The sequence below is a fragment of the Ammospiza caudacuta genome, chromosome 3 (assembly GCF_027887145.1).
Source record: "Ammospiza caudacuta isolate bAmmCau1 chromosome 3, bAmmCau1.pri, whole genome shotgun sequence".
In the NCBI taxonomy this organism is placed as follows: domain Eukaryota; kingdom Metazoa; phylum Chordata; class Aves; order Passeriformes; family Passerellidae; genus Ammospiza; species Ammospiza caudacuta.
The window spans coordinates 60,862,150-60,984,461 of record NC_080595.1 but is presented as its reverse complement, the minus strand read 5'-3'; the positions used below and the strand labels follow the sequence as shown (position 1 = coordinate 60,984,461).

The window sequence follows — 122,312 nt, the reverse complement described above, 5'->3', positions numbered from 1 at the left end:
GAACAAAATGAATTGGTGTAAAATACCGAAGTGAAAAGCATTACTACAAACGCTTGTCTGTGCAAAAGGGGAAAGCTGATCAAGATCGTGAATGCTCAAACATCCATGCCTCTTGAAATACTCCTTTCTGTTTTGGTTCTAGACCATTATACATTGTGTGTTTCTGTTGGGGGGGGTGGGTAATTAGCTTGCTTTAAAAAATATTACTGTATGAAACATAGATTTATGAGAAAAATTATATTTTTATTCAGTAATTTAATTTTGTAAATGCCAAATGAATACTGTGTTTTGCTGCTACAGACCTTAGCGTGTAGACATGCTGCTAGTGTAAAAGGAGCAGTAGAGCTTTATATGGAAAAAAACAAATGTTGATGTTAGCTAATTGACTATGCACTAGCATTTCAGACCTTTTTGTTTTAATTTTTTTTTACATCATTTATATTTTTCCCCTTTTTTTATAAGCAATATTTTTGAACACTGTTCTTGGGAGATTTTTATTTGTGTGGATGTGTTGTTTTGTTTCTCATTGGTTTGTAACAGCATGCATTGCACCTTCATATGTTTGGGAGAACACTGTCTTGTTCATGTTGTCTCTTTTGTTCCATGTCTAGCTGGTTGTTCCCTAACTTGGGTCTTGTGTACTGAATCAGGTTCTTAGAAGTACATGGTTCTTTGTACTGCCATATCAGATCTTTATTGATATGGCAAAACACTGATTTTATTTTATTTTTTTATTTTTTTGTTTTTATAACAGCCTCTGACTTTGCTGCCTTAATAGCATTTGGTGCAGCTTTATCTGCACTTAATTTTTTATACAACAATGTACTGCCTTGTAGATAAATAAAGTGTGTTCTTTTTTTACTTAAACCTGTGTGGCCTCCTAATCTTGTTTGTCTTCAGTTTTTTGGCGGTGGTGTTAATGGCAACAATCAAGCCAAGAAGGTTTTTCCCAGCACACTTAGATAAGCAAGGAATAGAGTTTTGTACACTATAGCCTCAAAATCCTCGGTTCTCATTGATTGTTAAGGAAGTGGAAGGAACTCAGCACAAAACATTGAGTACTGAGCATGTTGTGGTCTCAGAGCACATCTCTATTGACACCAAAGTCCAGGTCAGCTTCAGTCAGTGGGAGACTCACTGCACCTTTTGTGCAAAACTGCCCTTATCCCACAATGCTGGCTAATTTATTTTTTCATCTAGGGACAATCAGGTCAGAAACCAATTGAATAAGAGAAAAATATTCTGGAGTTCTTGTAACTGTAGAACAGGCTTTTTTCCATGCTTGTCTTAAGAAAACAGAGGTGAGAGTATACTTTGAAACCCTGGTGCATTGTGCTTCACAGCAAATAATTGGACAGACCTGCAAGAGCCTCACACAGCTGACATCCTGAGGGTCTTTCAGCCCTAGGAAGGCTAGAGATAAAAGCAATTCCTGACAAAACAAACAAACAAATAAAAGGCATCCTGTCAGAAAAAAAAAACCATCTTATTGAGTAGCTTGAAAATAAATTGCAGAAATGTAAGTTGATGCAAGTGCTTCAAAGTCATACTGATATTCATGAGAGCAGACTTCAGCTCCACGATGAAGGAGTAGCCATGTGTGTGCTGACCCCCAAAGGTGCCTTCCAGCCCTTTTAGCTCCTTACCCAGCACAGCCAACTCCTCCCAGCTGAAGCCACACGCTGGCCGTCAAACCATGCAGTGCACAGAAAAGGAGAGGAGCAAAAAGGCCTTTCCCACCCTCTGCACAGGTCCCTACTCGTGTGCTTTTGGCGTGAGAAGGGAGCAGTGCTTGCAGCAGCCCCCTCCCCGTTGCTTTGTGTTCTCACATCCATCCCTCCTGTGTGGTTTGGGGGCCAGGAGAGCCGGCCTGAGGCCGTTTCTGAGCAGTTCCCCGCGGCAGGACCCCGGGACCGGGCAGGGATCACGGGGAAGGGGAAGTCTGCGGGAGCCCCTGCCTGTGCCAGGGCTGCCGCCTCAAACCGCTTGTGCAAGGCGCCAGAGGCCTGAGGGACCCGGCCTGCGACCCGGGAACAGGGACAGGCCTGCCTTGAGGCATGCCACACTGCTTAGACAATGTGTTACAGCTTCTAAAGAGAAAAAAAGGGGAAAAGAAAGGCCAGCTTACAACAGGACTTCAAGGCAACACTCCTGCCTTGTATAGCTCCAGTGGTAACTGCACAGATCCTGCATGAGTTTAAACAGTTCATTATCCCATGGAAGCTCAGCCTGCAGGTGCCCAAAAAGGAGTGGGCTTTTTTTTCCCCTACACCCTTCACTTGCTTTAAAATCCATTTTAAACATGTATAACTATTACAATAATCATCTTCTTGACAGGCACACTTAGAGCTAATATGGAGGAAAATGTTTCTTTTCCCCATTTCTCGTTTCACTGAAAATGCAGAACACTGAGTAGGTTCAGGCCAGTTTGTTTCTGCATGCACGTGTGCCCAGCATGGGTGAAGGAAGAGGCTTTCTTTGGATGCCAGACTCAGGAAGCTGATGATTTTCCCTCCATCAATAGTGGCTGCATTTCCCTTGCAGCCAAGTGCCACCTCCTACACACCTTTCTCACACAAATGTCCCTCTGTGACCCTGCTCTCCACACTGTCTGAAGCACATCTTTCAGAGGCCCAAGAGGAGTTCCACCTCTGGCAAATTCCATCTTGAGCCGGTCAGGCAAGAGCTGTCCTGAGACAAATCTGTGTAAATGGTCTTGGTGACGGCTGCCTGTCATAGCAGTGGCCCTTTGCACAGGTGTGTGGCCAGCCTGGACACACTCAAACCTAGAGTAACCTACCTAAGTGAAAGGAAAGCAGGTTCAGTCAAGTTCTCATTTAATGGAGAGTAGATATTTGGCTCAAATTTCTATTAACCTTTTCATCCTCTGTAATTATAACTTAATAATGTTGTCAGTGGGAATTCTTTTCATTTCTGAAAGGAATTTAAATTATCATTTCAGCATGTGCCATTAATTAAAAATGAAGAGGCAAAGGAGCCAGGGCAAAAACAATAGTATCTGAGTGTGAGGTGTTTCCCAGCTAATTCCCTGTCATTCTTCAGCCTTCTATGCAGGGAATCCTGGGGCTTCAACTCCCACAGGTCTGACCCATGTGACAGCTGTAAGCCTAAACTGAAAAAGGGCCAGAGCTTGAATTGGTTTAGGAAAAAAATATTAGAGCTTGAATGAAAGAGCCAGACTTTGTAGTTAGGAGCCAAAATAAATTTGCTGAAAGTAAAGCAGAAAGCAAGCAAGGAACTGAATATTCCATAGCACAGAGTGATCCTTCAAAAAAGTCAGGGTTTTTTTTCTCTGTATTTGTAATGTTGATCCTTATCCATGCCAGCTAAGTCAATGACAATCAGCCCTCCCTAAGCCTACACAGGCAGGCACACAGGCAAAGGATGTTTCTGTAACATTGTGATGGGAGCATCATAATCATAACCTTCTCTTACTCCTGCCACACTTAATTGTATTTCCACCTCATCCCTGATCTGAGATAGGTGTGATGGCAAAGCACAAAACAAAAGGCTTGCTCCTAGAAATCCATTAAAAACGTGTTGGGGTTATGTGAATTGTTTCATTTTGGTAATTTTTTGTTTTGAGTTTTTTGGTGGGTTTTTTTTGGTAGTTGATTTTTTTTCTGTGTTTAATGAGCATGTTAAAAATATTTCAGTTCGAGAAAGAATGGTTTTGAGGCGCTGGTCTGCATTTTGCCTGTGTCCTTGTTTCCTAGCATGGGTGGAGTCAGTCATGAGAGCAGACATTGCTCAGGAGCAATGGTGGAGCTCTGCCTGGGTGGCCAAGGAAAGACACCGGTCACATCCTTCAATCTCCAGTCTAATGTCTTAATTCAAAAGGAAGTCATGCTTCCTGACCAAATGCACTTGTTCCCTTTGTTTGCCTCTTTTCTTTGAACTTGACTTTGATGTCTCAGCGGTTTTCACTGAAGACCCTGCTACCAGCACAAACTTGTTTATGACTTTTTTCCTCTCAGTGACTGCTGGAGGTGAGATAATGAAGATATACCAGAGAGGTCCAGATTCTGCCTTCAACTGTGTTTGCAAGCTGGCAGTGGTTAAACAGCTCATTGTCAAGAGCTGCAAAATGTATCCACTCTGCTATTATTTTTCCATAAATTATTGGTGATTGGGTTGTTGAGTTTTTTTTGTTTTTTATAATCCCTCTTGATACATGACATTTCTAGAAGGCATTTTTCCAATCCATTTGAGTATCAGAATGATTGCTGAATTTTTAATTGCTTTGTAAAACAGCCTCCACTTCTCAGGCTGCGCAAATCCACATTTACAGCCTAGCTCGACTCACAGCCAAGGAAATTTCATTTCATGAGAAAACAACTTTTACCCCTTGATTCAATCCCTGCCCATCACCGCAGCTCCAAGACACGCTCTGTGCACACATCTGTCAGAGAAGCGAAGACGGCGAAGAAGAAAGTTTCAGGAAGCTCTCCCCAGTCAGGTTTCTACACTAACCATAGCGACCACCTCTGCATCTCCTGGTTCCTGCCAGCCCAGCTGCAAGCCTGCCGTGGCCCTCCCTGCACAGAGAGCCCCCAGAGAGCCTTGAAAGGGTGCCTGCAGGTGTGCTTTCCTGCCCGCTGCCTCCCTCGTGTTTCAGTAACTCTCTCATCGTGTACATCAGCACAGGACTTATCTGAAGGTGCAGGGAGGCTATCACTTTTTCAGTGGTGGGTTTTTGATATCTGTGTTCCTACCAGCTCAAGGCAGAGACCTCTGAGATGCTGGCTCAGCCTTCCTGTACAGATAAAGGTGCTGCTAGCCTGTGCTGCTGGCTGGGAAAGGGAAATCTGCAAGAGGTTAGAGCTCCTACCTGCTCAGCTAAGCCTTCTTGCACCAAAGAAATGTGGTTTGCTGTAGTCATAGGCCTAAAATACTTTCAGTTAAATAATAAATAAAAGAGATTATACTTTGCTTTTCTTTTCTGCTCTGCTCGTACTGGCCATCCCCTCTGCACTGCTGCCCACTTCATCTGTGTTTCATCAAGGCACATGCCCCTGATAGGGTTCAGGCCCAAACACTGCTCCAAAAGGATTGATAAAAGTCTCTGATCTCCACAACAGCATGGAACACAAGCCCATGCGTGGCCTAAAGACTAAAGACATGGATCATTTCCCTGCCCATGGCTGATGTGCTCCTGCCACTCCCACTCAGCAGAGGCCCCACACACTCACAGTGGTTCTCTTGGTATCCCCAGGTTCAGGATCACCTTCACTGAAAAGCAAGCTCTGATTATATCTCAAGTAACATCCTCCAGTCAGGGAGGTACACAAAAGCCTTTCACTGGAGGTGATATGCTCCTGGCTGGAAGCCCACCAGGAACAGGGCTCACCAGGCCATGTTACACCCACCTTTGTCACCCTCCCAGCAGCTTCCCACCTGCCCAGGAAGGGGATGGGTTCTCCTGTTGCCCCATGAAGGTCTCAGAGTGGCAGTCCAGGAGCAGCAACTCACAGGTTCCCCTCCTGAGGTATCACCACCACAGAAACACCCTTAACTTTTTTTAATCAAAGAGGTTGCAGTAATACTTTTCTTGCCAACCTCTGATTTGTGGCCACATCCTTTAACCGAAAACCCATAACAAATTCAAATGCAGTTTGTATGGTGATAAGCTACAGAACTGATGGGACAGGGCCTCCTCCATCACTGCTCTGAAACCCAGGGTCCTCTAAACCTGCAAACCTTCACTGCAGCCAGCTGGAGCACCTACTGTGGGATCTCAGAGCCAGACCCAGCATGGTCAGGGGGGACTGAACCTGACACATACCAACACCATGATTTTGCCACAGAAATCACAAAGCAGCAAGCATGATGATTAAAATAAGATACTGATTATTCCAGCAGTCCCCCCTCCTTTTTGTCACTACCAAGTTTTGCTGTGCTGTCTGTCCGACATCCAAAAAATACTTATTACCATCCTCTCTAGCAGCTCATAAATGGAGCAACTTGGTTTTTTTGTGACAGATTGAGTACTGTGAATGTGCAAATTTATGATACCTTCCTTTGCCTTCCTGTTAGTGATACAAGTTCTTCTTTCATCTTTAACATCCATAACTAACTTTTCCCAAAGGATTTTGGGATAACAGAAATACACTTTTGTCTAGAGCACAGGAACTTTTCCAGAAGGCTCAGTGTCCCAAAGGCAGCCCTGTACTCCCTTGAAGACCATGCTGAGGGTGCTACAGCTTCAGCCTTGCTCCACCAAAGCAGGTGTCCACACCCTAATCCAATCTTTGCAGTAAAACCTGGCACTATGAAAGAAGAGCCCAGCTGCTACGTGTGTAGGTTTGGACTGACCAGATTTCTCTGGACTGAACACAGAGGCTGGCCAAGGACACCACCGAAGTTCTGGAGCAATGTTAAGTGTTGCAGTGATGAGGATGTTTTGAGAACCAAGCAACAGAGTGTGCCACCCTTGCAGTTTCCACGCCCTTGAATCTGCTGAGGAAGTTTGTGTTCATAAGACAGCTGCTGCAAGTCAGCAAAGGACCTCCCTGGGAGGTGATGATTTTCCTTTACCTTTACTCATGTTAGGTAAGTGCATGCAAATCTCTGTCTCTATTGTATCTATTATATACATATATTGTGTATTTTGTTAGAAATAAAGGGAGGATATTTTACTGAGCAGGCCCAAATCCCAACAGTCTGAACCTATATATCATGAGCTTGCTTTAAGGAGACTCTTGTTCACCAGAACAAAAACTCACAAAGGACGGAACTCAGACAAATATCAGACTCCACACTCAGAAAAAGAGAAAACCATCCAAACAAGAGATTGCTGTGAGAACATCTTCTGTGATGAGAACTGAAACTGCAAGTCACTGGTTTTCATTGAAAGCAATGCAACCAAGAGTCTGAAATCAGTCATGTCCCCCAACTGATGAGTCGTCTGAAATCCGCCACCTTCCAGATCACACAGATCCTGAGATTTCTCAGCTTCCTCATTCGTGATCGCGGATTTCTCTAAAAGGGTATTTCATTATTAAAATCAAATTAATAATAGTAATCATACAGACACTACGGAAAAAATCATACTCAGAAGTTGTCTGACATATTTGGGGTTTTTTCCCCCCAGTTAATTTTTCAATTTATGCTGCAAGTGATTTAATACAAAACCTTTTATCTTAAAAGTAAGATTATCAGAGGTTGGTTCAGATGCGTCATGATTTAGAGTGGACTGGACTTAATTTCACAACTTTATTTTAACCTAATTCTTCCATGCCTGCTGCAAGAGTTTGCAGCCAAGTCAATGGGAGTAATCATGTGAATAACACACGCAGGTTTTGGCCTGAAAATCTCTGCCACCCTCATTTGTGGGTCAAGGTTGTTCTGCTTGGGGAAAAGCACAATGCAGTGCCAACAGTGAATGGCCTTTACATGGTCCATTTCCAAGAGATACAATGATACCACCAAACCACCAGGGCTGTATGCACATAATGAAAAGTGACAATGCACTCATTTGTGAAGGATATAAGACAGCCATGGTAGTTAGGGCAACATTTGCATAATCACATTAACTTTAAGGACCTACTTTAAAATTGACCTAACAATGGCTGCCATTGTTTAAAGCCACAGCTGTCCATGCTGATCGGACAACATGCTTGGTCAACTTGTGTCGCAGCCATCTTCTTCAGGAGGACTTAAAAAGTTTGACTGAAAAAATCAGAGGCTCCAGGACATCCTGTGAATGTCTGGCCTCCCACCGTGGTTTGGGTATCAGAGAATCCACAGCTCTCAGGGCTGCACAACTGCTGCATTCTCATTGGGTCTGGTGTAATCTATGACACAGCTTTATTTTTCAGAATTGTTCATTGAGGTTGTGTGGGAAAAGACACACCGATTACTTATTGGCTGCTAAAAATATTGCAAAACATGAACAGTCTGAGCCCTGATTATTTTAGGCTTGAGCAAGTTACTGCTTAAGATTGTTAAAAAATCTGAGCTTGTACTCCAGACATGACACTTCAGTCAGATGTTTCTTGTACACACAGGGAAGACTGAACCATTTGCATCTTCATACACCTTGCACAATCAGCCCCCACCACAAAATTGCTGATATTCAGCCAAAAATGTACCTGGTTAATGTTCTTCAGTAGAAAAATATTTACTTATCACCACATTTCAGGGTAGTTGGTCATGTACATGGTTCTGATGAAAACCCCTACTCTTCTTAGCTAAGATTTTTTTGTTCTGATTTTAGAGAGGCAGCCTTGTCCACTTTGAAAAACATGTTTATTTTTAACTATTTTCAGGATTCTCAGACAATGGAGGTGGTACTGGACTAGCTGGAGGGAACTCAGAGTTTCAGTTGCAGTGTGTCTTCTTTGAATAACACTAACCACAGGTAGGAGAATGACTAGAGCACACACTCTAGAATGGAAAACAAATAAAGAGAAATGTCGAAGAAAAAAAAAAAGTTGTAGCAAAAACAGTTCAGCCCTTTCTGAGAATGAGGTTGAGGAAAACTCGTTTTTCCTTGCCCTGGTAGGCCTAGTTAGCATAGCATGAGTCTGTGAACTTTAACTGACTTTTTGTTTTGCATTGCATATACTGTGATTAAAAACCCATTTAGGCTCCCCACTGTCATTTGGTCTCAAACCATAATAACCAGTTTAAATATTCTTATATTGGTTTCAATTAAGAAACTCTCCTGGCTTTACACTGTGGATCAGGGACACAAAATTTTACACAGGAGTGTAATTTTTGACTCTTATTCCTATGAGGATTCCTATAAACTTGACCAAGTCTTGCCCCGTGAGCCTTTCATTCAGCACAGGAGCATTGGGGTCTCACCTCCTTCGGCAGCTCCCCTCCTGGGCAGGTCACACCACCTCTCTGAGGGTGAGGGGCCGCCCTTGGCCATCCACCACGCTGCTCTGTGCTGCAGGGACAGATGCAATGTCACACCGGGCTCAGCTGAGCTGCCTTGGTCCCTCCTGCTGCTCAGCTGCTGCAGGGCAAGGATGAGGCTGCCCAACACCAGCACGGAGCTGGGCAAGGTGGGTGTAAAGGCAAGTTGGGAGCAATGGGAATTACTGGCTGGGAGCCAGATGTAAATATGTGCATGAGTGTGTGCACACACATAAATGTGACTGTGTAATTAGGATTAGTATTGTAATGAATATACAGAAAAGTGGGGAGTGAGGGGAGGGTGAATTAATTGCATGTCAAACCTCAGTTCTGACTCCCTTAACTTTGAAGTACTGCACTCCCAAGCCTTAATGATCTTTTAATTTATACTTTAAATGATAATTTTTACCATTTGATTATTCAGAAGATGGGCAACATTTGACACCAATAGTTTACATTTAAGAAAACTAATTTAAAAGATGCAAATGCCTTCACTGAACAGATATGCAGAATGCCCTTCTGTGTTAAGCATAGGTAAAGTGAACAAGCATATTAATGTAGGCAAAGCTTCACTAACCACACTTATTTATATTTTAGGCAATTACTTCATCATGAAGATCAGCATTTATTCCTCATATTCATATCTGATCATATTAAGGCTACTGGAATAGTTCAATAGCATTGCAAGAGAACTGCAGCTAGAGCATAGATAGGAATGAGATCTCTGAAACCTCTTCAGAAACACCTATGCTGTTTCAGCACTTCAGAAACTTGAGTGCTTTAGGACAGAAAGAAAATTCAGCTTCATATCACTTAGACACACATACCTCTGCCACACGAAGGAAAGCCTCGGAGGTGAGTACTGTTAAAGAAAAAAAGTAATGGTTGTGCACTACTGTCTTCTGACAGTCAAAACAAACTTTTGGCAGGGAAAGTGATATGACACCTTCATTTGATCTTATTTTAGGATTCAAAAAGCTATGGCAGTCCCTTTATGTTAAGTCAATGTCAAGATTCATTATGTAATTTCCACTTTTGAAAATCAGCATTGTGGCATTCGTAAATTCCTATGGATTTGGTTATTACTTGAACACAGTTTTGTTGCAGTATGGTAACTAGGCATTTCATTACACAAAAAGTCTTGTGTGAGTTTCTGCAGGGATCCAAGACTGCAAGATCAGGTTTCATTTCTCAGTGTGGCAAGGATGGCATTAATAGCTCTGGGAGTTCTGCCTAGAAAAAAAAAATCTCAAAATGTCATAAGAAAGACTGAAATGTGTAAAGCACAAAGGACTGAACTAGGGAATCCATTAATGTGCTCAGTAGGTGGAGTATCAAAATCCTCCTCATCATCAGACATGTCCAGGACGACCTGCCTGCCAAGAACATATCTGCATTCACACTACAAACACGTGCCTTTGGATGCCATTCCCAGCCTCTCCCCACATGCAAGCCCAGTCAACTTGGGCTAAACCCAAAACTTTGCCAGGGGAAAGGCTAACACCAAATCAACATAGCATCCAACTCAGGCCTTCTCCACTGACTGGGACCATCCAAAGTTTGTGCATCCAAAAAGGAAGAAAAAAGTTCTCTTCAGGAAATCACACTTGCCTTTCAGGCTCATTTACATTTGAGGTAAAAACGTGCTTATTTGTTCAAGCAATGAGCACTCACTTTCCTGTTACCACTATTTGCTGACAGATTGGAGTATTTCAAGTTTCAGCTCCACCATTGGAGAACAATTTGAAATAACTTGAAAATTATGTCAAATGTGAGCTCACAACATCATAAAATTGCTTATTTACAAATAGCACTGCTGGTAAAAAATACAGACTCTAAACATAAGCCTAAATTCATCCTCTGTAAGACAAAATTAACTATTACTAATGCATCTGGATGTAAAACGAGGAATATGAATAGGATCGTAACTGCTTTATGTAACTGTCCCTATGAAAGAGAATCAGTGAATCATTTATCTTAATGATGCCAATATTCTGCCACAAGTAAGATAAAACTTCACAGTGTGGATAGAAAGTTCAGAAACTCATTCAAGCACCAAGCAAATTCTCATCAGCTATCAGGAAAAGTAACTCATTTACTACAGAGTCAGACAAGGTTTACAAGGAGAGCAATATTTTTATTAGACTACCTGATAGAGGTTCTTAGATCAATGGCTGAGCTAATGTGAAGATATTACAGGCTTTGATTTTCTCTGCAGCAGAAGGCATAACCTCACTTGCACCCTTGGGCAAGCTCAGGTACAGGAGCATTCCCTAATTGCAGGACACATGTGGGACAAAGTGCTGTCCCATGACTGCACATGGAAGTGGTGCTGCACAACCAGCGCTGGCAGGAGCTGCCACGCCAAGTCAGGGTGGCACTGACACCTCACGTCAGAAAGGCCGAACAGCACAGGGCACAGGAGAGCACACTGTGCCTGTCCCAAAGCAGGTAAGGTCCTTTATCCAGCCACTGTCCTCCTGTGCCTCACACACACCACAGTGGTGGCTCCTGGTGCTGTAGGACAGGCGAGAAGAACCACCTGCAAACCAGGTCACTATTTTCTGCACTGGTGGAGGAGAGGCCAAGATATTCTTTTTGGAGTACTGCATGCCCTGACACGTGAGATTTAGTTAATCTTTCTTAATACCAAGTGTTATTTTGTAACCAGCTACCCATGTTGTACATATAAATATACACTGTTTTAAAACAGATTAGCATTAGAAGGTCATAGGCAGCGCAAAATAAAATTACACAAACCCGACCCAGTTACCTCCTCCAAAGTCCCCATACACTTCATTGCAATATGCATGTGGGTTAATTTCAGCTGCTGTAACTCACTGATCTACATTTAGCAACTTCTGGTTTTTTCCCCTTTTTTTTTTTTTTTTAATGGCACTTTGAATGCATGGGCTTGTAGACAAGTGATGTAAAACAACAACCCAGGAAAACAACCTAAATTAAGCATCTGTTCATATCACTGAAAAAAGAGGGGGAAAATGAGATGTCTTTTCCTTCTGATAGTATTTTCAAAACCCACACAACTAGTGTGTAACTCTTTAACTTTTCCAATGGATATTTTGGGGTTTCCCCCTGCACAAAGCCCTTTCATGGAACTGTTATCATGCAAGTCTTATGTTCCACTCACATTTAAATATCTCAGATCTTACTACTGCTCTTTACCTGTTGTTTGTTTCTATCACAGCACCAGTCAGAAATGTCAAGGAGAGCCTGACTGTAAGACACTGTGTAGCACAACCCCAGAAAGTTCTATTGTGTCAAGCAAAATTTGCTGCTAGGAGAATTATTTAATAGTAAAATATTGTTGTAAGAATAGATCTCGGACCTTCCAGGAGTCCATGTGTTTTCTGTTGCTCTGCAGTGAAGGCACCTTCACAGGCAGGTGGGACGACTCATTTTCATCATACAAGGGCATATTATGACATAAATCTACATGGTTTCTGTGAGAACTTCTTTCATAGGCACACATCAAGACACACAGCCAGAGCTCCCAAGCAATCTTCTGCCTTTCTTTTGTTTACTGGAGGAGCTGCAATAGCTCCTCTATTGAGGAACTGCAGCAGTGATGTGCAGGGTGTGTACTATACAGTGGCAGCTCATTCCCCCGGTTATGGTCAATCAGTTTGGGATTCCTTCCATGCTTTCACTGTCTCTTCCAAATTAAAAATAAAAAGAAAAAAAGAAAAAAAAAAAGGGGTGAGAAAGAAAGGAGGGAGGCAAAAAGGGGAAAATTTCTCAGCCTGTTTCTTTCGCATGGAGCCCACATGCAGCCTGCTTCCTGCTTTGCCATGTTCTGTGGCAATCACTTTGATCCCTGGGGAGGTGAGACGGAAGTTGGTCCTCACCATTTAATTTTTTTATAGATAGCAAAGTCCATCCTTCCACCTGCATCCAAAGCATTGAGGCAGCTGGCAGAACAAAGCAGGAGAGAAAAATAGTTGACCAGAATCTATCTGAAATTGCCAGCATACAGGTGCAGCCTTGTTTTTCATCTCAGTTGCAGCAGTCCCCAGTGACTGTCAATGTTTTACTGAGGCTAATTAACCCTTTTTTGCCTAGAAAGGATCAGAGAAAGAAAACAACCAACAAAAAAACCCCCAAACACTATCTGAACTAGAACAAAATGACATGAGTAGAGAAATGCAAGAATCATATTGAGTTCAGAACTATGCTACAAATAAAAAGGCTGATATGCAAGTAAAAAAACCCCAGCAAATCTGTGGGGAAAATTTGCATCTCTGGATTGCTGAGACAGCTCCAAGGTTAGCATGTTACTTCTAACACCTGAGCCTGGTGGTAAAGATAAACAGAGAAATCACTCAAGAAGCACCGTCAAGAGTAAAGGAGCAATTGTTTAGCAAGGAATAGTAAAACTGAACAATAAACTTGGATAAGCACTGTAGACGGGAAGTCAGCAAATCTAAACAACTGAAATAAAAGATAAGACTTTGAGGATAGATAAGAATTCCCAAAGCTGCAGTTTGGCTGAGCCGTCCACATTAAACATTCCTTCAGATCCTCAAGGAGAAGTGGCAAAGGAGCCTTGTGAGCAAATTCAAGTGCAAAAGGCAGGACTGTTCCCTGCACTGTGGTGCCTCGTGCTCCTTCTCTGGCTGGTTGTTCAGGTCCTAAACTACAGGCTTCCACTGCTACCCTGAGGTGATGGTCCCGTAATCTCAATGTTAAGATTTCTCCATTTAAATGTAGCCCAAGTTTTGCTTCTCATTTTCATCTCATTCCTGCTATTTATACCTCCTTCCATTAAAAAGAAAATGTCCATCCTTACCATTATTATACATATTGGCCTCCTTTTCACTCTCTAGCTAAGCAGCTGTCATTAACAAGGGTGTATTTACTTCTCTGACAGCCTCTGGGCAATCCACCTGGCAGTGAAGGGTCTCTCCAGCTCTCCTGGACCAGGCTCACTGCAGTGGCTGCAGAGAGGGAAAGGCCCTTGTTTCTTGCTTCCGTCACCTGAGACCGTAAAATGCCCCTCTCAAAATGCACTGGGCTTTTCTTTTTTTCCCTTCCACAATCACATGCTGAGTGCACATCTAATCTCACTAGCAGGGCAGTTTCTCACCTTGCAGAAAGTTTATTTGGTCCAGGTTATTTTTTCCCCCACCATCAGTTTTTCCATGGCAACTTGCATTAGAACTAACTGTCCCTCTGATTTGTCACAAATTCTGAGAGCTGCCTACCCACCACTGAAAGCTGAGTGATGGCAGGACAGACAAGTCAAACATGCAGGCAACATCTGGGCTTGTTTTTACCTTCAGTCTTGTGTGCCTCAGCTTTCAGGGTGGAGAGTTGGTAAGGATGCTCTGCAGCTGCTCTTCAGCTGTGACAAAACCCAGAGTTAGCTCTGCCAAAGCCTCTGTAGCTGTAAATAAGGCAGTTTTGGTAAACAGAGAATAACGCAGAGGTCTGGGAGGAAAAAGGGAAAACGGGGGACAAATGCTCAGCTGTGCTGGTACAGCAGGAGCTCAGCGCCGGTGTCAGAGCTACTGAGCCCTCCCTGATTCACCTCTCGCAGGCCAGCTCAGAACAGCTCAGAACAGCTCACCAGGAGCTGGGGATCTGAGCTGCGGTCACACTCCTGGCCCCAGCGACACCGCCCGCCCTGGCCCGAGGAGCAGCGATGGGAAGCGATGCCTGCAGCCCCGAGAGCCCCAGGGCTGCCCCGGGGCTGGAGCTGCTGGAAAGCCGGGATGTGATGCAATCCTTTGGCAATCCCCGGCTGCGCTGCAGCAACACTTGCCTGGCTGTGCCTTCCAAAGCCCTCGCTTTGGAGAATGAATGCCATGTGCAGAGTCAGTGAAAGGGAAAACATTTCCCTTGCCAGGAAACTGCAGCAGCAAGTCTTGCATATTCTGTTGGCCGTAAAAATAGGAAACTGTTTGGTGATGGAGATGCCCAGTTTCTTCAAACCTCTCAGTTCTTCACAAAATGTTTTCTCAAAGTCTTACCTGAATCTTCCTCGCTGCAGTTCAAGCCTATTCCTTCTTTTTCAGTCAGCAAGATCATGGAGAATAGCTTGATGTTTTCCTCTTTGCAGCAATGTTAATAGTATCAACAGATAATTGCCCTCTAATGAAATGGAATGGGATTGAGAAATATCAGCCATTAGGAGCCTTCAGCTGAAAGGGAGATGAAGTGTGACAAAACCTTAAGTGTAGTATTTCAGGATTTAACTGGATTCACACTGTTAAATGGAAATTCCACAGCAAATGGAATTCTAGGCTTGCAAAACAACTTCCTCCCATTTATAAATGGTATCACTTTGCATATATTTGAATGGTCAAACATCTATTTAGTCCCTGGAATTATTTGTTCTTTCATTAACGGAGACTAGATGAAAGCTGCAGATAACAGCTAATAGTGACTGAACATAAAGTAAAACCCCTTTTATTGTACAGGATCTGCAGCCCGGGCACCATGGCAATAATCTAATGATGCCAAAACTTGGATGCCCTTCAAATGCTGCAGAACAAAGGGTGCTGCCAGCATGACCTGCACGAGGCAGCGGCGGCTGAGGAGCCAGGCTCTGAGGCTGCACTTTAACTCTGGGCCTGGCAGCGTCCGGGGCACCCTGGCAGGGCTGTGCTGCACAGGGCTGGGCAAGGAGCCAGCGCTGCTCAGGCCAGCTCCTGGGGCTCCCTCTGCTTTAGATCCTCTGAAGTCCAGCTGCCAGAACTCAGGAGGAGGGGAATCTGAGTCCTCATCAGGGTATTCCAGAGCAGGGAGGCCCAGCAGCTCCCATGGACTCCAGCAAGACTTGCCCAGCAGTGAAGCTCAAAAATATCTCTGTTTGCAGAACTTCCACATTTTAATGTCGACAGGGGCTCGGTCTGGGTAAAGGGTGTGAGATGAAAGGTGCCCCTCCAGCACTTTGGAGCCTTCTCAGGAACAAGCATGCAGCACACTGTGGACAATTAAATGCACTGATTGTGTGCACTCAGCTGTGCATCAGCAACTCCTTTAGAAAAATTGTCCAGCTTCCGTCATTTGACACCAAACCCCAAATTATTTGAATGGCTGGTGGGATTATTCAATGCATGTGCCATAAAATCCACATGTACTCTATGTAGCATAAAACTAAAGCACTGATGGAGAAAATACATTTTACTAGCAAGCAATAAGTGATTTCTCAGACTCTGAGTAGATCTGGTGCTTTCAGAGAGTTTGTGGGAATGGGAAAATGTAGGGAAAACAACAAAATCAAAACATGGTAACATGGTGTAGTTAATTTCCTGACTATTATTTCCCTCCTGTCCACCACATGGTTGCATTCCAGACTATCTGATTTCCTGAACAGAAATGTTGTTAATTCTGTGTTGTGGAGAAAGAGACCCCAGACAGAAAAAAATGTGAGGACATTACAGACCATTCACCGAGATCACAAAAGAAGAGAAATGGACAGGGAAAAGGCCAACTTCTTCGACAGTGGGACGTTTCCAACTGTACCACAGTATTTATTTTAGTTTAAACATATGGCTCAGTGAATTAATAAAATGAAGGTGAAGAGGTCAGGACCCACCAGAACTACCTCTACCTACTGTTGTCATATAAGTCTGCATATTTTTCAAAAGCCTAACTGGTCACAGCTTTTATTAGTCCCATTTAAAAGTAAAGATACTTCCACTTCTTAATGAGAGAGTGCTTACAATTGAGATAAATACTGGATTTGCAGCATGACCCTCCTATCTATGGATAGGACGTTATTATCTCATGTTCTGTAAATAAGCAGGGTCTCCTCAACTACTTTTTAATACATTTCTGATTTGTTATCAAATCAAGACTGCATTATATTTGCTGGGCAGGCATTCCTGTTTGTAGAGGACAGCATCTTGGGTCCTTTCCTTGCCAGCTTATCCAGCATTTATCTTTTCTCTCTGTTTTGATGGTAATTATCACTTTTGAATGCAAAAAACCTGAGGGGAGAAGTAACCTCTCTTTCCTTGCCATGGAACATACTTCAAGGCTTTCAGTTTTTCTGGCCAGACTCCCATCCCAGATTTTTGGAGCTCCACTGGAGCTTGCTCTACATTTATAGCTGCCAGCACAGTGTATTCTAATACATTATAGTGTCCAACTACAGCTGAGTAATCCACCTTTACAAAGGCCTTTCCCAGAGCTTTTTCCTCTCATGCCTGATAGTCCCAGCCCCAAAAATAAAATAATCCAAATTGCCCTTCCAAGCCATAAGACTGAAAAAACATGATTTTACAGAAGTACTTAAAAAATCCCCAAACCCTCAAAACTTAGTCCCACCATAAATACAGACTACTTTTCAACTACTGAGTCATAGGTATGTGACAGCTAAACTTTTAAGACTCTGCTTGAGGACTGGACATTGTCAAGACAGTCTTACACAGATTAGCTCTCAGGCTGTCCATGGGAGAAATATTAGTATCTTCAGCTAAAGACAGGGAAATTGAGGTGGAGGTTCAATTTACCCAAGGTCATGCCATAAATCACTGGAGAAGCACAATAAAAACTGAATAGCCATGGGCTCAAGAGTTCTGGAGAAAGACTCAGGGTCAGGATTTTTGGTCCAGCTAGAGATTTATGACAGAAGAGATAATGAATAAAAAAATTTTCACCGCAATTTTCTTCTAAAAGAATGGTTGTTATGCACCAACACTGATCTAAGTGAGTCATACAGATGCTATTTTAGAGGAAGAAAAAGACAACTAATAATAGTACACATAACAAAAAGAAAGAAAGGAAATATATGATCATATAATTTAAATGGACCCAAAAATACTTTTTTCTCCATCACCCTGCTGTAAAATAAAACTAAACTTTTCCATGAAAGAGAAAAAGTAATAGATGATCTTTTTAATGAAATCACATGGGCATAGACTGTACCAAACAGAGCTACATAATTTCTTGCTTTCTGTAAAAACTTTAAGCATCCCTATTATGTCTCCCAATCTTTACCTCTTCTACACTAAAAATTCCAATCCCTTGCACCTTTTTGTAGGTTTCTAAATCTCTTGTCATGCCACTGGTGTTCTCTGAACCATATTCAGCTTGTCTGCCAGCTCCAGTATGCAGTGCCCAAAACTAAAGCAAAGTATTCCTGCTGAAGATTCACCAGCATAACTTGGGAAGAAGTAATAATCTGACCTTACACACTTCACCTCTGCTAATATCACTCAGGTGACCTTTTTTTCCAAACAGACATAGTGTGTTGATGATTCACTTAGCTTGCCTTTGCACCTGTCACCTTCCACATTTTTCTGCAATTAAACTGAAAAGCCACTTTGTATTTTTGTCTTTGGTTCCTTCTTCCCCTAACACAAATCTTACTGCCTCCAATTTTACTGATTTGCACCATTACTTTCATTTTCCAACATGATTTTTAATTCTGATCATGTCCTACAAACAGCCTGCACACATTTTATAAATACAACTACATCATCCAGCTCATTAATGGAAATAGTGAATAGAAGTGACAGAGAACTGACCTCAGGGACCTCACTTGCAATATCTCCCTGGTATGATAACTAAACTTGGATAACTCTTTTTTGAATGCAGCTTTTCTTTTTTAATTAGTTATGCATCAACTCCTTGTGATAGTTGACCATATATTCCCCCCCACATATTTTTTTGGTGATAAAAAACATCATATAAGACATTATAAAAAATCTTACTGAAATCAAAAGTCTTGTCACTTCTGCACTCTTATTCACTTAGACCACTTTTACTGCCCAATGAGTGAGTTGATTTGAATGTCCAACATCAGTATTTTTCATAGAAAGATTTTTCCCCAAAATGATCTTTAAATAAGCGCAGAATTTTTTTGTGAAAAACTGTCAACATTTTCAATATTTCCTATGACAATGTAATCCTATTCTTTTCTAAATTTGTAAAATCACTGCTGGTATTTTTTAGTAAATACTGATAAAATATGGCTAACGAATTATGTCTTTGGGTATTTAGACACAAGTTTCAGATTAAAGTTAACTAATCTGATTTCAGTTGAAACTCACAAAACCAGCTGTAAATTAAACTCAGCAAGGTGGAAACAAGTAATCATTTCAACATCTTTTGATAGAGTGTTTCCTTGGTTTTCAGACAGCACTAAGAACCAGATCACAGCTTTTAATTTAACTTTCCAAATGCTTTTCTTCTTAGAGCAGACACTTCAACACCCTGGGATAGAAGAAGCAAAAATTCCTTCCACTCACACCTTTCTAGTCAAAAAAGTTGTAACAATAGCGGCAAATCGGCAGCCCACCTGCCTACACAAAAAAGCCAACCTTCAAAAGGGCCGATGTAAAACAAGGCAGCTATATCAATATTTGCACAGATTTTTGCAGGAGCGAGTAAGTTCTTTGAGCCACAGGAGGCCCAAGGAGTGAGTCACCCCAGGGATGGACGGCAGCGTGTCCATCAGGGAGATAAACGGCGCTGGGTGCCCGGGCAGCTGGCACGCTGCCACCCATCCCATTTCTCCATTTCAGCCCGAGTTTTACACAGGAGGCAGGAGGCCAGCAGGGAACTGAGGGCAGCTGGGAGGGGGAATGGGAGCAGCACCACAAATTGCATGTCCTTCCAGAAGTCCTTAATCCCATGTGACATGTGCCACTGCTCACAAATCTGTGCAGAGCCAGGCCTGTTTTCCACACTGCTGCACTGTGCAGAGAGACTGCCAGTGCCCTGCTCAGGCACTTCTCTGCTGGTATTGCACAGGTTCAAATGGCAGCAAATTCTCTTTTCCTCTCTCTGGCTGAGTTCTTACTCAATTTACAGGATTCAATCTGACCCTGTGAGATGTATTCATGACAAGAAACTGCAATTCACACCAGAACTCTGCAAGTGAGGTTAACCAGCATTCAGCTACTGTTGCAGGCACAAACACATGCATCTTCAATTTGGGAACTGTGGTGGTCCATTGCTGGGTCCTAAGAAAGCAAGTATCTAAATTTAGCTAATTCTAGCTCTAGGAAAATATGGCAATGCTCTGGAAAAACATACCAACGGTTGGTTCAAATGAACTAGGAATAGATTTCTTCAATTATACAAATTTCCAATGTTTTACCACACATTCAAAAAAAAAAAAAAAAAAAGAAAAAAGAAAAAAGAAAAAAGGAACAAAACCACTTAAAAAAAAAAAAGATAACCCAAAACATTCACAGATGTTACAGCACTGATCTTAGTGTGGGAAACTGGTGGAGTTCAAACGACTCAATGAAGAAACCTCAGCCTCCAAAAAGACCAAACCTTGACAGCATTTGACCAATGTCAGCCCCAATGTGCTGAACTAGTCACTCTTTCCTCTCCTTGCAAAACGTGTCCTTAGAACAAGCAGCCTGAGCTAAATATTAGGTGTATCACCTTTGGTGACAGGCCTGGTATGGACATTTAGGCTGGAAGATATTTGAGTCTTACAGCTTTCTTCTTCTAGTTATCATGGCTCAGGAGAAATCTTTGTTGATAGTGATGTTGGTAATGGCTATCAGAATTACTTGTTCTGTGTTGCCTTCTCTTTCACTGGCATGAAAAAACAATTAATGCTAAGCATTGTTAAAAATATCAACTCTCCTGATGAAGCCAGCTGTTGCTAGAGGATAGCACAAACCACCAGGAAATTGTATCTTAGACCATGTCTACACAGGTCTCTTCCTCCAACACAGAACCTGACCAATGAGCAGAACCTCAGAATTATCAGACAATTTTTTTCCTAGTGAATTCAGGCTACTCAGGGATCTAACTGTAGGCAGCCAAGTCTCTAACTCTTGTCCCACAAACTGATACCAAAAACACTGCCTCAAGTAAGTCTCAGCAACAGCCAGGTGCCCAGGTTCCCAAACATGACTTGAAAACCCGCACTACTGTGGTGACAAAGAGTGCAAAGGGCAAAATGTCAGAGACACTGAACTCAAAGAGTTGAGGGCTTTTTCTGCTTTCAGAGAAAATCTAACCCTGACTAAAAGAACAGCAAGGAAAGACAACTGCAGCTACCACCTCAACCGAGTGTGAGGCAAAAGCGCTGCCTAGAAACCCTCCTTCCCAGCGCTGGCTCGGTGACTGGCACTCATCCCTGGGGAGCAGGCAGCCCCAGCCCTGGCCCTGCTCAGTATCAGCCCCTAAGGAGGGTGCCCTGGGTGCCCTTGCTGACTCTAAGGGCAGCCCACCTCCTTCTCATCCAAGCCTTTGGATACAGGCAACAAATTAGAACCGTTGGGGTCTAAACTGGGAGTCCTGATTTTGGGATGTTTCCCATGGAGAACAGGACCTTCAAGGTCCAATGAAGGTGTGTCCTTGGGAAGCAAGCCAGTGCAGGGCCACGTGTTGTTCCACACCTTCAGCGTGCCTGTGCACACCCACAGTGCATCACCAAGGAAAGCCACCCTGGGATGCTCGTGGCTCTGTAGCTCTGTCTCAGTTGACAGGAGAGCCAATTTCAGTCACTCTCCAATGCAACCTGGACCTGCTCAGCTCTGCTCATGCTGCTGCTTAAGGAGCAGGGATGTCAGGAGTGCTTGGCCACACTGCAGAGCACATTTACTGCCCCTTCTGCCCTTTCCCTGATGTCACTTTTTTATTATGACATTATACTAAACAACAATGGGGATTAACCAGCCCCATATAAGCTTATTATAGGCTTATGCAGCCTGCTAAAGCTTTGCTTTGGATGGCATTTATTTTAATTAATCTCAGGATGATGTCACTATTACACCCATGATTGTATATCCCCATCAAGCTCTAAAAGGAATGCAGAACATAACATGAAGCTGCTTTATACAGTGTCTATACAAGATGTCAAAATCCTGATGACATACACTGAAAAAAAAGCAGGCTGATGATGCAATGGCTAAATAAAAACGTTGAGGTGAAACTAAAGGAATAATTATGGTCCATAAAAAACCAGCACTGCCAAGTGAGTAACACTTGGTGATGATGACTACTTGCATGTACTCTGCATGGCTCACCTGCAGCAATGGATATGCAAAAGCTTAACTTGTGCTCTTTGAAACATGCATTGCAAGTGAGGGAGCAAACCAGCCTATTCTACTTACCAAAAATTTGGGAGAGGAGAAAGAGGATTTTCTTCAAATTATACAGTTGCACAGGGCTGAATTAGCTAAGTTTAGCTGTGGATTAATAGCAGGATGTTCCACATTGAAGAACCTCCAGAAAAAGATGAAATTCAGTATTTATTTTACCTGAGAACTGAGGCAATGAACTTAAGATAAGCAGATGAATGCAAGGACAACCTGCTGTAGTCACCTCTGTAGGAACTAGAGACATTAAAAAACTGGTTTGTGATAGATCTGTACTATTTCTCTTTGCAACTCACAGACAATTTCATTGGAACTCTTTCACTATTGTTTAACGAAACTAAGAGTCTTAAACACAGGCAGTAAAACAAATATGGACTGATCAAGAAGAAAGTTAAACCAGCACTGAGTGTCTCAGCTCCTCTTATTAACTTCATCAGGAAAAGGCATGGCTAGGCCTGCGCTGACTGAGAAAATGTGTGAAAAGAGGTCCCTCAGTCGAACACGTCCACAGAACTTCATTAACTCTCCTTCTGATCCCAGAGCAGTAGGATCTAAGCCAATATATTCTGCAACAATTTCCTTCCCAGCTAGTGCAGGCAGAGGTACTGAGTCTGCTATGTGCACTCCAGGATGCTGGTGAATGTGAATCTGGTGAAAAATTTCTACATAACAGAAAAATAATGGTAACACTGGGCTACCTTTTCTTCTTTTTCCTTAATACCTGCATTTTATGTGACTGCAGAGTTTTCAAACAGCTATATCATAACAGTCTGTCGCAAGCGTATTGGGTGTTTCAGTTTGCCAGACCTGTCATAATAAATTAATTACAGGATGTTGCAGAAGTGGCTGAGTTCCAGCAGCATCTTGCACAGTTTAATATAGACCTATTTCCCCATTTCGATGTATTTGTGGTTAGATAAATCCTCAGAAAATTTACAGCTGCTACACACTAGTTTATTATACTCCCTGCCTTTGCAGGAGATATAAATGCAAGAAAAATTTGAAGTCTGCTCAGAGCATAGATTTTACTGATATTGCTTTACCGGTGTGGAAACATTTTTTCTGCTAAAAGTGGCATCTGCAGCTTCTGCTGATTGTTTGCATTTGAGCATTACACAGGACTTGTAAACTTGCTAGTCACAGCCAAACACACTGAAAGTTCATTTGGCTTGACAAAGTCTTCACAAACAATCAGGTGGATGAAGTTTTGTATGAAATGCAGAGCTGACATCTTCATGTATGACTGCAGGAGAGAAAATGTTTTCCAGCCTTTAAAGTTGGTATACAGAAGTTGCAGCCATGATGTTGTGGCTCAAAGCTGGTTCCTTGCTGATTTTGCTGGAGCTTTGAGTATAGGAGTCCATCTACTCTGAGCAGCTTGCAGGACTGGCACTCTACATAAACATCCCAGTGCTGGCAAACAAACCCTTCTGAAGGGAAGGGCAGCAAGCAACCTGCACACAACAGATGAACAAAAGACAAAACTCTTGTCAAAACCTATGAGCAGAACACATCTACATGTAAGAAAGGGATCCTATGACATTAAATGTTTGAAAGAGCAGCTTGATTCTTGAAGTTCCAATCTCTGCTGCAGCTGTTTTGCACCAGATGAAGAGGGTGGAGAGGACTGAATCAAGGCAGAGGTGCCTATCACAACAGACAACTATAAAGGTGCCTCCTGAAAACCTGTACCAGAAATCAGGGAATGAAAGCTTCATCTCTCCTAACAGCTCTGCAAGTTATAGACTACGTGGAACTCTGTAGGCTGCAGCTCAGAGTTAGAACACCAGAGAGCTAAGAGTTACTGGGGGGACAGAGAATGTTGTTCATGGGTCCCGAGAGTTCATCGCGAAAGTTTCTGTAAATGGCACAAAACAAATGTTTTAAAAAGTGAAGTGGTTAAATATCTGAATTTCTAAAGTCTAAAAAACATGACTGAAGCAACCAAAGCTCTGCTATAACACACCTACATGCTATCTTCTGTTCCTTCTTCTGAAGTTCCAATTTCTAATTGCCACATTTTTGCAAGTCTCCCCCAAGCAGCAGCTTTCTTCTGAAGTTGCTTATTTCCCCCTCTCAGACCTCCTCTTGTTTCTATTCCCCACATGCAGCAGTTTTGTTCCTAAAGCATGTACGCTAAACTCCAAGCAATAAACCCCCTTGACTGAACTAACAGTATATTTTTACAAGTGCAGGTGTACTTAAAATAAGTCAATTTGTTTGCAATATTCTGTATGGGCACTGGACACAATGCTAAGGGGAAAACCCTGGAGTACCAATCTTTACATGAATCCCTCCACTAGTCAGAACATATTTCTATCCCCTCCCAATTTCCACATCCATAAAATAGGTTGCACTGCATACATACTAATTTCATACGTGCTGGAACAGGATCATTAAAAAACCCCATCACTCTTTGTGTTTACCAAACAAGTGTTTTTGCTCTAGTCTGTTCCCGCCTTCAACGAAGTATTTCCTATTCACCTGAGTAATTAGAGCAGAAGGATGTAGTGAATGAAGTGCCTCATTATCAAGTTTGCATCCATGGTTCCTGCAGAATGACTACCATGCCGGCTATTTTTCATAGCTGTCTGCTTTTGCTTGCAGTGGGCCATTGTTAACCCTAAATGATCCTGACATTCAATTCTCCGTCAGACAATTGCGTCCAGCCGGCAGATTTAGTTCACTAGTCAACAGAGACTTTCGGTTGTCATGTTCCTCTGTGTTCTCATTAGCCCTTGTTTGACTGTGATCCATCCCCTACTGCCTTCTGAATTAAGTGATGCTACAAATACACTTATTATGTTTTATGATGTCTGCTCCTCAAATTATTTTAAGGAAAAAACTAAATGCAATTTGATGGCTATTGGGAAACACAGGAAAAACACGGCCACACATTTTCTTCTGCGTTGCTGATTTACACACAGTTCTCAATATCTCTGCCCTATCATAAAAACATAATAGCCACTCTATGGTGTAACCACACACACAAAACCTACAAACACTAGAACAACGAAAGACCCACGATGCTGCTATTGCCAGGCAGCTATGAATGTCTAATATTCACACTTTTTAAAGCAACATTTTATCTGGTTTCTTCCAGCAATGAACTCATGTCACTCTCTAAGGAAGTGTCACAGAGACTTTTATAACTCTTGAATTTTAATTCACACATCATGGCTCAGGGAACAATTTTGCAGGACACTGTAATGCTTCATCTAATAAAAAAAGAAAATTTTCAGTAGGCAATCTGAATCCTTCTGGAATTCTTTCCTTCCACTGAAATTTAAGTCCTCTAAGTACTTAAGCAATATTCAGCAAATATACATGATATTCACTCTAAAGTGATTTTAGAAAATATGTAGATTGCATATTTTCTAAAATCACAGAAATAAGAAGCTTTATATAAAGTTTTTTAATAAAAAACTTCCTTTTAAACCATTAAAGCATTTAAAAGTTTTATCCTTTTTTTGAAAATTTAAAATCCCAACAGCAATATCGGAAGAATAAAAACTCTACTGATACCAAAAAGCAGTTCTTCTAAAAATGAATGCATCGACCATATTTTTGAACAAAAGGTAAAAGCTGTCTTTGCCATTGTGCCACACTCATAATTTGTTAAAGAGATTTTAGGGTGAAGGCTCCAATTTTAATACTGAAGGATCATAAACCTTTTTAAATTTTAGATATTTTTGTTCCTTTTCTGTGAAATGAATGCAGAAAACTAGCACCACAGTGACACTCTGTATAAAGTAGAAGAAGTCTCTAACCAACCATGTGGTAGGGAAGAAAAAAAATTATAGAAGCAAAACAAAAGCTACTGCAATTACAAGAAAACATTATGAAAAGTTTATTTTCAACTCCTGCATTTTCATGTTTGGCTCTTATCTGATTCCTTCTGCTTAATTGTTTTTTGGAACTGTGCCTTGGAAGACACTACTGCTGCCTCTCCTCTCAATTTGGAAAGTGTGGCAAAGCAGCTCTATTCAGCTTCAGAGCAGTGAACATAATTGGAGCCCTAGTTCGCAAGCATGAAAGGAGGTGCTGTGCCTTTGATTAGAACTACCATCTCTCCGTGGTGTTTATCTGAAGTGTTATTTCTGTCTTCAGTGTCGACAATGGCAAATTAACATTTTACAATGCTTTCCAATGAGCTCCCAGATCTTGGCTACTGCTCAGCTCTTCCTGATGTCACGCTCTGCCCTTGTTTTAAATGTGACCCAGGACATTTTAAGAAATGTAAGATGTGGAGATTTTTCCCCATTATAAAATCTCTAAATGGCACATGTCACACAGGATGATGAGCTGGAACACACTGCAGGAACATAAGAGGTGGGGAGCCTGGTCAGAATCAGGCAGCCCCAGGAGTGAGGTAATTTTACACCACCTCTGACTGGGGAAAGAGACATTACTAAGTTTCCAGTACACACACGCAAGCCCCATTTAGGGCAAGGCTCCATGCACACACTCCAGGCAGAGCAAAGTTAGGACTGCTAGCAAATAGCAACTACCAGTGGGGGGAAAAGAGAGGATTTGCTGCTGTGCTTTACTAAAAAGAAAAAAAGTTTACAGATTTTTCTGGCTTCAAAACATGTGCAAGGAAGATATTACAATATACAGCAACTAGTCCTCTGCATCTGGCTGCATTTCACACATCAGTGCCCAGCATTGTTATTTTCACTTCTTTTTTTAATGGAATCAAGTGCCCTGTCTACTAAATAAGGGCTTTCTAATTTTATGTTATTTATTGCTTCAGAGGGGGAGGAGAAAGAATTTCCTAGCAGAGTAAAAATAAACTAGACATCATCAGCCAGAAAAAATACCAACACTAACTGATAGAAAGTGTTTTGTTTAATATAAAACATAATTTATTTAACACCATAGTAAATTAGTGAAGTCATTAGTAAAAGTTCACAAAATAATACTCAAGTAAAAAAATAGAGTAATGATGCTTACAAGTGAATAAGGACTACAAGTAAAACAAACAGCATAGTTGGATATGAAATATTTCATTCAGACAAAAGAAAGTATATTTGGCAAGACTGCTGCCAAAGCAGCCAGGAACTCTGACAAAACTGCAATGAATCTTTACTATGTGCAGCACACCTCCTTTGAAAAATACAACTGCCTGGAATTTGCAACACTAATTAATTTTTATAAGAACAAGTAGTCCTACTGAAGACAATGTAGTTGCATAGGTAGCTACTCCACAACTCCCTTCAAAGCTGCAAAATGCAGTCCAAACATGTATTTGATGTCAGGAAAATATTTTTTAAAGGCTTGTGTTTTCAGGTACACCTTAATGTCAGCACTCCTTTGGTATTTTACCATCCTGAACACTCTTCTATTTAACTTACATCATACTTCAAAATGCTACTTTAATAACTTATGTAGTGGTCGGGCATGTTTTGCTCTAGATCACACTTTTTCACTTGATTCTTTGCTTGCCATGGATTGATCAACAGCCTACACAAATGCCTAAGTGACAGTTTAATCAGATATCAAATTAGGAAACATTGTATTTGACATTTTCAGTTCTTTTCCAGTCCAGTGAGGAGCTGAACCTTCAAGTTCTGTTGAGTTCAAGGAAGCCAGGGCAAAAGTCATCCAAAACAGGTTTGTACTATTGATAAGTCACAACTGGTACCATTTTGCATATTTAAGTATTTTAATTTATTTGTTTGTTGTTAATCCTGCAAGAGAGATCATAATTGCAGCCTTCAACGCGTGTAATGAACATCACCCCAGCATTCAGAAATAAATTACGCCTCTGCGTCATGGTGCTCCAGCTCAAAGGCAATATTTGTCCTTCCACTTGTGCTTAAGTTTGAGCCTCTTGCTGCCTTTTTCTTCTTCTTCAATTCCACCCCACGGGATGCAGGTTCGTTTTCAACACCATTAGTTGTAACTGATGACAGAGGAGTATCGACGCTCATTAAGTTGTGCTGATTTTCTCTCTCATTCCTTTGTATCCTTTTCTTCTTTTTCTTTGTACCTCTAGAGGAAGGTGGATATAAAAAGAGTAAAAGAAACACAAAGTTAGCCCAAATTTAGAGCTTTTTCCACCTACAGCTGATGTGTTAGAGCAATTGTCTGCCTGTCCTCTTGAGCACAATGCTGAAACAACTACAAAAACTACTGTTCCACAGCAGAACAAAGGCAGAAAAACCATGAAGACAAAATATGAGACCACTCCACTAGTCTACTTTTTATCATAGCATTGCTTTGAAAAGAACTGCTCATGATCTTAAAAATCAGCTCGTCTTGATCAACAGACAACAGATGCAATTAAAAAATACAAATTACCAGTCTCCTCCTCTCATAAAAGCAATTGCACTTGTTTTTTTTCCACTTTCCTAAGCTCAGACACCAAAATACTTACAATTATGTAGATATTCCTGGTTTATTTATGCAACAAGAATAAGACACACAGTCCAAGTGCCTAAGATTAGTTTTTCCATTTTAATATACCTGAACAAGGACAGAGTCGGAAATGGCTTTAATGTCTATTTATTTCTGCTTATCAGCCTTCATACAGTGCCAAAAGGATTGGTCAAACTTCTGTATTCCAGTTGATGCCTCTAACTGGTCTTGCACATGATGGCAGGGATTATGCAGATGTTACACCACTTTTATCACAAATTCCCACTCTTGGCAAAAGTTCCAACTTTAACTATAAATATGTAACAATACCTCAACTCTGACCTTTCAAAGGAAGGTACTGTCTTTGCTCAAAATTTGTATTGTGCCTAGCACAAAAGGCTCTTGGTTTATGACCTGAACTGTTTAATACTGCTGAAACACATCAGCAAAAGGATGAATCAAAACTGAAGAATGTAATGTGTGTCTTTTCCATAAAAATGGTGTTAAAAGTGCTGCACTGTTGATGATACTGTCCTAATGTAATTGGGTTTTATGGATGAAAATGTTTACACATCAGCCTTGCTAATGAACTGATGAATGTCTGTCTGTACTTGGAACTTTTTTTAAAGCTAAACTGTATACTCATGAATATGTGGATTGCTGCAGCTTGAGTACTAGAACATCCTAAGGAAAAGGTTTGAGAGTCTAAGAACCTCTGTGTCAGGATTCCTAGAACAATTTGAGGAGTGCTGCTGCATGAGGAAACTAGGGTACAGAGCCATAATTATTCAGTGTTGTAAGTGCCAGTGTACCAAACCCAGTGTTCAGCTGGGTCTTGTGTAAATTTATGCAGAGCACTACCTAGTGCAGCTCAAGGAAACCACACAATGGGAACACACCTAAGGACATAATGGCTGTGCTGACAAGTAGCAGCTAACCATTACTATTCAAAGGGTAAGGTTACTATGCTATTTCCAATATAAAGGTAGTCTAATTTTGAGAAGCAGTTCTCATCTTTTTATTATTTGAACATCAGATGTGTCAAAACTTAGACTAAAATAACTTAGCATAATTTCACTATTTCTTCTATCATGTGTCTTCTTCATGCAAGACACATGAACTGCTTGGCTAAAATAAAGATCTACTACCATCTTGTATAAAATCTGTTTTACTATTGTAAAACCTTATTTCCCACCCAGAAATTCTCAAAAACCAGATATTTCATAAGGACTTGTCATTCATGTTCTTTTACAGTAGGTATTGTGGCTGTAGTGAACAATACTGTTCTAATAAACAAAGCAGTAAACATTCATTTGGCTTAGCAAGTTGTGCAGGTATTAAAGTTTCACTTCTCCATACTGAAAGTGTGTACTTGACAACCACTGGATTCTTAGGAATTATGCAGTAAATAAATTTCATATCATATATATCAGTGTGACATGAATCTTAAGTGTATTTTCACAGAAAACAGGAAAAAAACAGCATGTTTTAGGTGGAGCAACCATTTAAGTACAGATTGGACTGGATCTCAATTCACATTGATATTGCTGTTAGATGCTGAAATATAAACCTTTTCCAGTTAGGATGGCAACACTTGCATGTATGTAAATTTTTAGGGGTATTTCAAGACACATTGACTGCAGTGACCAAGAAAACTAGAGTCCTGGAAGGTCATGTTTTTGGTAAAAGTAAAGTGAGAGTTTTCTTGAAAAATAGGCAGCCCTCTTTCTGAGCTGTTTTATTACCTGATGTGTGCTGTATAAATACCTATAAACTGAAATACTGACAGTTGTTCACACTAGTGGCATCAGCAGTGTCAGAGGATTCTTTTCTAGCTTCAAAATAAGGCAACAGATTGTAGTCTTTTCTGAAAAAACCCTGGTCCATGTGGTCACTGCTGTGAAGTGCTATGTCATGGAGCATGCATGATTCAGACTGGAATCTCCATGATGCTCCTGCTCCCTATGGTTCAGAATGAAGGAGCACATTCCAGTGATTCAAGCACATAGGTGTCTTCTCTCACTTTTTTGAAAAGTAACTGAAGTAATTTTTGGGCTCTATTTCTTCAGTGTGACACCTTTTCAGGATAGCCCTAGCTTCAATTGAAATGAAAATTTGTATTTGGTTTGACCCAAAATTCTTGAATCTTCTTAAATCATTTGTGATTCCACATTTTAAATCTCTGGTCCCACATTTTTCAGTGGATGCTCTGGAAATGTCACTCAAAATAATTTTTTTCCTGAAGTCCTACCAATGGAGTTGAGTTATCCCAAATTTTTGATACTGACTTCTAACAGACTGTGTCAACTGTCACAATAACTCTGCTTTTAAGGCATTTCCTTCTTTAATGAATATAACACTAGAATAGTTGTGTCCAAAATTCAACACTGAATTCTTTCAATGTGTGGTTGCACAGCCCACTCCTCATCATGATTGAGAGTTAAACTTTCCACTCACAATTTCTTTTCAAATTGAGAGACAGCTGGAGATACAAAATTCAGAATTTGTATCTACTAATAATCTACATAATCTAAATAATCTACATAATGCTGTAAATGCAGATACACACCTGAAAAGGCAGGTTCAAATGAGGTATGTATCTGCGTTTGCAGCATAATGTCGATTATTTATATGAGGAAGGAACCAGTCTGGAAAATGATCAGTGAAATAACTTTGCTTAGGTGACAGATACAATGGCAAGCATGGGAAGTATTTTCAGATATCAATTTTTGAAGCAAAAAAGATTGCAAAAGTTAAAGATATTGTGGAAGCTCCTGTTCAAAATGCTGAGATCTTATCTGCTTACAGCTTTCACGCAACAGAGAGCTACGATTTTTAAGAAATGCAAGCGTCATCATCAAAGGTGCTGCTGGCATCTTTTTAGAATGTGAAAGCCTTTTGGAATTTACATTAATTAACTTTTAGAAGGTGTCTGCAGCAATAAATCCTAATATACAGCTAAGGTAAGCCAGTGAGCAACCACATATCCCAGAGTTTTGACTGCCATGTACATTATAGTCCTTGCTCTTCTGGTGATGGCATATGTGTATGAACTGTTATTTGCTCCACATTTTGGGTGTGAAGCACTCTCCCACTGATCACCCTAAAGCTAACTTCTTGTTTTGCTTGAGAAAAAAATCAACCCTTCCAACCTTTCTCACAGTTTTCAAACAACAGTTGTAGGAATAACACTGCAAATTGTTAAAAGCATTTCTTGCTTACTGTGTTGCAGCTGAGTCTCTATCTGTGTCATGTCTGGAGGTAAATTTCAGGTCCCCTGACTTACTGGTGACTGGTGACATCTGTAAAAGAGACAATACAAGCAGGAAGGTAAAAAGACGACAGACAACAGGGCCAACATGTGCACAGAAAACCCACCAGCTTCCTGAATAAGGAGAGAATATACCTCGTTTGAAAAAGAATGTCTATCAGCCATAAAATGTTAACTCCTGTGTGGTTACAAACAAGGAAACAGTGCCCTGCTACAAAAAAAAAAAAAAAAAAAAAAAAAGGCTGCTTGCAAATGAAAGACAGTTTTCAAGTATGTGTAGAAACAAGAGGTTATGAATCTGCTTGAAGCCAGCTTAAAACATACATTGTTTTAAAAGAATTATTTGTGCTTCTACAAATAAAAAAGCAGAATGCTAGTAAGCCTTCTTATCGCATAGTTTTCACGAGAAAAACCTGTATTTTTTAATCCTGCAAGTTTCATTCAAAAGCAGTTCAAATCACTCCAGGTTACCTTGTAGTTCAGGGCTAAAATTTCCCCAAATCTGGAGAAGTAGATTCTGTCACTTCCAAAGTAATTAGAGGGTCTCTGTACAACTTGCTCCCTCTACAAATAAACCTAATTCTAACAGGTCTCAAACCTAATGGAAGAATTCCCATAAGGAAATATGAATGCCCTTTCTGAGTCTTCGGGGACAGATTATTTTATTAGTTCAATAGTATTTTTCTGCTGACTTACAATAAACAGGATGAAGCTCCCATTGACTCACTGAATTCATACATTTACACTGCACACAACCACCATGTTCAAACATTAGTCATTAGAATTAGTCTGCTGTAAAAACACAGATTGCTGGATTAGTTTAGACAAAAGTCAGCCGATTAGAATACAATAATGCAGCACTGGCAGGGCTAGGAAGAAAAATCATCTACTTCACACACAAAATCCTTCTTAATACAGTAATAAACTTGAGACTAAGTCAATGGTAAAAGTAAACACAAAAGAAGGAAATATAATACCACTGATATGAAAAATACAAGGGAGTGTTGTAAAGGGAATGACTCCAAGTAATTAATACTTCCTTCAGCATTTATAACCTTGTCGTTCCTTGCCATACATACAACCATTAGTTCATTCTGCTTGCAGTGAAAACAAAATATTTTTCAGAAAATCCTGTGTGAATGATGTTGAACCATTTTACCCACATTCTTGAGCAAATATTACGGAATCTTCTCACTATACAATTACTATAATCAAATATAAACCATTCCAAAGAACTGTAGAATTCCCTGAAGTGCTGCTACAGAAGACTGACCTCTTATAAAAAATACACTAAGATTTTGAATACTTTCAGATACCTAAACACAGAAAATTATCCTTGTTTTACAGTTAGAAGCTTAAAGTATCCACTAAATTAAGCTGCTTAACTGAAAATTCTTATGATCTGTTTTAAAAAGAACTCATCACATAGCCTTTCATATATTAAAGCCCAGCTTTTTAGTATGAGTACCAAGGAAAGAGGAGCACACATTTGGAGGCCTTCAGATAGCTGTTCATCTCACATGGCAACTCATGAGAATTCCTAGGTCTGTGGAGACCCAACAGTCCAAAGTACTGTTTATGACAGCTTTCTTACTTCATTCCTACAAACTTTCAAGCATGCAATAAAGGAGGAACTAGATACTAGATCTTTATGAATCAGATCTCGCTGCCACTACCTGCTTTTGTCCGTCCCACACACCTTTGTGCCCCTCAGTCTACTACCTGACCTTCTTTTCCCATCTTAGTGACGTTAAGAAGTAGCAGTACTGAAGAAACAAAGGGATCAGGGGCAGATGCAAGGAGCTGGTGAAACAATGTGATGAAGCATCAGGAGGAAGAAGTGGAGGCTGGGAAAACATGCAGATCTTCAGCAAAGGATGTGTGGTAACACACACTGGGAACTCACTAAGGGCATGTCAATGTCAGGAGCAAGCCAGGGAAGGCTGGAATATGGAGGAGCTGAAGAGGCTGTTGATCTCATCTTTGTTCATTTCTAAACATCTCAATCACTTGTTATGCATGGGCAGATCTCCCAGGAAGCTCCAAACAGCTCTGCACTATCATCACTGCCTCTGTACGAAGATGCAGTAAAGCTGGTGCTGGAACAAGCATGGTGTGAGCCATGACACTCCTCCAGATCACAGAGCTTAAATATTAATATAGCATTATTAGGGCAGTGTTTGCTTTAAAGAAAAACACCCTAATGTTTCAGACACTTCTGAATATTTTTCTGTTCACAAGAACAAATGCTGAACACAGTACAAAAAATTCAGCTTATTTTTATAGTGCCACTAACAGTGTTCAATTTTGTTGCCATGTTCTAATTCTCCCCCTGTTTGTGAGATATAGCCCACCAGAAGAAGAGAACATTAGTTCATGTCAACTGTAGAAGCTTGGCTTTTCCAAAGGGTTTTTTTGCTTTATGATCTTAGAAGGGAAAATTGTAATAAAATACATATTGTCCTTTTCTAAAGGGCTTGCTTGCTTTACAGCTCTTTCATTTCATACTTAACATTCTCTCTTGCTTCCACATAAGAAGCAACCAAAGCAATATAAATAAAGGCAAAATACACAAAAGCATATCAAGTTCCTGATCCCTGCTATAGAATCCACAGCAGTAAATCAAGCACTAAACCCTTCCTCTGCAACTTGTGGGAGCAATCAGGTATTCCAGAACACACTTTCTAAAAGAACCTGAAGCAGAGGACATCTAAAGGAAATACTAAAGACATAGTCCCATCTAAATCCATGTTTCTGGGGGTGCTTTCCTCTAGGCTGTGCAGAGTTGTCCCTAAGATTGGTCTGCAGAGATTCTCTGGCTGACTAGGAGGTAGATGGACAGAATAGAATGGTGCAGGGAATCTATTCAGATGACTCAAGCCATGACAGTAAATGAATTTGCTCCACAGCCTACAGAGCAACTCTCCCAGAGAAGCTGTTTCTACAGAACTTCATCTAATTAAAAACTCATTGGATCACAGATGGCAAGAATGAACATGTCTCTGTGCCTTTTCATGCTTGTCTTTAGGACACTACACTCAGTGCTAACCCTCTATCTTGTTTTCTATTGTGCAGTCCATGGATAAAAGATTCACAGCCACGTATTTAACTACCCAAAACTATGCCAATGCCTGCTGTCAAAACTGTTCTAACAAGTCAAGTTCAGGAGAAATGTGACACCACACCTCCCTCATCACTTTCTCCCCTGCTATTCTGCATCCATCCACACATTTCCCCATTAAATGAACAACTGGCAGAGACCTTTGCTACCAGAATTACATATATTTATTTCGTCATGATCTTCCTATTTAAAATGCAATTAACTTACAATTACCTTCCCCCCTTTCAGTGTTTTTAAAGAACAACCCTGTGTAAATCAGACTGACCAGATTCTGGCCCTTATATCTAACAGTATTAGCTTAGATCAAGTGAGAATCTAGAAGAACCATGGCTCAGTATACAAGACAGACATTGGCATGAATTTCTCTCTTTTGCATACAGGGAAAAATCTGTTGGGTGAAAACTGTAGTCATGGCTTAACACCAGCAAATACTGCGTCTCAGAAATCAAATCAACTACATGAGTTTTTGAGGGATAACAAAAGGAGGAGGAGGAAGAGTGGAGACAAGATACTTCAGATTGAAGCAGTATGGTTTAGAACACCTGTTTTCACTCTTAATGATTTGGCCTCTGGGAATTTATATGGGATCACAGCTTTGCATCAACATTTGCATTAAAAAGTTCAATTTTCTTCAGAAAGAGGCTAATAGGACCCAAGGAGAAAAATGAGTAAGGGAAAAACCAGCTTGCTCCTGAGATAATATGTGTCACCAACTCAGCGGCTCAGCTTGATTCTTCCTGTCTTTAAACAGACTGGTCACCTACAGCAAATGTCTATGCATGAAGTTCCCCCTTCTCTTTTTTCCCCCAACAGGTATTAATTTTCTTATAAACCAGATACCTTTTCTATCAAGGATTCAAGTAATACTATAGACACAGGTGTAAATATTTCTTGAGACAGAACACGTAGTTACCAGGTTACCAATAAAGTAGCACCACACATGCTTAAGAGAGAGTAATTCATTCAACTTGCACGTGCAGCTGACACACTGGAGGGAAGGGATGCCATCCAGAGGCACCTCGAGAAGCTTGAGAGCTGGGTCTATGCAAACCTCATGAAGTTCAACAAAGCAAAGTACAAAGCCCTCTACCTGGGTTGTGGCAATCCCAGACACACCTACAAGCTGAGCAGAGAAGTGATTGAGTGCAGCCTTGTGGAGAAGGATTTGGGGGTGATGGGTGATGACAAACTCAACATCAGCTAGCCATGTGTGCTCACAGCCCAGAAGGGCTGTATCCAAAGAAGTGTGGTCAGCAGGTCATAGGAAGTGATCTGGCCTCTCTACCCTGCTCTTGTGAGACCCCACCTGTAGTGCTGTGCCCAGTTCTGGATGTGGAACTGGTGGAGCAAGTCCAGAGGAGGGTCACGAAGTTGATCAGAGGACTGGAGCACCATCCCTATGAAGACAGGCTGAGAAAGTTTGGGCTGTTCAGCCTGGAGAAGAGAAGTTGTGTGGAGAATGTGTGGAGACCTGATAACCTTTCAGTGTCTCAAGAAGGCCTACAGAGAACCTGGAGAGTAACTCTTTTTCTGTGTCCTGATTTCAGCCAGGGCAGGGTTAAATTTTGTGCAATAGCTGAGAGGGGCACAGCAAAGACCCAGATGTGATAGGACCTCATATCATTGCCAAGGGTGGGGGAAAAAGGACTCTCTTGGAGAAGGGTGTTCCTTCCAGTCCAAAACTTGGTGAGGAGAAGCCAGAACCATCTGGCACAAATTTATTGTAGCAGGTTCCACAGAGAGCATCTTTGGGTGTGAATCACTTTCTCTTTTGTACACTTTTGTTATTAACATTGCTGATGTTATTGCTCACTTTCTTATCTCATTGCTGTTTACAGTAAATTCTTCTTATCGCAACCTACAATCTTCACCTTTTGTGCCTCCAATTCTCTACTTCATTCTGGTGCAGTGGAAAGGGGGAAGGAAGCAGGAGCAAGAGAGTGGTGTGTGGACTGGGAAAGCCTCAGTGGGGGCACTGAACTGGGGAGTACTATTCCCACAACAGCCTGTAATGACAGGAAAAGGAATAATGGGTATACATGGAGAGAGGGGAAGTTTAGGTTACATATTAGGAGGGAATTTTTTACTGTGAGGGTGGAGAAACACTGAAACAGGTTGCCCAAGAAAGTTGTGGATGCCTCAACCCTGTGAGTGTTCAAAGCCAGGTCAGATAAAGCCTTGAGCAACTTGGTCTAGGGGAGGTGTCCCTGCCCATGACAGAGGGGGTTGGGAGTGGGTGATCCTTAAGGTCCATTCCAACCTCTTCACATTCTATGATTCTATCTCAAACAGTACAAACTGCATTTTAAAGGAAAAACAGAGTACTAAGAAATAGGAAATCTAAGACCTTAAAAGCTAAAATATGTTAATACTGGGTAAAGATTAAGAAAAATGGCCCATTCCTTATAGATAGTGCCATAGTAACATTTCCTTCAGATGAATGATTTCTTAAATAATGATCAAAGTAATTAGTACTTCAAAAGTAGGATTCATAAAGAAATATCTATTTTATAATGCTATTAAACAGTATATGTGGAAGAGTACACAGTAGCTTTGCAGATTGATTCTAGAAAAGCAGTTTCTTTCAGCCCAGATGTCGATACCTGCAGAAAGAGAGATCTGTAATCATATCAGCTGGGAATGAAGCCCAGTATTATGAACTTCACTACAATACATTCTAATTCAATTGAAAATCACTTTTTTCTGCTATCTCCCTGAACCTTGAAAATGAACAGAGTTCATGATGTGTCAAAAGCCTTTAGCTCTATTCACTGCAAGAGTTTCACTGTATTAATTCCTTAGTATTTCCCTCATTAGCATAATCATATCTTCCTATTTCTCCCTCCTCTTCCTAAAAGATAATCAGTCTCTGAAGTGTTCCTCAGTAACCTGAAGAAAGGTAACACTAATGGAGAAAATAGAAACTGTACAAACTATAAAATAGAAGTACTTGATGAAACTAATAGGAAAACTTCTAGCTATTATTTTTGAAATATGGAACAAGCTTTCCATGCTTTTTAAACTTTTAGATTCAATAAATAAATTTTAAGCCCACAAAATTACCCTCATGTAAACAGCTCAAGCCCAAGGGAAAGCATCAATTGCTTGGCAGGTTGGTTTCAGACACACCGGGCTACATATTCACAAAGTCTGACAAGGACCTCCTCCAGGGGAAGAAGAGTGAGACCATGAATTATTTATGTGAACAGTGATAATTCCTAACTTTGTTTAAATATACATGGAATCAAGTTTTGATGACCTTTGGGTAGATTATTCAAATTGTGCAATAATAATGTGGTTCTTGTCAGTAAGCCTTTTCTTTTTTTTTTCTATTTACATCTTGACATCATTTTCCAAAGACAAATATACCAGAAAGAATACTTTTTTACACTTTTAATGGAAGTTTTAAATTTACTATTTTGTCTATTACTACTTCCTACTATTCTCATGTAACATGGCATTGCATATTTAATATTCAAAATCCAGCTACATGTATTTCATGTAGTGAGTGGCAGGCCACTGAATTATAAAACATGTTCACAAGATCTTATAGCCAGCAGAAAACTTCTGGGGAAAAAAAAGACACTCTATCGACTTTGAAATGTTTCTGATTGGCCAAAATTTTGCAAAACCCACACTGGTTTCTAACAGAACCCTATCTGAATCCCTGTCCTTTCCACCTTCATCTTAAGGAACCTGAAAACAACACATTAACTGGAGCAGCCAGTTGATAAATCCATCTCTATTTCTTGAAATTCTTCATCAGCGCAGTGAGAACTTCACTCCATGAAATTTCAATTGGCAGTTTACATGCATGTTGTAATTAAAGATGATTATGACCTAATTTTGTGGCTCAGGAGTTAAGTAACTCCTAAGGCAGGAAAACAAGGTTTGCATAAAATTATTGTTATGAATGCAAAACTGATGGTAGAAAGTATTTTGAAAGAAAGTTCTTTGAACTAAAGCTTTTCTAGAAATTATTTGCAAAGCTTAATATTAGATCTTAAGTATTACACCCTCTTCTAATGTTAATAATTCCACTTTATTCACTCATAAAGCCCTGACGATTAGCTAGATATGCATGTGTAATATCTGCAATTTTAAAACTATTCTTAATTAGACTATCGGGTATTCCCAGTAATTAAAATCATAGTCATAGTCAATATTTTAAGTGCCTTATTTAGTCTTGAACAGTACCAAAATCTCACAAGTAATTGCTAGGATGATTTTCACAGTAACTGTTTTGCAGTCTTAACAGTGCTAAATATTTGAGTAATCCTCAAAAACACCCAGAAAGAACAATAAATATAGCAGACCTAGGTATAAGTAAGTATTTGGGAAAACATTCTTGTGTCCGAAAAAAATCCTAACTAAAATATTAATTTATATTTTACTGCTTGTGTCAACAACTTAAGCAACAACCTAATTACTCAATAAATATTTTTGGATTAAAAAAATAAAAGCTTTTCTGCAAAAGCAAGGAAAAAAAAACCCAAACCAAACAAAGCCCCAACAAAATGCAGGGTTTTACTAAATTTTTCTAATCTCCCCTATAAAGGAAATTGGCATTTCCCTTCATCAGGTCTCATACTGAAAAAAAGTGAAAGGAATAGGAAGAAAAGTTGCTGTGTCACTGCTGCAAGACAGGAACTGCCATAACCGATGAGCCCCCTCAGTGGTCATCTTAGCAGTTTTGTCTCAGAAGTCCCTGGTATTGCCTAAAGCCAAAGCCCTGTAAAACTTTCATTCATTCTAGTAAACAGCTGAATGACAAGTTGTTTCTTCTTTGCAGAACTCTGCAGCTTTTGTAAATCTATTACATTTCAAGGCATCATAAGTACTACAGAGATTTGATTCATCATTGGTTAAAGTCACTATCCTCTTGATGGTTTATACAGTGCTGATGTGACTTGAAATTTAAAAAAATCCACCAAATCGTCTTTCCCAGTCTGAAATGTCAGCCATTACCTCAGCCTAAAACATGTTATTAAAGCAATTAATCCCTATGCACACACATTTAAGAGTGTCTTGTAGTAGTTGAGCTCACCAGGGTAACAAAGCATGGCATAAACAAAATTTTCCTTCTACCAATAGCAGATGTTTTCCATTCCAGCTCTTAATGCTCCCTGATCTTGTTTAACAGCAGAAGGAAAGAAAAGTGAAAGAAAGAAGAGTGCATTGACTTCACATCAGGTATTACTTTGTATGCCCTCTCCAGTGTTCACTCTTTGCTAGTTTAATCTCATATGTATATCATATCCCCTTAAATAATTTTTTCTAGGACCTGTTTCACAATATCCCTCTAGACTCTGTATGATTTTGTACTACTCTTGGCTGCTGTGCAAGATGAAAAGCAATGTATTTGCTTGGTTTTGGACTGATACTGTACATTTGATTCATTATGTCTTTCTTGTAGACTACTACAAAATTCCAACTAATTATTAAATATGTAGTTAATTTAACTCAAGGTACAAGCAGAATTTAAGAGCATTTTAATTAAATAATATTAAAACTCATTGTTACTAAAACAAGTACTACCAATAACAAAAAAACTAGTGTTAGAAAAATAAGTTAGCCATAGACACTTGAGAAATTCTAAGCAATCAAAACTAATCAAATGTTGCTTCGCACACAGCTGAATAACAAATATGGGTTGCAAATGTTAGTAACAGTAGCTGGTGAACATAAAAGTATTGTGATACAGTAAATTGACTAAATTCCAACCAGATTAAAACAGAAAAACATGTGTGGATAACAATGACAAAGTCTAATAAAAATAGGTATAACAGCGCTTCTCTCTCTCTTCTAATCCAGGTATGAGTGAAACTGGGTGGTTTCAAAAACATCCTCTGGGATACCCTCCTTGCCTCTAGCCATGTACACAATAAATTAAAGAAATCATTAGTAATGTGATTTTTCCTATATTTATTCCAGTCTACCTTTATAGAAGTATCTGGAAGTAGAGCACCCTTGCATTTCCTGGACAATGGTTTGCCTAGGAATTTCTCAGCTACAGAGATGTAAAGGATACTTCAGATTATTTACTACTACTAGTAGTGATTTTTCAAGTATAGTTAGGAACAAAACACTGAGTAATTAAATTTATAGCAGTTGGCTTCAAGAAGACAGCCAGCTTCAACAAGATTGCCAAGTGAGTACTTCTTAAATGCTATATCTATATTCACCTACTAAAAACAGAAGCTGCACAAAAAAGGGCAGCAGAAATAGTCTTGAGGGTTTTAACCTTGAACACTGCAATGTCTTTTCCAGCCTAAATAATTCTATGATTGTATACACCATGGAGCAAAGATTAGATGAATCATTTGAGAAGTCCCCAAAAGTTGTAACTAAGCAACACAGAATATGCTTGGAGTCTTGCAAATCAGATACAAAATATTAGATTCAATTTTAGGAAAGTACATGTTCAAATAATTTGAAAGAAATCTGAGCAATACTTTTAAAGTAGTCGTGTTAGTACCATCTCAGTAAATGAAAATGAAAGTTGTGGAAAGTACACTTATTAAGGATACAAACATTTTGAAATAAAAATTTCTTAAATTCTAACAATTGTTGAACTAATTTTTAATTACTCTTTTTCTTAGCAGATATCCCATGTTTTAAGACAATCATTGGTTTTATTTCACAGAAGGGAAACATAAGCATGCAAAGTTTCTAATTCTCTGAAGAAAGGAGATTTAATTGGCCTGCTTTGCATATAGTGAAATCTCTGAAATTCAGGGGAAAAAACCCCAGTCCATAAAAATCAAATGTCCATTTATTTTCCTGGACTAAAACCTGGGTCCTGTTTCTTCTTCTTCTGTACATATTGTATATTCTGACTAACAAAAATCACAGGAAGAGGAATGCTTATGCACACATAACCTCTGTAAACTTGGAGTCAATGGGAGATTTGCCACCCATTGGAATGATGGAAGTAAGCAGGATATTTAATTGCTACATGATGAAACAGCTGATTCCACACAAGATAAATATAAACTTCTACTGGAAGTATACCTATTTGCCTGGAATGAGATCTACACTTAAGAATTTTTTACATAAAAGACCAAAAATTAATACAGTCCATGTGGTACACAAAAGACAACCTACCTCTACTTACAGAATCCTTCCTTCTCAAATTATTACCTTATCTAGTGTCAGAAAACCTTCCTCTGCTTCTGTTGGTCCTTCTGGTAGGAGAGGAGCAGAATCTGGTATTAATCCTGAAGGTTGTTCTTCATATTCTTCTAAAAAGAGGAACCACAATTCACCATTATTAGAGCTATGAAAGAATTTGTGAACCACCATGATGTTACAATCTAGCCAAAATCAGGATGTGAACAAAACCAGGTGAAAAATGTTTGAAGGCAAATTTTGAGAATTTATGAAAATTTATCCCATAAACCTTCATTTATACTAGCAAGTTTAGATTTAAATGTGATTTATATATTGGTTAATGTATAAAATCATTCAAACATTTACCTAAGAACAAAGTCCATACTGTTAGGAAGCAGTGGATACTTAACAAATGTATCTTACAGGTTTCTTTTGATTCAGTAAGATGATCATCAACTGTAATAGCAAATTATTTACCAGAGATTTTTTTTCACAATTGTACAACGGCTTCAAAAATTTTGTTTAGGTCTTGTCTTTCTTTGTTTTTCAGAACACTTTTTTAAGGCCCTCACTGAAGACTCTTCCTTCAGACTTCTCTCTGGGTTATCTTACAAGGAGAAAAGGCAGGGGAAAGTGCACAGGATGTACAAGGAGAAGACAATAGGAAAGGGCACAGTCAATCTAACTTTTAATTGACCCCATTAAGTGAGCACAGTGTTATGTGCAAGTGTTTTTTAGGAAAGAAGCTTAAATACTGGATTTCACTTTAAAGACATAGGGAAGAACTAAAAAATGGGGAAAACCATCTTGAGAAATATTGGGTTAAAAGATTTCTAAATACCAGTATAACTGATAGTTTGATAGTTTAGGAAGGCAAATGAATTTCTTGTAGTGTGCAACCACATGCTGTGTCCACAAGCTGAATATTTACACCAGCACACTGAGCATCTTTACAGCAGTGGACTAATTATTTGTTCAAAATCATCTAGGTTAGTCTGTATCAGTTTAATCAAAACTGTTTTAATGAAAAGGACCTGGTAGCAACTTCAGTGCTCAAATGTGAGATTTAACCATTACTGTTCTTTTAAAACTTACTGAAATCCAGATATTTGGGAAGTGAACATTCTCCATTAGAGCAGGGGGAAAATTAAGAGTTTGTACAAAAGCTAGATTTAATGGAAATTGCCTAAGAAAAAACCCCAAGATGTTTGTGAAATACTTTGATGTGTCCTAAAACATTGCCAAGCTGGGGCCTGAATTAGGTGGCTCTGTGTTAGAAGAGACAAGGGATCAATCCAGCTGACAGGTAATTAAGTCAGTAGTAAGCTGACTTATTCCATAAGCTGAAACTGCAATGGTTAGCTAACTTAATACAATTTCTGCACCACAATAAGTCATCATTATGCCACGTGTGTACTACATAAATTCCTATCTTCGCAACAATAAGCAGAACAGCACAGTAAAATCTTGGAGCATCAGTTAAACCCACACCGGTATACCAGGAAGACAGCAGTAAACTTACTTTCACCAGCCACATAATTAGCTGGAAAATAGCCTTGCTGTCCATTTGCTAGGCTGCCAAACCACCAGTTATCATTATCTTTGTATAACACTTGGATAATGTCACTGCGATGGATGGTTAGCTCATCTGATCGATGCGCTGTGTAGTCATAAAGAGCCACTACCTAAAAGAGAGATAAGAACACCACAGCTTTATCACAACCATGCCACAGAGAAAAAAGCGCAACATTCACTTCCTCTTGCAGAAAAGCAGCTGAAACCAAAGCTGCACTTTGGTAAAAGCTGAGGCTGCCTCAAGTTTTGCTAATGGGATCAGGGGTGGTGGGAAAGCAGCAGGAGAGGCAAGATAAAGGACTGTGGGATTGCAGAAATGGTTAAGAACATTCAATTCACTAAGATTAGCTTCAAAACAGCAGCTGTTAGTTTTATAAGCAATTTGCTTGTGAAGCAAAAGGGAAAAAAAAACTTCATACAGTCACTTTCTCAGAATTGTTACACCACCTTCAGATCCCATTCTCTGTGTGCTTATGAAGCATATGTGTTTGAATAAATACTTAACAGTATGACAGCTTTATCCAAGGAAAAATTTAATAAAAAAAGACATTACAAAGTTTTGCTTTGATCAGTCCATTTTTTCTTTTTTACTTTCTATTTTTCATTTGTTTTGTTTAGCAATAAGCATTTGGATATACAATTTTATAAATATCTGCAAAAAATACATTTATATTCAATTTCACATAATAAATCTATTTGACAGTGAAATTCAGTGCAGCTATACTTTTATGAAAAAAAGTACTAACAGTCATCAGAACCATGGATACTACATATAATAAACTACTAGAAGCCTGCTTTCTACCCTGAATATGAAAATATCAAGTACAATTTCTTATTTATTTCCTATGCCTTATGAACAAAAATCTGTCCTAGTGAACTCTGAGCAGAGAAGCATGAAAGGAAAACAAATGAACTGAAAGAATAACGGAATTGCTCACTTCCCTCATCGTAAGTGAAGAGCAAAATTATGACCTATTTTACACACAGAATGCTGCTTCCCTACCTCCAATCTTCACCTCATATTCCTCTAATAAATTGTAAGTAGAGGTCAGAAACAGGGATCATTAGGAGCAATAGGAGGGGTAATGGGATTGAAGGAGACAGATAGGAAAAAACTCTTATTTTTTTATTACTCATGCATGCATTTAAATTTTAAGACTGCTGAATTCCACAATGCTATTTACATTTGTATTTCTGCTTTGAGCAGGATCACCTGCAAGTTGCGTGTGTAGAAATATAGCCAATGTCACTTGTATTTCCATAATTCCATGTCACCAATTAAAGAGATTAAATCAGTTATGAATGGGAAAAGATGGAAGTGATTCTACCATTGTAAATTTTATGTGGCAATTTGTGAGCTGGTCAGCACCAAAGAATTAGTATCAGCATAGTTTTCAGTAGACTGGAAATTTACCTAAATATGCATTCAGTAGTCCTGAATTTACATAAAGAAGTTTAACCATGAAATGTGTTTTATCATACCTCTCCTCCCTGCATTAGGAAAGCTAACAATAATTACAGGTGATGTTGGCAGTACAGAAATATGAACTGTAGAACAGAACCAAACTAAACCACACTAATGAGCACCATGGCCATGTCCAGTAAGAGGTGCTCTAACAGTGCCCACTTCAGTTAAGTGACAATCTCATGAAACCATGAGGTCACTTAAGGTAAAAAAACCCAAAACCCAAAATGGAATGTAGGAATGCAACACTAATTACTTGGCAGCATGAAAAACAATGAAAGGCTAATCAAGAACTACTTTTTTTTGCCGGGTCTTTTGCATTATACTTCCAGTGCAAATGCTGTATTTTTTTTTTTTTTTAATTACAAAAATTCTGTCACATGGAAACTGCCACAAACAGTTCAAACCAATCAAGTCTGTCTCTCAGAAATAAGAAATTAATATACCAATGTGTCTTGTAATACAAGTGGCTTAGTAAGCCAGGGAATTGAAATAAAATGTGGAACTGCCATTATATTCTCTGTCAAAATATGATCAGAAAAATGACCATAACAGGATATAAGAAATGCACCTCAGAACCAAAGAAGAATGTATACCACACAATTACACCTAAAGCAGTGGAATTTCTTCTGGTGTAAAATTTAAAAATTTGTCAAGTTCTATTTGGGTCAATGTCCAAGCAAAAAATAAAAAAAAAACTATATTCAACAAAATTTTATGATATTGTTTTGCAAGATTGATAAACCCAGAAGTAATGTAGTAATACAGTTATGAACATCTCTGTAAGAATTTAAAAATCTACAGCAGAAAAAATGTCCTTGGGATCATGCTAAAAGAAAGACATGATTTCAAAAGCAGATACAATATAACAGGTACAAAAGATATTGCAAAAAATTACATAATACTTACTGTCTCTTGCCTGGGTGGACAACTGTTTCCTCCTCCCACTCCCAGTGCAGTCAGGCTGTCCTCATTCTAGAAGAATAAGTTGTTTTAAATTTTAATATGAAGCATTTTGCTAAACTATGATTATATTTTCATTTTCCCTGTAAGACAATAAGAATTATCTACAACAAAACGCTTTTTCACAAAAGAAAAAGCAGAAGTGATGTTAAGCAAAACTGAGTAATATTGGCTATTTGCCGGTAGATGTTTAGAAAAAGATATTAAACTTTTCAAGTATGTACACTGCACTAAAGACACAACTGGACTGAAGACTGTGCAGTCCAAGCTTGTTTGCATTGCAAACACTACAGCAGATATTTAAGAAGTTGTTGCAGTGGACTTTACCTCTAAACCAGTATGCAAAAATGTCACTTCCATATAATGGAGAATTTTAGGTTGGTCTTAATACTCAGTACTTTAATTCTAATTGTTCTATCCTCACCACTTGCTCTTCAGACTTTCAATGAATTCAAAAGAATAGTAGGTATATATTGCAATAATCAGGATAAGCCTGTACCTTAAAATCATTTGATTTCTGTAAAATAATCAAATGCTTAAGCTAAAAGAAGACTTAGAATAGAAAAATTATGAAAATTAGCAGAGGAAAAACAGACTAGGGGAAAAAAAAGGAAAAGGTAGAAATCCTTTGCTGGTGTTACTTAATTTTTTTTTACAATGGTCTTCTAAACAAAGGGGAAACCAATTTCCCCTTCATTTTGTGTGCATCACAGTATACACACTACCATACAGTATAGAAATACTACACAGCAATTAAAATATTTTAGAAGTGGTAAATGTGTGCTTTGTGAAGTAAACATTTCCACCTCTAAAAGATATATTGCATTATAACCATTTAAATCTGAAAATTTTAATCCAACATACTTTATCTCTTTCATATTTTACAACCATTCCTATATATATCTTTTGCATGAACTTCTTTCTCTTCTTCTGCTTTAAAAAAAATCTATCTATAATTATTGTTCTTTTTATTTTCAGTGTTTGCAGTTTTTAAAAAATTTTTTTCTTATGGTGTTCCAAGGAACATCATTACAAATTACAGAGAAAATCCTTGCAAATGCTCAGTAGAATAAATGCCATTCTTGAGAATGGATTCTTGCCCTCAATGTGGTTTCCATAATTTAGCTGGACTTATCCCATATGGGAAAGAAAGCACTGACTATCCTGATCTCCATCCAGTCTCCAGATTGTTTTGGTACTGCCACAGTAGTTACAGACATACACAGTAGTTACAGATGAACTCAGTACAAAAGCAAACAGTTGCACTCAGCTCTTATCATCTACCAGAACATCTAAGCCTACCACCTAAAGAGTTCTGAATAATTATGTACATGCACAGAAGGAAAAACAAAACAAAAAAAAAAAAAAAAAGAAGTGTAACTGCCTGATTTGATAAACAAATTTTGAAGCAAGACTGGTGGAGCTGCAGTTCAGAGTACACTGCTTGTTCAGTGGTCTATTGGTAGTCAGCACTGTTGTACAGGTTTCAGCTAATTCTCATTTTCAAGGTTAAGAGAACTGTGCAGGCAATGTGCTTAGCCTGTGGGATGGGAGTGCCTCCTGTTGCTCAAAAATGATTCATCAGAATTATTAGCAGTATTATTTAGGTATCTAGCTCGGGTACTCATATGGCCCCATTATTGTGTCTCAATCTGTCTCTCTCTCATTTTTTAATAAAGTATTTATGTGACTCTCAAACACTGGAGAACAGCTTGAAGAGAGCAAGCTGTGTGGAAATAACAAGCTAACATCTATGAGTCACCCTGAGACTATGCTGAATGTTCTCAGACACTGCCTTAAAACTTTTAAGGCAACAACAATCCAAAGAGGTGCCTCCTGAAGAGGTGCTCTGGGTACGTCCCCGGCTGCACACAGCTCTACCTCCAGCTGTCAAGGGCAATTGCCACGGCTGCCACCACACACAGCAACTGCCTCTGCTGGGCCCTGCCATCCCTCCAGTAGTGCCAACTACCAGCTACACCACAAGAAACATCCAACAAAAGCTAGGGCCCTTTCAGCTTAGAAATATAATTTTTTTAAATGCTGTGTCACAAGATTAGGGCACATTTTCAGGAATTTGAAAAAAGCAACAGCCGTATTGAATGGTATGAATACATCATTCTTAATACAATATTAATGTCTCCTTTTTTTCCTGCAGGATGGAAACTAGCTAATCCTTTTCTTGCACTGGAACAGATGTGGGGCTATAGCTTTGTCCTGTGGAGTTGATCTTTCTGGGAGGCAGACCATCTGTGGAGGCAGAAACAAAGTGCTTGCTAAAAAAGTGTGCCATGTCACACTGATTGTGGTTGAACAAAGCTATTAGGAGCTTTCAGCATTAAGGAACATTCTCAGAGGAAGACAAATAGATCCATCAGTTGATGCAGAGTTCTACACCATGGAGTATCACACTGGTTATCCGCGACTAACCCTCTTAGATACCCTTGACATTTCTAACTCAAAACTGAACAAAGATGTTTCAACATGCTGATACAAAAGAGACCATTGCATGTGAGAGTAACCTGACACATTGTCGTACCAATTTTTATAGAGTCATGATAATATCCCTAATTAAAATGTTTAGGACTACTTTTTAATGGGTCAGTTTCAGTGATTGCTCAAATGGAGCTTTTGCTTTTTGATGCAGATGTATAGTGGCATGTATACAGAATTTGGACATTAGATAGTACTCATTCCCTTAGGAGAAGGAGCACTGAGAAAGAACAAGTGATATCTCATTGCTGCCTTTTCTGCAAAAACATAAGGATTTCATTTCTAGTACTGAACCAATATACTTCAATTATCACAACATCAAAATTCAAAGAAAAAAAATTATTCATATAGTTTCATATGCTTCTTCCTTATATGTAAACATACTCTTCAATGTAACAGAATAAACATACAGACTAAATTCAACCTCTAATTAGCCATTAACTCCTAGTAGTAGCACGTGGAAAATAAGCTTTTCTAAGATTAATTTTAGGCAGACCCAACACATACTGGGGTGAACCCCACTATGCACACATGGCCAAAGTCATGCTTCCTCCTTTTCCCATCAGTGACAGACTCAGGGACACGAAGAAGGACAAACATCTATTGCCTGGATGCTTCCCAGTAGCACTGCTTCCCTCCACTCCACCTCCCCACACCTGCTGACACAGTGCAAGACAAACTGGGAATATTACTCATGCAAACACTCCAGAAAAAAACACAAGGAATGTGCGTTACAGTTTCTCTTGTGTGTCCAGTAAATCTGAGCCTCAGTGTGAAATAGCCAACATTCTGAGGCTGTTACCTTTAGCAGATTTCTTTTGTTGCTGCTTTTGGTTTTTGGTGGTTTCTTGATTAGTTTTTTTTTAAAGGAGAAAGAATAAGAAATTAACTTTTAGAGCCTGATTGAAAACCCTTGGTTGGCTTAAAAGTTAATATGCAAAACATTTGAAAATTCTACAGAATAAATCGGAGATTTTACCGTTGCTCCATTGTCCTTTTCCTTAATATCCTAAAGGTCACAGATTTACTTAATTGTCTCCTCCCCTAAGAACACTATGCAATCTCTTTACTAAGTGAAGTTTTAAATTAAATGCTATGTAAGATGAGACTTAGAAGAAAACAGCTGGATACTGTTAGCACTTTTGTATTTTGTTCTCACTCTCTGGCCCTAGCTCAGGACAACTAAGTAAAAATTTAGTCTATGGGAAACAGAAATACAAATACTAGTATTAATAGCTAAATTAAAATCATGCTAGAACTATCAATTGGTGAGAATGATAAATTCTTCTTCAGTCATAATTAATGTGTCCATAGACACTGTAAAGTGACTTTCTTAGGCTTCAGATACCTACAATCCAGATTTGATTACAGCCATTCAATATTTAATAAGCATGGGAATCTATAATTTGCCTAGAGGAAGAAAGGACCAAAACTGCACCAGGCTGCACTTTATAAATACCTGCAATGTACAAAGAGAAATCAGAAATGCAAACATCGCTGCTGCAGAAAAACCTACAAGGATTACAAAAAAAAGAAAAGAAAAAAATAGAAAAAGACCAATTCAAAAACATGTTAAATACCCAACTCCTGAAATTATTCAAAACCTCCTCAGCTATTTCACCATTTCTAAAAATGCTCGGTTTTAATTTTAATTACTTGGTTAACCTGCATTTATATATATTAATGTGTTTATAATAGAAGAAGTAAAAAATATATTCAAAACCTTAATTTAGCCCTCTCAAATAAAAGTATTTTAAATTAGCTGCTACCTAGCATTTCACAAAACAGTTGATCCTGCAAAAGTTTATCAAGCCTGCTGTGATGGAGAACACTACATTACTGGTTGAACAATATATATTTTTCCCTAAAAAATTAGATATGATGGCTAAATATTTGAAAACAGGAGAACAGGAATCATTTAGCAACTAACATAACCAATGTAAAACCATGCTTTCAAAATTTCTGGGTGAATCCTGTGTATGTATCTAAGCTTTCCACAACTATCTCAACAGATTCTCTTAAAATAGGTACATCCAAAAAATCCTAAAGCAACCCAAACCAAACCCCAAACTGAAATTGTAAAAGAGATATAAATAACCCAAGGTAATTTATGTCCATTTATTAAATTTCTCTCAAGAATTAAAGTTAGTGCAATTACAACAGAATATTAAACCATGCCATTCTGTCCATGGGAGTAGGAGGATTAACATCTCCAGTACAACAGGCCCAGCTTCATGGAGACACAAATGCACTCAGTATTCAGAAGCACCACTGCTTCTTTCTTCACTAGTTTCTCCATATATTTTGTGTTTAATACAGGTTCATCAAATGTATAGTTGCAATTATTGGCATTTACAGATTCTGTTGGATTTTTATTATGGTGATCAGGAAACCAGAAATAAATGAAATAACGAATATAATTAGGAAAAGCTTACAATCAATATTTAAGAGATAAGCAATGGAGTAAACAGAGGATAGCAGTGATTTAACTTGTTACAAAAAGATGAAGTATGAGTAAACAATGAAAACATGGTGCTGCAATGAGAATTAAATTCCAAGTTATTGTCTTTGCTTTTCTCTCAGCTACTCATCAATGCCTGTTTTTTTAGTAAAAAATAAAAACCATATGAGTGTGATCTTATTTATTTATTTCAAACAACAAAAATTAAGTAATGAAAAAATACAAAGCTTTTGATTTGCAGATATCTGATCTCACTACCAGCTGGTCACAGCATAAGCTAATTTGGCCATGTAGACAATTGGTTTGAAGACACCTCTTTTGGATAAAGACAGGATAAAAAAACACCGCTCTACAAGAGAGAGAACTTGTGAATAGTGACATTTGATAGTTAAACATCAATTTAAAAAAAATGCAAAGAGAAAATTCCTTACCTTCTGTAGTCTACCCAATAGTGTTCGACTAAGAGGATTTCCTACTGGGCTGAAGCACCCTGTGAAAAGAAAAGGCTGTGAATTTTCTGCTTGTTATCCTTTTCCATCGAATAAACCATTTTATTTTAAAATCATTATGTTAGCAGGGTGTGTTTGACAAAATTCTAATGAAAAGCAGCAGCATCTTTCAATCACAACTATGCATCCTTCAGTCAGGAACAGTTGGAGGGTTTATTTAACTAACAGACCTGACACAAGGTTAACTAATCCAATATTTCCATTCAAATGATTTGGAGAAGTAGCTCAAGCTATGTCCACATGCCACCTCGTGCTCAAAGCTGACACTATTATCTAGGCTGTATTGCTTTTCTCTTCATTGAAATTCCAAGTAATGCATACAAAGTTTTCCAACAGAAATGATCACAAAAACTCACAAAGGAATTACTTCCTTATTTTATCTGAAAGAATAACTATTCCTATTCAGTGTTTCCCTTTGATCATCTGAGTTCCTATCACAACACATCTTGCTGTTTATTTTATTCACTCTCTACATAGAACACTTGAACAAGTACTTGTAAATTCTTTTCTTTTCAGACTATTATGTTAACTACTAAGCTCAGGAAAATCCTTTCATCATCTATGGATTTATCTTTCTGTTATTGGTCTCCTCAGCTGTATACTTAAGAAAACATCTTAAAAAGAAAAGATACAAAAAAATTGGAAAATCGTTGAACATGACAGTGAAAAATGCTACCGCTTCACTGGAGAACAGTTTCTCAAGTACAGAAATGCCAGGCAACACAGAGTTAAGCTCACTGGATTTTCTCTGTGAGACACTAGCTTTGAAACAAATTTTGTTTTTAAAGAAAAATAAGTTCTGAAAACTCATTTTCATCTGTCACACCAAAAACCTGCTTTTGAGGAGTCTAGTATCTGAATAAAGGGGACTTTTCAGATTCAGATTCCCATGTAGTGGCAGAGCTCCACAAGGAAACTTGCACAACTCCACCTACAGTATATTTTCTAAAGCCTAGTGGTTTTGACTTTCACAGGAGATTTACTCATAAATGTTTAATCATTAAGATATTTAGATATTTCTAACTAGAATAAAAGCTGCAAGCTCAAATAATGATAGCTAAACCATGCTCCTGCAAATCTGCATGTGACTAATCTACTTGTGAGAAATACTAAATACGTGCAATAATGGATTATTCAGCTTCATGTATGAATTAAAACATCTTTATCTTAATAATTTTGGAAAATCTTGTATAAATTCTGAAATACTTTATTTTGAAAGGCTTACTTTGCTTTTAATACTTTTTCCCATCTCTTTTAAGAAGAAGAATGAGATGAGAATGTAAACCATTTTCTGAATTCAACCCATACTTAAAGACAGTAGTCCTGAAGGCAACGTTTTTTCAAACAAGCTGTTTGCTAAAACATTTGTTCAGCACTAACCAAAACTCAGTGGGGATATTACTCCTATTAATATTGTTATCTACACACTCTCTAAGTCAGAAAACCATAGATGATACTACATATGGATATACTATCACATACACATGTTGTATCAAGTCTTTGAACAAAAAACAAACAAACTGAAAACCAATAAAACGTCTGCATGATAAATGTTTTTTGAGACAGACAATCTGAGCATTGGAGTGTTGTGCCAACTCACACAAACCCATATTAAGATAAAAGATATATAAAATATTTGATAAAAACAATTGTTTGTCTGGAAAAATATTCAATTTTTAATTAAAAACAACATTAATCTGCATTTTTATCTGTAACATCATTGACCTTCACATTTTTCTAAGGAAAACATGCATTACTTCCAAGCGCTCCTGCATTGTATGTTTATGCATGTCAGTACTGCTGTGCAGCCTCTATATTCAGTTGTTTATCAGGTGAAAACTGTATGGTTAGACTGATATTCCCAATTCAGCCCCAATAAAGGGCAGCACAGACCTGCTATGCTGCAAGTATAGGACAGACAGATGTGTTACTCAAAGATATAAGGAGTGCTGTATGGAATTCTAGAAGCTGGCACTGGTTCAGACTCAGTGTTTTCCATTACTAGAGACAAAACAAATAGAAAATTCTTATTACTTTGCTTGAGGTATAAACAGACCACAGCACACCTGGGCACAAATATTCTAAGATCATTCCTATTGCTTACTCCAAAGTAGACTTTAGGGCTATCTCTTACTTTTTTTAATTATCAAGCATCCATTTTTGTAGCCCCTACATTCAAAATGGTCATATTAAAAACTGCCAAGCAAACAAAACAAACCCAAACCAACAAAAAAATTCTGTTCACATCTTCCTCATTCACAAAACAATCTCCATTCAGCAGGCAAGGGAATATCCATTCCTTCTTCCCCAAATGAAGCAGTAGAATTTTAAAGCAATGTTCCACAGCTATGGGGTTGATATGGTTCCATGCTTGATGAAGCATGTAAATGACATCAAGCAGGTGTGACTAACAGCCTCAGAGTGCTTGCTCTGGTTCTCTCCCATCCAGGCAGTACATGCTTTTTAACTACTATATTGACACTGAGGTCTGCATTCCAGGAGGACATTTCCTCTTGATCTAAAAATTAAGTTTACAGCACACCATGACCTGCTGAGACTCTCGCTTAGTCTGAGCTCATGGAAAGGTCATTAAATTCTTTGTAAGGTCAAGGCCAAAACAGCCCCAACACCCAGGGTAATCTGAACTGTCCTATCTTAAGGTTGCCTCAGAATCACTAATGGAGAAGCATTTTTATTGATGCAGATGCTTTACTTGTTCTCTCCAACAATCTTATTTCTTATCTGCTGTCTTCCCATTTAAAACATATACATCTTGAGAAGATAATCTTCCCAATGAAAGTATCAATATTTGAATAACTGCATTTCATCTTACTCTGCATGGATTCTTCAGTGGTTTCCTTTACATGGAATTTTACATGAGAAGATCATACTACTTCTAGAAGAATTTACTGCTAATGTCTAGTTGCAAATCAGGCATCTCAAAACAACAGATGCTGATCCTTTACTTCAAATGATCAGAATTTTCACATCAACACAATTTAACAGCAGGACATTTCTTTAGGGTCCACATAACCCTATTGTTACAATTATGGCACAAGCCTATCAAAGAACTGGTTTGAAAAACAGTATACCTGTCTGCCTTGAGAGGAGTCTGAAATCATGCTAGTTTCCCATACTATTTGAACAGAGAACTGAACGTGTACCTTCAGTTCCCCTTGGCCACTTCTGGCAATTTATTATTTGCCAGTATGACTGCAGCCTGAGAGGAAAGAAGACAGAAGTTGTCCTGTCCAAAACGTGTCTGTAATACCAAGTCTCAGTCTTATTGCATGCTTTCACTGAAAAGCTACTCTCTGCTCTAGATCACCTCACATCAGTGTGAGGTGATCAAATTCTAAGTAGTTGGACTGAAATGCACAAAGTAGATGAGTTCACTACCAAATAGACTTGACCTATATAGAAATTGATATGACAGCAGCCCCTGAATAGAACTTGTAATAATTAAGAACACTTCCTTTCAAATAACAGCATCTTTAGTGATTTCGTTTTAAACTAATAGCATGAGAAGCAGAAGAGGGAAAAAGTCTTTCTAAGCAGTCACATCATTCCACTTTTATCCTACTGGACTGTCTATAATCACCCAATGTGAAAAGTTTTTGTGAAAAATGCTATTTTGAAAAAGGCCTGGAGAACATTTGTTACAGAAGAACTCCCGTTTTAGTGAACTTTTCAAAAGAAGGCCTTTTCTCACTTTCTGAAATGTTCTTGAGAAATTAATTTTGTAATTACTAAAGGCATGTGAGCATAATAAACCTCTAAGGCTCCTAGTCACATAGAATCTATAGCTAATGAAATCATCCAGAAGTTCACCCTGGAAAATTCACAGAAAATCACAGAGCAAAGGACAAATATATATCTAAGAAAACTGAACTATGTTAATATTCAGACATTTCTGTGACAAACACCTCTAAAGCATGCAGAGAGAGAAAAAAAAATCTTACCTACTCTAGTCACACACTATTCTGTTTTTAATTGAGTTTATTTAGGTTTATAATAATTGCTAATGTCTCAAAACCCACAAAAAATCCTGGAAGACATGAAAATAAACAATGCCTCTAAGAAATTGTATTTCTTATTGCAGACATTCTTGTGAATTATATAATGGTCTATTGCAACTCAGTGCAGTTAAAATAAACCAAATTAAATTAAAAAAATGGGAAAAAGGTCAAGTCAGAAATGAGATGAATATGTGTAGATCAGCTCATTCCTCTTCCTACTCATCTTCTGAGACTTTAAAACTGTTTCCAGTAACGAGAATGATGTTCTCAGCACAGTCACCTAGTGTAGTATGACCAAAAGTAAGGCCTTTGTGACCAAAGGATCTTTTAGCGTGCAATATAACCTCTACTTTAGGTTCCATAGGTTTCAAAGGAAAGTTTTGAGGTTAATAAAGTAAAAGGTTTCAGCTATTTCTGAAATTTCATTTTCCAAACTATGTAATGTAAGGGAATGAAGATAATTTTGTAATGACCTAAATATATATTAATCTTCCCTCAAAGACTTTATCCTCAAACCAATTATACTCTAATAGATCAAATATTATATAAATATAGTATTAAATATATAGAACATTAAATAATATAGAATTCATTCTATAAAAAGATTGTTTATATATTGGGTAAGAACCTCTTTTCCTTTATTTAAACACATGATCACAAATACATTTAAAACCCACCACAAACTTTTTCAGATGCAGTTCACACAAAATGAAAGGAGCACCTACTTAACACAAGCATACCTTTTCATTTTACCAGCAAAGCAGATGTTTCACCAATATCCATTGCTTTAGGTGAAAATGCACTTCCAACTCTGCTCTCCATAATTTAGTCTAGCACCTATGATTTTGAAGATATTCCAGACTGAACAGCAGAATTGATAGGAGCAAAGTGTATTGAAAACTGGTTTAGTGAGGTTTAATCTGCATCACAGTGACAGGACATGAAGAAATTATCTCAAATTGCATTAGGGGAGGCTCAGGTTAGACATCAGGAAGAATTTCCTCGTGAAAGGGGCTCTTTAGTTATAGAATGGGCTGTCCAGGGAGGTGGTGGAGTCACCATCCCTGGAAGTGTTCAAGAAACTACTGGATGTGACACTTAGTGCCATGGTCTAGTTGACAAGGTGACCCTTGGTAAAGCTTGAACTCAGTGATGTTGTAGGTCTTTTCCAACCTAAACAATGCTGTGATTCTGTGATCTTGCAAACCACTTAAAATGCAGGTGCTTAAAACAAGCAGCTCTCATGTGCTGTATATACAAAGGTGTTTGTGATGGCAACATTACTGAATGCAAAGGCCTTCTATGAACACTCATAAAATTCTTGCAGAGTATTCTGCACTGACAGAAGTCCACCCAGTGTCACCCCATGCCATTACTACCACTCTCCTTGTCTCTTCCACACCTTTTTATTCTATCAAAGCATCTGGAAAAAGTTGAACTATATCCTCAATGTCATTCTCATTTTCTAAGTGGGGTTCCAGTCTATTAAACTAAATCTATTCACTTAAAACCAAACCCCAAAATCTATAGGACAAATGGAATCCCTCTCTCTTTACTGTCTCACTTTTTCTAAGTTACATAGAGAAACATCTGTTTATTTATTTTGCCCATTGGATATGAGAGCTGTTTACATGCTGTACACTTACACTTCAGTAAAATGAGAGACAAGAAATCTCTGGCAGCTCTACTGCTGCCAGACATCATTCCTCCAGTTAGTGGAGATTGACTTAGATGGCAGGCATAAAAAAAACCCAAATCCACCCCACTTTACCTTCTCCACACTCAGCTGAAACAGCTGGGCTGATAGGTGGAAAAGCATTACTTATTTTTGTTTCCTTTCCCCATCCCTATTAATACAATGAAAACTTGAAAACAAACAAAATAATATTGGGAAATTATCTCAATAGATCAAGCTTTGTTTGCCATTCAAAATACTACACTGTATAGAAAAGTCTGTACAGAAGGATTCGCTTTCAGTGAAAAAGTAAGCAATGGTTACCTTTTCAATCAACTGTTTACTAAATACTGGTATGAAAAAGAGTTATCTAGAAAAAAAACCTCTAGGGAGTTGCACAATTCAGGACCATGCAGCTCCATATATTGTGCTGCAGCTTTTTTAAACGCAGCATGTGATTTCCCAGTGGATGCCTCAGCTACTAGGAGAACCCTGGCTTCCCAAACCATGAGCAAGTCACAGTTTTCCTGAAGTGAGAGACACAACTCCTCTAGTATGTTTTAACACAGTAACTTCCTTATCTAAGGATTGAGGCAGTTATCTCTAGCTAATGCATCTGGTTGTTTGATTCCACAGCTCAAGCGACCAGGTAGTTTGTCCTTGCAGCAGAGTTAAGTAAACACTGGAGCAGTGGAACAGAGCAAGGCTTAAATTCACACCTGTAGATCCACAGAGAGATACCTTTGCTGTAACATCAACCAATTCCAATCCTCATACAAGAGACCTCAGAATCAGACAGCACTCACATGAAAACACTGTGCTTCTGGCAGTGCCAGATCCCACAACATAATTATATCTCCCATCAGCTAAAAGAATGCATAGAGATATTCATTCAACGTTAGCCATCATTTTCATTCCTGGTTCAAGGTATATAAGAGCACATATATGTGTTTGCTCAGAATAATCCTCCACGAGGAGGACTATAGAGATAATCTGTCTGTCACTGGCTTTGGGTTTCATTTGAAAACATTTATTCTGTACCTAGGCACAATGAAAAGGCTGTATTTGGCCCCTATTTACAAAAAGCATAATGAAGTAAAAACTATTGCATCACAAAAACAATTTAAAAATCCAACTTTTTAATTAGAGATTAAAATCAAATACATTTAGCAGCCTACACACCCACCTAATTATTTCTGAGTAATCTTATCAAACCATCATCTCACATTTTTCTTGCAAATGTTAAGTTTCTACAGTACCATATATAAACAATGCAAGTAGTAGCACGTGTCCCACGTATTCTTTTGAAGTAAAGAACATTTATTGAATTCATGCTAATCGGGAACGTGCTAATTTACGACAACTTCTAACATTACATCACAATGGCAGTAGATATCACTGAAAATGAGCACAAGTTATAGTATCCAGTTGTTTCTTTCTACAGCTTGGAGAACAGAAGGTGATTCTACAGCAAACATCAATAAGCCTCCAGAGATAACATCAGCTTTGTGAAATCAGATTGGCAGCATAATTTACAAGCTTTAGATAGCAGATAAAAAAGATGTAAGGAAAATGCAGACTATGACGCATTCTTTGTATTAATAAGAGTTATTTTTCTTCTAGTGCTGCAGATATCCTGAGAAAGTCATTATTAGTTTTGCTAAGCTCACCTGGACTATTTAAAAGCAAACAAACTATAACAAAATAGAAAAGAAACTTATTTTGCATTCTATTACATGTAGTTTGTGGTGCTCCCTATCAAAAAATACTTCACAAAATATAAAAACTGCAGTCCCTTGGAGTTGTAGATGCCCAACACTGAAGTAGCAACCTTCACTTTTGGGCTTAATAATATTTTTGCCTCTTTAAATTACTTTAAATTACCCTTCCTGAGTCAGAGGAAATGGAGCTCTTAAGCAGGCTTTATTATTATTATTGCTTTCTAAAAATATGTAGAACAGTTAAATTTTATTTATTAATACAGTTAAAAAGAATTTAAATCTATCTGCATACAGTTAAATAGAATTTAACTCTACCTGCAACTCTCAAAGTCAAATATCTTATCACCTCATAACTCTACTTGTGTCTTTAAAAAAACATACTTAACTACAGATAAAAGACAAAGAATGAAAATTATGCAAGGAAGGAAAACAAAGTAATTTTTTCACATAGCTCTTCCCACAACAGGAATTCAGCAATGGCTAGTTACTAAGAGTTACTTAAATCAAATTAGTTTGCCATTCTACAAGTGGAAAGCTGTAAGAAAATATGCTTAGGATACCACAAATACCTTTCAAAATTAGCCATTAACACATTTTTGCAATGCAAAGTCTTGTCAGCTAAGTAAAAACAACCAGTTACTACATAAACTACTGAATTTCTATATTACCCAGTAAGCCTCACAATGTCAATACACATCTTGACTGGAAAAAAATCTAAAAAAAAATTCAAATCTTGTAAATGCTTCTGTAGCATGTTCCTAACATTTACATTCAAGGTAAAATAGTATCACCAACATCATGTGCAATATGCTGGAAAAAATAAGTCAGCTTGATATTTCAGGTCTGTATCATGACCAGAATAGCCACTACTTTCTCTATGACATCAGCACTTTCAGCCAGTACTGAGTATTAATTCTGACAAAGTGTTACCAGAAAATTCTATGAAATAGCCAAACAGTTCATACATTATCAAACCTGAAAAAATGCAAGACCATTGGCAAACACTGTATCAGGAAACCATTATGTAAGATTTTAAATTTTGCCTCAAATCAAGAGTAAGGAAAAAAGTTCACAGCAAACATAGTTCTATATTCAGAAATAGATCACGTCTTTAAAATACACCCCCAAGTTTACTTTCCATTTTGTAGTTCAGAAATTAGATTAGTCAGATATTTCATGGAAATATGTGAGTGGTGAAACCAAGCTACTCCAAGAGAATTTTCCCATACACACACTTTTTGAGTTTTCAGAAAATTTATTAATAAACTACTTTTAGAAGGTTTTTCTACATATCAGTGACTAGAACATGTATTAATAAGTAAGCCTTTTCTAATTAGTATCCAATTGCATAGGAAAATAAAATAATGGCCTGCAACCACTTTGGTAACAAAAATCTGAATATAGTTCCTTGTAAATAACATATGAAAAAGCACTTGAGACTAATATTGGTATCATATGTTACAGAGTAAAATATACTGAAATGTTATGTCCAACATTAAAGCAACACACTAGAGATCCAACTGGGCACAGATTTCAATTACATCGATTTTTCAGTTTCCTTTACCTACAAGGTTTGCAAAGCTTTTTAGAATGCAACAGCAACCTGTTACTGCTTTTATAGCAGTGGATTTTTAGAATGTTTGGGTCTTAGATGGGGAATGTGCAAAAAAATTTAAGTATGGAAAATGTTTGCATTGAACATAATTAGGAGGCAATACTCCCTTTAATTTACAACAGTAGTACCTGATCTGAGGTGAGGTAAAAGAAGGCAAATCAAGACAGGCAGATTCATAAAGAGTGGCTGTGCCCAGCTTTAGGCTAAGACCATATTTCTAAAACTCTGGATTATCCTGGAGGGAACGGAATTCTCTACAAGGTTTAATCAGAAACACAAAATGCTATATCTGGGATTAGAAGACAGTAAAACTTTTCACTATCTCAGTGGCAAGAGAGAAAGTAGAAGTAACAGTCCTATCCAGTGAATTAGTACCTTGTTTGTATAGGAATTTGCAAGCAAGACTATTTGCACAGTAAATCTAAAGACATAAACACAATAATGAAAATTAAATTCTGAATGAAGAAGTAGCATTTGACTAAATATTTTTTATAGTATCATGAAATACAATATAAGTGCCTAATACAATACCATACTAGTTTTTTTCACATCATCACATAGTTAGTGGCAAACTCTTAAAAACTACTTTAACATGTAAGCCTAATTATATGACCCATCCTCTCTAGTCTGACTACCAGCTTCAGCTAAAATCCCTACTGACTATACTCATACAGCATCTCCAATAAGCCAAAACCCACACAAAAGCAGCAAGTTTTCATAACCATCAGTAAAAGGGAGGTGATTAAGGCCTAAATATTCAAGGACAGGAAATTCTTCTCCATAGCCTTTTCTAAAAGGAATCACCCATTTCTATGCATTATGAATATCTGAGTTTGTTTCAAACTGACTTCATCATCAACCGTTACAAACATTTGCTTCTTCAAAAGGAGCAAACAACTGAAAACCATAGAAAATTGTCTAGTAACACTCTTAAGTTTGGAAATCTCAAAGTACTTGCTTTAACAGCCTTATTCAGTAAACCTTCCTAGATGGTTTTTGCACACGTTTGCATGCCAATTATTAACTCAAGAATGCTGATACAGACAACCCTGGACACACCTTGTTCTCTCTGAGTGATTACTGGAACTTACTCTGAAAAATGTTTTGGTAAGAAAAGCTGATTTGCAGGAAGAGTCTTAATTGAAACCACATTTTCAACTGCTGAAGATCCTTTACATGTGTGTGTAGTAAACAAAGATGGAAGTTTCCTTTATGTTCTGTACCAGAAGGAAAACAAATTTCCAATCAAGTACTGTTATCAAGGTACACTTGATGTGGTATGTTATAGATGTGCATTAGGTGGGCACTACACCCCAAATCTTGCAAGTAACAGTAGAACAACTATATTTCTCCTCCTCTTGTTGCTGTTTTTTATGCAGAAGCAGCCAAATCAGAAGCAAATACAATTTAGCAGAACATACATTGTATTAGATTGAACTGCTGGACACAAAAGGTGAAAAGTCAACACCAATTGATCAATATATATATTCAGAACTTGTGTTTTAAATTATTTCAAAAATGAAAAATTCCAAGAATATGCTTGGAATCCTTACAGGAAAGAAACACCTGCTTGGTTTTAGCTAGGGCCCAGCTCACAACAGAAGTTGTTCAACTAGCAGCATGCATAACTCTGTTACATTCTCCTGAACAAGCAGAAGAGGTGACACACCTCGTGGATACCTTCTCTGTACAGAGACAGTCACAAACTACCCCTGCACCCCTCCCAACTTTAGGGATAAGCTCATCCTTTTTCACTACAGAGGTGAACTCTGCTTAAATGTGATTATCCATTAATGAAAACTCAAAGATGCAGGAAGTAGGAAAATGAAACCTATTCAAGGTCTTCACCTAAAAATACAACACCTCACAAAGTGAATCTTATGCTCTGTAGGTGCATAGTGACAACCAGAAGTTGGTGAATGAATTCTCACGCCATTTCAAATTGCTACTAGGCAATTTGTCACACCAAGAGATGCTCAACACATATTTTGAAAGAATCTCCAATTTTCTGTATGTTATTATTTGGCATATTAGCTGCAGCAGTCTGCTTCCTTTGACCAGTCAGGCTCTGGAAGGATTGCAGAAAGACCTGTATCAACACATGCCACTGCAACACCCTTCAGCTAATCTGTAAAAAGCCCCAATCAATGAGGCACCAAAAGCTAGCATAGATAGACAGCTGGAGTAGAGATTGACAGGACAGGAAAAGGGGATGTGCAATCTTGAATCATATGGGGATGCAGTATGCTGGAGTCAATCTTTAGATGAGATACAGTGTCAAATATTATCTGTTACATGGTCGAGTAAAAGCCTTCTGCAAAGAGACAGTCCAGCAAGCCAGAACAGAGCCCTGGGTCAAGTGAGCAGGGAAGACACTAACAGAGCTTTTTTGAATTTGCCTATTTGTCACTTGAATGTTTTTCTTTGCCAGCAAGTAAAAACTGGAGAAACTGAGCCTTAATTGTAAGAGGAAAACATGAGAAAGGAACCTCTGCAATCCTTCACTGCATGCCATAAGATTGCAAAAAACACCCAAATACAGGTTTTCAGAGGCAGAGTTTTAAGAGAATTCTAACACTTCATTTGAGGCCAGCAAGGAACGAGTCACTGCTCCTTACAGCCTCCAGCAAGCAAGAAAGCAAGCTAACAATGAGCATGCAGGCTCCATGAAGCTCTCATTTCATCTGGATCAAGGCAGCACATTGAGGTATATAACAGCAAACTACTGTGTGACAACAGCAATGTCTGAGTTACACACCTATAGAAGCCCTCACTTCTCTGCACCTGCCTTCTGCCTTCTTAATGCTTTCCCAAGCCACCATCCTCTAGCATTACCTTCTACAGGATCAACGTGATCCATATCAAACTACAATGACCAAACTGCATCAGTACCACAATCTACTGCAGAGCACACTACAGACCACATATACTCAAAGTCAACTTAAAAGATGTTACGGTGATAGAATTAATCGTGTCAGGGAGGTTTGTTCTCACTGAAATCAGTGCTTCAACAACAAATGTAACAAGGTGCATATGAATCCATGGAAGTTTAATTGCTTCACACATAAATATCTATCAACAAAATTAGCAAAGGCTTTTTAAAGCAGTTGAAAAAGTATGCATGTGTACCAAAATGGGATGGGTAATGTACGTTTAAAACACAGATTTTTATTTTTTTTTAATGCACTTAGGATTTGCTAATTTGTCAAAATCAGCAATGAAGTCAAAGTACTTTGGTCTCCTCTTGGGAGATGGAGCTGGCTCCCTCCTGTGCACCATGGCTGCTACTGGGGTTTTTGCATTGTCCTCCCAGCTCCTCTGGAAATTACAGGAACAGAAGGATTGGAGCAATACAAGCAGGGATCGATTTCCCCATTTTATTCACTCATGTTTACTGCTGTGCAGACAGCATCCTTGCTGATGTGAGTTTTCTGCTGGACAAGAGGACTGACACTTTACTGCACAGTCCTTTGCAGAAGGATTGTTTCCCTCTCTGTGACCAACTGAAATTTCATTCAAGCATGTTGTTGTCTCATGGCTCAATAGCCCAAAATTACAGACAAGTTCAGAGTGAAAACAGTTAACAGGACCTCTCAACTTAGGAATTAATTAGATTCAGTTGTTTTAGGATCCACAAAACTGAGAAAGTAAGGGCACACTTAGGCCAAATCTCTTTTGGCAGAGACTTACCACAGTACTACGTCACACCCCGATTTTGCAATCTATATCCATTGCTGCCAAGCAGAGAGTAATGCTTCATTTAATCCACACCCTTGTATAATTTGGCTGAGAATACTTCCTTTAGCCTGAAGGCTCAGCAGTAATTACCCTAACATACACCAATTTCAAGTAAATATAAATGGTGTTCTTTAGATAAAGTTTTTGGAGTCTTCAAAGATTGCTGTTATTGTGCTCTGTATTTAGTGTAATTTTTAGAGAAATATTTTAATTAACTTACCTAGAAGAAATATGAGAAAGAACATATAAAAAAGGAACATGTGTATCTTTGATCTCAGTATAAACAATTCTAGCAAGTTTAACTAGAAAATACAAACTCTTCTGACATTTATAACATCTTATCAATCAGACAGAAGAAACTGGATAAGCAACCTTTTACAATAGAAGAACTAGGCTGTCATTAATGTTAATGGTTATGTCTCTCTGTCTTTACTATTCTATTGGAACATTTTTGTGGTTAGATGAATCAATTTATAAAATTTATGTTTTCAAATTAAAAAAAAAATTTTACTATTCATTTTTCAAGTGTGAACACCCAGCTCTTCTACCACAAGACAAGGTCCTGTATTTGTGGCTTGAGCCAGAACTCTGTCCAATGATGTGGGCAGCACAGCAGGGTCACAGAGCTCTGAGGAAGCTCCTTCTCCTGCAGAATGGCCTGAGCTGCCTGTAAGCCATGATGAAGGCACAGGCGTGTCCTGATACTCTTGATTTTTATTTACTGCCAAAGTCAGCTGTAAGCTGGAACATCATGAGCCTTTGTAATCTATTTGCACTAAAGAAACTGAGTCACAGCTACTTCAAAATGTAAATGGTATAGCCAAATAGGTTATAAAAGAAGGAGGCATAAAAAAATAACAAAAACATCTTGTGATAGATATTCCTATTGTTTTAAAAGAAAACTAACTTTGAAAAAAATATCTGTAAGCTGTATTTTTCAGTTCTTCCATAGCATTATAAGCAAATAATAAAGAAAAAAGTTTTATTTTCTTTCTTTCTCCCTTCTCTTACACATTTCCCTTAAGTCAAAGTGAGAGACATGAATATCTTAAAATGAATGATCATTTTCCCCAGGGGAGTTCCCACTCAAATTAGCAGACATATATAAAAAAAAGTACTTTAGACTTAATGTTCTTCTGCTTATGGTAAAAATACTTAGCAAACAGTGTAATTACATCCGTTGCCGCTGAGAGCTGATCTGTGGTGTTGAGCTGGTGATTTCTCTCTACTGAGTTCTCCTACCAACTTTTAAAAAATAAAGAGAAAATCCATTAACTGGATCTAAAACTTAACTAATTATAATAAATACTCAGTGACTATGCAGTAATCTTTAGTTAAAACAAAGGCTTGTAATGACTGTAAAGGTATGTTTACCTTTGGTTAATAGGAGGAAAAAATCTCACAACAGAATAATATATTCAAAAACTACGTGCTAGTATTCTGCATTATTGCTATCATTATTGCTATCTATTATTTAGGACCAAGTGGCAGTGGGGATGTTTAAGTAATTCAGTTTCCAAAAGAAAGAAAGCATACATACTTGATCCAGTCACAGAGTTAAAATCAATTACATCCTACAAATTACAGAAAATGTGAGAATTGTTCAAAGTAGCAATAACATATTTATTGCAATAACAGAAAGCAACTCGCATTTCTACATTTAAGAATGTAAAAGAAACTACTAGGCAAAATTCTTAAGATTTTTGGCATCAGTGTCCCATTAGAGTAATTAAAAAAAAGGATCACATTTTCAAAAAATCCATCTCCATAAAAATATAAGAACAGTCCTCTTAAGAATTTTTAAAAGTTTAAATTTCTGAAAAGTGTGTCAGGAAGAATTAGTTGTTCAGATATGTGACAGAGCAGGAAGACAGCAAACTGCATAAGACCATAGAAATCTAACTGCAAAGTGAGAGACAAGTACTAGGCCCTTATTTCTTTCATCATGATGCACATTCCCCTTTTTCAAACACATGACACAATCTACTAGCAGCAGATTGCAGCTTGCAGGAAGCTAACCACTCCACAAGCATTTATTCTCATGCATCACTTCCTATGTTGGCAGCACCTCTATAGCACACACTGAAAGTGTTCTGCATTTCTGCCCAGCCCCAGACTCCATGGGTAGCAGAGTGCTATCAAAACATATTTTGCTCACTGGACTGTCTGATCAAGGCCACTAGGAATATCCCTTAGTGAAGGGGGAACTTGCATTTCTTCCTCTGTAGAAGAAGGAGGGAGTAATAGTAGCAAGAATAAATGGAAAAGATAAACAGATCAGGCAAACAATGAAAAGACTACTAAACAATTTTGCACAGGCCTCATAACATCACTTCATTATTTTCTCAATCAATAACACAAAAAAAGGCCAGCAGACTCACCAATGCTAATGAAATTGAGAAACTTTGTGAAATTATTATACATTACCTACTTCCCTTTTGTAAGTTTTTTCATAAATAAAAAATAAAGTAAAATTAGTTCCCCATCGTGACCTATAGCAGATTGTAATACACTCACACCACTAATAGTGTGACTTCTGATTAGTCTCAACTAATAGTGTGGGTTCTGACCCATTTTTAGGTGTGTATTTGGTTCTCTTCACCATAACATTTCTGCCCCAATTTTAAGATGTGGAGATAAAAAGAAAAATGTCAATGGAAATTAGACATTATGACAAATTGCTACAGCATTTCCATAGCTCTGATCTGTGCAGCCCTGCTAGCTTAATTGCTTTCACCATCACGGCAAATCTAAATGAAGCTGCTGGGCAAGCTAATGAGGCAGCATACACTACAATTCAACAAGGAACAGATATACCCAATATCCTTTCAAAACAAAATTGAGTTATTTTCTTGTGTTTATATTCTTAGCAAGAAGTCTTTTATACATACTCAAGACATTTCTCTTAAAAACTGGATAGGAAGATATTTCACTCCTATGTTAAAATATGATTTGTTAAAACACAATATTAACACAAATATGCCAGGAACAAAAAAAGTATGTTTTCAGTGATCCATGTGCCATTCAATTTGCCTGATTTCTCCAAAGGGCACCCCCTCTAAACAAAAACATTCCCCCACCCTAAAATTACATATTTCCAGCACAGTAGTGCAGGGAAGATGGCAATGCTGCCGCCTGTACCACATGGCTTCTTTCAGTCATCTTCTGTCTTTCAATCACCTCTTTCACGAGGTGCTACAAATACTGTACTTCATCCTATACTTGGACTATATAGTTCACATACATGCACTCTTCTATTAATATATAGACTTGTTGTTTTTTAGTATCTGTTTGGAATATTTTGTTAATGATTATTCTAAAATTAGAAAAAAAATAAGTTATTACACTAACAAAATTGAACTAAATTGTTCATTTGATACATGTTCAATTACACCTTGTGTAAGTCTTATTTCCCCTACTGAGTTTCTCAATAAGAGATGAAAAGAATAAGGCAACACTGAACAAGCTTTCTGTAGAGATTCTTCCTTGAGTGGCACAAAATTATGTGAAAGGCATATAGCTACCAAAAAACCCAAAAAAGTCCATCCAATTCCTTCAGGGCTTTTGCAGTACTGAAGGATAGATGTTACAGAGTTGGGGAGAAAGTATGAAATATTGGGGGGGGATAAATGATTTAACATACATATGAGACTGCAACTTTTGACATGCATTTCTGCAGCATCTCTCCACAATGTGAATTTTGCTACTTGGTGTAGCAAAATTGTACCTCCTTTTTCTGATTCTAAAAAAAACCCCCAAGAATAAAAAAAAGTATTTTAAGAACATTTAACTGATGCATTAATATTTCTGATATCTTTATGTAGAAATCTATTTCACCATCTGCTTGGGACTGAAATAAGCAGTTTTAAATAGACTATCAAATGTAACAGAGGACTTAAATATGAAGTCAGTTTTGTTAATTTTTTTAGAGAGAAATAAAGAGTGCTTTGAAGCTTTCCCTTTATATAGGTGGAAAACACCTTTGACTGTCAGTTGTGTTAATGGAGAGAAAATTTCTAATTGTTCTCAACCCTGCCAAAATGTTGTGTTTTTTGTTTTTGAGATTTTCTTTACAGATACAAGAACCATCACGTTTCTAGCACATACGTAATTAATTTTTAAGAGCAAGTTTAATTAACTGGTTTTATTGAAGTCCAAATTTCAGTGAACAGATCTGTGTAGTATTTATAGTCAAGCTTCAATCTCCCACATAATTAACAATTAGGGTCACTGTTAATTACAATGACTTGAAACCTAAAACTTATTTTAGAAAGCATGTCCTGAACATTATGGTAGTTACTGAAAAATCACTGTTGAATAAAGCCCAAAGATGCCAGATATTTCTTTCATGGCATGCCACAGACCTCCAAAACAGTGTCTCATAGGAAGGTGATTTCATTGTCCAAAGATACTCACAGTCTTAAGGAGGAAAGGCAAACAAAATTTTCCAGAGGGGATTTTAATGTCTGTGAGCTAGAATGAGCAATTGAAAATCTGGAGTTTTTGTTACTTCTCTATTTGTTAAAAAAATAACAACTAGGAAATGGGTCATCCTGGAAGAAGTTATGAAAGAGGAGGATATGAGAAGAAAGAGCCAGGAATGTTTAAGATAAAGTTCTGGATAATGCTACAATACAGTGCTGCAGAACAGCACTACAGGCCAGGTATGATAAAACTGGCTCTAAGCATGAGCATAGCCAGGGCTATACAGCACAGGCAAGGTAAAACCTCAATTCTGACTATCAAAGACAGATCTCAATCAAATTGCATTTCCAAGGTAGGGGAAAAAAAAAAAAAAAAGGAAAGCAAAGGAAGAAGAACAGAAGTTCAGCAACCTTAAATATTACATACCTCTAGGGACAGATTCCTGACAGTACTAAACACCCATAAGACTTTGTGAATCTAAAAATCTAAACTACAAATGTAAAACCCAAAGGGGATGACTTTCTCCAAAGACAAACATCTAGCAGACTTTTCAAAATTACTGACATTGTTATGAGCACAGGTACAACTATACTGGGGCAGACACAAAAATTATTCTGATGTGGTAAAATGAGTCACGATCCTGATGAAAAATTTCAGCAAACAGGTCGTCATGACAGACAGTAAGAAAATCTAAATTCCACGCCTTTCCCTCAAATTTTAAACAAACTTTGTGAGAGGAAGGCACACAACACACATTTTCTTTAACTAATTCTGTTCAATCTGATGAAATGTCTCTAATGAAGCGCTTTATACATAACACATAAAAATAAGTGGATCCATGTTGTACCTGCTTTGTGGCACTTATTTGCTAATTACTATTTGACAAAATTCATTATGTTTTTCTAGTAATTCTAACCACACTCTTGACCAAACTCTCTCTTGCACAGCACTGCACAGAATCAATGGGAAAGCAGTAGATATTGTTAACTTTGAATTTGGCAAGACTTTCAACACTGTCCCCCATAACATTTCCACAGATCAACAGCTCAGGTGGGCACTGTGTAAAACAGACAGTGCAGTGGACTGGAAGCTGGCTGAGCTGGGGAGTTTAGAGGCTTGTAACCACTCACATGAAACCTAACTGGAGACTTTAGACCAGTGGTGCACTCCTCAGGTCAGTACTGGTGTCCACACTTGAACCTCTCCATTAATGACCTGGATGACAAGACTGAGTGCATCCTCAATGAATATGCAGATGAGAAAAATCTGGGAGGAGGAGCTGATACAGCAGAGGACATGCTGCCACTCAGAGGCACCTTGACAATGCACACAAATGGGCCAACAAGAACCTCTGGAAGCTCAACAATGGGAAATACCAAGTCCTGAACTAGGGGAGAAATAATCCCATGTACCCAAGCAGACTGAAATACACAAAATACAATTTCAACATAATTAAAAATCCTTTCATGTGAGAACCGTCAAATATTGTGATAGGTTGTCCAGAGATGTTTTAGAGTCTCCATCCTTAGAGATATTCAAAACCCAAATGGACACAGTCACTGAGCTCTAGGTGAATCCACTTTAAGGAGGAGGGTTGAGCTCCATGGTCAATAATATCATGATCTTGTCTTTACTCATCTCACATAAAGAATATTCTGTCATTGAGAAAGATACTGAAGCTCTCTATCAGATAATTAAACAATTAATTACTTTATTTAGAGCAAACTGGTTGGAAACAAAGGCAGTCCTGCCTTGGCATCCATGAGCTAACTATTCTTGAGGGAAGTGGGGAAATAGAATAAATAGCAGAATAAGGCTGGGGCTTTGTTAAAATCTATAAATCTGTGAAATTACACACTTGAAGAAAAGCCAAAACACACGATATGTCACGGTATACAGAACCCATTTGTCAAAATGAACACACATATTTAAAAGCCATAGCAGTGAACATTATTTTTATTTGAAGTATATTACAAAGTCACAAACAGCTAATTCTGCAAATGTATCTGGATATGAAAAGATTTAAACGTCAGGAAAGATCTGCTGTATTACTGCTACTGCCCATATAGCACATAGATGGAAACACTGCTTTTCCACTGCTTCCTGCCTCAGGCAAGACTGAGACAATTAAACTGTCTTTTAAAAGGAAAGGGCTGCATATATTCAGGCTGCTACACTCCCCATACTACAAGATACCGGCTACCACCTTACCAAACTATCAGAGCATGCACATACACCAGTTACGTGGTTAAAAATCCTGCTAACAGAGCTTTACACATGTAAATGGGAATTCTGCATTTTGCTTTAAGAAGCATTAAATGCACAGTAAAAGGTGACAGAATTGAACTGTCAACATAACCTTCAGGAATATGGAACCATCTGCTGGATCTCTAGTACAGGCCATTGCTAACAATGCAACATCCCAATTAAAATAAGTACAAAATGAAAATATATTTTGTATATAAAACCAACACAGAAAATAAAGGTTCTGTCCTCGCAGCACAATCAATAAATCAATAGAAACATTTAAGTACAGATTCTCTATTATTCAAAAGCAAAATTTATCTGGCAGTTAGGACCTATGAACACCAGCACTTATCTTCACAATTTATAACCAATAGGGAATGATGAAATAGATAAGTAAATCTTTTTCATGTTTCACTGAAAACAAGTCTACCACAATAGAACAACCTGGAGGCCCACAAAACGACAGAGAAGTATTTCACAATTTTAAAATATTTTCTTATAGAAAAATCTATTTTAATTGTGTCCCATTAGTATTTTTATGGTTGCTTTCCCTTAAAAATATTCCTGTTCACATGGCTTCTTCTTAACTATGTTTCCTATTTTACTATGCTTCCCTGGTATAAATACTTTCCTGTACCTGTGGATCATCCTGGAAGTAGAGATCAGCTTTGGAAACAAAACCACAGAGTGTTCATACACAGCTGTAACATACACCTATGTTCCCTCATGCTACTTAGGAAGTCACCATCAACATTTTTATCTGTGCTTCTGCATAAACTGAAATTCAAGAAAACAGAATTACTTGGTTTAAGCAATACTAGGAATAGCCATGTAGAACGACTTAAAAGCATATGTTAATGTTCTTTAAAGGGTTGGTCCACGTACTTTAAGTGTTCAAAATTTGTAAGCATATGTGTTCTACTGCCTCTGTGAGATTCATACACAGTGGAAATAACATGTATCCATTAGCAACAGATGAATATTATTATGGTTCCAAGCTCTTTTGTTTAGGTAGACAATAAAAATACTGAAGTTAACTGGTGTATGGCCATTTGCATTGTGAATTAGTGACTAAAAGTGATTCTGAGACCAGCGGTCTATCTTTTAGACCATGCTAAGGACCATTTCCCCAGCTGCTCAGAAAAAGTAATCATAACTTCATTTGCGAAAAAAATTGTCTGCCTTTAGGAGATAATTCTATATAATTATAGAGATTATTCCTATCTTTACTATCTACATTTTAAATCTCTATTACGTGTTTTTATTTCATTATATATTCCACCCTCCCTCTGGAATTCTTTTTACTCCTCTCAAGGATACAAAACAAAAACACTTTGAAATTAAGGTGCCAATTTTCTGTCTTATTTTACAGGTGCCCAGAAAAAATGGCATGAAATTATAAATTTTATTATTAAATACTGTGATTATCAATGAAACAGATATTATTAGGAAAGTAAGCATCACAAATGTACATAATTGCATTGCTTACCTTTTTCTCCAAATCTTTTAATATAAAATATCTTTAGGGAAAAAAAAAATCTAAAAATAGATTAAAACCAACTGCAAATAGACTATCAAGCACTAAGGTTTTGTAGTAGTATATATGCTTTTAAATCCTATTCTTTTTGAATGCTCATGTTTAAGATACTTCAGTAAGCATTCAAATATTATCAAAATATTAAATTAAGAAAAGCTAGCAATCTCATCCTCTTCTATGAATTTACAGCACTAATAAATAGGTGTACAGCTTAAATAAAGAAAAATTTTACAAAGAAACATGCATCAGCATTGGACTGTATCACACTGGACTTAAACAGTACCACATATAACAAAACTGGGTTAGTCCCTGAAAGAGTTGCACAGCAAAATTTTAAAAGGCAGAAAATAAAAAAATTCTCATAGAAGTTATCACCCCTTCTGTACAAAGAGTGAAGAAATATAGAAACTTACCACTTTCAGCAGTGAAAGAATACAGAGGATTCAGTGGAAGACTCAGAGCACCCGACAGCCTTAGCTTGGAGTGCGGTGACAGAGATGATGGTGCAGGAAGCAAGAGATTTGAGTTTGCCTGTAATAGGAAGACAAATCAGAAAGTGAAGTGTAATTTCCTGGGTCACTTACTGATGCAATAGCTAGAAGAGAAATATGTGTTTACTGTAAATAACTATTAAATTCCAGGAAAAAAAAATTAAAGCTCAAGTCGATGAAGACTGACAACTTCAATATTTATTTTTTCTTAGTATTTGGAGATACAGACTTGGAAAAATTACTGGCACAGCAACAAACTCAATTGCGTGTTTATATATGAATACTAACTCTCAAGCAATGCAAACAATGAAACAGAATTGCCTGAACCAGCATTTTGTTGCATCTTCCTGTACAAACATAACAAGATGTATATATGCTCATAAACTTATAAGTGTAAAATAATTTCTCATTTTTGAGTACTCAAACTACACTACATCCATGAATAGATACTCCACTATAGGAAAAAAAATCTTAAACCGATCCTAGCACAGAACTGATTTCTGTAAAGCAATAAACACAAAATCCTAGGAACTTCCTACATTTAAATCACACATAATGTAATTCCAGTCCTAATCTCCATAGCAACAAAGACATTGTAGTTAAAATCCATTTTCCTATGGACTTTCTATATATATATATACACACACATACAACTATTACAAAACAAAAGCCCTTCCCAAACTTTACTCTTGTAATATTATCCAATACAGTCTATGAAAAAAAAATTTAATGATCTCAAGTTTTTGGTTGATCCAAATGAGAATTTTACTGTTTGTTAAATATATTTTCACTGCCTTAATACACCAAAGCCAAGGCAGAAGAAAAACACGCCTTGAATAAAATATTTGTAAAATATTTGTAAAATATTCTCTCTCTAATTCAATATTTATTATTCAATTCAATAATGCATAGTATTTGGGTATTGGCAAACTACCTGAAATGCAGGTAATTTAGCAATAAAAATGTGTGTTGAATTACTTGACTGGGCCAGAGGGTATCTGCCACCAAATCCTCTGCACCACTACACCTGACCATCTTGATGTGTCTGGTTTTTGTGCAGGAATATGGATTTCATTATAATGTGGAAAGTTTATACAAAAATTATCTTTGACTAACAAGGAATCTTGCAGCAAAAGTGCACAACTGTAATGACTATACTCCAAAGCTGACAGAAAGAAAAGTAAGATAAAAAATCAGATTAATTCATTGAACATGATTTCAAAAAAGCATTAAACCTACTAGATTTTACTACAGTATACAAATCTAAATTAATGCTAGTAAGCAGTAGCTGGGAAATGTTATCAGAATGGAAGCCTGTTTTTTTGAACAACTGCAACAATAAAATCAATCTGCTTTTCTTACATTTACATATGCAAGCAAGCTTCATTAATATAAAGTTTTCCCTTATACAAAAGAATGGTGGAAAGCCATTAGCATACATATTTACTCAAATACAGAAAAAATAATCTGTTCTGCAAATGTTTTGATCTCAGCTTCCAGTATTTCATCTTCTTTAATCCACTGTAAACTCTAGGGAGAGCCTTTTTCCCTAGATAAATGAGAAGATCTCCCCTTTGCATGAATTTATTGCTAAGTGCACAGTACACCACAAGACAAACAGAGGCTTTCCAGTCAAATACTTTAATGGAACTCTCTTTCAAATTTAATATCAAAAATTAGATTTCAGATAACACCAGGAAATGAAGAAAGGTTGAATATACTGGCCTTTGGAAATCAAGTTTAACAGGACAGAACAAACTATTGAAAACTAACACTTAATAGATGCCTCCCCAGTTCATCCTGGAAGGAAGAATTATAAAGCTAAGCTTGTCTTGATTCTGGTCCTTGAACAAATTATACCAGGGATTTGGAACTCTATGTAAATTATTCCTGTGCAACAGTAAATTCACTTCTCTTTATTTTCCAGCTGTATACCTGCCAAGTATTGTGCTTTGAAATAAAATGCAACAAGACAAACAGAAGAGGGGCTGAATGTGCAGTCCTGAGGATTTAAGAAAATCACCTGTTCTAAAATGCAGCCTAAGTTCCATTAGAGTACTTCTTTTCTGTCCAAGGCCTTAAAAACAAGAGGAAAACCTTTTTAATAAAAAAGATATTAAAAACTAAGTTTTAAGTAGTCTTACAGGAAGTGATTTATACCTCCCCTTGATGGCAGGGAAGCTGAATTCAGGTGAGCAATAAAAGACTCCCCATCCAAAGCACAGACAAAACTAGAGTTTTAATGACCTTTCTGCCACTAGCTCTTAAGTATTATTTAAATCTCTAAGAGGCCCAAGGAGGAAAAAAAGTCACAACATTGTAACAGAAATGGGAAGCACTCAGCTAATAAGTGAGGAGTTGTGATTCAAGCACAACTGCTCCCAGGTGAAGTACACTGTTCTATGAAAAATAATTATCCTACAACAGGCAGACATAAGACGATTCACAGAACCAAATTACTTTTTTTTTTTTTTAAATACAGGCTGTGGGAAATCATTCCTAAATATCTTCATAACAATGAGCAAAGCTGGCTAAGATAGCCAACCATGAATTTACTTATTTTTCACAACAGGCTCTGCTTTCTTCATGCATGAACCACAGCTTTATCAGAGACACAGTTTACTACTACTGTAAATTGAGCAAAACTAAGAGTTAAAACATTCTTATTGTTTCCATCACAATCAAGATACCTATGTAATTTTTGCCAGGCTTAAAGAAAGATGATTTGCATTTTCTTTTCTGGGTTAGGGCAGATCTATGCAAATTATGCAAATACACACTTTCACTGAAACTAGTTTTCACATTAAAAGTGAATTGCATGAGACAAAAAAATAGAATGCTCTAAGACCTGACAATGTGGCAAAAGCATATATTGAGAGATAAAGCAGCCAACATGTAATTGATTCCAAGACTAGTATTACAGAGTATTTACAGATGCTATTTGTAAGCGCCACAAAGGTGTCAGACATCTAAAAGGCAAATTTCAGAGCTAGAATACTACACCTTCAAAGAAAGCTCTTCTCTCCATACCTACACAACATGTATCATCCCCTTGTTATGGACAGTTACAAACTGGTTTTTTTTACTGCTAGATGGAAGCGAAACTAAAAAAACATAAATAGTAACATTGAATGAAAATGTTACTTATAAGCACTTCCAAGAGCCAGAGATGAATTAAATGTTTTCCTATCAAAAACCTCCATTAACAGAATCATGCATTAGTATTAGTTCCTTGAGGCAGAGACAAATAACTGATGCAAAGATTCACTACTCTGTAATTTCTCTATTTGGAAATGAAGCTAATTCTGCATTCTGGTTTCACACAGAAATTAATTTTTACATTTGTATCAAAACGTCTTAGCTTTTGTGAATTGCTAAAGCTTTAGCACAATAATCAACTCTTTGTTCTAATTTCTGGGCTAAGAATGGCAATGCTGCAGAAGAGAAGAAACTTTATCTATAATTTGTTAAGGTTCAAGTTTAGGTAAAAGGAAGAAAAACAAAAATAAAAAAAATTATTGGCTCTAACAGGATCTGGAAAGGGGGCATGGGTCATAAGACAAAGAACCCAATCTTATATGGGATCAGAGTATTCTCTATCTAGCTTAACCCAAATGTAATGTATTGACAGTACATTTTCCAATCCGTACCTAAGTCACAGAACTCTAAACTCTACACTTTAGTTTTAAATCCAGTAGCTGTTAAGTTTTAAAGTTCTAAAGTTTTAAATTTTTCAGTTTTAAATTCAGTATGCTGTTGACACGTGTGAAAACCAGAAACACCCACGTTGGCAGATTTGCTATTTGTCTGTTCCAGCACATTTGTCTCATAAAACATGACTCCAGGTGTGACCTTAGGCCAGGTCTGCAAGGTGTGCTGCCACCATGCTTGTCCCAACATGGTATTTCCCACATGTCTGTGACGAGGGCATGCAAACATGATCCAAAGACCAGGATTACTCTGCGCTGGGGCGGCCTCACCTTAAATGCCTTGCGCAGTTTCAGGTGCCACAATGTAAGAAAGACATTAAACTATTAGAGAGTGTCCAAAGGACAGAAACAAAGATGGTGAAGGGCCAGTAGGAGAAGCTGTACCAGGAGTGGCTGAGGTCACTTTGTCTGTTCAGCCTGAGAAGGGGAGACCTCAGTGCAGTTACAGCCTCCTCACGAGGGGAAGAGAAGGTGCAGACACTGTTCTCTTCTCTGGGGTGACCAGTGACAGGGCCCAAGGGAATGGCCTCAAGTTGTGTCAGGGAAAGTTTAGGTTGAATATGAGGAAAAATTTTTTCATTCAGAGGGTGGTTGGGCACTGCAACAGGCTTCCCAGAGAAGTGGTCACATCACCAGCCTGACAGAGTTCAAGAAGTATTTGAACAATGTTCTTGGGCACATGGTGTGACTCTTGGGGTTGGTTCTGTGCAGTGCCAGGAGGTGGACTTGATCTCTGGAGGTTCCTTCCAATTCAAAATATTCTATGATTCTGTGAAATACATACAAGGTAACACACCCGTGTTCTCATTTGGATTTTTAATGTTCCAACTCGACCACAGTGCAGCAAGCCATCCTACATGTGGTTTCATTTTTCTCCATTTTCACTTGTCATTCTCAGAAATATTAGCACATTCTCACACATGTGGCTGAGTGGCCACTTTTAAGAGTTCTACTTTGACAAACACTTTAGCACACCATTCATGTGAGCATGCAACTCTGATAAGCCTTCCAGCAAAGCCAGTACTCACATACATGCATCATATCTCATATGGGAAAGAGAATTGCATACACATTAAAAACTAATTCTCAATTACAAATTAATAGAAATTTGAAGTTTTATGTTGTATATTTTATTCTGGGGCTGTCCAAAATGTGATAATCAGGCAGGCAATACTGCGGCAACATGCAAAAAATTATCCCATGCCAGCTTGAAAAGTATCTACCACTGTCACCTGAGTCTCATGTTGGATCACTGAAAAGATCAGCCTCAAGACTCCTTTCAAAGAAATCTCCTCCCCCATATCTCAGTGGGTCATGAAGTCCTGCAAGGAAACACTCTCAGTGTTCATAATTACTACTGCTATGTGACAGATATCAAACTGGATGTCCATGCTTTAAACCACCATCCTGTACTGTTTGGAAACTCACACAGGGAGAAGACTCGGATGAACTTTTGGACCTCTTCCATGTGGCTAGAGGGCTTGGAGGATGCTGTCAAAAGCACTGATCATTACTCTGGTCACAGTGGACTTACTCATCACAAACTAGTCAATGGAAATCTAGTGTTACAAAACTCCAGTGGCTGAAAGTTATTCTTTCAAACACAGTTGTAGGCTTACCTATTTTATCTAGTCACACAGGAACATGGAACTTGTAGATGCTTCTGCTAAACCAGATTTGTCTTCCACAGTCCAGAACTACTGGTTAATCTGGGACTAAAGAGTTGCAATGATAAAGGTTCTCATAAACTCTCTAACCCCATCATTTTCTTCATATGGCCAGACATCCAGAACAGTAAAAATTTATCCTGGAGTATCTTCCTGGAATACTTGTCCCAGACACAAGGCTACACGCTCCATTCTCTCCATGTTGTGCCTTTCTCTCATAAACAACTTGACAGCACCAGCACTCACTTTGTAGGTGAGCAGAACAGAATGAGCAGAAAGTAGAAACAAGGTTTGCTTCCTCGTGTCAGGCCACACGTAATTGAAAGGTAGAAGCAGCATACTAGTGTTATTCATGAGAGCTACCGTGTGCTGTTTCATGAAGGGGTTCACTGGGAGTTCACAGTTCAGAAATCTGTGGTCTGTATGAAGGTCTGTAGGATAGCTTTCTTCCAGACAGTTTCAAAGTTCAGGCCTAATGGGGATGCCAAAGCCAAGGAACCAGAATGAATCTAATCCAAAGTAAAACCCCTAAAGCATGATGACAGTAGTTACAGCAACCCCAGCAACAACAACTTTCATCTACTCATCAGCTTCTTTTGTGATTCACTAGTTATTAATGCAGACAAAACCTAAAACTACATTTTAAAAAAATCTACACGCACTCAAAAGTACTTCAAAATGAAAAACAGTAAATGCAAACTCAAATGTGGTTCATGTCATTGTGAAAAGTAATTATAACTTCACAGTGCTATTCAGGAACATTCTGCATCCTTGTTGCATGCAAAATTGTCTCAAGTTGGGGAATTTAACTTAATTAAATTTATTGCCAATTACAAAAGTTTAATTACCAATTTGAGTACTGAGAAACAAGACAAAGAGTAAAACACCCAGCCAAAGAAAACACTTTTCATCCCTTTTTGTCTGTCTCCACTTCAGGCACCTCTTTTTTCTCCTTTCTAATCCCCAGTCTCCTTAATTTTGACATTACATTACACTCAGTCCCCTTGGAAAGGCAGTGGAAGGGTGGGGCAGTAGAGTGAGACTAGTGCATAGTGACTTGCCTTTTTGACTCTTCTTTTTTCTTGCTCTTTTCAACTGCTTAATATGGATCCTTCACCACCCAACATCCTTGGGGATTGCACCTGTCCAGCATGGATTCTTCCACTGTTTGCAACACGGTCAGAGATGTATCATCATGTGTGTTTTCTTTTGCATGTCCTCGTGTATCTCCTGTCTTTCCCTTCAAGCCTACTCTGTTATTTCCCTAGTATTTCCATTTCTGCATTGTTTTGAGTCTCTTGCATCACCTTCCTGCCTCCTTCTGTGTCTTCTTTCATATCTCCTCATTTCACATGACTCCGCGCATCCCTCCTCCTGTATCTTCACTTGCGTCCCGACACGTTTTCCTTTGCATTTCTCCTCTGCTGTGGTGTTTCCTGTCTCTAGTAGGTTCTGACCTTTGTTAAGTCTCTTTTCTCAGAGGTGCCATATTCTGCCTGGTTCCAGTTTCAGTTGTGCAGTTGCTCCATATTGTTCTTCAATGAGCTGCCTTGAAACAGCTGTGCCCAGCACAGGACACGCTCTCCTCCCTGCCCTGCAGCTCCCTAAAACCCCTAGCATTTATGCCACATACAGTTTTTAAGGTGGATAGGAATCTCAACCATAATGATCTATGGATCCCTGATTTCACATAAATGGACAAACAGCCATGGGCACCAGCACAAAAAAAAATCCCTTGTCATCAGTACTTAAAAAACAGAATTAGGTTTTTTATGATTGCTCTTAAGAGCTACTTATACCTGCATTAGTATAAGTGACAGATGTATTCATTTCTAAAGACCAGATGCCATGATAATACATATGTGTTTTTTTAAGTATACCAGTTCCAGAATATGGGAAGACTATATTTCTGAAATTAATTAAATTTGACTTACCATAACAGAATCAAGTTTTTGTTTCACCTTCTGCATTCTCATTGATGCTCTTGCAACACTGACAAACTGATCTGCTGGAGACATCACTGAGTTTTTTTGCACAGGAATTTCAGAAAAACTGCCAATGAAGTGTGGCCCCCTTGGTGCAGCTGTGGTAAGTGATGAACTAAGATCTCTTACAAGTTCAGCTTCCTGTTGAGCAACTGTAGAAATAACCAATATTAATGTCTCAGGTGAAGCCTTACATTGCCATGGGAACAAAAATGGAAGGATCACAGTCATTTTGCCAGCCATGTCTTCAGTCAAATACCATCAAAAACTGTACCAACAGTACTATTGGGAAAACCTGAAAGTGACATGAAAATTTCCCCTTACTACCCCATTTTCCCCCTAATGCTTTTGATCACACTTTCAGTTATTTGATTTAGTAATCTCTCATACAGAACTGGTATTTTTGTATTGCTTATAAACAATAGTGTTCCTCATACAGAAATATGGCATTGGTGGGGGGAAAAGAGTGGGAAGAGAAAATTTTTCAAGGGCAATGAAGTTGTAAAGCCTGCACTGAGTTCAAGCTGGGGACATTTCACATTTTTTCCAGCCTAGTTCAAGTGAGTTTATGATGCCTGAGCAGTACTTCATAAGTTGACAGACATATTATGCAGGCACAGGACACAATGACTGACAAGTTGACTTTTGCAATTTTTTGTACTATGGTCTCAAGCCAACAAAGGTTAGAAGAATTCTTCATGGAAGTTCTGCCCAGGACATTAATAAAACTGTTGGTGTATCTAAAACACATGCTGTTAGAGTCTTAAAAATTGTGTGAGTGACTAAAATTAGTAATACTATATGTTTAACTCTTTCAACACTGTGGCAGTATGACTATTTTCTGAAAGAAAAAAGAGTGCTTTTAACCAAAAAAGGAACATAAAGATAGTAACTAATAATACAAAAAAAAAAAAAGACTACAATCTCTGAAAAGTCTTATTGTTAGCAGTTGGGCAGTCAGAAGACACAGATAACTACGATTGTGCTGTGTGGTCTCAAAATGTGTATGCCCATATATATATATATTTCAAACTACTATGTTAAGTTTTTTAGACTCACTGCTCATCAAAAAATTCTGAAGAAACCCTTCACCCCCCAAAATCATATTGTTTTTTACAATACCAATATCTTTCTTAATTGAATATAGCACTGAATATTGATTGCAAAGTCATTCCACTTAATGTTCCTGTAAAAGTTAACCAATTCAACAGATAACCTACACTGAGATTTTATATGAGTAATCCTATTACTACATGTCACTTAAAAAGCCAGTACATAAAGACAGGATCAATTTTACAGATCTATGTCCCCTGCAAACATAATTAATACAAAAAATAACTGCATAATTCATATTAACACATTAACTCCCTAGATGAAAATGTCCTTATATGAACACAACTATCAAAAAAGCCTGTGAAGGACAATCTGAATTTTATTTTGTATACCAAAAATTCTAAGTTAGCATTTATTACTATCTTCTCTTCAATAAAACATGGGGAACAAACACATCTCTGACATAATGACATCACAGCTATAACAGCTACTTATCAGAAGTCTATACACGCTCATCCATTTCTATACAGCTCCTCAACATTATTTTGTAACATAGCTGGCACAAAATACTCAGATTCCAATTAAGCTACTAATTGGCTTTCCAAATAATTGTATTTTCTGGATTCATAATCTACCTTGATACTGCAAAAAGGGCTTTTGTATAAGGCTGCCTATATATGATAAAGTGCTGCAAAAATCACACAGTGGGAAACACAAAAAAAACTGAGGGACCTCTGGTGATTTTGGCTGGGCCAAAATGCTTGATGCTTAAAGCAGCATCACATAGAACAGGTAGTGCAGGATCATGTTCAATTCAGTTTTGGTATCTCCCAGAAAAAAAGATATGCATTATCATCAAATGACTGTTTTCTTTTCCTCTCAAAAGAAGTACAAATACTAACAAATTGCTTCTAAAAATAAAATACTTACAGGTGAGTACCAAGAAAATTTGTACTGTACCTTTATAATCATAAATGTATACAAGTATTGGATGGTTTTGACCAAAGGCACAGAAAGACACCATGTGCTCGTGTGGATGAAAGGCAACATCACGAAGTGGAGATGTGAAGGAGAGATCAGAATATATGGCCACCTGATCTCCTGCAGAAGTGAAGTAAGTTTATTAATGCCATGGAAAAATATTTGAAACATTCAATACAGCAGAATAAGAGCTGGTTAAATATTGTATTACTACAATGTTTGCCACTGTAAACAAATGTTCTTCAGTCAATTTCCTGATTGAAAAGTTGTATTTTGGCATAAGACAAAGGAAATATTGCAAGCTTTTAAGTTATTCAGTATGTCAGAAAAGTTAGTGCTGTTGCGATAGCTGCAGGAAATGCCAGAGGAGGATGCACCAGGTTAGATGAGTTCTCTCGTTCTGATAAGCACGTTCTGGAAAGGTGGCGTTCCACAGTATTTGTTTGTGCTTGCATTGTACAAAGATAGGCATCTTAGCTGTGGATCTCAGCTATATAACACTGGTAACAGGAGTGAAAGTTGAGGACAGAATTATTAAAAATATAAATAAAATTAGCTCTTCAGCTGATGGCACTATAAATGCAAATACTGTGTGGAAACAAAAGTCAAAATCCAATAAAAACATACGAATAACAAAGTTCCTCCTTCCTTTTATTTTTGTACTTTTTAAAAAGTTTTCAGGCAAATTATGTAGTGACAGAGATTCAAGTTAACATAGTTGGAAACATGGAAAGAAATTCAAAGCAGAACTGTTAGTTATCCTGCCAGTTTCAAAATATTTAACTTTTTTAATTTAAAAATACTATATAAATTACAATTACAGACAGAATATAATGTCATCAAATCCAAAATGGTATTCTGCTACTTTCTGCTCTTATTTTCATCTCTTTTACCTCCTGTACAAGAAACTCTACCCTACATTTTTGTCACATTTTTTCAGAAAGATTTTGGTAGCTATTTTGAAACTCCTTGGCTTGGGGACTAATTCACAGTGAAGTCTTATATACCACACACCAAAAATATTCAGTCTCTGACCACCCACCACAGAGATGAAGTGGTTCAGCACAAGAGCCTCATTCTCAAATCTAAACAACACAACAGAAAAACTTACCTGACCTAAAACATTTTTGTGCATTCCATCTTAAGATCCTCACCACATGTAAAGAGCTGCAGTACAAAAAAGCTGAGCCTCAGGTGCTCCAGTCATGCTGGATATTACAAATATTACCCCTACTAATTTCCTCTAGAGAATTAAATCTCAGAGATTAATAACAGCTATTTAGAAGGTTGAGCTAAAGCTTCAGGATTTAAGAACATCTTACCAAAGTTTCATTCCATATCAAAAGTGTTTCGATAAACCTTAAAAAAATCTTTTCCCCCTCAGCTTTGACAATTTGGCTTAAGCCCATAAAATGATTAGTTACCTGTTTCTGGATTCCAAACATAAGCCTTTCCATCTTCACTTCCTGAAAACAGGAACGTACCACATGGTGTTAAGGTGCTGTGAATCTTTTCTCTGTAATTTGTGGCACCTACATATTTCTTTGTTGCCAAGCTAAAAAAAGTTTGCAAATATAGAAGATATATTCAGAATAGACAATATAACTTTTTAATTCTCAGTTCCCCCTCTATTTCTCAGAAAAATCAGTAAACTTTGCATCTCAAATACATATGTAAGCACACACTTTTTGCAGAATGAAGTATTTATTTTCCCTAACCTTCACACTGCACCTGACAGTATAGATAAAAATGTACATCCTTGTCTTTCAGTAGAAAAAGGAAACCCTCAGATCTAGACAACAGATAAAGATGCAGTAATTTGCACTATCTTGATCCTGGGCTTTGCAAAAAATCAGGGAGATTAGCACAATTACACCAAGCTCTGTTAGAAAAGTTTTCATGATGCTTCTTGAGCTTGAATGATTACACCTATGCAGCAGCACTCTTCAGACTAATGTCTCCTTGATCAGAAACCAGCAGCAGAATCACCAAATTTCAGACATAAATGCTGAATTACTATAAATGTTCGATATTATTTTTCAGCTTAGGTATCCTAATCTTTTTTCAGTGAAACACTATTGGTCAGCACGGTAATAATGATCTACTGTCAAAGTCTGTTTGCATCAAGTAAGAGAGAATCCACAAAAGGATGGAAAGAAGATAAATCAGCTTGAAAGAGGCATAGCCTGGAAAAAAGATGTCGAAGTTCAACATGGAGACTAACCCAGCAGCAGTACTACAATGCAGAATTTAAGGCAAGAAGAACAGCAATAGGCCATCATAGCCTCAAGGACAGAAGACAGCATTATTTCACATTTGCTACTGCAAGAACAATGAAAGTATGCTGGGAGAAGTACAGTGCATTTAATATTACAGGAAAATTATTTCAAACAATATTCCAAATAAATATATACTAGATGATCGAACAGCAATATTAGCTCAAATAAGAGTTCCATATTAGTCCAAATAAGAGTTTTAGCTGTATGAATAAGAAAGATAGTATCTCTGAGATGTCATGAGAAGAGCCCTGCAAGATGTAAAACTAACCTTCATATGAAACCCTAAGGAGAGGGCTGAACTAAAACAAAATCCCTGATCACATACCTAAGTGACAGGACAGCAGTATTATCCAAAAAGATCAAAAAAGCAAGTTGAAAGAGGTAAGTTAAGAGCAACCAGCTGTCAATCAAAATGAATTGTGTTCATCTGTGACCTCCACCCCCTCTTTTCTCATGCAGGGAATGAACAGTTAATGCTGACGTGTAAAATTATCACTGCTGGGTATCTGACCCTGTGGTTTATTGATAGAGTTAAAAGTCAATGTAACTGTGGGCTGTGGTCAAAGTAGAAGTCCTGGTGGTGTCCTCTCCACCCTTATTTTCCCAGGCTCTCCCTCATTTCTTCTCTTGGGCAGCTATCAGATAAACTGGATCAAAGAGTTGATAATAAAATGAAAATTAATCATTTGTATTTGTAGGCTAATTTTTAGTCGGATCAGCTCACTGATCTGACTTACCCCACATCAGAAGACCTCTAGAAATGATAAAAAAGAAATGCTAGGAATACACAGCCAAAGGTGTGGGAGATTGCAGGAGATTGTACAACCAATGGATAAATTTGCTTAAAATAATTGTGAAATTGCACCCCATATTAAACCCTTTCTTAAAGATTAATATGCATGCCCACGTTTCCCTCTCAAAATAAAACTGTCTGCACGTTTTAGAAAGAGGAGCAACAGAAGAACACTGGCCTAAAAAACAACAGGTTCCCTCTCTTAATCCAGCAATTTCTTCCTTTGACTGAGTGGATAGTTCAGCTTCTAGCATGGTCATTATATTTTATCAGTTACAGAAAAAGAGAAATGTGCACCGCACCATAATACAGTAGAGTCCTCAGCCAGCTCAAACATTCGATCCAGGACAATAACAGAACTGCTTAATTTCAAAATGACCTTCCAGATCATTAACTTCAACTGTTAACACAGCACTGTCCCATCCACTACTAAACCATATACCTAAGGGCCACATCTACACATCTATTAAATACCTCCAGGGGTTTTCTGTGCGCTGAGGGGCAGAAAGAAACCTATCAAATTAAGGATGAAACATTTTAGAAAAGTTGTTCATATCTTTAATGTGACTTTCCAGAACAGAATGTTCAAGTGCATCTTATCTACATATGTAAGTGGTTGGTGAGAGACTCTGCTCACTCCCACCCAATTAAAGGACAAGAGGGAATGGCCATCAATTGAAATATAGCTAATTCTGTTTAAAAATAAGAAAAAAGTATTTTATTTTGAGGGTGAATGAACACTACAACATGTTGCTCACAGAAGCTGTAGAATATTCATCCTTCAAGATGTTAAAAATCCAATAGTATAAGGCTCTGACTAGCATGCTGTTGTGATTTGATTGTTGGGTTGAACTGGTCACCCTCCAAAACCAACTTCAAGTGAGTCTATAGTCCTCTTGCTTGTTATTTTTGTTTGTCATTAAAAAAATCATGTTTATAACAATTAAAAATGAGAAAATCATCATAAACTGCAAAACTATCTCACAGCCTGCTTAATAAACCATAAAAGGTACATCACTACATTTTTTAGCATTTATGATGATAATAATTTCCATTTCATTATCAAAATATCCTTCCCAGAGTCTTAAAAATGCAAAACTACCACACAAATATTACCACTTCCAAGTTCTTTTCATGCCCAGATTGCATTTTAAAAGGGATTTCAATCTTTAGAAGACTAACATTGTATTCTTCATACCACTTTAGGCTCCCAAGGAATCTAGGAAATTTTAGATATTCTACTCTAAAAGACTTAGTCAATATCACCCAAAGACTTACTCAATATCACCCAAAATGTAACACAGCAGTGTTTTGAAACAAATTTCCTAACCCTAACATTTCTATCCTTGATTATTAGGACATCTTTTTTCTCCCCAGCTACACAACCAATACCTTTGTGGTATTTTATTTCCCCATGTAAATTTTAAAACATAAAGGAAATACACGTTTAGTCACCAAAAATACCAACATTCTGAGATCCATAATTCTCAGGGTACTGTCTTTGGCATGGATTAATAAATGCCTTCCATTTGGATGCACTTCCAAATGATTTACTGGTGTTCCTTTAATATCATTTTCTTTTATTTCCTACGGAAGAATGGAAAATACAGAAAATTATATAACTTTGTGATTTAAAACTCATGTTTTTATACATTATTGCCCATTTTTCTCTTGCATTACTATTTTTCTACTCAATTCATTTTATTTGGTTAAGGAAAAAGTTTGTTCCTATATTAAAGCATTACATCCTAGACATCAACTTTTTAGAACCATGAGGCAGATTCTGTTGTGACTGAATTTTCAAATTTCTGAATTTCTAAAAAAATTAAGCTGATGACAAAAATGCTGACTGAACATCAGGGCTCTAAGGTATGAACAAATGTGATTTTTAGAGCCTATGGTCTATTTTATTTTTGTGTCTAGAGAACAAAGTATTTACCTGTTAAAAAAGTTTTATCAAATCTCAAGTATTTTCATGTTTTACATATATTAAAAAAATACAGAATCACAGAATCCTACAATATCCTTAGTTGCAAGGGCCCCGCTATGAACATCAAAGACAAACTCCTGGCCCTACACCGGACAGACCCAAGAATCACACCATGTACCTTGACAGTCCAAATACTTGTGAATTTTCTCAGGCTTGGTGGTGTGATCACCTGCCTGGGAGCCTGCTCCAGTGACCAATCCAATTAAGTTGCAAAACAATTTTAAAAAATTAAGTCAGTGAATCACTGAACATTGTATCAGTTCTTCTATGCCAATTTTTAAAGAAAATACATCTCTGCAGTTAAACAAAAGGTAATGTATCAAAAAAAATTTAATTCAAATAAGATAACTAGGTTTGGAACAGTACACATAAAAATTACAATGCTAGTTAAGAAACCTGTTTACCTGATTGACCTTCCAGGGGTGAAAAAGGTGTGGAGAACTTCCTTTGACAGGTGTGTCCCAAACTATTATTAGTCCTGAACTATCTCCTGAGAACATGTGGTGTCCTGAGAAATAATGTCTTATGAGTAAAATATCATCCACAAAACAATACAGAAAAAAACCAATCTTTTGTTCTCTCATTTTTGTGAATAGGCAAATACCAATTCTTCCATCTCTTTGCTATAATATACTCATTGCAAATGCATTTTGCTCATATTGGATGACATAACCTGATACCATCAATCTGGATGTAGCATATACATTAAATAACTGAGGTGCAGAACATATCTTTAATTTTTTTCATTCTTATTCATCTTCTAAAACCAGCTAAAAGTGAGCATTTACAGCTCAACAAGCTTCACATGATAGCTCAATGATTACATATGCTTTCATTAAGGGAACCTTGAACTAGAACAAATAATGTTTTCCAACACTTATTCTTTAAACACAAATATTTATTCTTTATAAAAGTACAGCTTTCCTCTTTGTAGTACCTACTCCAGTGACTAAAATGAACCACCTAACTACTAATGATGTCACTAATACTAGAAAAAGTCGAGCTTTAACTTTCACCCATCTTCGACTCTTGCTCCACTAGATCATCTCAGTACAACCCTCACTTTCAGCTGTCAACCTATCAATTTACATGACTCACAATGGTCAAACCTCTGTTCCTTTCTCTCCGTGTTTCCTATTCTCTGTCAATATTGAAAAGTTCACGACCTTCCCACTTCAGTTTAGAGCTAAAATTCTCACAATCTAATTACTACCACCTTGTTTTCTTTATCAATTGATTTGGGTTGAAAGGGACCTTAAAAACGATCTAGTTCTGACCTCCCTGAAACAGGGAGAGACACCTTCCCCTAGAACAAAGCCCAGACCAACATGGCCTTGAACACCTTCAGGGACAGGGCATCCACGATTTCTCTGGGCAACCTGCCCCAATGTCTCAGCATTCTCCCAGTAAATAATTTTTTCCGAAGAAGAACACACCATCTCCATGAAGTAAAGAAAACTAGTAGCACTCAAAATGGTTTTCAGTTGGAAAGACAACTATTTGTAAAAGCAATATTAATTACATACCTTCTGCATCAAAACAAAGTGTGTTGATGAAACTTTTATGGCCATCAAGCTCCTGTAGCAGTTGCCCATGGATTTCTTTCACATTTGCATTCCAGATTCTAATCACTGAGTCGTAACATCCTGTCACAACCAACGAGTCAGCAACTGGGTGGTACTTGGCAGTGTAGACAAATGAAGGGTGAGGGAAAACTCTCACTGCAGACGCTGCCTTCATTTCTATTTTCCACATTCTAAAAGGAAACAAAGTTAGACTTTCCACTGTACAAAGCAGTCACACACACAGGTATAAATGATGCCCATATTTTTGGCTACTGGTTCTAGAGGCAAATGCTTGCAAACACTTAACAACACCTGTTTATCTCACCAATTTATTCCACCTCTATTTAATCCTTTAACATGGTACTTTCTAACAAGAATTAAGAAAAATTTACTACTTTAATCAGTATTTGGTCTTCAAAGAAAATTAACTACCACTTACTCACTTAATGGATATATTTCTCATTTTAAAATACTCATAAAGAATTCCATTAAATTAATTGGTTTCCTTCTTTCAGGAGTTACAACCAAATTAAGCTCTTCTGTTGTATAATTCATTTAAAACAATATTATAACAAGAAAAGCCATAGAGGAACATATAGGGCCACTGAATATAAATATAATCCCAGAACATTTTAGAATAATAATTACCAGCCACACAGTGATCATGATCTCAAGAATCACATAATGAATTTATGTGTTTACATCAAATAAATTCACTTCTTACTATTCATCTATTTCCTATCCTTTGCCAGCCATAGATGTAAAATCAGATTTTTGTTATTGTTATCTATTTGATGGTATGCATTTTCTTAGTGAGCCTCCCCCAAAGATGAGTCCACAAAGAATAAAACAGTACCCAGATCACTAAATACAGGTGAGCAGCACATTACACACAGTATTCAGTTACAAAATGTTATTGAATGGTTTTAGTGGCACCCACTTCTGGTGAGGCAACCAAATCTAGTGGCTGCTGAAGAATTCTAAGCTTACTCAGAGGTGACTTAATTACAAAATTGCAACCCTTTAGAGTACAGCAATTAATCTGCAATTTGATGCATTAGGTCACAAGGAGTTTACCTATTTTTTAGAATGATTTTAATCTAACAAAATGAAACTGTATTGCTCACAAATAATGTGGAACTAAAGCCTGGGAAGGCTTGAGGATAACACAGAACACTGTATAAAGAAGAACTTACAGAAGTTCATCAATTTGCCTTCATGTTAACTTAGAACTCAGTTTGAGATAATCCAAATAATAAACTGATAATTACTTTAAAGCAGTGGGGTGCTGAGACTTTTTAAGGAGCTGAAGGCAACTCACAACAAATACAGGAACTAATAACTCATACAGTGACTGCACAAAGTATAGAGAAAAGGAGGCAGACCACTGCAGTTTCAACTCACTGCCACAAATTCAAGAATTGAGGAACAGCTCAGCCTTCTTATAGGCAACATAAATGACTGAAATTGATATTTATCTCAATATATAAAATTCTTACATAATCCACTCCCAAATGAAAAAAAACCATGCTGAACTCTTAACACACTCTTTTTATGCCCACATACAAGCAGAAAAAAAACCCCTAAAACAGTTCCACACACAACATATCATTTAACAATTCTTCTGGCGTTTCGTATATGCAACTGCTTGTACCATTATTGAGCTGCATAACAGAAATAATAGACAGGTCTGAAGGGCTTAAAAAACCTAAAAAGCTTGATGAAAACCAATGAAGTTGTTCACAATAAAATTGTACAGTGTCCCAATGATATTTCCACGCGTATCCACAGCTTTGAGAGTTTTGGTTTTTAAATCTGAGCAGATCAATATTTTAACATTAACACTGTAGGCAAGTACACTGTAATTATAGGGGATTTGATTTAAGCAACAACACTATCAAAATTAATTTACACCAATTTAAGCCGAATTACTTTACCAAGTGTAAAAAACCAAAACATACATATATGCAGTGTGGTAAATTTACACACATAACTTGAATCTTAAACTTTCAATTTCCTGCCTAGTGTTAAAATTTGCAAACTTAATACTGCATTCATAGTACAGCAATTTCTACAGGAACAGAAGATTACAACTGTCTCGAAATAACAGCTTCTCAAAATAACAGCTCTTTTGGTTTTTTACTTCACTGTAGATTTAGACACTAGGGTTTTTGGAAAAGCTTTGGTTTCAAATACAAATATATTAGAAATAGTAAATACAGTATAACTGATTCACAAAATTACAATTTTGGTATTTTTCTAGTCACACGGTAACCAAATCTTTTAATTAAAACATTATAGCACAGGTTGTAGTAAAACATTGAATTTCTGATGGTATCTGCCAGAACATCTCATCATACTGACCTGACAGTGCCATCAGAGGAAGCAGTAAGAAGGTACTGATTGTCTTTTGACCAACAAAGATCATACACTATGTTAAGATGACCATAAAATTCTCTCAAGAACTGTCCAGAAGGAATTTCATACACTAGGTAATTAGAAATAGAAAAATAAAAGTTTTGTAAGTATTTGCAGTCAAACAGATGTATCTACTAGAGCCAAAGTTTAGTCTAATCTTAGGCTGATTTTCTGCTAGCATAAATCAACTCACTTTCTTTATCTTCTCATTTTGAGGCAACAGGATGAAATAATTGCTAGATATGAACAGACAGCAAGTATCTACTTCCACCTAGTGGTTCACAGGTGCCACAAATGTCTTACCCCTTAAGAAACAGTTCATTTGCATTAAATTATTAGAACCAGATTAGGATTATGTTGGGTTCCTTGAAATTTTGACAACTAATTGACCAATCTTAGAAATATTTTAACACTGAGATAATTTTATGGGGCTGTGTAATAAAGGAATCTAGATTTACTGTTCCTTGCATTTAAACACTTATTTGTGTACACTTAAAATTCTGCTCTCTCTAAATCTCAAAACTTTTATGCAAGGTTTAAGAACTATGCAGTTGAAGCTACTGTGATGAAGCAGTCAAAAATTTGAGTTACAAGGAATGTTTGTACTTAACTGACCTGGACCACAGAAGAGAGTGGCTTCCAGTAGTCTGTCTGGAAATGGTAACATTTCAGGATCTAACTTTCCAGACAGGTTAGAAGAAAAACTTTTAATATAAGTGTGTGAGGTGGGTGCTTAAAATGTTATTTCCCTTAAAAAACATTATCATCAGAAACTATGTTCTTTCTGTAAACTGATTGAGTATTTCCATTAGGCCTCTGGGCAGAAATGGTGTCATTTCATACTATTAAACTGTGTATACGTAACCATGTAGGAAAAGCCAATTCCAGCCCTATCACAGAAGGAGCATTTTCCTCAATGCTCTTTAATGCACAGAACAATAGTCTAATCACAACTACAAACCAGAAACTCTAAAAAAGCACAATTTAAAAATTAGCTTCCCTTAATTTTATTTCCAAATACATGGATTATAAGCAAAAAGCCAAAATGCATTTAAACTTACAAGCAATGGGATAGCCATTCCTTCCTGCACATGCAGCTGCCAGAGTTCTCCCGTCGTGAGAGAAGCGGATACAGAAGCAGCCCAGATCTCCAGCTCGCAGGGAAAACAGGGCCTTGTTGGGTATGCGGCAAGCCTGGCTTTTCAGGGAACAATTGGTAGGAATATTAACTACCCAATGCAGGGAACACACCCATAGCTCCTGACATGCACAAGCTCTAAAAGGCTAGTAACATCTTAATGGCATTGCAAAGTAAAATTCAATGTATTATAAACAGACATTTTTGCAGCACAACCTAGGCCCCATGAATGTGCATCTCTTTCTGCCCCATTATTGCAAACAACTAGCATGTTTAAAAAACCTCAAAAAAAACCAAAACTGAAATAAATTCTTTATATTAAGAAATGCTTTAAAATGTCTACCATCAGTCATGTAAGCTGTGGAGTTAGACTGTAAGTCAAGGTTGTTTAAGGAGCCTAAGCTCATCTTTTAGTACCAAATGACTGCAGTGTGAACTCAGAAACCCAACCACAGGCACTCAAACCTTTGGTCTTCTACCCAACAATTTCAAAATTCCTCATCTGTACTTAAATATTTGACTTTTAAAGACAGAACCAGAGATGAAACACCTCAAAAAACTGAACTGGTATTTTAGACCCCTTTCCTTTCTCCCAACATATTACCTCTTTTTGACCCAATGGCTTTTTCTCCAAAACTAAATTCAAAGTTTAAGGTGAAGGGCAATATCCATAGTAGCTACATGGTTCTTCCATGCAAACTCTTTTTTCATATTTTGAAAATGTCTTCAAAGAACAAAAAGGAAAGTTAAGAAAATATATTTCTAATCAAGCTGAAGTCTGAGAACTGGCTTCCTGTCTTCTTATTCTTTCAAATTTTTATTGAATTCTGCAGATAAAAATACCTGACTCTTCTGGTATAAAAATGGTTAAATCAACCATATTTGCTAAGGTTAAGCCTCCTCTACTATCTATAAGAAGTTTTTATGTTTTGTTAAATATCTTTGTTAATTATTTCAGTTAATTACTTACTTCATAATACTTATAAAATATTTAAATTCTTTTCATTTAAAATTCAAAGAAAAATGCTTCACCTGTCCGGGCAATCTTGACCATTTAAACGGCTCCTTTTTCTCATCTAAAGAAGGTTCACATCCTTCTCTCTGGAGCTCAGACAGTGCTGTATTACTTTGCTCCTGTTGAACAGCTGCCATAGAGTGAAAAGAAGCACCCACCTTAAAGCAAACAAAAATAAGTATCCGGGAAAAAATATTTTTAAAGTGAACAATGTAATTTCTAAAAAGGTTAAAAGGTACCTTTAATTTAAATGTCTTGCATTTTTATATCTGGAATACAGAGACTGGAAAAGCTTAATACATGAAAACTGCATTGCAAAATATAATTTAAAGCAACCAGGAGTCAGAAAGCAATCCAAGCTTCCAAAGTTGTGTCAATCCAATGGTACCACAATTTTTCAAATGATCGATTATGTCCTATTTTTGGTAACTATCAAGGTCAGTGAAAATCAGAATTACTCCACTACTGTATTGTATCGTACTACTGATAGGGTGCACATCTCACCAGGCTTCCACAGATCACCCTTCATAGTACAAAAGTGAGCACATCCTTCATACTACAAAAGAAACAAGGTACTATTACAGCTCTAAATACAAACAGGAAATTATATAACAGAACAATATCGTACTTGCATCAGAGAAAAGAAAACGCCATATTTCTCTTGAATGCCCATCTCAGCACATACCAGTGTAAGCCTATTTTACAAGTAGCTTTCATTCATGAAAAAAATACAGCTCACTACAGCTAGAGTGTGCAGGGAAGCAAAGATAAGTAACTTGCATCTTTTCTCAAAGAACTTTTACACCTGCATGAGTTCAGTTACTTAAAAATGGCATTTCTGCTAAGAAGAAATGTTAATCTTCAAGAAAGTACTCTGAAAGTTTTCAGACTGCCAGTGGCAAGATATTCAAAGTTATAGGTAGAAAAGTATGCCTATTTTTCAAAGATAACTTTAAAGGGCTGAGTTTGAAACACCTATCTTGAGATGTAACATTCTTATTATATATTTTCTATACTGCATGTAAGCACAGCTTTCATATACATGCCTACGAACACAGACTCACATGCTCTACCTAGGTATTAGTTCCTACAGAAAAGTCTGCATATTTGCAAATACATTTATATATTATATATTTAACTTACATGATCTGGCAGTTTCAGGCCTTTTACGGTTATGTATAAAGTTGATGGGTAACGATTTCTAGGACATTTTGCCCACCAGTCATAAACCTCAACAACATTTGAATGTGACTTTGTCCTTGAAGGTGGGTAAAATAATTGCAGACGAAGTTTTCCACCAACGTTTAGAACTCCATTTGCGCCTACAAGCTGGAAGGGTGATTAAAAAGAGGAAGAAAGATGAACACAAAAGTAATTGATAATTTCTAATATCTAATCTCACAGTATAAACTCTTGAAATCACTTCCCATTGCAGAAATACACTAACTCTAAAAGTGATAATGAACTAAGCATGTATTTAATCCTCCCAGGATCAAATAATGAGTATTAAATCTTAGATGGCAGCCTAGTTTCAAAAGATGCTTCACATCAGTAATAACTTGAAAGTGGGAAGACCTCTGCAGTACTTATTTTCTTTTTTTTTTAACTACTACTTGCTAAAAACAACCAAATCTCAAAGGACTGCCAATCCACAAACAGCTTCTTCCAAATCTGTCCTCTTTGAATGCTGCAGTGAAGGGCATTGGGTAAGGCTTTGGTTCAGAGCAGAAGATACAGCAGTGTAGTAACCTCTCCAACTCCAGAGGAGAGAGAGTCATCTCTACTGAACTGAAGAATAACAGAACTGAATAACTGCCATTAACACTGGTCAGTCTTGAATGGAGACATTTCCACTCTGGCTGATACAGATAAAAGGATAATGCAGGCAGATGTAGTAAGAATGAAGAATAGGCAACTATTTTATTCATAATTATGAGCTGAAAATTTATTCTTCCCTCTGTTCAGGAGTAGGCTGTACTGAATGCCTGGATGCACAGTTCCTACCAGCTCTGGTAACAGACACGGGTTAGCAGACCCTTGATTCCAGTAGATTTCTCTTGGTCAGAGTTCAGAGGAATCTCTGTATTGAATTACTATGGAGGCCCCCATCCCTTCACCTACACTGGCAGTCCATTATCTTCTCCTGTATTTCTCCCATTTCCTCTATGTTGTGCACTGCTCAATGATTGTCAACGGCTATCAGACACAGAGGGAGTGTAAATAAACAATCCTCAGGAAAACTGAAGTTTGTCAGCTCTCAAAGAACTAATTGACACATTCAAGTTTCTCTCAAAAGGGTAGAAAGGTACACATGTGCAGGCTAAATCACCCATATCTCACATTTGGCATATTTGTATCTCAATTGCCACAGCACTTCAAACTCTGCAACTGAAAATGAAAAGCATCCTATATTTAAGTTAGTGAGTCTTTTCAAAGACTGGACAACTGAAAATGTCACTAGAATATAGAACAGCTGAGGCACAGAAATTAGTGGATTTGTCATTTTCTTCACATTCCCATAAATGCAAAGAAAACCCTAAAAGAAAACAACTTTCTGTACTTTATGAACACAAAAAAAAAATCTTACACCTTCTACACTTTCTTGAAAAAGACATAGACTTTAATGTCAAGCCTGTTGCTGTGTTGATTTCATGGAGTGGAAGATGAGGAAAATGGGAGAACAGCACACAAAGATTTTTTTCTTCCATCTCTGTTGCTGAAAATATTTTAAAATGCTTTCCTCCTTAGTATTGTTAGAAATTTTCAGATAAAAAGATTTATGATTTTTTTTCTTCATTTAAATATTTACAGTACCTTTAGAAATGCCCAACAAATTTTTCGGTAACGACCTTCCTGAACTTTTACATCAGAGCTGGCTCTCACTTGGTGCATACTTGGAGAATCAAGGACCTAGAAGTATCAGCAGGAATATAAATGTATTTCTAATGGATGTATACTTCATGGTAAATAATAATAAACTACTGAAAATATTCACGGTCAATTCATTAAATTAAACATATTTAAATTTTAAGAAATTACAAAACCAGTGTTTCTTCCACACAAGTATGAAATTAGAAATAACAGGTCCTTATGCATTTACCTGATGACTATTTATAAGCTCCATTAAAAAAGAAGTCTAGTTTTAAAAAACTTATTCTTTCTCCTCTTACATCTCAATAAGAGATAAAAAACAATAATGTGTAATTTTCTTAATAATTCAGAAATCATTAGGATCACAAATCTGACAGCTAAAACCAGCTGCATATTAATCTAGATGGGAAATGTCAGTCAAAAAGTTAGTTTTTCTTTCTTAGCTTTATCAGTTTTGTCATTGAATCAGTCATAGAACAATTTGGGTCGGAAGGAGCCTTCAAAGATCAGAGTTCTGAGCCATGGGATTGGACATCTTTCACTAGATGAGGCTGCTCAAAGCCACATTCAACCTGGCCTTGAACACTTACAGGGATGCCGACGAGTCTTCATTTTTCTGTCAGGGACCTGAATTTTCCTGTATTTCACTACACCGGGAGGTTTATGTGATATAGAAAAAACCCTTAGAATAATACTTGTCTCAAATTTCTATTTCATAAACCACACTGAACTCAAATAGTTTTTTTTCAGTGGAATCATACTTTTGGTTCCAACATTATTTCCATGAAGAATCTTTACATACAAATGTAATTAGTTTTTTGTTAAGCAATTAAGCATTCTTAATTATATAAATATATTCATTTACAAGCATCACAAAACATTAAGAAACATATGGCAATAAATGATATTCCATCTATTCGAAATAGGAAAAAAAACAAGGAACGAAAAATATTTATTGTATTAGGTTTCCATTTTTATGTTAATTCTACAGAATTGCCCTGTACAAATATTGAAATGCCTAAGCTAAAAATTATGTTGAATATATGACCTAGATTTTTTCCTTTAAACATAATTGTATTGGAGGACAAATTAATAATGACTTTATGAAAACTGGGACAGGAGGGCTGGATGTGTAAAATGTTAATGGCAACAATGCAGTGGTTTGCTCATTGGTACAATGAGGTGCTGCTACATGCAGACAAATTCTACCTTTGATTTTCTTGTTCTTACACCTCCTTTCAGATTTCAAGAATGCAAAAAGAGTGATATCCACCATATCTTACCAGCCTTCCCGAGAAGTTTAAGGGCTGATTTTGGAAAAAAGCTTTGTACTCCTTGTTACCATTAAAACAGGTTCCTTCCTTTCCTATAAAAAACCCCACTTTTGGTATCTCCACTTAACTTTGTAGCTTAGAGCTATGCTATTAACCCAATTTAACTGAAATAAAAGACCAACTGAGTCAAACAGATACTGTTGAAAAACAAACCAAAGCACAGAATGTGCATAAATCAGATGCAAAATATTTCATCTTACCTCAAAAAATAGGATAACCTGAGGGTTTTCTTCAGTGTTTTGAAGAAAATAAGTAAAACGCTCATTAAATATTACTTGCTCTTCCCACTCTGGAACTGTTGATTTAGACTTTCTAAAGTCACATGGTTGTGTCATTGTAGGAAGAATGTGCTCTATTTCTCCTTGTTCATAAGATGAATCTACCTTCTTGCTGTTTGAAGATTTCCAAAGAATTACAATTATTAGAGCATTTAAAAAACAACCTTTAACAAAACAGTATTTTCAATTACTGAAAGCTGACAAACATGTAAGATAGTATTTGTCTGATGCTAGAAAAAGTTTTCTAAACCCACAGAAAATTTAAGACAATTTGCAATGCATATAGAAAAACTACAGGGTGAAGTTGGGAATCCTAACAATTAAGTTACTGTTAGCAAATTAATGCATGATGATCATGGTGGAGTCTACTGCTTAAGCCCCATTAAAACTTGGTTTCAGTAAAATTATGGGTAATGACAGTGGAAACAAGCAACTGAAGTAATTTAGAAAATAAAGAACTAGACTTCATTTAAGGATTTGAAAAGTTCTTAATATAAAAGGCAGACATACTACAAGAATTTTGTTTACATGTTCTTGGCTTTTACATATTTATGGCACTTCAGAAATTTTGTCTCTGGGAGGAATACAGAATGAACTATGTTGGAATTACCACAGATTCACAAAATATGTTGAGTTGGAAGGGACCTACAAGGATCATCAAGTCCAAATCCTTGCCCTGCACAGCAGCATCCCCAAGGGTCACACCACGTGCCTGAGAGTATTGTCCAAACACTTCTTGCACTCCGTCAGGTTTGGTGCCATGACCACTGCCCTGGGGAGCCTCAAGAGCAATACAGCAGTGCAGAGCATTTAGATGTGCCAAAAGGAAAAGAAAAATATCACCCTCATTTGTGACATTTCATGGTATGTGTGTGTATACATATATATATATATATATATATATATATCTCTTAAAATACCCTCTTGTTTTCATTTTCATATTTAATTTTGTAGGGAAGAGTATATCTATTTATTGTAATCAGTGATAATAGAAACAGTTTATTAAATGTCACCTATAATCCTTCTTCACATATAAGCCACTTCTCTGATCAACAATATGGATTTTGACCACAGGATTAGACACCAAGTGATCAATTTTAAGTTGATCCGATCGATGGATATAAACTCCCAAAACAAGATCATCGCCAAAACCAAATTTAGACTGAGTTGAAATTTCTGAATTCTTCATTTCCTCATCATTTTCTGCAGCAACTTCCGTGGTCTCTTCTAGAAATTGGAGCAAAGTAAACAAACTGTCACTAGTGGAACATAGTAACTTCTGTCTCAACTCAAAACTACTTACAGTAAATGAATTTTCAAGATTTTAGACTGATTTATCAAATAAACATCCTCACAAATGAGCCTCAGAATTGGAAGAACAGAGTACAATTGAGTACCCTAAGAAATATAAGTAACTCAAACAGCTCAATCACTTTTCTGCTGCTACTATGGACAAGTATGTCTGTAGCAGCACAAAAAAAAGCACAGCTAAGTAGGTACAGTATTATAACATTTTGTGGGCAGACCTTTTCTGCTTTTCTTCTTAACCTTCTTGGCTTTAGGTTTCTGCTTTTCCATGCTTCCCTCCAGTTTCTGTTCTTCTGATGTAAATAATCTTTCAGGTGATGGACTTTCATTGCCACCTGCTTCTGGATGATGATGCTGCAGCTCAGAAAGGGACATTGCACTGCAAGGTAATGGATCACGGTCAGCAACTGCAGTCCACTGCATATATTGGTACAATTACTCATTGCCATTATTAATTCATTTGAAATTCTCCAACTCATCACCTGTGTATCTTGAAAACATAACAGCCCCCAGCCCCATTAGTGTCTTGCCTTCTTCAGTGCTCTCCTCTCTTCCTTTCCCCCTAATTTCCAGACAATTGCAGAAGCATTTATGTGAAGAGTTAAACAAATACCTTTTTGCTGGATCACACCCATCATTTATCACTAAAAAAAAAATCATGCACAAAACTATCTTACGTTAGTTAAGAGTGAATTCCACAGTAAACAAACATCAAATGGCAATGAAGAATATTTAAAAAAGAAGTTAAAAAGAATCCATGAGCTAAATATTAATCATGACAGCCTTCTGAGGAAGGATTTAGTACTATTTTTTCATAACAGAATCATGCAGTTAATCACTTCGAAAATATGAACAATTTAACAGAAAGCTGCTGCCTATGTTAAAATGAAACCTGTTGTGTAAAATTCAGTTTGTCATGTTACCTTGTTTCAGCTTCACTCAAAACTGCTCGCTCTTTCTTCTTTTTCTTCTTTTTACCCACTTCATTATTCAGTGCAACTTCGTGCCTTTGAACAGTAGAGGTAGATTCAGACATCTGTTCTTTAAGTTTCTTTCTCATTTTCATTTTAATTGCATTTGCCTCTTCCTCAGCCACATGCAGCTGATAGGCTTGAATTAGCTGCTCTTCCTCTTCTAATTCAGTTACATTTCTCACTTCAGTCAAGGAATTTTTGATCTTTCTATCACCTTCTTGATCAGGTACATCTGTTGGTGATTTACTTTTTGTTTTCTTCTTTGGAAAATCATTAGTCTTTTCTTCAAAACTCCCCAATTTAGCTTCATATAAATCTTCCTCCTCATTAAATTGTTCTTGTAACAGTGATTTCTTTTTTTTCCTGTTCGACTTTGGCTGCTTGTTCTCTTCTCCACTAACAACATCATTGTTTATTTTCTTTGCAATTGACGCTTTCTCTCTTAATTTATTTTTTGTAAATCTTGGGCTCTCTTCTTCAGGATTATATGTGTTGTTTATAATTGCTTCATCATTCACACTTTCCTTAGACAGATCAATATTATTTCTAAAGGTATCAAGCTATAAATGAAAAGAACATAAAACATATTTTTACTAAAAATCATGTTCCAAGGATAAACACTGCACTTCATGTCATTCCTTCAGCAACATTACTCAAAGTAAAATTAAATCAAAGATCTAGTTATTTTGTTGTTTCAGTTTGACAAGCAACAGATTGAAAGTCAACAGAAAGTTCACACTAGAAAAAAACATTTGGTATTTGGGCACCTCATCCTCAATGTTACACTACATTTTCATATGACTTTTACACATATCCAGTACAAAGAGGAAATCAAAAAGTCTACTCCATAAAGAGATGCTAGTGTTTTACACTGTGAAAGATGGGAAGACTTCATGCACCACAAAAACAAATACTTTCATCCACTGAAAATCCAAGTTAGAGACAGATTTCAGGCTCAGTTGTTTGCAGTCTCTTATACTGAAAGCCACTTGTCAGAACTAAATTTCAGCTGATGCATTTGTTTAAGCACTTCTTGATGGTTTTATAAAAAACATTGTAAACTTTCCTCTCTTCTTCAAGTTTCTATTTCTGGTTACTAAAGGCTATAGTGCCACTTCCCAGCCTCCCTGGATATGTTCAAGGTCAGGTTGGAAGGAGCTCTGAGCATCCTGATCTAATTCAAGATATTCCTGATCATGGCAGGGCACTTGGGTTAGATCACCTTTAAGGTTCCTTTCAATCCAAACTATGATTCCATGATAATCCCAAAGATCACAGCAAGTAACTGAGGTCTAATTCTGTCGGGTCAACATGGAGATCTCTGTTCTTTGATATAACTTCTATAAAGTCACTGAGGTTCATTTATGCTGTTGTCTTACAGAAATCTCTCTTAGAGCTTCAACATGAAACATCAGAAAGGGCTTTAAAACACAACAAAAGCAAATTTAAAAGTTTGGAGAAAATATACACATCTGCCTACAAAGCTTTATTTGCCAACACCTTCTTCCTCAATAAACACAGATATTGTTCCCTTCTAGTGAGGATACAACTCCCAGTCATAGAATCATGTTTGTCTCAAATACTTGTAAAAATGTGTAGTAAATATGAAAAAATTGTCCTTTGATTTTCACCTTATACGTGCTTAAAGAAACCACTAACATCACATTTGTTTGTAAGCCAATGATTCAAGAGGACGGGCAAAATTTCATAGAAATAACTTGAAATACAGAACAGAGTAAGGAAAAGAGAAGAATTAAAGAGCAAGCTTTGTATAAACTAAGAAAAACCCCGGAATGGAATAATGTTCCTTATAGATTGTTCACTTCCTTATCTTTATGTCTGTGAGTAACTTTAACTGTAGAGTATGAGAAATGAAGATTAAAACACACTGACAATTAAAACCCAATAGTGGCCAATAACTAAGGTCTTGCTGATTTTTGTATTTGATAAAATATCAATCCACTAAGTGCAAGTAGCAAGATTATTTGAGAAATCCTAAACAAAAAGCCCTCATCTATGACCTGGTAAAGAGTTTCTAAAGTAACTCTGATACTCAAGATTAATCTCCCTAAAGGAATCTACCTGATGCAAAAGCTGGCTTGAAACACTTACTAGAGCTTGCTATTTATTATTGCCTCCAAACAAAAAATCATAGATTCATAGAATCAGTCAGGTTGGAAAATACTTCAAAAATCAAGTCCAACCATTAACCCAGCACCCCTAAACCATATCCCCATGTTCACATGCCTTTTGAACAGCTTTAGGGATGGTACCCCCATAATTTCCTTGGGCAGCCAATGTCTAACTATCCCTCCAAAGGAAAAATTTTTCCTAATATCTAAACCTTTCTAGCACAACTTGAGGCCATTTCCCTATAATGAAAACACACCACAATCTCAAACTACAGCAAATTTCAGGAACATTAATAGATGCTGCTACAGCAGTTCAAACATAAATTCCTCAGATAAATAGCCTGTACAATCTCAATTCAGACCAGCTTTCCCACATGATATAATTACATGACATAATTAAACACAGAGGAAAGACACAAAGAAGTTACAAAACAATAAAGTAAAAGGCAAGAGGTTCATAAAAACCTTCAGATTAGGATTCTGGCCAGGAGGGAATATTGGTATAAATTCTCTGAAACACGTGACTGAGAGATATTAACTAAGAGCAATCAATACATAAACACTGCACTAAATTAGAGGAAGTAGTTAGGGTGGAAAAGCAGCTCAGTAAGACAGGCCAGTCTCTGGCGTAACTCCAGAGGACTGGTGACCTGAACTTGGCTTTCTCAGCTTAAAATATGGAACAAATAAGAAGGCTTTGTTTCACAACATCTCTGTGGCCACATTACACCAGGGCAGAGGAAGCACTCCCCCCTGGAAACAGCCTTGCTTGCACTACTGGCTTGGGAGGACCAGGGAATGGATGCCAGCCAAGGGGCACACACATGAGCTGACACTCAAGGCTCACACCACAATTAAAAATTTAGTCAATCAGAGGTCACATGACTGCCATTCATGCCCCAGAGCTGTCAGCAGGGACAACGCCTTTTCAAAGGACTTACACCTTTCCACAAGGACTTCTCAAACATGCATGAGTGAAAGCTGGCATTTTAGAGTGAGTTTGTCATGGGTGTTTGAAACTTGTGCAACCTGATTTACAGAGGTACCTGAATTTCTGCCCTTAATCACACCTTGAAAAATTGGGGATGGACACTGCCAGCCCACTGAAGCGCTGATATGCTGTCTATATCACAGGGGTTCCATACTGTTGTCTCCTTACCACAGAAGTTTCACACCTTCTTGGTGTTTCTCATAGACAACTCCTCAGAGCACTGACTCTTTCTTCCTCACAAAGCAGCCAACTGACACCAGTTCCCTTCTCAACCAGCCACCCCACTCTTTTATAGCACTCTGCTTCTCATTGGTTACAGCTGTGTAAATCAGACAGCCTTTACAGACCTGTTAAAGTCAGGCCTGTTCCTAATCTTTGATGACTGGCCCAGCTGCGACTCCTCAGGGGTAAGATTACTTTCTACACTATCTTTATTTTCTTATATTCTATCCCCCCACACTGATATGTACTGGTTATAAAAGACCCTTAACCTACAGCTAGATTGTTACTGAATGTACTTGTGATGATGGCTTGTTGGGTGGGATGTTTAAGAAAATCTTAAAGTACTAAGAAACCAATTTTACTGCCATTGCTTGTGTAAGGCTATAAAATATAGACACTCAAAGCTAGAACTTTAATTTACAGATAAAATTATGAGCTTAGAATTTTTCCACCAAATTTTAACAGAAAACATTGAGAAAATGTGTGGATCAATTATATAGTCAACTATTATCAGTTCTCCTATTTTATGCACAAGAAACAAAGGGGTAAAATCCAGTGGAAATCTCAACAATTATTCAGTGCCTTTCAGCCTACAAGCCAGATAAACCTGCTGCAGCCCTGCCTGGAACACAAAACCCAAGTTAACAATGCCTGTCCATCCCAATATTGTAATCTGATCAGATTACAGTCTAAGAAAGAAAATTTTGCCTCCATAGAGTGATCTAACATTTTCATCTGGTAAAAAGTTTTTAAACATCCTCTCTTCAACCACAGAATTTAGATTGAATGAAATAAATGCATTAATTTTCATTATGACTTTAGACAGATTAATGTACCTGGACATTCCCTGATCTGTGGCTTGCCTCACTCTAACAAGTTGTAAGAGGAGTTACAATTGGTAAAAAATAAATATGGTAGCTACCCTAGAAGGGACATTAGCCAATTCACTTTCTAAATGTGTCTCAATTGCTTGTTTTTTCCACAATGCCTTTAGATTTCACACCCACTGCCCCCAGTAGCTATTTACTGAACAGCAAAGCAGAGCTTTCACTGGCCACAGCTGATGTGTATTTCCATCTCCATTAGAAGCTCTTCATTCCTATCAGTTGGGGCTTCAACTCATCCTGCCCTACAGACATCAACCTTTCCTCTTCCTGCGGTCCAGGCAGGCTCTCCAGGCAACAGGCACACAAAGCAGAGCAGGCAGGCACTCTTCTTATCCTCACTTCTGTCATTTAAAACCAGAGCAACCCCCTGCAGCTCCAGAACTCAGGTTTCAAAGAAACAGTGGAGTATAAGGGAAAAAGTCTTATTAATCTTTAAAAAAGGCTAGAGCTAAGACAAAGGAAACAGACTGGAACACTTCAAGTGGAAATAGGCTCTGAACTATGACCTGTTTTTGATCAAAGCTGGGAGACCATTTATGGCAAATGCATGACATGAAGCCAACCATCACTGACAAATTTCACATTATTTCAAGATTTGTGAAACTCTGTACTGTTAAATCATACAAACTGAAGAAAACGGGAACAAAACCAGTCAACCCCCTCCATCTACCTACTCTTCCACTCCCACACACAGAGTGGAATTTTTTACAGAGAAATGACTGTTTATTTGCTGAAGCTTTTACAGAAATTTCTACTTGAATGCAACCAGCATGGAAAATATCAACCTGAGCTCCTGCAACTTTGTCACACTTTAAGGAAATACTCCAAGTGATCAGTAATAGGTTTCAATACAAGCTCTCCTCAAATCCTTAATTTTAAGTGGTTTGAAGACAGAAATTTGACCTCCCTCACTGATCCTAAAAATGCTTCTTCATTTGCTTGCATACCACTGAGTTTTGATTCTGGTCAGTATGATTTTAAGTGTTTCTACATAACTCCAAAACACTAGTGTTTCACATCAGAGACTTCTGGAATGGAAACCAATTCTAAAACCAAAGCGAGCTTAAAATACTTACAAGTAATATGAACATACAGTTATGTGTTCAAAAATATATATTACAGAATTAAAAATTCACATTTCATTAAAAAGTAAACTTAAATGAGAAAGAACTTACTTTTTTAAATTTACATACATGTAAATAAGGAAAAAACCCCCACCTTCTAACTCTCTTTACTATTTTTAGACATCAAGTTGATTCTTTGTATAGACTATTGACTAGCATATACGTCAAAGAATATAAATTTTTTAGAAGTCCGTACAAAATCCAACTTCAAATGGTCAACATAAGACCAATATTTAGCAATACTAAGTTTAATGTATCTATTCTGAATATACTTAATATATATAACTACACGTAACACTTATGATATTATATGAAATACCACCCATTTGTCTTATGATATAACATGAAATACCATCCATTTGTCTTAAATTTGTATTAATGAAGGAATGTTCATTTCCAGAGTCTGATATGGACACAATTGTAAGAAAAAAAAGACGAAAAATAGAAAACCTATCAGGAGGAAAATAAAAAACCAGAACATTTGTCTTCTAAATAATTTACATTCTTTCCAAATGCCAAATCTTCTAAGTCAATAATCAGGTATATAGAGAATAAGTTCATATTGAACTTTTATTCTGCTCTTCAGGAAAAAGATTACAGTATGAATCATAACTCAGAGGGATTTCTGAGGCTCCCTTAGTGACACACCACAAACAAAAATGTAATCTAACTATAAAGTCGGCGTGATGGAACCCTTCCTAAGCTGCAAGTCACAAGCTGAGGTCAAAAGCTTCAAAAAAAAGTTCACATGTGAACAAGGAATCACTCAAGACACAAAGCTCAGCACATGCAGAAATTCACTAATTACTGAGATTTAAAAAAGTAGAAAATTGCATAATTAATTATTATGTCTAATAATATTATGTTTTCCCATCAGTTCTCAATTCACAGCTGTATTAGACAGATATACCTGTATTACACAGATATAGCACTCTCAAAATTAAATACTTTCACAGATGTAATTCTACTAGCCCTCAAATATCTAATTAACTCCCAGTAAAGTCAGTATTGAATTTGAAAAATTTTATGAAAAATTTATGAAAAATTGTACAAAAAATGTAAAAAATTTTATGATAAAGGGGTATGGAAAAGCAAGTACTGATGGACATTAAACAAGTGCATGCCTGCATGTGACATTTTCTTTTCACCACCATTATAGTCTACAGCATTTTGCCATACCTCCAAGCTACAAGGATGCTTTACTGGTACACAAGAAAATAAAAGCCACACCAAAAACAAGGGGTATGTGCAGAAACATAGTTTACACTTCATTTTTTTTAAAATTATTACATCTACTTTCTGCAATATATTTTCCTGATCTTTTTCTGTTAAGGAAGGCAGCCAAAAAAAGCCTGCATGTGTTGTAACTCACCACAATACTCTCTTGAGAGTCAAACTTCTTTTTCTTTGGATTCTTTGCGTCTGCTAGGCCAGCATGGCGTCTGAAGATCTCCTCAAAGCGGACTTTGGTTTTTGCCTTCGCCTCACTTTCAACTGCAAAAAGAAATCAAGAGTATGATTTGCTATCTCATTAATCATCATTGCTGAAAAAGGTGAATAGTCATGCTCTAAAATTGCAAAGGATGAGAATTATTTATCAGGGAAAGTTTATCAAGAAATTCACTTTGTTAAGAATTTCCACTGGCAACATAACCCATGCAAGGATAACTCAGCAGCTTTGCACAGACTCACACACACCAGTCTTTCACTTGTTGCTGAAGTCAGCACCATCCACCCTGTCTCCTGAAGAAAGCACATTTTGAACAGCACACACATCAGGATCAGTACAAAACTTGGGCTAGCCAAAGCAGAGGACAGATTACTGCCCTCCGTGCCTGTTTATGAGCAGAGGTGACACACTGTCTTCCAGGAGAAGCAGCAGCTCTGCGTTCTTACTGGCTCTGGAAACCAGAGCAGCACCATCCTGAGTCACACCTGTAAGAGCCAGAGACTGGCACACTTGCCTTTCTGTGATCATGACACTGTCATCAGCAGCATTTCAACCCTTGAAGCACTAGGTGTTCTAGCTCCCCTCAGGTAATGCTTAATTTGTAATTAAGAATTCAAAATGCAGCCTGAAACCACTGAAAAAGGCTGCTGAATCTTCAGCTACAGCATATTTACCACCGTCATTACAACTTTTTGCAAAAGCCCCTGAATTTAATATAAGAAAATAACACCACTCTGAAAACCAGCTATAATCACAAACTCTAAAAGGAGACAATGGAGCATTAAGGATTTATATAGGACAGAAATAACTTCTATCATTTGCACCTAGTTCTAACTATAAAATATGTACAGGAAATCAAACACGAAGTGTCCTTACCTGCTCTCATTTTCAGTCCTCAGTTAGAAGTGGCTCAACACAACAGCTGCTTCTTCCTCAGAATTCACCATTCTATTTAAAATATTTAACAACTGTCATTAGCATAAGTGCTCCATAGACTTCAAGTTAATAATTAAATCTGTGCTAATTAGTATTAGGGATGACTGTGTTTTATTTAGAAATAAGTATTTCCCTATTTGTCTAAATTATTAGAAATTTTCTCCTATCAAATCCCAGCTCTGATACTTATTATTTGTGGGCAAATAAAAACCAACATTATAGTAATTTAATTAGCTATTTGGCTATTTCTGGGTGGTAGCCAAGTAATTCAGGACTGTTTTCCTCCAGCCTTCTAAAAAATCCAACAGTTTATTTAAATAATAATTACCCATGAAACCATTTATATTGAAGCCATTCTAATCAGATTCCTCTCCTGACAGTATCATTGAGAAACCTGGCTGACAATTTTCAATATAAAGGTTAGTATCTGCCAGCAGATCTAACTTTATTACAAATCTCTAAATATTTATGTTTATATAAGCATTTGTACTTTTATAAAGCAGACAAGTAACTACATGAAATTTATTTCTCTAAAGAAAAAAAATTGTCAGGCTCCCGGTTGTGAAAAAAAGCCTGCAAATGCAATCCAAACAAAGCTTGAAGGCAAATAAAAATATCACACAGGTTTATCTTTTCATCAAGAAAATTCAGACTGCTCTACAAAACAGCTTAATACAAAGAGCTGTTTTGTAAACAGCAGAACTAATGAAGTGTAGGTTCCTAGGAAGGTGGGATGCTCCCCTGAAACTTCCATGCAAGAACTCTGGTACCTGTGTCCCCCAATCCCAGCAGGTAACAGCTCCGAGTTCTTCCTAGGAAACACCTCCTGTCAGACATCAGTAACTCAACATTCCCTGACAGCCAGACTGCACTGATCCTAACAAATTCAGGCACAGCATTAAACACTGCCAGGATGTGTGGCTGCATTATTCTCACACCATTTTGGTCCAGGCCACCTAACACGCATCCAAACTATGCCTGAAATGACACTGATGAGGTTGCAATATTTTCACTATCTAAAACATCTTCTGACTCCTACAGCAAAGCTTCATTGTCACTATTAAACCAGTAACTGTTAAAAATAACACTTCTTACAATAAATTAAAAAACACAATTGAGAAATAAAACTGCTTTTGCAATTTATACTTGGTTAAACCTAATGGGCATTTGAAAAGTACTAGTTACTAAATGCTGCTTTCCAAGTAGTCAATTCACAATTGGCTAGAAAACACATAATTTAGAAGAGCAGAAAACTAAATAAATTCAAAAAATACAGCAGATTCTATCACTTTAATCACTGACTGAGAACAACAGAAACATGGAAGAGCAACTTATAATTAGCTGAGTGATTTCAACAAGCCCTCAAAAACTAATTAGAAACAAGGAATTAAATACTGAAGGGCTCTTAAAATTAAAGCAAAAAATATGAGAGACAATATAGCACACAAAAGCAAAACTAAATAAGTGCATACGTATTCTAAGTACAGAAATAAGCTTCTGGTCAAAGATTAAATAAATCAGTCCACCAAAAAACCCAACCAACCTATAGGTTAAAATATTAATTTTACAGATCATTTTTTATTATAATGGAATAAACATCTTACCAAAAGCTAGGGTCACCTTTCATCTACAAGCACTCTAAAATTAAGAATTAGCAAAATCCACCAATGACTGCATCACTGTTTGTTTATTTATTCAGCGTCTAGCCTGTTGTGGCAATAAAACTAAGAGATAAAGTCTTCAAATGACAGTGCTATTGTTTAATAGGTATTTCCAATTTAGAGCTTCATGGTCTTTGACAGGCTGCATTAAAGCAACCATCAGGCTTGTGTAAATATAGATCATTAATCAACAAGGATAAGAACAAGGCTGTTTACTTAGTGTAATCTCACCTTAGAATAGGAGAGATTTAATTGTGTATCAAAGTTCAGCAACCACCATGCCCCAGCCTGAGTAAGCTCAGTTACCATTAATGTTGTTAAAACACATTTTTGTCTGATCAGATTGGATCTCTTCCATGTTAGTAAATATAAGACAATCCAAGACTGACAAAATCACATACCTGGGAAGTGACATAGTCCAGATACCAGGAATAAACAACAATACAAATTGATAAAGCCTAAAATTCCAATTCCTATACTTTCCTGAAAATAACCCAGTTTGCTCTTCTCCAATATTCTATTCGTATTTATAAAGTGATTCTACATTAAACTCTTCATCTTTTCACAGTATTTTACAGTACTCATTGAGTTGCTATATTCTGTATCTGTAATACAGAGATTTTATGCTAAACATGCCACAAGAGTCGCTACAAACAAAACCTACTTTTACTGACCGCTAATAAAAGATATAAATTAAATCCATACTGCAATGAGCAAAACATACAGAATTTGCACTACACAATGGGACGTGAAAAATTTCCTACCTAATTATGGCCATTCAGGAAACTGAGCTGACAAAATAGAATTACACACTTAGGATTTTCCTGAACTACACTCCTCATTTTTCTTTCCTTGTAATAAGTGAGCATAAACTTCAGTGGCTGGAAACAAGTAGAACATCAGGCCTTGTTTATTTCTCACCTTTTGGATCACAGAGGGAAATCTTGGGTTTTACTAGCAGGCTTCTAATTTAGCAACATGTAGGGATCATTACTCTGAGATGTGAAAGAACTTCAGCTCAGAATTATGCAGCAAAATTACACGGAGATGAATCTGTTCCTCTTCACTACTGACAAATCTGACATTAAAAAAAAATCTAATTTTATTAATGAAAATTCAGTATTTCAGTCCAGAAAACTGACAGATGAGGAAACACCTATGTAAAAACTAATAGAAGTGCAGCAGTTTTCTACCAGTTTAGATGTGCCTGTAAAGACTTTACACTCATACTAATAAAAGTTTTTTAAAGTGTTTTTAAAAGCTGGTGCTACCCTTGGTTTTCTAGTAGTAATGTATCAGAAAGTTTTTGCTTCATAGGAACTGTTAAGTTGGGGCTTTTACTCCAGAAATTTGGCACCGTTAGTCAAGACAAAGTTGTGAACAGACTCTTGACATCAAAATTACTGACTTCGGTTCTATGTAAGGAAATATAGAAGACTTTTATTTTTTATTAAGCTTTATCTTAGATGCTAAATATGAAACAGTGTTCTCAGCAAGAGACCATCCTAAGTATTTTAATTTCCAATGTCACATTCTGCTGTGCCCGGAAGAATAGTGGTAGATTTAAAAGATACGAAGGGACATTCCCGCTACACACCACAACTGGACGAACCGAGGCAATTATCTAGCGAGGATGTGATGCATCCACACGGGCATTCCGCGTGCAGGAGGCATCCCCGCTGTGGAGCCAAGGTGCCAGGCATGGAGAAGCACATGGAAGCATGGAGAAGTGTGTTCACTGCAATGCCCACGCATGTCACCCCAGTGAACTACAAAACCCGTGAAAAGCGCAGGAGGGGGGGCGGAACAACGCCGAGCTGGGATTAGAGCTTCCCGCGGCACTGCCCCGTGCCGCCGCGCCGGCACCAGGCAGCCACAGCGCGCAGGCCGCCCTCGGCCGCCGCTCCGCCGGCCCGGCCCGGCACAGTCCCGCCGGGGCCACTCCGGCCGCGCCACCCGCTCCCGCTCCCCGCTCCCCGCTCCTCGCCGGGCGCGCCCAGCCCGCCCGCGCTCCCCGGCCCGCGCTGGCCGCCGCCCAGCCCGACCGCGCTCCCGCCCCTGCTCCCGCTTCCCAGCGCAGCCCCGATCCCGATCCCGATCCCGCTCCCCGCCCGCGCGCGCCAACGGCGGCGGTCCCCGCGCGGCCCCCGAGCGGCTGCGGCCGTGCCCAGCCCCAGGCTGAGCCCACCGCCCCGGGGCGGGAAGGGGAGCCGGGGGAGGGAACAGCGGCGGGAGGCGTTACCCAGCCCAACCCGCCCCCGGGGCCGCGCACTGCGACCAGCGGCGGCACACGCCCGGCGGGGCCCGGCCCGGGGCGCGGCCCCGCTCCCCGCCGAGGGCATCGCTCAGCTCGGCCATCGCTCACCCGGCCCCGTCCGCTCCCGTGGCCGCCGCGACGTGGCCCGGCTGCGGCCGCCCCGCCTCCCCCCTTCCCTCCGCCAGTGGGCTCTTCCTCGGTCCCGCTCCCCCCTCCGCAGCGCCGTGCCGGTGGTTCCGCCCAAAACAATCCCGGCTCCCAAGGAAACGGCGGGCGCGGGGAAGCGCCGGGAAAGGAAATAAATACAAAGCAAACAAACAAACAAACAAAACCGGGTGAAATGCATTAGAAACGGGAGCCCTCCCACGGGTCCGCTGTAAAAGAAAAGTGTGTCGAAAGTACATATTAGCTCTCAGAGCTGAGACGAACAAAATTTGTTGCGGAAGAATTGAAGTCCCTGGGTAATGGGCTCTGTTGGGCAAGTGACAAGGGCTGGGAATGCAAGTGACAAGCTTTCTGCAAATAGCTGCACAAATAGCGAGCTATGGAGAAACTTTCATTTGTTGCCTCATTTAGTAGTTGATTTAAGCAGTGTTTTGGGAGATTCCCCCCCCCCCCCGCAGGGATAATTACCTAATAAACTTAAGCATATTTGTCATATTTGAAAACTTGTAAATTCACTTCTGTGTAAAATGTATTTGAAATTGTAGATGTCCATGATCTCTCATACACTAGAAGGTTTGAGAAATCAGTGCAAGGTTCTTGATGAACGTGGTTAGTTTGTTTAAGAAGTAGAGTTGGGTAAAATTAGCCTTCAGTTGGCAGCAATTCGCAGAAAATAGAGGTGAGCAGATGCTTGTGACATAGTTCCCAAGCATTGCATCCCTCAGATTATGTCAATGAATAACACTGGCCTCCAAAAGAATGTACCTTCTGAGACCTGGCTTCCCTGTTCCTCATGTGTTGTCAGTGACAGACACTACTATCTCTTTTTGTACTCAGCTGCCCTCTGCTTTCTCAAATGCTGGCATGCCCTCAGCTGATAGGTGGGGATATTTCTGGTTTCCTTAGGCAGGTGTCCTGGGTTGCCTTGGCATAACACAACAAAAACCAAGTGCTCAGCATTCCTGTGCTTCCCTTTACCCTTAGTGCATCTCTATTCTTTTATCTCTCTGTCCTTCATAGTACCCCAGACTCCATGAAATAATGGCCTTGAGCAACCTGGTCTCACCTTCAGGTTGGCCTTGCACTGAACAAGAGATTGGACCAGAAATCCAGATATTCCTTCCTAACTAACTTCCTGGCAGCTGAGAGGCTCAGTTATGGCAAACTCAAAGCCTGTCATTTTTAGTCACTGACATGGAAAGCAGATTTGATATTGTCTAATTTGACCAGCAGTGATGGGCCTGTAAAGCCTTCTAAATAAGCCTGGCATGAGACATCAGCAGGTTTTCCGTCACTACCAAAAGCTTGTGCCAAGTTTCCAGGAACACTTGTTTCAAAAGAATGTCTTTAAGATTTCTGTGGCCATTACACCTTTGACAAACATGAGGTATTTGTGCCATCTGACATCTATAAGCAAGTAGTGGTCAGGGCCATTATCTGTGTCAGGGGAGAATAAATCTGACTTCTTTAGCTGACTTGTTTAGTTGGGTTTTTGGGGATAGAGAGAGATGGCAATACTGCAGTTCTTACTCATAAATAATTGATAAAACAAATAAGTCTGTGTTAAATTCGTTGCTTTCATCCTGGATTAGTTAAAAATCACTGCTCTGCAGTTAAGAATGTTCCAGATAGAAAGCTCCTGTAAGCCAAGGATTGACATGCTGATGTAAAAAAGACTTTTTCACCTCATGTTACTTCTTGCAAGGTCCTATGTCTTACAGTTCTTCTGATGTACTTAGCACAGTGCAAAACATGACCTGCTGATATTAAGCAGTTCCTGAGGCTGATAATCACATTTCCATTACAGCTAAAGATGTTGCAATGTGTATTCCTGTGTCAGTGTCCCAAATATTTTTTTTTCCATTTCCTGACAGTGAAATTTAAAAAAAAATATTTGGACTTTGCTCATTATTGCAAAAAATGCAAGTCAGGAGCAGCAGGGGAACCTGTACAGCCCCCAAAATAACAGGATGAGTTTTGTCTGTACTTTGATGGCCTGTGGAACAAACCAAAGAAAAGAAAGCATACTCCAAGCACAACACATCCTGTTTGTAAGCAGAGACAAGTGTGCAATTTCTATTCTGCTGGAAGGAGAAAAGCAAGGCTTTTGAAAAAAATATGGACACGTATGTATAGAGTTTTTCAATGGCTTCAAAAGCATGTGCTACCTGTGTTCACCTGCTATTTCAGTTTTAGGTGCTTGTTCAGAGAAAGCTTTCCATTATCTTACATTTGGGATGTGTGGGAAGCAGAAAGGGACATGAGCTAAGGTGGCATGTTGTGGGTTACAGGTGAACAGTTTGTAGATACCAGATGCATTCTGAAAATCTCACAAGAATTCCAGGATGATGAAGAATGGATCAAGGATCAAGGTTCTTGTCAGAGCCTAACTTTCAACAGAAGGTAAAATCTGTCACAGGCAGGGACAGCCTCGAGGTGTCACTCGAGTGCACAAAACAGAAACAAGATCGGGGTTGGATAACTTAGAGTGCTAAAGGTGCAGGGATATTTTGGCAGAAGTTAATTGTTTAACTGATCAGTGGGTTATTTTCTCTTGATAGCAATATATAATCGGGTTTCTGGTATTTGGCATTCTGAGCAAACGATCTGATTGATACAAGTTGAATCTTGAGTTGGGGCAACTGAGAGAAGAAATTTACATATATTGTATTGATAAGAAAAAAAAAGGATCAAAAAGTTAAAGTTAATAACCAATTTCTTTAATAATAAGAGAACAATTGTGCAAGATGTTCTGCATCCTGAGATGATTGCATCTTGCATGCTAAATTTCTAGTGCTTTGAATGCAAGTCATAAGGACTAACTATGCTAGAAAGCTGGTGTGCCCCAAATATGTGGATATTGGCAGTAGAAATGCCTGTACATGTTTATTAGGCAATCTAAATTTCTGTGACTACTTCTCAGAGATCTGAAAGTCTTTGAACTGAAAGGATTTCACTGTTAGTTCTGTCCTCGACTTGTCTCCTCATCCTGAAGTGTGTGGCCTTAGTTCATGGGGGCAAGTAAGCAGTCCTTTCTCAGAAGAGAGTTTAGGAATGTTCTTTATCCTCATTGCCTTTGTTGAGCCACATTTACCTTCTCAAAGTTCTCTCCAGAGTAGGTACAAGACCAGTTATGACCATGGGTTTTATTTTTGTTGTGTATTACCAGCTTCTTGTGGGTGGCAGTTCTCCCAAAGCTAAAATTCTGTAATACAGAAAAGTTTTTTCACATTCTACTACATTTTTTACTTGTAGGCCAAGAGCAAAAAAAAATCTTACACTAAAATTCAGCAAAACATTTAAAGAAGCCTAGTTTCTTCTTTCTTTTTGAACATGTTTTCAGTTTAGGACTTCAAAATGTTTTAAGGAAATCAGATTTTTTCATACTAATGCAGAGACTTGAAGCAAGGCTGGAATTATGAAGTGGCACAATCTTATGGATCTGGTATTAAGAGGGAATGCAAGACTCCTAAAATTTTAATAAGTAATTTTGAGTATTTTTAATAAATATTTTTCATTTTAAATTGGCTGAAGTTATTAGTCACATGAACAGTCCCTCATATTTCAATATGCTTAACATACTAGAATGTCTATTTACTTTGCAACACGAGGAAAAGAAGGTGAAAACATTTTATTTCACTGCCAGAAAACTAGGTTTCAGAAGCCACAGGTTCAAACTGTGTGTCCAGACAATGATGTCATGAACCCTCTGAAGACAAATTTTATTGTGTTTTCAGTATTAGTGTTTCCTGAGCAACATCTCCAGAGGTGTAGCTAAATCTCTACTGATGTTTTCCTGTCCTCAGAACAAGAATGTTAAGTCTTTTTGAAAGCAGGTTATCATTTGTGTTCTCAGGAAACTTCAGGTACTTTGCCACAGGATGGCAGTGTAACAGCACGTGTCATTAAATCTAATTTTTGTGATGTGTTCTGGAAGCGTTGGATATTGGAGCTAGAATTTGCCTGTAACTCAGTGCAGCATTGTTGCTTTTTAACTTTTCAAAATACAGTTGTTCCCTTTGTACTGTTAGTGCATATTTTCATATGTTTTTATTTTTTTTCCTTTTGTGCTTTTTAATAGCTAAACAATAAGCTTTAATAGAGAGAAACCCAACTCCTCAATATCCCTATTGTATCCTGTGGCTAACAATACTTTATCTGTAGACTAAGTCCCACAATCTTTTTTTTTTTTTTCAGAAAAGTATTTATTTTTTTGAAATGTACTTGTTTTGTTTCAGAGTGTAATTGTTGATGTGGTTCATCAAATATCTTTTCTTTCTTCTAAAGGCTTGGTTTTTTAATCAAGTCCATTTGGAGACTAATTTGTAGTCCCAGAATCCCACATCTAAATAAACTATATTTTGGAAAATTCAACCTTGGTTTCAGAAAATCTTGCTTGTCTGGAAAACACCTTAAATTTGAAAGAGTTCAAATCAGTGTAAATCTAGGCTAACTCTCCTGCAGGGAAATGGAGAAAGAAGCACCCACAGGTTAGTGAAGCCTCCCAGAGCCATGGAATCAGGCCTGGATGGTGGAAAAGGATTGCCACTGAAAGTGTCAGGGAAGTGTGGCTTAGTCCTTCAAGCAGTACTGCAGTGACCGAAGGAAACTGAGTGGGGCATGTTCCAGCAGCAACAAAAATCAACAGAAACACATGAGACCCCTAGACTCCCAGTTAGTAACCAAAGCTAATTTCAGAATTTTTAGCTGTTGCTCTAGTTTACTGTGTATCATTTAAAAACATATCACCTCCAAAGAGAATATGTGTTGATATACCTATGAAAAAAATGCACACCTGTCCAATAGAAATGGACCTCTAAATCTGAACAAGAACATCTAGATTTTTCAGTCTTTCTGTTGAACATCTCATAGAAAGTATCTATATCTATTATTTAGCTATTTTATCATTGCTATAAAGAACCCTACAAAAATTCATTTTGGGATTTTTAAAAAAGCTACAGCTAAAAAGCAGTAAAATATTTGCAGATTCTCTGCTTACTCCTTAATAATCTTCATCAATGATTTATGGCTTCCATTCTGACCCATTCATCAATTTCTTTTGTTTGAATAGCTCTTCTGTAAGAGTCTGCCTTGACAGTACCTTTTCCTTGGATTCCTTCCAAGTCCTGAATATTGTTCCTGTCTCCAAGCTCCTGCTCTCCCCTTCAGTCTGCCCTTAGCTCTGTGTCCCCACCAGGGCCATAAGAGCAGGCTGCCTTTCCCAAGCACGTGGGCCTTGGTGTGGAGTTTGTCACAGTACCCCAGGCCCTTGTACTCTAGCCAAGGAATGCTGGAAATGGTGGTGGCTCTCCTCCACTTTTCCCCGTGTGATCATCTGAACAGGCTGGTACAGGGGACCATGCTTCAGCCTACAGCCACTTCTGCAGCATTTCCCTCACTAATCAACCAGTGGGATAAGGTCAGAGAAAAACCTGAAATATGAACTCAAAAACAGCTCCCTTGCTCAGGTTTAGTCCTCGGTGTGTCTCTGCCTCTTTCTCCTGTTGTACTACAGCCCCAAGGGCTTTTCTTGAGCTTCATGCTCAGTAAATTTGGATGCTTTCAGAACCTGTTGAGCACACACAAGGCTTGCTGCCATCTGGCACTTGCTTTCTGTCCCCCATGCACTGTTGGCTTTGAAAGTTCTGCCAGAAGTGCTGTTCTTTAAAAAAACATTGGCAGCAATTCTCTGTAATAAATGGCCCGGCCCAAAAATTGTTCCTGTTTCTTTTGGTTCCTGTGAGACATTCTGCAGGTCCCGTGGGCACTGTCTAATGGAAATTTCTGGGATTTGATTCTGTCTTTTGCTAGCAGATGCTGAGCTGTGCCTGCTGGGGATCTGTCACCCTGGGTGATGCTGTTGCCTGCAGAGGCTTTGCACAGTCTGCCTGTAAGGCACAGATCCCAGCAGGACAGACATGGAACCCACCAGCCCCATGTCACTGAAATGCTGCTGCTGATTCATGGAAAACAAAGGTTCTTGATTTTAAGGTTTAAAAAAGGCTACCCTTCTTGGAGACTTTTGTCACTGTACCTCTCAGTGCTCTTTGGTTAGACTTGAGGTGACTGTCAAAGTAGCAATATTGATGTTATTGAGCATCACATTTGGAAACCAGGTGTCTTGCCCAGAAATCTGTGTGACTCATTAACAACCCATCCTCTTGCTATAGGATGTTCTCAGGAGCTAAAGACTGTCAGGCCTTCACTTTGCAATATTCTGTGAATCTTCTCTGACTTGATTTCACAGTTTTTTGAGTCTTTTCTCTGTGTTGTTCTGTGACTTGGGGTAGTTTTTTGGCTTTTGTGAGAATACAGTCTGGATATCTTGCATTATTTTCTCCAGCTGAGTTGGAGCTCTATCTGTTCTCTAGCAGCCTGGGAATTCTTGATTTACTATCAGTCATCTGTCCTAATTCAGGCACCTTTTCAGGTGATACTTCTGGCAAGATTTCGAGCATTTTCCAGTCTTTGATGTGCATAAATAATAAATTTTTTCTCATATTTACAGTTGAATACTGGGAATGTGCCATTACTACTAGGACTGTATCAATATATTGCCATAGAATGTAAGAACGTGGACCCTACAGCACTTCATCATTGGATGGGACTCTGCATCCTTGGCACACAAGTACTGTCCTTCTCATTTCATCTTTCTGGGTCTGCTTTGGTGATCTGTTTGTCCTTATTCTGTCACATTTTCAAATGTAGTTCCACTGGATTTTTTTTTTTATTTTCCTGTATCCTAACCCTGTAGACACCTGTAAAACTTCAAAACTTTCAGAGTTCTAGAAAAGCATTTTTTTTCCCAAGAAGGTATCTTACACAAGATGTCAGGAGACTAATGGGTAGTTTGCAACTAGGGAACATTTTGCAGAGTTTGAAGAACAAGTTTGGAAAAAGTTATTAAGATAATTCCAGTTGCTGACAGCATCATCTGTTTAATTTTTTACCCCACTTTCATCCACCTTCCACCCCACAGTTTGTGGTGATTCATATTTCTGCACTTTCTATGCCAAAAATAGAACATGGTACGCTACAGTCTTTGGGACACATAGCACATGTAAATGGCACATCTTTCAGAAATTTACTTTGAATTAAAGTATAATAGGAGCAAATGATAAAGCTGATCAGCAAATTTTCCATGGTTTCTAATGCAAAATTTCCTGATCTCAACTTGGGAGTTTACATGAGAGTCAGGAAAAAAAGAACCAATCAATTTTTCGAATGTTGTCTTCAGCAAATGCAGGCTGTGGGATATAATGACAAGGTCTTTTTGCATAGGGACATAAAAATGATTAAAGAATAGAGGAGTTTTATACAAAATCTATTAAACTGGAACTGCCATTAATTTTATTAACTGTTTGTAAACAAAGATGTTATAGTAGGATATATTCACACACATAAACACATTCACACATATGCATGCCCACACACACAAATGCAATTTGTCAAAATATTAAATTAACCTAGAGGTAGTATTCTCAGCTTGCTAACATACTGTTGAAAATCTCTGTGACTCAAGTGTCTTGAACTGATCCCATTCCAAACAGCCCTGAATGGAACATTAACATCATTTTTTGTCTTATCCTTTTAACACTTACTTTCAATAAGATTAAACTGGTTAGAACATCCCTCCTTTATGCAAGTGAATGACGCAAGAATGAGCATGGAAATAAACCTATATGTAAGTGACAAGCAGAAAATGCACTTGGAAATTTCAATATACACTTTGTGTGGAAAATGGTGGTAGCTTGTCCCTCTTTTCTGAAACTGTCAGAGAAGTAAAGAACTGTAAACATTCGTCTTATCTCAATGATGTTTGTAGACAGTTGATTTCATCACTGACTGGAACCATCAGTTAGCAAAACACTGCAACACTGATCATTGTATAGAACTGCCTAAGTGTGTAGAAAAAGACCAGAACAGCACCTTAAAAATAGCAAGTATTTGCAGGGGTCTTTGGAAGCACTTGAACAACTATTGGGTAAAATGCAAAATTTTCCCCTGCAGTTTGTCCTTTGCATTTCTAACCAGAAGTGGAATAATTGTTATGCTTCTTTTCTTCATTTTATCTTTCACATTCTGCTGCCAAATTGCCCTTACCCTCATTCAAGGACTCCCCAGTGGCTCTAAACATTTTGAACAGAGTGGTGAAAGGGTTAAGTTGCACCATTAGGTGTCAGAGGAAGGACTGATAAGAGTTCAACAACCCTGCCCCTGCATGGGCTCCAGAGCACTGCTCTCAGCTGAGTCCTGTGACTTGGAACAGCAGAGACAGGAACTGCTGAACACAAAGAGCTGCAGCAATGACCTGGTGTGCACCAGTCTTTGAGGAGCCTGAATACAAAAAGATTCTCACTTTCTTACAGATTCTTCCAAGAAGAACAGAAAAGGAAAATCAAACATATGGGTTGCATTTCAGGCCCTATTATGTGCTGCTTCTCTGTCTGTGTTTTGCAGCCCCACATGTAAAGAGTGGGTAGCACTCTTTGGGCAGGGTGGTGACAGCAGTACAGCAGGAGAATAACAAAATCAAGGAAGGCCAAGTTTGGGTGCAGGACATATGCTCCCCCTGACAGACACGTGGAGCAGGCTACAGCAGATCACCACTGCAACACTGTTTTGTTGAACCAATTCCCAAAGCAGTGCTGTTGCTGGATGTTACAAGCTGGGATACTCAAGCAGGGCTAAAAGCTGCACAATTCCTCTGCTGTCTGTAATTCTTGAGCTTAGTTGTGGTTTGTCTGATGTTCTCTGAGTAGGAAATGAAGAATGATTTTACCCTCTTGTCTCACAGCACCATGATGCAGTCGTGGCTCATGTGCAAAGGCTTTTAGCACACTGTGTGCTAAGTGCTGGCTGTCAGATTCCCTATGGCTTTAATGCTCTCCACACCTCTGTTAAAGGCAATTGCACAATCCCTGTATTTCCAGATACTTTTTCAGCAATCCACAAACCTCTCTAATTAATTCTTTAGATCTTTCTGCTCTAAAGGTGACACTTAGTTTGCTCACTTCTAGCTTCTCATTTGTCTGAATTTATTCTGCTGGTTTCTTACATTTGGCAGCAGCCAGAACAAATGAACATTTTAGAGACAGAAGCTTTCACTACTGGAGAAACATCCTCTCTGTACCTTCTCTCATTTTCCTTACCTTGGATCCATTAACATCTGTGGCTAGAAGTCACAGAGATGAGTTTATCTATCAGATCTTCTGCCCTCTGTGTTCTTTCATGTGCAGAGCAAGGACAGAATTTATTTTTAACTTGGCTACCTTTCCCCCTCCCAAACTCCTCGCTACCTTACGGTCAGCAGCATCTGCTGTTAGAAGCCATCCACATTATCCATCTGGGGCTGCTGCCCAAAGTTCCCTCTCACTTTTGTTACTTTTTCTGTTGGTGTTTGAAAAGAAAGTAAAAATACCTTCCTTATTTCCCAGCTGCTTATGGCTCTATGTCATGGCATTACTCTTTGGAGCAATTACATGAACTCCTTTACTTCATGCTCATCCCAGTCTTGTGCATGTGCAATACCTTAGACATGCCTTTTGAAATTTTCCCTTCCTTTGAAGACATTTAAAGATAACAAAATCTGTCCTTTGATTCTTTCCTCTTAGCAAGTAATGATATCAGTGATATCAGATCAGTGTCTGTTTTCTGATGTTTCCTGATTCTGAAATTTAGAGAATTTATGTTTAAGGGAATTTATTCAAAAAATTGTGCTCTGTGTTCTGACATTGTTTGCAATTACTTTTGTGGGGGTATTTTTCTGAACTTACAGTAAATCCAATTTCAAGGGTCAACTTCTATTTAAAAAACCTCCTACTGTTGTTTATATTTTAACCACTGCGCTAACCAATGTACCCTGACTCTGAAATGAGATCTGATAAACTTCCACCTATGGGTGATCCTCACAGTGATCAAATAAATGAGAACAAACACCACAAGATTAGAACTGGAGAGAGATTTAGATACTGTGTGCATCAGTGAGGGGAAAGAGGAAAGGAGGAAAGGCACAAAAGGATAAATCAACAGTTTACAAGGATCCTGTCAAACATAATGCCTTGACAAGTCACATCCTTGTCACAAGACAACAGTGAGGAGTGCCAGTGTGGCAGATGAAAGACACCTCTGTTTTGTCATTTTCTTGTGGAAAACTTACAGAATGGGTTTTTTACCAGGAGTAAAAAGTCTCGTTTACCAAGATCAGATCCATTTAGATAGAGATGATTAAGAATTCTTCAAATCTGCATTGCCATCTTTGAATGAAATGGCAATATGAGTGTTCTTTGCTTTCTTCAGAGCATTCACACCAGTGTAGGTGCATTTTAATCAGATTTGAGACAATGATATTGAGAAAAGAACCAGAGCCAAACCAGCAACAACTATAAGGAAGGAGT

The 122,312-nt window shown here is 37.8% G+C and overlaps 1 protein-coding gene across 3 annotated transcripts; it reads right to left on the bottom strand.

The window, feature by feature from the left end:
- Positions 1-26,885: 26,885 nt before the first annotated feature.
- Positions 26,886-111,909, bottom strand: AHI1 (Abelson helper integration site 1). 3 transcript variants are annotated; one of them, XM_058801578.1, is made up of 26 exons: positions 111,091-111,147; positions 110,415-110,571; positions 107,773-107,844; positions 106,819-106,940; positions 100,040-100,650; positions 99,335-99,495; positions 98,822-99,035; positions 97,731-97,920; positions 96,140-96,235; positions 94,469-94,654; positions 93,343-93,483; positions 92,234-92,366; positions 91,119-91,242; positions 88,716-88,945; positions 87,594-87,697; positions 86,668-86,786; positions 83,552-83,682; positions 82,107-82,247; positions 80,043-80,245; positions 72,654-72,771; positions 51,186-51,244; positions 45,747-45,812; positions 43,320-43,482; positions 41,828-41,928; positions 31,515-31,594; positions 26,886-27,926 (listed from the first exon to the last, which is right to left on the bottom strand). In XM_058801578.1, the coding sequence occupies exons 3-26, from the start codon at positions 107,780-107,782 to the stop codon at positions 27,692-27,694; spliced, it is 3,738 nt and encodes a 1,245-aa protein (XP_058657561.1). In that variant the 5' UTR covers positions 107,783-107,844; positions 110,415-110,571; positions 111,091-111,147; the 3' UTR covers positions 26,886-27,691. The 3 variants fall into 3 exon arrangements, with proteins under 3 accessions (XP_058657561.1, XP_058657560.1, XP_058657562.1); XM_058801577.1 differs by lacking the exons at positions 110,415-110,571; positions 111,091-111,147 and adding an exon at positions 111,859-111,909; XM_058801579.1 differs by lacking the exons at positions 110,415-110,571; positions 111,091-111,147 and adding an exon at positions 111,859-111,909 and having other exon boundaries at positions 41,828-41,925.
- Between the last annotated feature and the right edge of the window lie 10,403 nt (positions 111,910-122,312).

Coding starts and splice junctions, on each gene's coding strand:
- AHI1 (XM_058801577.1), bottom strand. Junction 97,921..98,821: donor TATGTGAAGAAGGATTATAG/GTGACATTTAAT, acceptor ATCTTCAAACAG/CAAGAAGGTAGATTCATCTT. Junction 93,484..94,468: donor GCCTGAAACTGCCAGATCAT/GTAAGTTAAATA, acceptor GTTTGCTTTAAG/GTGGGTGCTTCTTTTCACTC.